Below are 144179 nucleotides of genomic sequence, written 5' to 3'. Positions count from 1 at the left end.
GAATATCTGAATCTGTTTCTTGGACCATTTCCCATTCAGTAGGAGAACGTTCGCTTTTTTCTATTGCTCCATTGCTAATGGGTTTTAAACAGCCTGGCGCCAAATAGCGGTGCATTTAAATTCACTTAACTGCATCTGTGCTCATTTCCATCATCAGTGTTAGGAAACCCAGAAACATTTGGCTGAGTAAATAAGCCCCACAGAGTCACATTCAGGAACCAATCTGAAGGTCCAGGATCCATCATTATGTGCACGTAAACTTCAACACTCAGTAAGTAAGTATTTACTTTTGGTCATTGGACTCACTGTTTTCCGTGATAGATATGTAGCACGCATCATTGAGAGAAGTCATTGCAGCCCTAAAAAGGTTTACTTTACAAAATAGTCTATTGTGTAACTTCAAAAACCCAAGAGAAGCATATTTTCCACTTACATTTGATCTCACAGAACCCAAAAGAGTTGAAGAGTGATGTTTTCTTGCTTAGAGATAAAAAAAATGCTGCTTTAGGCTTTTGAATAATTTCCCTATGGGATGCTTCTGCTCCGAGTTGTGCAGTTTACTGAATGGATGGTCAGGATGTTTATTCCCACAATGATGAAAGTAAAGCAGCAAGTAATGCAGGGTGAAATATTGTGATTGACAATGTTCACTATGATGCAGAAATGTCCATGTAAAATTCCTTGTTTGTCTAGCATATTTTGGCAATAAAAGTTCCTGATAATTACTTTGACATGTTAAAGCTGCAGTTGTCCCATTTCGTCTAATGATGTATCTTAAATCTATCTTAACCTGCAGATCATGTGTACAATTCATATTTGGAAATGCATAGAGATGGTGTACTTTCATATTTTTTGACTTTATTAAAAGTAATTGTAATTATTGACACTGAAAAACTGCAACACATGAGTTGTTTCTTAAGCATTTATTATTTTATTTTTTTCAGGAATGGATATATTTTTATCTCAAATGACTTTGTGCAGACTGATCTAGAACCAAGGCCATAGACCCAGATTAAGAAGTTTGACCGATTCACTGTGAAAAAACATATTTGGTTCCTCCAGCTTGTTGCCCAATGTTATATTTCTATTTGTGATGACAACAATTCTATCGGTGCGGTGACTTTTTGACCTCCTCATTTACTTTAAAGAAAACACAGAATTTTATCTTTAGTGGACGTTTCTGTGTACCTTCATGCGTTAGAGAGATTAAAATGCTGATATTAACTTCAGTAATGTAGGCATATTATTCACAAAATCTATTTAAGACCTTGGTGTTGATACATTTTTATTACATAAAGCTGGTCCAAAAACACCTAGCTGAGCTCCAATTACTCTCCAAAGATCTATAGGTTTAAGTTGCAGGACCTGCAATTTATTAATACGTTTGCTTACATAGATTTCCATGATGCATCTTTTTACATGTTTGTATTCATACCTTAGTTATTTTCAAGGCTTATGAGAGTCAAACTTTAAATTAGAACTCCATGAAAGTATTTTGAATTCAGTGTTTAAATTATAGAAGCGTGGTGGGGGTCTGATCCCCTTAATTAAGTCTTCCACATCCCTAAAAGAAAAAACTTCAGCAACCAGGGACAGAAATATTAGAACATCCTTAGTTGAAATCATAATTAAATATGATAATATATTTCAATTATTCATGCAAGCACCATGTAATATAATTTCAGACACCTTTTAAATGGACCATATGATTACTTAACCTTTGTTTAACATGTGTTCTGCCTGCTTCACTCACAACGCTCACGTCCTCATTAAATGCTCCACTCCCAAGCTAAGTGAGGAGATTTATGTATGGAGCTAGATTTCTAGCTAGTTTCATACACTTTACTCTTTTAACTTCATACATTTGGAATAAAATGGTGTCTATGGATTACAGACAAACATTAAGTCATAAGACTTCAGGTCACTGAAGGAAAACACCTGCCCTGGTAGGCTATGCATACTTTTACTCCATTTGGACCCCCGATTGTCATTGATTATCACTCCGGTGTTAGGATTACCATTTCGGGAGCTACATTTCTGCATGCATTTACCCTTTCTCCGAGTGTGAAAAGACTCACTCGCCGCATGTCGGACTCAAGCTGGCACGCACCGTGTGCATCCATCAGCATCACGGCAGGGGAGATACTTACCAACACAAGGGTCTGACGTGGGTTATTAACTTGAAGAATGGTCTTTCTAGCCATAACGTTGGGCTTACCTGCTATTGCGGGAGACTGAAAGGTATGCTGTTGAAGAATCTCAATGCTCTACAACTACAAATAACATAATAGAGTGGTTATTAGTGTAAATGTGTCACCAAAACATTTAATTTAGCTGCAAAAGAGAGGGAGGTAAAGTCTTTGTATTTCCCCCCACATTTTAGCATATTCATTAATTATAGGTATTTTGAAATTGCAAAGAGTTGGCAGTATTGGGTCGGGATTATTTTGGTTGGATCGTTTTTTAAAGCTGAAGTGTTTCGAGCCTGCCTTTATTGTTACAAATAGGCAGGGATTGTTGAGATTGGGAGCTGACTGTGGTCAGGGGGATAATCATTGCTCACATGACCTCCATGTTTGCTTGTCAGGAAAAGTGAAAAAGTCAAATGAAACACTTTAACTCACAGGGCAAGGAGAAGGTTGCAAAAGGACGTATTGCGTTTTGCCACATCCAAATATATCATCCTATAAACTGAATACTAGGGAACAAAAACCACATTGGCAAACAAATTAGACATTTACTGTACAGAAGATTGTAGGGATTCAAGCAGGATCCTAGCTTGAATGTTTGTGTTTCAAAGGGGTCTGACTCTCATCTTGATGAAGAGAGAGTGCTGGGAGAGACACAGATTGAAAGGAGAAAACAATTTCAAAATACCAAACTTAAAGAACTTTTCATCAAATAGCTTGAAAAGTTCTTGAATTCCGCTTTGGAAAAGTTGTCCATACCCAGTAGACAAGTAACCTAGCAATGATTGAAAAAAATAGTGTGGCCTTACGCAAGGCTATGAGAGACTGACAGAAACACAGGGGAGTGGAGCCATAGAAAGGGTGTCAGGAAGAAAAAGGAAGAGAGGAGGAGAAAGAAACACATCTTAATAGAAAAGGACACCAAACTGATGCAGTAGAAATAGATGATGAATAGATAATGAAACAAAAACAAGATGCTGAACAAGGTGCAAAACTCATCTTTATTTAATAGTGTTGAGAAAAAAAAACTGTCAGAATACATTTTTATTTGTCATCGTGGCCCTCTCTCTCCAAACAGCCCCGGAGATGTATCTCTGAAATGAAAGTAGTTCATCACCTCATCCACGCGGCATTCAAAAGCAGCGTCTCCGGTAGTCGTAGTCGATGGCAGGGCTGTGGTGGGGCTGTAACGCCTCACCTCATCACTGGGAACAGTGGGCATAATGGTCACTTACTGGCAGAGCACTGCTGCACTTAGCAGACTGGAAGTGTATGACTACAAATCTTTGCTGCCTGATGTGAGCCAATAGGAAAACAGATGCTGGATGAAGAGAAACTTGTAGAGAAATTGGAACGATCCATTTTTAGCAGCTTCGGGAGAACGATAATATTGCGCTAACAATCGCTTGTTAATTGCAAATAGACATTTTGTTAAGTCTGCTGTGCAGTATATCTATGCACTAAGGAAAAAATGAATTCTGTGTCTTACCGCTGTGTTTGATTAATAAAGCGTTATTTGCCTGAGGACATAATGAATTAAAACCATCATGGTTGTTTTTAACTTTCAGACACACCTACAATATTCCATGAATTTAATTCTGTGAACAAACCAGATTGAAAATCGTAAAAATTCAACACACAATTGCAGTCCTCATTTAGGCACACAGACATTTAATTCAACTTTAAACCAGGGGCTGTTTGAGCTGAATGTACAGATCAGAAGCTGTGATCGCTCTGATGAAGTGGCGTTATTTCAAAGATTTGTGCATTAGCACAGCTCAGACAACGATTACCAAGTCATCATAATTGAACAAGCCAGTGGAGAAAGCACTATTTGTGCAAATTGTTCACACGATTTTTAGAAACGATTTCATGATACAAAAACACAGTAGCCTCTGAGGACCATTTCAAAGTGATTTAGTCCTAATAAACTAGACTGTTTAATCCTACAATGAGTGGCAAAGATGCAATTGAGTTTATTAGTGTGTGTGTGTGTACGCTCTTGTATGTGAGAAAGACACTGTCAAATATTGTGTGTAGTGTGCTTCACATAGATCTCTCTGAGTGAAACAAATATGGTTGTGGTAGAATGAGTAAATCTTGCCATACACTTAATACTCCTGCCTTCTTTAACTCCAGCCGCTTTTGAGCAGAGTCACCAGTCAGACTCACTGCTGTGTTCTCACCTGGGAACTATTCATTTAACTGTGTTGCCAAGCGTTGGTTGCTGGCTAATCCCAAAACTTGGCCTTTCGGTTACAAGGCCTGTTTTGTTCATACCGGTTATCTGCAGTTGGATTCTGGCCAGTAGCCTTTTTTTTGCACATCTTGAGTTGCAGGATTTATTATTACTGATTCCAAACAAAGAATGTCTTGCACGTTTTGTGTAGTAAAGGAAATATGAAAGGCTACAGTGAGACTTTAAGATGAAGTAATTCTGGAATAAAACATCCCTATTCAACTTCTAAAGATTATTTGAATACATTTTAGTTTTTTGTAAAAAAAAGTATAGTATAGTGCCTAAAAATGGACAGACTTAATTTAATATTTCCTACAAGCAATCGCTTTTGATTGACACAGTTGCTGGTTGTGATTATTGATGTTGCCTTGTTGCATGTCTACTCGTGAGTAATTGACTGCTTCTATTTCCATTCGGGTTGTTTATGAGGCAGTTAGTCATGAAGCTCAAGCTCGGGGCAAATATGATTGGGTGAATTGAGTGATAGCGTTTATCTGCACAGGATGTGAGGGAGCTCTCATTTGCCGTTGAATCATTGCTCAAACAAGAAAACTTTTCTTTTTCTCGAGACATAAAGTTCATCCCTGGATTTAAAATATTGTCATCATCTATTTTATACTTTAATTCAGCAATATCCCGCAAGTATTCCACTTGATAATTCAAATACTCAAGTCATGGTACTTTAAACTTAAAACAAATTCTATCCCAAAGATTTGCCTTGTGTGAATAAAACTGTGTTACGGTGGGAGTTAATCTTTCTTATATATTTCATGAGGCGACTCATTCAGAATGGATGGGCCCTAGATTCAGTCTTTGCTGCCTTTGTCAAGGTTGAAAAAAGCAATAAAGTTTGCCAATTTGGGCATCTCAACCTGTTCCACACAACATGATCCCATTAAAGCCACTAGCTGTGCAAAAGCTAAGAAATATAAACTTTTTCTGTTAACTTTTTGAGCACAAAGGGCATGTTTCAATAGTTTGTTACCTGTCTGCATGTGTGTGTGTGTGTGGGTGTGTGGGTGTGTGTGTGTGTTTGGGTGTGTGGGTGTGTGTATGTATGTGAACTATTTCCTGTCACTAAACTGCTTTGTGTGTCAACATTTGATAGCAGTATTCCTCCTTCATGAGTCTCTGCACAGGTAACAGAAGCTCAGGAGCAAAACAAGCGTTGTGTTTTGAATCGGAGTCAAATTTCTGGTGGCAAGAGGCAGCTTCCTCCGACCCAGTGAGAAGAGCCTCCAAAACATTTTTTAAATATATTTCTTTCCTTCATTTACAGTCATGGATTCACAGAAGTCAAAAACAGAGAGTGATAACCGCAGTTGATATGATCTATTTTATTTATGATAACTTATACTTAGAAAAAGAGAGATTACTTAAAAGGCATTGAAAAACATGCAAAACAGTCCTGATGTTATTAAAACCCAACTTGTTTATCAAAATATCCACTCTCAAACTACAATGATGCATATTAAGGTCATTGCCCATGAGCCCAATAGGGTTTTCACAGAAATCTAATTTACAACTGAGATGTGAAGATTTATTGGTGTTATATTTGCAATATAACGAAGCTCATACTTGTATTAACTTATTGATTCTCAGGGAATAATACATTTTGATTTGCACTGTAGAGTAACGTTCTTCTGCACGTTGATGCTGTTCATCCACCAAGCAATAGAGGAGTAAATGTCTCATTTAAATTTGTAATTCTGGTATTTCCACAGACACCTCAAAGCCGCATACATTACATTTTAGATTTTTTTTGCGAAATAATTGCGACCAAAGGAATCCTCATGGTCTTTGAAATGTGAGATGCCGTATGGGACAAGAGTTGGACTCGAGAGGTTTGTTTGCATCAAAGACACAAAAGCCACAAGTCAGGTATGATTCATGGTATCAATGTTGTTGCTCCTATTGTCACCTCACAGGGCAGCCAGCCTCGCTGCTAAAACAACACTTGAAAACAAAGTGCAGCATCTTAATTTGACAAACCATAGATGAACCACAGATTGTATTTATCTTGCACATAGCCTAATGGTTTTAGGACTCAAATCAAAAGTTTGCTTAGAAGTATCTTTGCAGTTTAAACTTTTGCCTCTGAGATCTGCAATAGTTGTTTTTGGCCACACGGGGGGAGCAAAAAGAGCTTTGAAAACAACTCTTATATACAGTATTATCACATCATAAAGACTGCTGCAGTACCAGTTGGGGCCATGGGTATAAGTGTTGACAACTGAACAACGCAGTCATGAACAGAACAATGGGTTAATGTGAGTAGGTTTTGCTTTAGGCAAATTTTGAAAAAACTATCCAGACACCCACACATGATGAAACATTAGAAACGATCCACTGCCACATTGTTTTGTACACCTGATAAATGGTCAGGAAAACCATTATAATTGTACATAATGTATCCTTGAACTACATGAAGAAACACTAAATAATAATAATAATAATAAACTAGATGTAAATAATATTTACATCGGAAGTGCATTATTTCATCCAAGCTAGCATTGATTTATGAAGAATAAAATGTAAATGTTTTGTTTCCCAAAATGTAAGTCTTTCCTCAACAGTCAAACATCATGGAAAAGGTAAGGACAAAAAAACAGAAAAGAAAGTAAAGGTAATAAGGATAGAAAAATGCAAGGCATGTGCAGACTGCGAGTAATGAAATGAGCAGTACAGGAAGAGACTCACAGTGGGAGCAGAGACGAGCTGTGGGGTGGAAGAAACCGAGTAGGGCAGCGACATGAAGGCAGAGTAACGGATACCTAGACACAGGAAGCCCGACCAGGAAAAAAACTTTAAAGGAACAAGCTTATAAGCATTTCTTCTGGCAGTGTGTGTGTGTGTGTGTGAGTGTGGGAGAGAGAGAGAGAGCGACACAGAGGTTAGCATTAAGGTTTCAAGAAGAGCAGAGCAGTGAAGTCACATCCCCCAAGACTCCTGCTCGGGGGAAACAACCTTTACAGGATCAGAGGGGAAGCAGGAGTGTGTCTGTGTGTGTGTGTGTGTTTGTGTGTAGGATATAAATCTGTTAACACAGTTATTTTGTGGGAACTCGCCTTCCTTATGGCGACAAAATTAATGTCTCAAAAGCGCAAATCATTGCCTCTTAGGCGGAAGACCAGGTTAAAGGTTATGTCAAGGTCAAGGAGTTACGATTTGGGTTCAGTCAACGCCGCAGGACTTGATTGTAAGTCAACACAATGTTTCCAAAAGCCAGGAACATGTGAATGTGTGAAGCAACATGTGTGCATGTACTTGTCTTGTCTGCATAGCTGTGAACCTGCAGTAAAGCAAAGGGAGGTACCACACATGCTATAACATTTGCATCCATTATACTACCTGAAATACATTTGTTGTTTTGCATATTATGTTTCCACACACAAGAAAGCATTTGGTGGTGATTAAGATTCGTTGTCTTTGTTGAATAATTCTGATTTACCAGCATGTCGTATAGATCCGACCACATAAATTCCAAAGTAGTTGTCCCTTCATTTGAAAAGAAATGTTACCAGTGAAAACATTCAAGAAACCAATTACATTCCCTGTTTTTTGTCCTCCACCAACAAGCCTTTTTTCAGAAAGAGTGTTTCAGAGACCCACAAACCGCCTGTGGAAGGTGTTATTGACTTTCAAAAGAAAAGGGGAAAAATGCTGAATGGAAACTACTTATTCTCAGGGCTTCTCAAATGAAACATCTGCATCTGTTCTGAATCGTTTACTGTATATCAATGAATATATATGCAGTGTTGGGAAAGTTCACTTTCTACATGAACTAGTTCAAAGTTCAGTTCACAAATTTTAAAATGAACTAGGTCAGTTCATAGTTCAAACTTCAAAATATTTGAACTAAGTTCACAGTTCCAACTAGTTCTTTTTTTTCCATATGTTGCTGCGAGCTATTATTTTTCAAAATTATTGCCACAGCCCAGAACCACAGACAGCAATTATTTTATCAGTTTTAACACTGAAGCTATGCATCAGATTTAAGCTTCATATCCAATTTTGAATCCTTATCCAACCAGGGTTTACATTAGCATTGAGGGGACAGCATTTCACCTTTGTTGCTTTAATGTTGCTGTCCATTCACTCCACACTAGCAGCAGCTGCAGCGTTCACCCCTACAGTACATTCTCAAACACATGCTGCTTGAATGGTCTTTTTTAAATAAGGAATAAAAACACGACATTTATCATTAAGGTGAAAATGTTTGCAAAGAAAGGTCAGATTCCTCCTATTCTCACCGACCTTGTCAGTAACTTCATAAAACTCATTTAAATTATTATACGCCGCCTCTTTGCTACACGCAGCTGTCGCCTCCATGCATTTCTTTTTTGTTTGATGCGACACTGGAGGCTGGTGTTTTTTCCGCTACTTATTAAGGCGCGTTTACTGTGTGTTTTCTATAGAAATCTGGCGCCCTATTTGAATGAAGTTAACCTGAAAGAACGCGCCGTTCACAGACACCAGAATGAACGAGTTCACAGTGACGTTCATTGGGCATTAATACCGTACGTTCAGTTCACGTTCACCCAGAATATGAACGAGTTCATGAACTATAGCGATGTTAGTTAGCTAAGTGTTGAAGCACACAGGACTGCAGAGTATTTGCAGAAGCGCCATGTGCAGCAAAGGGCTGGCACAAAACTCAATGTACTTTAACTTCATCAGTGATTGGCTAACTGCTTCTTAGACCCGCCGCGTTGGGACACGGCCCGAGCCCGGCTGAGACAAGCGAAGAGGATGTGCAGGAAAAGCATATATTTTATATCATGCATTATATATATATTTTATATTATGCATTATACATTATAATATCCACGTATCAAAAACACAAATATTGACTATTCGTAAAATGTATTTAAATACATTTTTAATATGATAAACAACAAAAAATGAATTATTTTCTTTTTTTGTCCAGCCGCCACTGCTACCGACCTCATCGGGTTGTTCTTGTTCATGTTGTGTCGTTCGTACACCAATGGAAACAAGCCGGCGTGATATTGTAGCATTAATGATGTTAGAGGTGCACTCACATACTCATACAGATGGAGAGAGACGCAGCACAAGGGCAGACAGATAATAAGCTTAAATCTTTTGCTTCCTTAATATTTTAAGTATACCCAAACAAAGACAAATTCACACACAGCGTGCCGAGATAATCTATTTGTGATGAATTGTAATGCTGAGGTCAGGTCATGTCTGTGCCTCCTCTTCAGCTTGTTAAATCTCACTCAGAAACAAATGTTGCATTTAAACAACTTATGATAATTAGGGTGCCTTTGGCAAACTGCCTATCCTGACTGACATCACAATTCTGAAACTACTTATTATTTGAAACTTATGTGAAACCATCATTTCTCAAAACAGAAATTAAAAAAAAAAGTTTGCTTCCCATGCGAAAAAACAAAAGCAACTATAAGTTCTGTGGTGTAGCGGGGCATTACAGTTGTAGATAATCTATAAAAAACAATTAACTGTCCTTTTAAATGGCAGCCCACACATTCTAGATCCAGTGGCTGCACCTGAAGAAGGAGAAAGATGATGATGTCACAGGTCAGGTCAAAGCTAAAATATGGATGTATGAATTCATAAGACCAAAGATTCTGTTCAATATTCTTTTAGAAAAGAAATAACTATCTGGATATTTGGTTCTATGAAAATTTGGATGCAGTAGAATTCATCTCTTATTCATTCCTTGCACTGTTTCTGGTGTGTGCTGCTTCCCTCTGTGTTTGTGTTTATTTCTGTGTTATGCAGTGTGTGCACACTCATATACTGAACAGAACATCATCTTTGCGTATGTAGGTTGTGTTTGCAGACAGTGACACATTGAATAATATTTTCATTGCAGATCGTACGGATAAAAAAACTTTAATAATAATTTACAAATGGCCCGGCCTCTTTTCATGCATATTCATATATTATTAAGAAACCAAGAGCAGTGACAGCATCATGTTATTCATGGCCAAAGAATGCCTTGTCCTTACATGCTCTGAATAACTTATCATTTACTGATAAGGGAGACTAAACTGCAAAGAAACAATATATTTACTTTGCAACTATATACATTTTAATGTTGATTTAAGTTCATTTACAGCATGAAAATACATTTTAATAACATGACCATAACAATAATAAACTACGTTATTCAAAGTGCCTTTCATTGCGTTTCATTTCTGTTATTGCACAAACAAAAATACATTTAGCTTTGCTGGTAGATACTTCCTAATCAATAATGAAAGGTGATGTTGGATTTGCATCCTTAACAAGAGAACCAACAAAGCATCAAGTGCTTATCCTGTCAAATTGCATTTCCATACACCCGAGCACATTTCTCTACAACCTCCACCCCAAGATTGTGTGGCACTGTGTCTTCCTCTTGGTTTCATCATTCTTTCTTTTGTGTCCCTCCTGTTCTGTGAGACCGCTATGTAGGACAACCATGTGTGAAAACTTAACAAAAGGGCTGCAGGCTGCATGCCTTGGCTATGATTGAATGAATCACGTTGACTATCTTGACCGCTGTAGTTTCTTGTGTTAGCATGCCAGCATCTGATAATTAGCTCCAAACACTAGGTGCAGCTGAGGCTGTTAGGACTGTCATTAGTATTGCAGGTGTTTGGTCTGCATACAATAACATTTTTACCGGATGATGGCACTGGCTAAAACACTAAGGGTTTACCAATGCTAGTAGAATTTCTTTTGAAGGCTATACAGCCATTCCTTTAATGCAATTTTATTTCATTTCCGAGCCAACGTGTGAATGCCTTCATATGTTTCAAGAGTAATTGTGTGTGTGGTTAATTTAACAGCTCACCCATGGAAACACGTTCCCGAGGGACTCGTAAAGACTGCCAACAGAAAGCCACAACCAGTACTCCAACTGGGAAAAGTTTCAGTACTGTTTTTTTTTTTTACAAAGTTTTCACTCTATGATACAGGAGTTTATATTTTAAGACTCAAGATGGGTGGTGACTCCCCACAATGTGCCTATTTTACTGCAGATACACACACTTAAAAAGACACAGATACAGTGATTGTTTCTCAGTCAGAAGCACTTGCCTTCATACCGAGAACTTCATTGAATAAGTCAGCTGCATTATGCCAATCACTGTCAACAGTGGTGTGTGTGTGTGGTCATTAGTATGCCGCTGTGTGTGTGTCTGTGTGTGTGTGTATTTTATGGTTTTATGTGCTTTGAATGAGATGGATAAACATTTATTGGAGTCCATAGTGAGTAATTGTTAGAACTCACAAACTAACAAACTATTGGACCAACAATAAATGTCAGTTTTAAGGAGAATATGGACTGATTTTTATTTGCAACTTTATGAGCAACTTAAAATATAATTACAAGGCAAAAGTCAAGTTCAATTCCAGTTCACCTCATTGCAAACTTGTGTTCTCCTGACTTTACCTCAGTTCATAGGAATGTGTATCAAAGCACCAATACTGAGCCACAGCTGTTGGTAAGAGCAAGCTGTTTATCCAAGTACACATTTAGGTTGTGTGTTGACTGTGTTTGTGTACATGGATGGTTTAGAGTGCTCATCCTCCTCAAGTGTGATGGCGTTTTAACGATTCTGGCAGATGTTGTTGTTGTTTTTGTTGAGAATGAGAACGGAGAATGAAGTCGCTTAAGTGTGAGATGGTGATCTGGTAAAATTACCTACCTTTCCCCAATAGGGGCAAATCTTAATGGGGCTGTAAATCCACAATGGGCTTGTTTGTAGGAATGATCTCTCTGCTGATGGAGAGAGCTGACAGGTTGGGCTTTTAATTAATTTGCTGTCCAGAGGATTGTTGTGAGCAATTAAAAGCATTGAGTTTTTAAAGGATATGCGTTAAATGTATTTTATTTTAATAATAATTAGCGATGATTCATTTCTTCTCACAAACCCTAATCACTCGCTTCCTTCACACACTTCCTCAACCGCTGTCTGCTAGCCAGCTCAGGTGTTGAGGAAAACATAATACCAATAGATATACTCTAAATGTTATCTTCAGATCATGCAATAGCGTGCTGTTAACCATGATTGTAGCGTACTATTTCAGTTTTCACACTATTGTACTGTTTAATGTAAACATGCAGAAGTGGCCTCCAAGTATGACAAAAACTTACATTTGAATGGAACACAGACAGGAAGGGTGAAATTATGACACAGTATTTAAGACCAAAATTTACTAAGAGAAAGACAAATATTTGCCAAGTGTACTTTGGGGAAATAAAGAGAGATGTGCTCTAAATGCAGCACGAGAACGAGGCTCAGCAGAACAGGGAAAGATGGATTAACCGATCCGTTAATAAAATAGTGAGTAATAGTCTCTAACTGCAACTAAAGTTTAAAGGTTTCACTGGATCAGTTGTTGGAAAGAACAGGAAAGTCAACATAAGTAGGCAAGGAATTTGTTGAATAAATTCTACCAGAAAGAAACATGATTGTTTTTTTAATCTGTTCATGCATTTGTACACCCATTTTCAAACAGAAATGTAAACGTTCACATTTAACTATATATATATATATATATATATATATAAATATATTTAGTTTAGGTAAAAGAGTCTAAGGTGTTACTCTAGGTATTAAACAAGCAAATACCTATGTACAATATATTTTCATTGTATAACATGGGGATTTTGTAACTGAAGGAACATGAGTGACTCAAGATGAATGTCTTTTATATACTCTATTGTAATATTTACTAAACAGGCTAACTGGTGCCATTGCTTTACTCATCCAGATGTATCTTTACCTCTGCCAGCCACATGCACATCCCTCATGCAAATGAATGTGTTTTGCCTTCCTAAATATTTGTAGTTCTTAGTCAGCTTTTATCTGTTCTCTGCTGGATAGCTACCAAACCACCAGTTACTGTGTACTTATATGAGGGCAGCTGAGAATAGTTTATTTTAACTGGCATCGGTTTGGTAATCCTTTCCCCCCCCATTGGTGAAAGAATGATTTAATGCATTCACCGCAACTTCCCATCTCTGCACCATGACTCAGTAGTAAACCTCTTGTTTATAGCAACAGGCTTTCAAAATAATCTTCTCACATCTGGCACACTTCACTACAGCTGGCAAGAGATTTGGTTTCGACGCTGCTGCTGACAGAGACCGGCTTTGCTACGTTTGGACCTTTCTGTCATCTGGCTCACACTCAGAGTCTTTGCTTCTTTGAGAAAGAAAATCCACCTTCTTCCAGTAGAAACGTTTATTCTTTGAGTGTTAGCCCATTACTATTCAGGTGGAATAATGTTAAGCTGTGGGATTGAATTCCACACAATGATAAACTGAAATATTGAAATGGTGTTTATTTTAACATTTTAAGAGTTTATGAACTGTATGTAGAAGAACATAGCCCAGTATAATAGTGTTATTTTAGCCTAATTAAGGGGATTAAGGGACTAGAGCCTGCTGAGATTTTCAATGAGAGATTATAATAGATGTATTGTAGTGCACTAACACAGCCACCACAGCCTCTGTGTGCTTGTGCACGTGTGTGCTGCCAAATCAATTGATCTCTCTCTCACACCCATACATACACAATTGCTGGCATTTGGGCTTGATTTTAGCTCATTAAATAGCAGCCAGCTTTTCACATAGGACAGTGGCAATGTGGGGATGGAAGTAGCAGGGTGGTGGAATGAATCCATTCAAAAGACAAGACATGGCAGGAATCACCCGGAAATCATAGATTAGATGAAGCTGAATGCTTATTCGTCCTGGAGGAACCATTGCAAAAAATATTAACTTACTAGAGGAAGCAAATGGACACAGCCAAAGAGAAATGGCGAGTCAGATATACATAACACTGCAAATAAAAGCATGAACAAAGCTCAAAAGGTTATTTGTCCGGGATGAAACTCCTATACACATTTATAGGCAGCAGGAACGAGCTTGGTGACGGACAAAGAGTCTTTTAGACAAGGAGAATGAAAACAGAAAGTGGAATCATGGAGTAAATGATGCTACGTTTGAAGGAAGCCCCGGGTTGTGCCTTTCATGTATTTGCATCCATTCGTCAATATATACGGTGGGATAAAATGGAAATGATTATAAAAGTCCCCCTGCAAGTAGAGTTTGGCAGAAATGGTTAGGGTAATGATAAACTAGGGAATACAAGAAATTTGTATGGTACGTACTATGTATAAGAGGAATTTGTGCATTTAGGCTCAATTGACCAGATGCTTCCCTCCGGAAGTCCCGGGTTGTTTGTCTTTTCCATCGGCAAGGAGAGTTCTAGGCTTGGCAAAGGGTGGAGGCACTACGGTCTGCAGATGGGTCCGCATACATCTGTAGTTCCAAGGCCAGGTGGGCCAAAGATGAAAGGATCAGACCACAGATGGCAGACGTCACCCAGAGATCCTTCAGAGTCAGGCAGCCTGGTTGGGGCAGGCAGAGGACAATTGAGATGAAAATAACAGTTCTATCAAGACGGGATGGCAAACACACGGCAAAAGCACAACCGGTAATGTCCCAAATGGCTAAATTACAAAAACTAAGAGGGAGAGCAAAACGTGGGGGATGAATTTGTCCTTCTTTGACCTAGGCTGAAAGTACTTTTAGTCATAGGGTTTGGTTATTGTATTATGTTGTATTATAGCAGACGATAGAGAGTAGGAAATAAGTTTGCAAAGACAGTTGTGGCGGATGATATAAAATTGGGCATAATAAAGACAAACGTTTGGACCCGCCGACATGGGGCTTGTTGAATTGACAGAGGTTTAGAGGCAATCTAATCAAAGTTTAAAGGACGAATTGTTCTTCGTGCACCTCCCCTTTGTTTACTCATGGATTAGTGATGGATGCGCATGCAGTCTTAAATAGTTTTATACCATCTACGGTGGGATTTTAATACAGAGTGTAAAGTGAGCGCCTAGAGAATGCATAACAATATTGAGTTTGCGTATGTGCACTAATATCAATTTGCCAGTGTGTATTTGGTTAAATTAAAGTGTAATATAGTGGTTACATTAACCGATTCTTCATCTTCCTTTTCCATTTGTTCCTTTGCTTCCATCTCGTTTATTAATCTCCGTTATGTAAGGCACAAACTGCCCTTGTCCGTCCGTCTGTATGACTGGGCTATTGATGAAGCAAATTGAAACGACAAGCATACACAGAATGAGGGTAACTGTGGCTTAACTGCACACTCGAGTCATCATAGACATACACTCGATGGGGTGGATTTTGTTTCTGATTTCTGCTACTATATTCATCCTGCAGTGTTCCTGAGAAAGGGCAGCACTTTTCTTCGGTCCATACTGGTAATGAATTAAAGATATGGGTTTAATAACAGGTTGAAGTAGAATGTTTTGTGATGGTTGGGGTCATTTGATTTCACACATCAAATAAGCTCTTGATGACAGTGGTCGGATCTTTTAAGTGATCATTTTGGAATGTTATCATTGCTTTACATCGGTTGAGATTTAATTGGCCACGTATCAGGGGAGCTTTTCCCTGACAGCCGTTTTGCGGCATGTGTTTTTTGACAGTTAAGTGTGACCCCTTATCTCAGCATAATTCTTATAGGCAAACTTGCTGTGTGCGATGGAGTTGTGAGTTTGGCCCCCTTTTGTTTCTTCAAAGTCTAAACCTTTGAGATGCATCCAGGTTTTTCGCTGTTATTCTGCAACATGAGTGATAATTAGGGAGTCAATCCATAAAGAGCTATGAGGATGCAACAATGTGACATAAAAATATCTATTTAGCAGATTTATGCAGAAACAGGGTGGGTATTTGCATACCAAACATGCAAAAACAAAACATTGCACTGCTATCCCGCTCCACTTTAATCAGCGACAGTCAGTAAGACAAAGGAATAAAGCTTTGGTTATTGTGGACTTATGACCTATGTTATCCAATGGTACACTGGTTGCCTCCAGGGAATTCATATTGTATAATATCAGACTAAAACATGCTTTAACACTGTGCTTTCTACTCATATGCTGTAAAGAGACGTTACAAATGCGCTGCTATAGTGCATTTTTAGTTTCAAAGCAAATATGTAAAAAGTTCTTGTTACTCAAATGGATTTGCATTCATGAAGATTCATTAAAGTCTTTAATTAATTGCCCAGGGCTAAAAAAAACACTTTTGTGAAAAATATATTTCTTTTCCTGAAGACAGGCTTTAAAGTACTTTGTGTATAATGAGGAGAAATAAATGAAATGTACGAAATTCATACCATTGATGTTCCCTCTTCAAAATTAGACGTGAATGGCCCATTAAGTCTTACAGCACTTTGTCACAGACTCCAAATCTTCTCATAGTGCTGAATGTCTTCGATGCCAAATGGTTTCATCCCTTAAATGACTCCCCAATTTCCCCGATTGTGACTGATAGGATCCCTTATTGAAGCCAGAGCTGAACACCTACGCACATACAGTACATCCTATGCTGTATGTCCACTGAGTTACACACAGACACACACAGATGTATATGAACACCAAAACAACAACTCATTATAGGGCCTTAAATTAAATAGGACATGATGCTCTGCGATGTTTCATCTCTCAGAGACTGTTGGGGAATTAAGGACAGAAAATAAAACAGCAAATGTATAAAAACAAAACAGAAGACTACATTTAAAGTAGTGCAGCTGTAAATAACTGCCTTCTTCTTTCTTATTTTTTCATCCACATGCAAAATGAAAAATACCCACATTAAAATTAGAAAAATGCATATCTAAGCTTACTCAACATGGAAGGCCTTCCGTGTTATTGTGGCAACTTCTGTGTCTGACATCAACGAGTCACATTAATGTGACACCCATAATTACATCAAAGAGCAGCCCGTAGACATTTTTGGCAAAATGGGACATTGTTCTCTCACATTACTGCCTCCCTCCCTCCCTCTTTATCTCCTTCCACTGAGTTCACCCCTCCTTGTGTAATGAATGATAATTTAGGGTAATTACATCTGTTTTGTACAGTCAGCATACACAGCTGGACACCGAGGACAAAGCAATCATTTTCTGCTCTCTGGCTTATTCTCTTGCTCTCCTCAAACACATCCAATGGGTTAGAAAAAGGGAACTCACTGAGAAACCAATGCAATTTCTTCTGGCCAGAGAGGACCTGTTCCTGTCAGGCTCTTTGCCTCTGACTGGACCTTTGACTGCAGGTTGACTGCGTTAGCGACCCCGGATATTGGTCTTTCCACGGCATGCTCATTGCACCCGGAGGCCCCGCTAGAGGGGTCACTTGGGCGACTTGCGTGCCATTAGTCCTTCCTTCTGAATCCCCCGTTTCAACGATAACAGAAGGAGAAAGGAAGAGAGAGACAGCAGGAAGGACAAATAGACTTGCAGATCAGAGACGAGGAGACTCTTGCAGGAGAGACTTTGCGGATCAAGCTGAAGTTTTAAATATATAATGGGTTCATGATGGATGGATGGCATACAACCACATCAAATGCGTGTTACTTATGCATGCCATTAAGTCACTCCATAGAGAGGAGTCAAACTGTGGAGCAAAGCATAAACACTTATGATGAATGATGGATGGACAATCTGGCAGGTAAATAGGCAGGCAGGGAGACAGTCACATAAATATGCTGGCAGATAGAAAAGCGGTCATATAATGAGGCAGATAGGGAAATTAAGTCTGCCGAGTCGAAAAGTGCACAGTTTTACGGATGAACCATTTACAAACATGCAGAGAGCTCCTATCATGCATTAAAGGTTCATCCGGCCACATGCTACAAGCAAATGAGGGCTAACATTTTAGCCCCTATACAGGGTCCATTCAATTTGAATGCAAATTGAATGCATAAAAATGTACGTTAAAAAAAGATAACTGTAGCAAGGCAAGACTACGCGAAATGTGTGCGAAAAGATGAAATTCCAGCCTTTTGCTTTATCAGCGTCCGAGACAGATGCACAAGTCACCCTTTATCATCTGTATCGTAAGAAAATAAGCCAAAAAAGGTACAGGTATAACTCTTGTTGGCCTTTGCAAAATCAACAAAAATCAAGTGGATTATGAATGCAAAACAGCAGGGTCTGCTTTTCATTCATCACCTGGTGAGCCGCCGTCTTAAGATTCCATCGCCCCCTGTTGGCGTGTGGGTGAGTAAAAAGAGCATGTGTCAGGGAGCCAGGTCCCGTTTGGCATGCTTCACGGGAAAAAGGCCACGCATTCATTAAGCAGACGGACATCTAATCCCTCCACACTGAACAGAATCTAGAAATGCAACTCTTTACACACGCAAACGATATCTCAAGTGTGAGCATTTGCAATAAGATTCTTGACATAATGGATATTCTTTTCTTGTATTGTTTTGATGGTTCATTTGGGTTGTTTGGAAACACCGTAAAGTAAGAAGAACTGTGCGGTAGATAATAAGCAGGTATAAAAGTTCACTCATGTACTCATATTTAGTCAAATCAAAGTAAGCAGAATAAATATGACTTTTTGCATCATACTCTACATCCTCAGTCCAACATTAATCAAGGGTTAGCATTTTAATTACAATAATCAAAGCAGGGAGCATATAAAAGAAATGCCCTGCACACCTTACCTTAAGTGATGGATTCTTGTTTGGCAGGCAGGGAAAAACCCGACCAGACATGATGAACCTTCTAAAGAGTGTATCTGCACACACAGGAAGTAACTCATTTCTAGTACTGCTAAAAAATGCAATCAACACAAAGTCAATGTGTTTGAACAGGCTGTCACATCTCACCGTTGTGTGTTTGTGTTTTTTTCATAAGTTCTCTGAATTCTGTCATCAGCCAATTTTTTCAAAACATGTTTAGGCTCATTCTAACCACACCGCGGGTGAAAAGTTTATGTTTCTGATGTACCTTTGAATCATTGTGTAAAAAAGGATCTGGAGTTTTGCACTGCTGCTCTTCAGCTGGCTTTTGAGAAAATTGCAGCCGCAGTTATTTTAGCAACGAGCAGGCATCACCAGTGTTTCAGACAAATATCTGGTTTGTGCCAGGAGGTGAGCGTGAAGTGAAGAATAGAAGCGGTGAATAGAGAGGAAAAGCTGCAAGGACAAATCCCAAATCTAGATTACAAAATTGTCCCCATTGACCCAGACGTATGTAACAATAGCTGTTTTTGTTTTTAGGTTAATCAGTGCATTATTTTTTTCTGATCTTTGCAGCACAGCTAATTAAAGACTCTTAGTTTATGGGATTTAAATAGTGAGGAAATTGCAGTCTCTTATCTTAAATCTTGTATTCATCCACTCTGCATGTCTCGTTCAGTTGGCTATCCACATTTTGATTATAAATTGAGTCTACAGTTTTGAACTGGTAAATATCTGTGGCAACATAGCTGATTCTTTGACAAGGAGGGCATTTGCTAACAGTGGAGACTATTATAAGGAGGAAAACTGCCCGGTTATGAATGGAAGCTGTTGTAGATGAAGTGTCGTGCTGAGGGAGCAGAAGATCACTCAGTCGTCCATTCATTAAACAACCATAGGACTTGAGAGAAAATGCTCCAGCAGTTCCCATTTTACCTTCCTTTGAGCTGTGTTGAGAGCTGTTTTTGTTTTCAGTCAACCGATGAAATATGGATTTATGCGGAAGCAGCAATGCATAATTCTACAGTTATATTCAAGTATTTGAGGGCTTGTTAAAGTACATCCACTGAAAAATAATATTTTCAGTCAAACTTTTGGTATTACACTAAATTCTCTAAATCTGTGAGTTTCATTAATGGAAAGTTCACCCCTTTTCTCAATGTAATACTGATAAGGACACTGTTTCCCCGTTTTTTCCCTAAATGTGTCTATGTTGGATACTCCTGTCTTCAAATGCCATCAATGTCCTTCCCACACCGATCACCTGACTCAGTCACCTGCTTACCTAGACTTCACAATCAATCTCAGTAAAGACAGTTCACTTTTTTACAGTAAAACTCAAAATGAAGGGCCTGAAACATAAATATAGATTCATAATGAAAGCAACTCTGTGTACCTGCAAATATATACAGAGTGAAACTGTTAATTAAGGGTGTAAAATTTGCTGAGCTTTTAGCCACCGTTAACAAGTTCTGAGTTGTTGAGCTGATAAACAACACTTCTGTGTGAGATCTTATGATTCATGTGGCAATCACTTCAGTGCTGTTAATTGAGCTTCTTGGTTTGTTGCAGTTCTTAGGATGTGAAAACACAATGTTAGCTTGTCCCAACTTCAGCCTTAGCAAAGGTGAAATCAACCAAAGAAAACTCTTGTTACAGAAAGCAGGGTAGCCGTACATATAGCTGATCATTTATCACTTACCATTGTGTCCCGCCTAGCTGGCCCCATCACTTGCTCATTGTGATCTAGCTGTTGAGATGATCAGCCATTTTAATGTTACATGTTCAAACATGTCACAGTAGCAACGACACATGTAAATTAAGTAAAATCTGCTAAATGTAGGTGTCAGAGTGTACTTTGAGGTGCAATGCTTACTTTGGAACATTTTCAGCCAAGAGCTTGCATATAACCATTAAATCTGACTTTTGTATATTAATCAAGTCTTGATTAAATAACTGTGTGCCCTCAATTCCATACCTCTATCTCTGATTTTTTTCTATGTACACATTTTTAAAAAAACCAGTGCGTTGCACTTAAAACACAAAGACCAGATTCTCTCTCTATCTCTCGAATGCAAACACAGATGTTATCAAAGGCTGCTAGCGGGGGTTCTAGAGAGTATAAAGACATTGTGTTATGTTTTCGAGTGGAGAGGAGAGTCTTACACAGGGCTTTTGGCAGACAATCCTCCTGTTTATGGAAGTGGGAGGCAGAGAGGAGACAGAGAGGGGGGGAAACGGGGTGACGGGAAGGAGGACAAACACAGGCACAGCTTCACAGAAAAACTTGACCCCCTTAGGGAAGGAAAGGAGAGAGAGATGGAAAAAGTAAAGTTGCGACATAAAAGAGATGCAGTTGAGGAGGACAAACACACAGCTTCATGGTTGACAAGACCTCCTGCTGCGTCCCGCAGGGGGAGAGGAGATGTCAGGAGCATAGAGAACAGAGAACGGGAGAAAAACAGATCAAATGCTCCCAAGTTCGGAGAGAGAAAAGCGGACCGAAGACGAAAGATGAGGGAGAAAAGGAGGCCGAGGTCTACATACATTTGGTTGCTACCAATACCATTAGTCTGTTTTTTGTTACCATTGGTTTTGACAGTCAATCATTTTTAATGAGCCAAACATGAAACAATTATTCCGAAAGAAAACAGAATAATTGCTACTATGAGGAGCACTAAATCTCTCAGTAAAGAGACTTTGACCATTTTCTCCGCAGCTCTCACCATGTGTATGTCAGGCGGTGTTCAGGCTCATTCACGCTTCTTCCTGTTCCCCCTGTGCCTCTGCGTGGAAGAAACAAATGCAAAGCATAAGCTGTGGGACTGTAAGGTTGCAGGCTGTGAATCTGTCTCAAAGCCAGTATCAAAAAAATGTCCTCATTAGTATGGCTATAATCACAAAGTCAGCATTGCTCATTTGAATACCAAAGTTGTAAATGAAAAGAGTCACTGACATAAACATGAATGGAAAAGAGTAAAAAAGGCAATGATGTCTATGTCCATAACAACTAGAAGTTTGAAAACTGTTTTAATTAATCGAAACGCAGTAAAGCACTCAGAAATTGTACCCGTGATAGACATCTGAGTGTTGTACGGATCACCACTAAAAGGGATCATCTACAGCTACTATTTCCAATGATGTTAAACAGTAGCCAACAGTTTGCAGCGTTTTTCTCCAACAAACACTACAGCAGCTGATTACACTGATTATCACCTTCAACCCGAAAGGAGGACATAAAATCAACTGCTGCTGTGTTGGAATAAAATCTTTCCTCCTCTTGGGCGTCTCTGGCAAATGGCCAGAAACTTCTGGGTTGAGGAAACAATCACTTTTCCATGTTAAGAACTCACCTTTAAAAAAACCCAATGCATACCGTTTACAGACTGGCAGGTTTATAAAACAGTCAATAAGGGGTCATTATACACTTCAGAATTGATGGAATGAGGAGACAATCCTCACTAAAGACAACAAATTGCCCATAACTTTGCATGACAGAAGTAACGCCATAATCTTTCATTTTAGTCATTTAGCCCTTAAACCAAACCTTAACCAATCATAGCAGAGTAGTTAACAAGTAAGTGATATATTTCTCAACAGTGTGTCACTGTTTGGGCTTTGTTCTTGCTTTATTTTGTAGTTTCATGTCTCTTGTTCCTGGGTTTAGCTTCACTTCCTGCCTTGTCCTGTGATTGTCTGAAATTTCGATGATTGTTTCCACCTGTGTCCAATCACCTGCACCTCCCTTGTGTGTTTAACCCCTGTGTGCCTGGTCTCCCTTGTTGCATCATTACATGTTGTGTCTGCATGGTGCAGGCATACGTTCCTGCTCCACTTGGCCTTTTTGATTTTTTGGAGTTTGGATTTTGTGAGTTTTCAAGTGGACTATTAAAGTATTTTTCTGTTGAAGTCTACGTTTGGCTCCTTCCTTCCTGCCTGCCTCTGCTCACCTCAACCCTAACACAGTAATCTGTAAAATCACAGAAAAGGCACAGGGAAATAATGGATCAACTGCAGATAGGGGTGTATGTGATTCAAACTAATACCAAGACTCTAATTGTCACTCCCTAAATCACAACTTGTTAATGTTTATGAAAGTTATGATGTCCTAAAATGCAGATCTAGCTATAAAATATTAGTGCAATAATACATGTAAATATCATCTTAATGAATGTCATGCAGGTCTATATGAATATGAGTCAAGCATCACTTTGGTGACACTTTGGAAACGCCAGTGGGGAAGATCTGCTTTGGCAGAGCTCCATGTTGTGTTAGAACATGGATAAGTTTGTGCCCTTGTGAAAGGCCAGCGATGTATCGTCAGCCCAGTCAACCCAGTTAGAATCAACTTTCCTCCTCCTTTTCTCTTTCATAACCCTCAGCTCCATCTTTTTTTTCCTCTCTCCTTCTTTCTCCAGAGCTTTCTATGTGTTTTGTCCACATAGCTTGGGCACACTGACTAAACATCTACCGGTCTGAGCGAGCTGTCCCATGCCGTTTTCAATAACCCATTTCCTTTTGTATTTCTAACACTGGCCTGCCTCTCAGAGCCAATCAGCAGGCCAGGTCACTGGGGATTGTCCAAGTGCTCCTGATTGCCAGTCCAGTCCTGCCCCTGTGGCTGAAAACTGAATGATGTTTTTCTGGGGCCAGAGGACAGTGTGCAAAACAAGTACCATCCCCAGGTAAGAGCTGCTGCAAACACTCGAGGCCTCCCAAAATTGATGTGAGTTACCCCGTATAATGGTAGTTGAGGCCGAGGCTTCTGTCAAACCGCTTAAACTAGGAGAACAGCCCATTGTGAGGTTCAAAGTCAAGTTATTCTGTTTTTCTGACTAATTTTCTTGACAAATCAGTCAGCCTTTTCAGTTTCCCCTGGTCTATAGGGGTCTCCGTCTGAGGATAGTTGAATGTGGTCCATCCACTTAATTGAACTGCAGTCCATGCAGAGAGGCAGGTCTAATTGTTGGTTTTCTCAGCTGGAGCAACAGCCGGCCCTCGGCAGGAGAGATGCGCCAAAGGCTCCCGCTGGTGTCGACAGCTGAGACAAAGCAACAATTAGCAGAACGAAGCAATTTAGTCGCCGCTCTCACTACTTTGGCTGTAGGGATTTAGTCCATTGTTTGAATTCCAAGGTGAGAACCATGTGGATCAGAGTAGATTTGAACTCAGTGCAGCCATGAGGCCGTGTCCGACTCCATCATTCATTAGTTATGTTGTTGGGGACTGTGCACAGTGATAAGGTGTTTGTATGGATTGGTTATTACTTTTTAGGGAGGACAGACTAATGGTTAGTTAAAAAATGTTATACATTTAGATAGACATTATTAAAGTAATATACATAATCCACAGACACATCTGTTAAATGTTTAATACACAGTGCCTATTCGTTTAAGGGTGGTCAGTCAATGCAGGCTTCACATCACTCAACCTCACATCACTACTTTCATTAATACATTCCTTCTGTGCAGGATGTGTCATTACTTTTCATATTTCCCCATGTAGATTTATCTGTGAAATAATGACTGAACCATTTTTATGTTTCTCCAAAGGAGAATTGTTGGAAAACGAATAACTATTATGAACAGTAAAACTGAGCAAGTAACCAAATGTTTATGTATTTTGGTGTATTTTCACTCATCGGATGAAAATTACAGTTTTGATTCATTATGCTATATTCAACTAAAATGATGTTACACATGTGTGTCCATACTTCATCTGGAAAAGAAAAGAAGGGCTGTCAAGTTTCCCATTTTTATAAAGTAGGACCAATTTTTTCAATTGTCCACTCCTGGTTGCAGACTGCAGTTCCGCCCCAACAAGTGCGCACATACACAGAAACCTGCCCCCCCCCCTCCCTCCCCTTTGGCCCCGCTAGGTTGTAGACCTCGAGATACACTGCTGTCCACTTGGGAAAACTTTATCTGCTTACATTTCTTGCATGTTAGTCCACCAATTGTTCAACAGCGATATTCCTCACCTCCTCCTGAAACCCTATCTCATCTCATCTCCATCATCCTCCTTATTGCCTCTCTCTTTGTCCCCTGCACTTTATTCCAATCTCATACTGCCTTCTGTGGCTGACGCTTTCTCACAGCAAGTGACATAATTGGAAAGATCTAGATGTCGGATCTGTGAATGCGGCCCCAAAAAACTTGGTCTGTAAGTGCTGCAAGTCACAATCCAGACAAAGATACCTTTTCCCTCGCTAGCTGTAGCTTTATTGTTCACCTCCCCCATTCTCTTACACTCACCCCGCTTTTCACAACTTCTAATTACACTGCTGCTGACACATTTGTTCTCTGTGAGTGTTTGCATTGTATTTGCAAGCTTGTCCATTCTCAGTGTACATGTGAAAGTGTGCATAGCTACTAGTGTGTGTGTTTGTGTGTGTTTAGTTAAAAGACTGCACACACTGCAGTGATAACAAGCCCACTAATTAACTGCTCAGCTAACAAATGCGCCGCTAACAAGCCTGTGCCTTGTGGTGTTACCACACACAACTTTCTTCTGACAGTCTCGAGAATGAAAAGACGCTTGCTAGTGAAAGATTATTCAAAAGCAAATCAAAGTTGAGAATACGTAATCACTTGACGTCGCGCATCACTGAAGCAAATCAAGAACTGTGTTTTATATGATTTAACGTGACAATGGACTGTGGATCATACTGAGCTTTGGCTTGATGCCGTTTCAGGCAAATACTTACTGACAGTACTGTAATACTGCTAAATGACATCCTAAATTACTTCAGATACATAACACATGTGTTGGGAATGGCCTTACGCGGGGCACCATTTTTTGGGGGCACGACGTAGGGGTAATGTGTTGGTTAATGGCTAGTGTGTAAATGAATCATTAACATCAATAATTATTAATAATAGATAATGAGATAATTCACAAAATAAATAAATAACGGGGCCCAATATCTAAACAACAAATCAAAACATGAATTCATGCATGTGGAGGGGGAGGTGAGATAAGGAGGGGAGAGCTCAGGAAGGGAGCTAGCTGGAGCAACAAGGCAAGCCATGTTGCAAGCGGGCTGTGTGTGTAGACCCCGTGTGTTCCTCACATAGTTAAACCTCTGTCTGTAGGTAACTCTGTATGTGTGGAGGGACCGGTGTTTTGGTTAGTAAATTAGAAATCAAGGAAAGAAGGAAAGACTCATAGCAAAGCATATCTTATTCAGAACAGTGAGGCACGATAGTGGTTCATAAACGTACACAATCTCTCATTAAACAATACTGTAAACATCAAAATAAAATAGTTCTTATAAATAGCCTTACTGTACGTTGATAGGGTATTTCTGTGTTTCCTCAAGTCTCGTTTAACTGTCCGATCGGTCCTTTGTTGCAAGGATTGATTGGGGATCAGGAGGACTGTTTCTTGGTGGCACAAAAGCTGCTCTTGTAACTCGCGAGTTGTATCCAAGGGGGTAGAAGACGTTTCCCTCTTGGGGAGCTGCTTGGGCCGGAAGTGAAGACTGGGGCAGCCGCACTTCTCTGGAGCAGCTGGAAAATGGTTCGGGTTAGAGAGGCCAAAATCCTTAATCCTGAGGCCAGTAAAGGGAAAGGGATTTGAAGAGGCTCTGTTGTCTCATTCTTACACTGACCAGAATCAGTTTAAAAAGGGATTTTTTAGAGAGAAACTGTCTTTCACCTTGCATCGACGCAAGTCACAGGCCACACCACGGAGACCCCTGTGGTGTCTGCGACTTGGCCAATCAGATCTCAGGGCTGTTTCACCAAGAGAGAAATCCCACCTAGGTGTGAAGACAAATTCCCTTTGGGGGATTTATGTCCTGGCCTAAAAATAACGGTTAGCTAACCTTTACACTTCAGAAAAGAATCCCACTCATGTGTGGAGTAGGCATCTTCTCCCTGGGATTTCTGAGGCTTCCTCCCACAGTCAGGATCTAAGCAGTTTATTTTAATTATTTACTCCAAAAAAATTGAAATTGAAAAGTTTTGTGTCAGTGTGTCCACGGTGTCCCAGAGGACACAGGACACGTGAAGTGAACAAGAAGAATAATATAGTAGGTTTAAGTGATGGGTTTAAGAAAACATATATTTTTGATGAAAAATAATTGTCCTCTCATTTGTTACCTTCACTACATTATATTTAATGGATAATAATATGTGGAAATTACATTCCTCCACAATAAATGGTTGATGGAAGAATAAAATGGACAGGCCATTTCCATCCTTTTGTTACGTGCAAAGGTGAGCTAACAGTTAATTAAAGGCCACGTTGTTATGCAGCATCTGGCTCACCGAGCACAGAGCAGTCTGGGGATTTACAAAGGAATCAATTTATTAGAAAAGTGTGCCAATGGCCGACTGGTGGTTGCTATACCTCCTACCAAACAATAGTGGGAGAAAAAGCTCTGCCCTTTGTGTGGCCACGATCATCATGATATTTGAGTCGGTTTGTCATTTTGTCCTCTGTCCATTTTGTTAGTGAATCCAAGCTTAGTCTTCTTTCAGTCAAAGGACAGATGTAGGATGATGATATTCCACCGAGGAACAAAAAAGGGAAGGACTGCCAGCGGATGTAAATAAGTAGCAGGTTTAGAAAACTGCATTTAATGATGTCGGCCTTACGGATACATACAATGCACTTTAGAGGAAAATGTGAACTAAATGAATGTGAGCTAAATGTGTTTAGGAGAAAACCAGAGCCTTCAACCTCGATGGCTGTACATCTCCTCTAATCTCCTTTATCTGACCTGCATTTTTAATATCAAAACCTTTAATTTGTACTGGAGCGTTTACCTTCATTAACAAGATGGAAAAATGCCATTTATATCTTGTAACACGCCGGGTATAAAATGTTGTGTAACTTGACATGGTATGTCGCTGTGAAGCCACCAAACACAGTGCTCACTTTGGAAGTCAAGCAGGAGGTGAACAGGAGAGTGAGGGGGAGACGGGTAAGATCAGTTTAGCAAATCCTCAGCCCGTAACGGTGCGAGGACACCGGCAGAGCCGCGGGGCGTCCCAGGAGCGTCCCCCGGAAAGAAAAGGAGCCGTGATGTGCACACGCAAACCGCATTTCACATTGATACAGGTTGCGTGACGTCCCACATCTCCTCTCCGTCGTAAGAGCTGTCCTGTTTTGACCGGAGCTCATTTACCACACCCCTGCCATCATAACCTCGCCCCCCCACACCTTCCGCTTCCTCCGATGCTCTCTCAGTCATCCGCTCTCTGACGCCCTGTCTTTCTGTTCATCTGTCTTTTCTCAGGTTTTTTCTGAACCCCCTCCCCCATTCAAACCCACTTTCCTGTCCTTTACAAGAGGATTCTGTTTAGCAGTGATGAAATGCTTTCTTTCAATTCAATCACCGAATGCTGTGTGCCAGAACGGTTTATGAATACATTACTTTATTGCCGAGGCAGGATGAAAGAGAATGTAGACAGCCGTAACAGCCTTTAGCTTTTGGAAAATACACTTTTCCTGTCTCACACACACACACACACACATTAGAATAGACTGAGAGAGTCTTTTAGCAAATACCAGTCACGAAGTGCATTAACACTCAAACAACACATACATCACAAAATTAGCTTCCATTTGCACTTCACCTGACCTGAAACATATTTTTTAATTAATGTCCCCTCACGCTGCTGTATCCCTAGACAGTGTCGCAATATCCTAATGCATATAAAGCACTAAACGGATTTCACGGCTATACAAGAGGTTATAAAGATGCAAGCCAGACCTCAATTTAAATGTGACACTGCAACTCAAAATTAACAAAATGAAAGCAGAATGTTTTGTACCTGAATAAAGATTGATCATGATATTTTTTGCAGATGAAAAGCAAATGTAATATGTATTTAACATTGTGTTTCTTATTTTTTGACAAATTATCATATTATTCCAATTATCGATGGTGCAGACTGTGTTGCTTTAAGCCCATTTATTGTCATGCTCAGGGTATACTTAAGGTGAACTAGTTATACATCATATCGTCCGACCTTGTCAAAAGACATCTCCAATCAAAGAAAGAGGTGAAAGGTAACAATAATTCAAATGTAAATAGTAGCACATTCTTTTCTCAGAGGACGTAGAAGGCGCAGCCAAAGCTTTTTTCAGAAGACAGAAATTCTACACATTTTATTTTATATTCTTCACTTTTCCCGTATGAAGACCCCCGAGTTATCTTAATGGACATTTCTTACTGGATGCATCATGGAATGTGAAGACCACCTCGTTGCCCTATTTGCACTTTTCGTCTGTCGTCCACAGCGATGCTTTGCTTGATGCTGTCATGACTCAACTCCCCCTCTGGCGTGCCCGGCCCTCAGGGATCAATAAAGTTAATCTGATGTAGCCTTGCTTTACCCTGCCTTGGATCCCAGCCTCATTAAAACATGCTGGGTCATTTGCCATATGGGCAGAATAATAATTTTCGGCCCATGGCCAAAGAACCTGCGTGAGGTTTATTTTTTGCGGCAGGAGTGGCATGTCTTTCAATAATCTCAGACTCACAGGGAGGGCATTTTTCATTTGTGTATCTGACTGAAGGAGCTTTAATATTGTTGGGAGCATGCGTTTATGGAAGCTTACGGGCATTCAGTCCATCTGTCAACGGTTCATACAAGAAAACTTTTTTTCCAAGCCAAACAGTCACTGCAACAGAGTATAAGTCCAGCAGGTTCACATTTAGGGTCTGTCCTGTCCTTCTCTATCTTTTGTCATTAATCCTACCTCGCTAACAACAGCAATCTGCCGGGTAGCAGCAGCTTCTCCTGCGCGCCAAATATGTGAGAAGCAAATGAAACTCTGTGAATACTTGTGCGACGATGGTGTAATGACAAAATGCAGGGTTCAGTTACCAGGAAGGATTAGGATGTCCAGCTCAAACAGGATTTCAGCACAATTTCCTTAAATAATCCTGTATTTTCGGGGACAATAATGATGTTTGCCTGATAAAACACAGTAAAATGAATCAATGCTTTGTTTCTTAAAAATGACGTGTATTTGAGGATAATATAACTAAAAACTGATTGAGAAACAATTGAGCTTTTGCAAAATAAGGGTGTGCGGCTAGTAACATTTAAATAAATTACAGTAATCCATTTCATAGCTTGAATCAAATATAAATCCGGCAATTTGGAATGTTTTTTCTTCTCCACTATGATCCATTAGTATTGAAGCAGCGTTTGAGTTGTATAACCCCCTGATAACCTCAAAGGCATAAAAATTCTTCGATGGATTAGACAATTTGAAACTCATTCTTTAGTGGAACTGGTTCTCGATTTCCATCCTACATTTAAAGAAGAAGTCAAAGATTTTAAGGTCAATCCATGGTTTTTCAATAGACATGCTAGCAATGAGCAAGGCAGTATGACTTAAATAAAAAGGAGACATATTTCATTTTAATTAGTTTTTTTCACATCATTGCCTTAGCAAAAAGTAAAAGCATGTGCTTGTGTTTCTTTCCAGTATGATAACTGTCTTCTTGCAAATACCATTATACTGTTTGACCTTGTTTCTTTTTCGCTGATCCTTGCCATCACAGCAATAAGTCGAGGAGGGCAATTAACCCCCCGCTCTCACACACACACTGAGGAACACAACCTCACATACATACACGTACTCATGCACGCACAAGTCATCACATCCGCATGAGTGCCTCTTTTGGGTTCTAATTTTGGTTGGCGCTTCTCTTTTGGGTTCTTATTTTGGGCAGCACTCCTCTTGGGGTCAGCCAAGCTTTGACCTGCTGTCTTGGTGCGGAGTCAAGCAGCCTAATCTCCCACCTCCAGCCTCCCAAGCAAAGTCCTCACTGGCGGCCTCCTTCATTTAGCCTGCTAACTGACAGCGGGCTGAACGGACTAAAGGCCTTAATGAGCAGAGCGCCTTGTTAGCGCTGTGCTGATAGTAAGAGACAAATTTGCTTGTTAAATCCAGGCTATGCATATTCTTAATAAGCCTTTTGTAGTGTTTGATGGCACATTCATTCTCTGTGTGAGAGAAAGGGTGATGTATCATAAAACGTGTATACATAATATACCCCAGGATGTTGTTTGGGTTTACTGTGGGTGTTCTTTAGGGCACACATTTCTTCTTGGTAGTTTACTGGACCATGCAATCGTCAATTAAAACGTACTCGTGCTTTATGACATAGTCCACCACATTGGCTATATGCATAAAACCATCTTCCCTCTTCTGCCTGCATTACACAATGGAGTATGGAAGTGGAAATCTACTATAGCTCTTTGTGTATAATATGCTGCATTTTACCCCCAAAAATATGAACTGGCACAGACAGAATCTCTTTTTATCCTCAATCCTGACCCACTAGAACTGTGTGGTGGTGTCTGGATCCGTAGAGACCCTACTGATGTTATGTTGCTGTGTACTGGAAGTCTCTTGGGTATTAGCAAAGAGCTTTTAGGCCCTAGGTGAGAGTCTAACCCCAGTGCGGATCAGTGCGCAGCCAACGCCGGTGATTATATCTCTCTCTCGCTCGACCATCTCTGCTGTTGTGGTCTCTCTTTTAGCTCAATGACCAAAAGAAGATCCTGAATGCTTTGTGTTTAACCACCAGGCGATGCTGTTTTTTAAAATCTTTTAAAATGCATGCATTTAAAGAATCTATGAAGAGACAACAAGGGTATTTTGATTGACAAACATGGAAAGCCATATTTGTAATTATGGAAAACGTCCCCAATAATGCAAAAACAACTTCTATAGCTTGCACTGATGCATGCGTAGATTATGAAGAAATGCTCATTGTTAGTCTGGTCACTTTTCATTTACCCCTAAAGTACTTGCTGTCGTAAAGTAAGCAAAACCTTTACCTCCCTATTTCCCACCCAAGCTTAAATTCAGTCATGAAATAAGTGTTTTGCAAGGGCCTGCCTTCCATTATGTATCCGTCAGAACAGGTCAATAACAATGTCCTAGTAAAAAAATGGCCTTAAATGGCAAAACATATGGATACAAACTGTGCACTTGCCACAACGTTTAGTTTGTGCAATAATTACACAACTACACTCATAATTATATAAAACACATTCAGTGAGTAGTCCTGCAGTGAGGGAAGGACATGACGAATAATACTTTCCAAAAATGTAATTGCAAATTCTGTCGTCCACCTGCAATGGTGTAACAAAATCCTGGAAAACATGAATTAAGATTTGGTTGGATTGTCCATTTGGAGCCATGGATACTCTGAATGGACGGGACTTTCATTGTGATCCACCCCACCTTCTAATTTTTACTTTCCCATAACTAACTAACTTAAACTTGCGTCACATCTGCTGCGAGGAAAGTCTGGTGGGTCTCATCAGTGCAGCTTTAGGATCACGTATGAGGTCACTGAGACGATCTAAACTAAACATGGCAGTTTAACTTTTGCATTAGACTTGTTTTGTGAAGGCGAGCTTGTACAACTGCAGATCAGGAAACATCTATTTCACTAGGCTGGTTTCAAGGTAATCGGTAATAGTTAGGAAAACATCTACAGAGAAAAAATTATAACACGTCAGTTTCAACTAGTATGATGGAAGGCGTATTGTTTTGAAGTACCATACACTTCAAATCAGTATGAATTCCTGGTGCAAAAAGACACATGTGTGGCAAATTGAAAGCTTCTTTACGGCTTATATTTGACAGTATTTTGGCTGACCTGGATAATCAGCCGTATTAAACCAGTGGGAGGCCACTCGAGACTGCAGTTGCTGCAGGGAGGTTATGGCCGACGGTGACCCTGCGGAATTTGAACTGCCGAGAGCATCTTTTATCATTTTTCGGCAATAAATCGCAGCTTCGGGCATTTTTGTTGGATTCTGTTACTGACGACAACCCAGAGAAAGAGGGGCCATGTGGCATTCGTATGCATAAAAGTTTTTCTCCTCACGTGGACGGATGTTAAGCATTTACCGGATTCCGAATGAACTAAAACCTGTAGAGCAATTTAGAGGGAATTTTTTGGTCTTTAAATTCAATGTTCTACCTCCAAAAAAAAGATTGAGAAGCCTTGAACCAGCTTCAAGAAACCCGAGTAGCGGCATAAAGACAGCAGATGAGAAACAAAGTGGCGAGCAGTGTAGGATATTAGAAATAAACTCAAGACCCGGTTCATAAATTAATTATTAATAACATGCATTTAGTGTACACCAAAATACAGCCATGATTCTGGAAGTATCCAATCAATAAAGTAATGAGAATATTGTAAAAACCACTGTAATTTTTAAACTGTAATCAATAGAATAATACCAATGTACAGCTATGATTGTACTCAATGTAATGTAACCAACCAAAATGCATCCACGTAATACTTGATAGCACCACCACTGAGAGAACATTGAGTTACATTGAACTCACGAGGAGACCCCTCCCAGGGGCTTTCCTACCTTAACTGATCTGTGTAAATACCTGTAGGCACCCATTGTTCTGGAGTTCAGTCACTATAGGAGGTCAAAGGACTTCCCTGTGGCCTGTTGTAAGTTCTTTGTCTTTCTAACTTCATTTTTGTTAGACAGTTTTCTGCAAATGTATTGAAACGACTTTAGAGTAATTCAATTGATTGATTGTTTATTTTCAGTGAATGCTTCCAGCGGCCTATATTAACTAATCCACAAAATAATAATGAATAATTCAGAACCAATCAAACTAAATACACATGCCTGACTGTTGACATTTTGTCTATACTTGACCTTTGATTTATTTCTGACTATATTTCAGCCCTACTTTAGTTTTGATGACAATTAACACACTGCACCCTTTTCAATTCCTTATTTTACTGTAATCCCAAGGTAACACAGATAACGTTGTGTAAATGCTAGGCCATGTGAGAGCGTGGGACATCACCCTCATTTACATGTTAGGCATCATTCCAGTGAGATGGTGATAAATCAGTGTAAGCAAAGCCAGTAATTGGCTCCCTGAGGTAATTATAGAGTGGACCTTTTGAAGCATATGATCATATAAATCCTTCATATTTTGAAGAGATAATGTTTGAAAACATTTTGTTCCCTCACCATTATCTCAAATGTGAGTAAATAGACTGTTTATATTACTTTGCTGAACACATAACACGCTTTTCTCCAGGAACAAAATATCTTGAGGATTCAAAGATTCAAATCAGTGGCATTTCTTTTTCATTTAATAAGCAAACAAAAAAATGTAGGCATGTGTTCTAGAGCCCCTGCTATGCTTAATTTTTTTGTTTTAAGCAAAACCCAAAGTCCCGAGCAACAAGGCCCGTGCTTATGCAGTACCGCCTGAAAACTACTCCTACTGTGGCATGGCTTATCTAAACGATAACACTGACACTAATTAAATAATACATGAATAATGAAAACCACCGTAGGGCACTGGTAAAAACAAAAATAGTTCAGAGCAATTCAATTGTCGTTTATTAGTCTTAAATAAGTTGTTAAGGGGTTATGGAACAGTGGTTAGTGTTCGACTTGACAATTACAGTAACATTTTGGGATCTTTTTAAGTTTATTCCAGGAGTTTGGAATACATAATAATAATATTATCTGACGCGCATGTAACAAATAATCAAATATAGGCAAAATATCAGAATGTCTAAATTTACACTAGCAAATTAAACCAGTGGTAACAAAGAATTTGATTACTTCTATATACGCAAGGTGAGATCATGGTTTATTAAACTACATCATCTTTTAGAGTATTAGTGAACACTGCTTAAATACATTTCAATCCTCACAGTCTGATTACTATTATCATTTAAAAAATATATATATTAATTGATAATGTAGCTTGATTTACTTGTTCATGGTTAATTGATACAGCAATTAGCCATCTGTTGACAAAGCAAATCTCCAAAAACCACCTCCTGCAGCTCTCACCGGAGGACAAGAATTATTTTATACTGAAAGTGTGAGTGAGTGCGTGCGTGTGTGTGTACATTCAAACCTCCAAATGAGGCTTTGCTGTGTGTTTTACTGTGTGTTTGACATGAGCACGCATCAATGTGTGTGTGTGTGTGTGTGTGTGTATGTTTGTGTGTGGGTAGATATGTGTGTACGTGTGTGTATGCATGTCAAGTAGTGCCATCTGTTCTCCCACGTTCAGGGCATGCCGTGTTTTAACAAATACGGTGTTGAATAAACAGAGCAGTTCCCTCACCTGTGACCAAGCCATCTGACAACAGTCTTTAACACTGACAAAAGAACATGTCATTGAACTGCTCCCGATCGCGCCGTCACATGTTAAAGTGAAGTCAGCAAAGAACAGGATTATCGGCAGAGAGGAACAATTATTGTGAGCTGCAATAAACGCTTCCAACGGTAAATGTAAAATAATAATTCATTTTTCATACATGAACATGATTAAGAGTTTAAGTGTCATTTCATACTGATCATGAACATTGAACATGAACATTCAAATTTGTCTCCTGCCCCACCAAAGGTTTGGTGATGGGAACCACACACGTGGGCGAGAAAGCAGTCCATCATCTCCGGTTTTTCCACATGAGGGACGTCGTCCACGCCAACCACTTCAAACTCCTCCTCCTGGTCATCAGGGGTGAGCGGCATCTCCATCTCCTCCGTGAGGCTTCGCCTCATAGTCCAAACCCACAACGTTGATTTCTTTTTCATGGCCTTCCTCTCCCTTCATTGCCTCCCTGTGAGGCTCTGTGGAGTTGCAGACACTGCAGCTCTAGATCCAATGACTTCACTTCACCTCATCGGGAAGAAGTTGCTGTGGATTGACTCGTTAATTAATTTGTCCATCTAGAAACATGTTTTAATAACCAGTTTTGATGAATTAATACAGCAGGTGTTGTTTTAGAAGATGACTTTCCCCTGATTAGGTACTCAATTAAAATCCACATTCACAGCAGCAGCCACTCTAACAAGTCTTGTTTTTCTTCTGATTGAGCAGTCCGACAAATCCTTTTCCAACAATCCTTTTCCAAGCGATCGGTTAAGTAGTGTTAAGTAAAAGAGCAAATGAGAGATTTCAAAGGGCCGCAGTTCCAATATCGCCTCCGTCCCGTCACTACGTTCGGTTTCCATGGCTTTCACTGACTTCATCAACACAACAAGTAACAAGAAATTACCAGCACACAAAAAGTGCTTCTGCCTTGACGGAAATCAAACTTTCTTCATGTGATACTCACCTTGGATTTGGATACAATAAGTATAATTAATGACTTTCAACCTCATTATTTCTGGACTAATTTATATAGTGTTGTCTGACAGGACATGTCTCAAAAGAATTTTTTTTTTTTAGTTCCCTGTACTTACAATATTGCATACACAAACAAAAATCTGTTGATGAATGACCGGAAAAGAGGAATGAAGATGTTCTAATCCATCCCTAATGATTATTTGGACATATTATTATCCACTTTCCTTGAGGTGACCCTGAATCTAAAGTCTCGCCATGCAATTGCACCAACTCGTATCCGTCCTTCCTTTACTCCTTCTCCTTTTCCTCTCTTCTTAGTACTCCACACCTTCCTCTGCTGTGATCCGTCATCCTTCCTGAATCCCTCAGTCTCAATCTAGGACCGTTTCTTTTCTCTCTCGTCTTATCGCTCTCTCTTTGCTTTTGTTTTGTAATTTCCCTCTTTGCCTTCGGTTTCATTTTCTTTGTCATTTTCCTAATTCCCCCCTCTCATCCAGTCTGTTCTTCTCTCTAGGCCGCCAATTAATCTTGGCTTGTGCTAATTCTTCATGAGTGCCTTTTAGTGGCAGCTCAGCGGGAGGATCCATAAGGATTTAATGTGTTTATTAAAAGTTTGACTGCTGGTCGATGGAGACTTGTCATCTCCCAGCGGCCTCCTCTCTGTCTCTGCCAGCAAGACAATGCACACCATGCACGCTTGTCTGTGTTTGTCTGCGTGTGCCGATTCCGCAGGGCTGCCACTTAGTAATTGATTTTCAATATCTGTGACACGTTGGGTGGCTGAAATGAAGCAGACGGTGAGAAAGTGTTCCAGCAGATGCTGCTTGTCAGGTGGCACCCAAACCTTTTTTTCTTTCTTTCAATTGCCATTATTTCTCAAAATGAACTCTGGTATGATAAATGCTATTGTTGCACATAAACTATCCTCTTTGACAGCCGTCATTGCTTTGAACAAACCGTCTTCTCCTTGCGTCTGGTCGGACCCCCCTGAACTACGTATGTGCCCGCTGCACCTCATGGGATGCTGATGCTGATAGGTCTGGACACAAATGCTTTAATTGATGTCATCAAATATGCAACGCCTCACCTATCCCAAACAACTGTGTGTAAACATATTTTCTTTCCTAGCAACAAAAGCAAAACAACTGAATGATGTGTGGCTTTATATCTTTAATTATAACAAACAAAGCACATTTAAGGTAGTTCTAATGACTGTTTTGAGTAGGTAGCAGCAGAGCAGGCTTGTACATAGATTAAATGTTCAGGTGGCAGACTTTTTATAGTTATTTTTTATAGATTTAAGTGTGTTAAGGACCATAGTCATAATAAATAACCGCAATAACAGTACTTTTCTAAATTTAAGTTGTGCATGCATGTTCCTCATATGTGTCATATGAGTGGTCTCTTTTGATTGTTTTTTGCGTTGAATATTTTGTTTTATGTTATGGTATATACCATTGATTGATTGGTATTCTTTCTCATGCATATGGGGTTAAAAAGGGGGTGGACACAACATAGTTATTTTGTCCACCCCTTGTATATCAAAATTCATGTGATGAACTTGTTTACAGCATTTGGAATGACAAATTAGTTTCACATTTGCATGCAAGGGGTATTTTGGGTCTTGGCCTTCGTCCAGTGAAGGTCTTATGTGAGTTAAGCTGTTAACATTCACCTCTGATACCCTGAAACTCAACATGGTTGTTGCCGAGAACAAATCAATTAACTGCATGTCACTTAATCAGAACTTTTCCTGGTCTGATAATGTTTGATTCAAATAGATGTAGGTTTGGTGTCGTTTGGTGGTTTTTTGTTGATTTATTGGTAGCATGACAAGACAGTATGTTGAAGCATCGTACTGTGATTTTATTTTATTGTTTCATAAGCAAGCTCTAGTAAATTCATTTATTCCATGCCTGCTACATTAAACAGTAATCTGTGATGCGCATTTGATCTACTGAGGTTGAAAAATGCTTAAATATTTCAGAACTCTGAAGAAAAACAAGTAGTTGATGACTAATAATGTAAATTGGTTGTGAGCCATTAACCCCTTGATGTGCCTCTGAGGTGGTGGTCTTAAATCCACCCTTACTTAATATCAGCACTGAACCAATGCTTACATAGACAGATACATACAAAAGACGAATGACTGTGTGTGTTTGTTAGCTGAACAATGCTCTTCTAAAAGTGGACTGTCTTGAAACCATTGTCTTTTTCTATTTTAAAGTGATATCCTGTCAATTCTTGTTTGATCTTTGCACATTCACACACATGCATATCTTTCCATGACAGCGTCTAGTTGAGCAGTATCATCTGCCACGGGAAACCCTATCAAATCCAGGGCAGAAAGTTGGCAGTGGAGGACCACTGCCGATACCAAAGAGGCACGCTGCCAAGAGGAGGAGAGGTAGACAGGTAGACAGGTAAAGAGTCAAGCCAGAGAGGAAGCGAAAGGCCAGATGACGTTTATGCAATGAAGGTATTACGATGAAGTCAGAGGTCACATGGGCGAAAAAGGCAATTTAAAATGTATAAGTCAGCCGTTTGTTGTGTCTTGTTTGCTGTGTGTGTCTGCAGGTCAAACCGTCATGCCACAGACAGGGAGCAGAAGGGAGAGACACAGACAGCGATTAAACCAAGTCGCTATCTTTTTCCAAGCTCCCCTACACGCTCTTATTGGCCAGGGGCTACACACCCGCCGCACCGAGGCAGACCTCTTCCAAGGTGTGCCAGACTTCTGCAGATACCTCGACACAGAGTTCTTTTCAGATAATTCCTTCATAGGACCTTTTTAAAGTATTTTTAAGCGCTCTGTTTATCAGCACCAGAGCGTACGTAACGCGTGCGTATAGCAGCCGTTAGTGTTTCATCTTTTTTGACCCCGGGAATAAGGAAAGTAACTTGCTTTGCAAATAAACATGCCTAGACAATATATACATCTGTATACATATTTATATTCATATAACTATGAGGACGCTCCAGTTTAGTTTTATATTCCAGCTTGTATATCAAATTGTGTTTTTAACACAATGTTTCATTTTATGGTTGTTTGAAACTACCTCACACAAAAACCCAGCCAAATAATAACACTTTAAATAACACTAGTTCTCACATAAATACAGTCATAGAAATATTGCACTCACTCACCAAGGTTTCAACCCTCTGCAGATCAGTCTCTATAAAACGACTTTGGAAGGTGGCCTGTGAAATGGCTGGAGTAGAAGTTATTTTAACTTTGTTTCAGAAAGTGACCCAGTGACTGTTCATATTGAATGTGTGTTTGTGTGGACAGAGTGAACACTCAGCAGACCCGCTCCATTATCTCCAGTCAGTCTAACAAGCTCAGAGACCCGGAACACCAAGCTCAGAGGCCGTGTAAAACCCAGCAGCTGTCACTTAGAGTCATCTAGCAAACAAGCACTTAAACACACAAATTGCACCGTGCAGCACTGCTCCTTTAAACGTGCTTTCCACAACTATTCAACGTGATTGTTTACACGCCGTTTCTGCTGACACTCCGTATATTTGGAGCTTTCTCTCCCAAACACACAGTCAATACACACTTTTGCAGTCAGCTAAGTTGAAGGTCTCATCAATTTTATTGCAGTTATTTATAGGACGACAATTACCGTCCTTCCCCTTTGTCACATTGGCCAATATGAATTGGTCACACGATGTCAATAGCTTGTTATTGTAGTAATTATACAGAGTGGTTATAAATGGTTTCTCACCACTCTTTGTCAGTCAATTATCTTGTCAAAATGCTTCTGTGTAATAGTTTTTTTTTTTTTTGAAATTGTATTATTTTCCATGTTTGTTTGTCCAAAGCGATCTTGTCGTTGCAATATTAGGACTTGTCTTGTTTTGGTTATGACGTTATGACGGGAGATTCCTTTTTTTAGATTTTATGTTATTTTGCAAACAGGAGGTCGTTTGACTTTCATGGAGAGTAGTTGCCACTGAGGTTAGTGGCCGGTGATCTTTGTCCACATGCAGACCAAACTTCTGCTCCATGTTGTCATAACAACTTCCTTCATTGCATTTTAGCAAAACATTTTTTTTTAAGTTAAGTTAGTTTCATATTATGTTTTCCTATATTTTAATTAAACTTTGACCTTTTGTTATTTCTCCAATCACTTCTAATTGAGGCATTTTAAAAACATGTTTTAGAAATTAGAAAATTAGCCTGCACTGTCTAAAATACTTAGGGCCTTTTCCCATTAGTTCCGGCAGAACGAGTTGTTAATAAGGATTAATAAGAGGGTGTTGCTGTTCTTAAAGTTACACTTATTTTAATACGGCCCCTCAAATGCGCTAGATGTGATGGGAAACTGGAGGGGATCAGGGTGGAGGAGAGTCACAATGATTTCGCAATAAAAGTGTCTCCCGTATTCTTCCTGACAGAAGTTCCTCCAAGCCTCACATGAGGGTTTTTGGTCCACCCATATATCTCATTTTTAAACAAATTCAGTTCAATGCCTTTAAAAACCTGCCTTGAAGGATTTAGTGTAGGCTCAGTTGTTAATAACAATAACTGCACTCTGAGAGGATGGAGAACAGTTAATTGACCATCTACATTTATAGCTTCCTCTGTGTGTCGTTGATTGTGTACACAATCCCCCTATCAGCATTCCAGTGGAGGTTGTGGTTAACAGCACTAATTGATTGATTAACCTGGACACCAAAGTGGTAGCATTTAATCTGTGAACAGCACCAACAGCTACTGGGGAAAGTAAGAGGCTTTCAAAAGAAGTAACAGATGAAAAGCTGCCTTTCCCATGTGGTGTTCTTGCAATTCAAGAAAGCTATTACATGGAACACAAGGTGCTGTTTATTCAAGCTGTGGGATGCTATAGTACTAAAACACTACTTGTAGTTAAATGCAAAGCAAAGGGTAAACAATGGTAAGACATTTAGTACCAGATGAAGGCAAATGTATATGTAAGTTGCACATTAAAAGCCTATAAAGAGTAAAAAGTAATTTTTTTGTGCTAGATCACTTTACTTCACTCCAACAGAGACTCTTACCTCTGAACATATGCTGCTTGTCAATTATCTCTACTGTCATTCCAGATCTTGTCATCAACACCAGATCATCCCTCATGCTCTTCACCTGGTCTTCATGCCCTTCCCCCCTGCAGCCCATTCCCTCATCAGTCTTTCACCATTTAGGTCCCCACACTTGCGCTTGGCTTCTGCCAAATTGTCTTATGTGTATGCCAAGTGGTTTTTGGATTTGTTTGCCCGTCTGATTGCCGTCCTGGTTCTGACCCCCACCTATTCTCGTTTACGGTTTCCTTGCCTGCCCCTCTCGGTTTGTTTGCCTTTTGGACTGATATCCGGGTTTTGACCCTGACTGAAAAAGTAAAGAACTTTGATTGGATTTCTGTTTCCGAGGTCTTTTGGGGTTCTAGTACCTGTAATCCTTACACAGGAGTATTTCTAACTAAATTATTGTGCTATAGAATTTAAAAAAAAAGTAAATCAGCTGGGAGTGACAGATTTCCAATATGTTTTTTAAAATCTCAAGGTGCTGGTTCACCCGATTACGGTGATAGGTTTCCAACTATTGCTTCAATTTAGTAGGCCTCAGTATTTTAAGACGCACAACACACTGATGTCTGTCACCTTGGCCGACCATAGGGTTGAAGCCTAGGGACCGATACAGTATGCAACGTTATATTTTCCTTGTTCTAGTTTCATACTTTTACCCTTTTTTGTGCCGTTGTTGTGGTCGTCGCGTTGCCTTTTACAGTTTGAACAGACGGTAAAAGACATCTGATTTGCGCTTTTCACCAGTCACAAATCTGTCCATATTCTAACATCACTTGTTATGTGTGTGTGTGTGTGTGTGTCGCTCTGAGGGCCTGATTGTTAGTGCGTGTCGCGTCAGTTCTTCTCCATCTTTTCATTTCTTAGGTGCGACCAACTTACAGATAAAACTCAAAAAATTAGAATATAAAACAGAAGCTCATTACTTAAGTAATAAGCTATTGCACGATATTCAAATTTTTCACCTGTATATGTTGTGCTCTAAAACCTGAAATTGTATTAGTTATTGTAAGTCTATGTATGAAGACCACCCATGTTGTTATCACTCTTACTTATATCAGTTTGGGGCTTTAGCCAGGCAGCAATCTCCTGGTCTGAAAAATAATTTATCTGGGGTTGTTCCTTAAATTGCATTCTTCTCCATTGAGTCGTCTTTTCAAAAGCATGCCAGATTGTACAAGGGTCTAAGAAAATGACTCCTTAACTTGATTTATTGCCTCAGCACACATTAACTTTATGGTCCTACTTGTTACAAGTCTTGTGTAACGCAGCATGTCGTTCATTTAATATGTTATGTTGCCATTAAGAGTAAAATAGGCCGTAAAGCTGAAACGGCTACGCTGTATTTAATAGGTTGCAACGATGTTGTTCTCCTTCTGTTTTTTTTTCTGAGATTATTTAGGGTAAGAACGCAAACCCCTCCCACGGTGTTTTATACTTCATGAAAATTCATTCAGTTGTACTGTGTTCCAATCTATCATGTCAACTTGCAAAAAATTGGAAAAGTCAATATATCAGTGAGTCAGTAGTCCAGACCAACGTAGTCGACCAGAGGAATGACAGACATTACCATTTTAGAGGTGAAAATGGACCTCTTGCTTCTTCACAAATGGAGGATGTATAATAAAAGTATCATGTTGCAGTGATTTATTTGGTAGTAAAAAATAAAATGTGAAATATGATCTAAACCAAGACACAAATAAAGCATAACATAAAAATGAATCATGCTGGTCTCATCCATTCCGTATATGTTCCTAAACTAAAGTTGATATTTGATTTTGTTGCCTAAACCTACCATAAGTATTGCACAATATATTTCTAAACTTAAATAAGCAGTTTACTTAAGTTGTTGAGGATGGAAGTTTATTTTGAAAAAATTAAATTACGTGTTTACATGTTTACATGTTTCAGACTATTACTAGAGTGGATTAAACAAAACCAAAAACCCTATCCTGACCCACCATTGTTCTTTTTTCATCTGTATTCTTCAGTCTGTATATTACACATTTATCATTGTGTCCATTCACAAGATGTATTTAAAGTACACAATGATGTGCTATATTATTGCACATATCAAAACGCATTCCACTGAGGTACTTTCTTTCTTGATGAATGACAGTATATTCTTACAGTTTACTAAAGGGAGGATTCAGTTGAAAAATGTTTACATTTCGTAAAATTTGTTGGATATTTGTAACAAACGAATGGTAACAATCATTTTTCAAATGGTCTGCTTCTTTATTTCTTTTTGCACACTGAGAAAAAGTCATCATGGCAGAAGGTGATGTATAAAATCAGCCACCCAATAAGAAATAAACTCAATAGTAAGAGGTGCCACAGAGAAATGGACATTAAAATCACCGCAAAATGATGTGATGAACTAAGACTGTTTTGTCCTAATCTTTTAGTTTATTTATTTGGGTTGTCCATGTGATCCCTCTGTGCCATTAATGGCTCCCTGATGGCACCCCGGCTGACAGATTGGTCGGTGCCTTATGGTGCCTGCCGGTGCACTGCTAACTGGCTGTTGGCTACTGGTCTGAATGGTGAGCAGCTGCTGGCCGTGGGCGGGTTACCTGGGCCAGAACAGGATGTGGGATGAGAGGAGGATGCATATTATGACCACCCTTTTTCCAGCGAGAGACATTAAGTTAAAACCCATACGGCAGACATGATGCGTGTTGGTCTGTTTGAATTTATTCATAATAAAGGACCAAGCAGCAGAGCCATCCTTAAGCCTGAATATAAAATTTTGTATTGCACTTAAACTTACAAAAACTTGTTTCTCAGTCTCAGTGATCGTAAACAGAGAATTCAGCCCGCTTTTATTAGTAATTGAAGTGGCATAGGGATACAGTCCAACATTTTTATTGTAATTGCACTCTGTTATTGCCGAATATGTGATACATTTCATTATGTTCTTCTTCCCTCCCGTAAGGTTCAACTTGAGTTAACTCCCACAAGGGTTCCACAGGGGGGAATTTTATTCATGTTCTGGACTAGATATATCAGACAAATGGTGTTGGACAACATTGTTAAATGCATTGTTCAAATGACAATAAATCCTCTCAGCCAACATTACATTTTGCACGGTTTTGGTTGCTATGCAAGTGCACAAGTTGCTCTTCTTTGTTACTTTTGTGAAACATGACACTCTTAATGTGTGTTTGCTCCCCACAGGACTCAACACTGATTTTTGAACACAACCTGTTGCTGCTGCTGTTTAATCAACCAGACCTTAGCTGTACATTGTGTGGAATTCCTTCTATTACAAAGTTAACATTTTTTGAAAGTCAGTCGGTGGTCTTATGAGTGGTTTGTCACTCGCCAACAGTCATTCTGTAGTCACATGAGTTGTTTGTAAGTAAAACTAACACCAAGTGGTTTTGTTCCCAAACTCCCTTTTAAAGACACACGTGTGTAAAGACATGTGTTAAGAAGTATCACATGGGCATTCATTCAACAGAACAAGATGGAGACAGGTGATAAGGCAGAGGGAAAGGACTAAACCAGCAGGCTAAACCAGCGCCTGGATGAATCACAGGGAGATGAAGCCCGAGTCTGCCAGGCCACTAACCTTGCTTTCTGGCAGGTGAAATCACAGCGTGACTAGGGATAAACTGCACAGCACATGAAGCAAGCCGGGCAAGAAGCATCTGGATTCCCAACAGCGGTTCATCCAATTCATTATTTTTTGGATTCAGAGGTCTGATGTGTCCCTTTGAAATCACAAAATAAAATAGCTCTCTCCTTTCTATTACTGAGTGAACCACAAATTAACCGTGGACACTAGTATTTATCATAAAACAGTAATAGCTTTGTTTTACACGGTATGTTTGCAATGAATAATTAAGACGGTAAGATGCCAACATATTGAGGTAAATCCTGAGTTAATAAGAAAGCATATTAAGAAATGGCTAGTAGACTATGGTATGTCTCTTCATGTGACCAAAAAATAGTTTGCCAAGCCAATCCTGTGCAAGCTCTGTGTGACCACACATGATGGTCAGATAGGTTCTCTATTAGTGACCTAAAATGTTTGTTAGTAGTGTGCCAATAAAGACTGAAATTAGTTAATCGATTGACCAATAATCTGGGTTCCTCATCTACTCTGTCAAACATGTATGGCCCAGAGTCCTGTAAAATTAACTTCATGAAGCAATAACAATTATTAAGGAATTGTTTTGAAATGGGTTTTTTCTGTAGAGTCATAATTTTGCCAAATAATGCAGTACTTCTTTGTTTTGTGTAAACTTTAGGATTGATTATCAGTTAAAGTCTGACATGTTTAAGACTTTGTTAATGACGTAGCATCAGGTTCATTTGACATTTTTCCATCTCATTTCTACCTGTAATTCAGGTTTTGAGTGACACGCTTGCATTAATATGATCAGTTGCACCTTTCACTCACTGCACAATAATACAAATGAAAACAAATTCTCATTTGCACAAAAGAAAAAAATGGGTTATTATTACACATAATGAAGACCACATGATGGGAAGCAGATGTGTCATGGGTGATGAATAAATCAAGGGGCAGCTCATGGATATCCATCATTCATGTGAAAACAAAAAGCTCAAAGCCTTTCTCAAACTTTCCACCCCAAATAGTTAGAGATTTAGATTTTGGGAATTAAAATGTAATCAGATAATCCCCATGGGGTGAAATTGTGTAAAATCTGTTCGCTACAGAGAACAACAATGACAAAACAAATACTGCCACCATGAATCACACGATAAACAGTGAGATAACATCCACGGGCAGCGCAGGGTAACAAGTGTTTGTTTAAGGACGCTATTGGAAACAGGATAAATGTTTATTGTTGGTTCCTTCTTCTAGGTTTGAGACCTGCGAGCTGATCCCAGCGGTCCTAATCTTATCTGGATTTCACCAGCAACCAGGTTATCACTAGCAGCCTCGCAAGTAGCTGTGTTTCATTCAGCTACTAACGTAAATGTGTGTGTTTTTTTTTCTTTCTCTTCCAAAGGTCTGTTGGTGGAGGACAACTAAATTGCCTCCTTTTTTCAAACCATTTCTCTCCCTCTTCAGTGAGCATCTGGAGATTCTTGGGATATAGCTGCATGTTTATCCTGTTCATCTTGCAGACGTTAATCATTATTATAAGCCAAAAGGCCCATCTACGGTTTTATGAAATTAATTTGAGTGATGCTCGGTTCATGCTGAGCTACAGCAGCTGATAGTCAGCCTTTGAAATCCATCTGCTGGTTTTTTCTCTTGGTAGCTATGAAACTCCTACATGGCGCTGTGGGGCTATTGATTGTATCTTTTCCTCTTGTCAATGTATTAAAAAAACACGATAATTCCAACAGCTGCTTAGAAAGCTCTCATATTGATGAATTACCCTCAGGGTGGAGAAATAGGGGAGGATAACAGAGACGAGATAAAATACAGAGATGGTGGGAAATAAACAGGGAGGGTGGGGTCGGGGCTGTTGACGAAAGAAACGATAAAAGGATGGCGATAAGAAAAAAGTATTGAAGAGGATGATAAATAGAGGGATGAAGGTGGAGACAGACTCTGAAGTTTACAGAGGTTTAGGAGTAGTATACAGCAACCCCACAGAGAGTTATTATCAAACACTAATACGCTGTTAGTATAACTCTATGGAGAAATGAAAGGTGTGTGTCAGCCGAGCGCCAGTAGCGATGGAGGCTCTCGCTACTTGGATTAGAGCTGGAGATCAATGCTGTCGAGGTTTTGAGGGCGGTCTCATTGGTGAGACAACCGGTTAATCAGCATCCTGTGGTGACCGCCGTGGAGGGAAGTGTTGGACCACAGGGCACATCATCTGCGTCCCCCTGAGCAGGTGAGCGGTCTCCGCCAAGGTTTGTAATGCCCGCTGTGCCCGGCTCAGGCGTCTTTCATCTCCAGCCCTGTCTGTCAGGGATGAATGTAATTTATTAATGACAAAGGTAAAAAAAAAAAAGGAATCCTCGTTATTAGAGTTGTAATATGTTGTGTGCGTCAAGCATGTTGTTTGAAAGTGTCTTACTGCCCTCTGCTGCTTAAAGCTGCTGAGCAGACATCTATAGAAGGAGGATCCCTGGCGTTTTCAGAGAAAAAAGAACTAACATACGGCTCAAGTGTTCTGTTTTTTCGTTCAAAAGAGCCCCAAGTTGCCATAAAAAACATTGTTCTTTGTTCATTTTTCTTACACAGGCACCGAACTCCACCCAACTGTGAACGTTTTAAGCCTCTTTAGAAGTCTGCTACTGGTCTGATTTTAAAATGGAGCTTTGTCTCACAATAAACTCATGCTTTGTTTTAGAAAGTATATATTCCACCACAACATTGACAATTTCCACTCTTTCTTATTTCTTCACAGCAAACTGCATTCCCAAAAAAAAGGACTGTCATTTTACACCTAAATGAGATATCTTGTCTCTGCCCATCATTGTTTGATCCGTACCTCCGCCACATACACAATTGAAAATGCTGGTGCTCTTCTGCTCACAGAACTCCCACTGGCTCCCCGTCAAACCACGGAGCCAATTCAACCTCCTCCTCCTCGCTCGGAAACCCCTCGACACCCAGACCGTCCGATCCCCTCGTCCCGCCTCACTCAACTGATCAACCACCTCCCTCCCAAAGCCTCGGGCCCTTGTCTCCAATCTTGTCTCCACCACTTAGGACCCAGACCACCAGGGGCGACAGCGCTTTCTCCACCTCACGCAGATCTGGCCTCCACTAAGTGCACCTCTGTAGATGTTAGAATTATTAGGCTTATTAGGCTTTCTGTCACTCTTATAAATTGGCCAACAAATCTTCTGTCTTACAGCTAATGCAGAATATTGTACCAAAGTTGTTCATTTAATGTTGCAAAAACGGAATAACTTGCTGTGGCCTGTGTCTTTCCAGGTGCAGCTGTGAGTGGATGTACACAGCTGTCAATCACTGATTAGGACCTGATGGTTGAAAGACCAATATAGATGGAGAGTGTGGGCCAGTTAGCAGCTTTTGACGCAGCGCATGGTGGTCTGTGCTCGAGCTGTAGTGTGTCAGGGTCACTTACCTAAAGTGGAGCAAAGAAAACGTGACTTAGCCTCGCTGAAAGTAGTTTTCTTATTGGTGTTTTATTTTAAACTGTCCATGTCCCTGGTAATAAGTCCTTTGTGTTTATGTGCTACTGTTTGCAGCCATTTCTTTCTGTGTTTGTGTTACTCCCTTCATTCCTGAGCTTTTATGGGGACATACCACCTCTACTACCTCAATTTTCAACGTATCAAAAGAATGAGAGACAAATAAACCTTTTTTTTAAGTGCTCACTGTTCCACAATTCCTTTTAGAATTCATTTCATTGCAGTAATAGAAAAAAAATCCTGTATTTGGAAAACTATTACCCAACTATGCGGCTAAAGTGGTCTTTTAGACCTCAAAATATGCTATTGTCAATTTCAATTTCCAGTAGAATAAAGGAGCTGTTGGCAGCAGACAACCACTACTTTCAGACGTTGGAGATTAACCCACGAAGGAGAATGACAATTGCTCAACTCCAAACGAATGCTAATTTCTTTACCAAGTTTACCCTGGATGGAGGAAATTGATTCCTAACAAAATAGCTACAGGATTGAGTTGAAGTGTTACGTAGACTCAATAAGGAGTCAGAGGGGCTCTGCCTGCATGCAGGGAGTACAAAGGTGCTGTGTTAGAGCTCTATGGAAGAAGGACAACTGGAACAAATCGTGGGAAACAGCACATTGCAACGTTATATACTTGCAAGGCTGCATTCACACTCATACATGAAGAATGTACATCCAGACATGCCTTGCAGCATTATTTGAGAAACGATTTCCATCAAGACTGACACGCCTGGAAACAAATATCACATCACTGTTATTTACGCTGGGCATGTGGGGGGGGGTGTGAGCAGGAAGTAGATTGTTTACAGATTTTCGGTTTTGGTGTTGTCTGTTCTCACTGCCGGTTGGTCCCTTGGGCGCCTCTGTTATTGTGTTTGTGTTCAGTCCCTTTGTGAATCAGAATAGTTGTGCAGAGCAAAATAATAACTCACAAGAAAAGGAAAGCACTCCGTATTGTGTACATCACCTTCCTGGAAGCCAGGGACGTGTAGTACCACCGGTCAGTTCCCTCACTAATCGCTCCAATCACAGCTTGCTTCCTCTGCACGAAGAAGCAACATTATAAATGATATACCGGTGTGTGTGTCTGTATACACAAGATACATTCTCTGACTTTGCCACAAGTGCTAATGTAGACACATGGAAGTGACACCTGTAAACTGTTGTCCATGTTGAATTAAGCACTGGTGGTCGATCGATAATCAAGGCTGTTGTTTGTTTTCTTCTGGCCCCGGGACAAATTAGTAAACAATGTGTCCTGAATGCAAAGAGCCAATGAAATAGCAAACAGGGTTGTCTATGTCATCGCAGTCCGATTCCGCCTAACAGGTACGTGGTAGCGGCGTTGTTTTCTTCAAACGCCACAGCAGTGTGGACGCTAGGCTTAAAGAAATATGTGCATTTCAGAAAAAGGGAAACGTAGTGGAGTGGGTGTAGCCTGAAGTCTTACTTATATAATGGGTTAGAGGCCATTATTGAGGGCTGTAGCTAGTGGGAGGGGTGGATATTTCAAATGATTTTCTCTTAAATCAAGGCGCTCTTTGTTGTCCTCACAGCCATCCGCTGTCTTCTGTTTCCCCACTAATATCCTGCTGGCTGTCTTGCCTCTCAAGCCCTTTATAGTCTAAGGATCTGTTGCACACATTGAGCTGACAGATTAGAAGGTGAGAGCCTCGCTCACGCCTCCCGCTAATTGGAGTCTACTGAGTTGTTAGCCCTGTCTGCATCTTTCTCACACTCTGTGGTCAGACAGGGGATGATAGGGGAAAATTACAATTATACTCCAAAATCTTCAATAAATTCCCTTTAATTACAATCAGCTTGCCGGTCAGAACCTCAGGGAATCAAAAAGGTCAGCAAATCAAAGGTTTAAATTGGACCAAAACTATCAAAAGTATTCCTCCGCTGTGATAAACTGGTATTTGGTTGAGCTTGAAGATGCATGGGCGACTAAGGTTAAGTGATGGATTGTGCCTGCTCTCTTTATGCTTCCCTTACCAGCCTATTTACAATTTGCGCTCCTATTACTTGACTTGATTTGACATTTGTAAGACTATAATAAAAATTGTTTGATATTGTGTCCACACTGATAATTGGTTAAATGTTGAAATATATTTCATTCAATAACTTTTTTTCAGAAATGCAACAGAAAACATTACTGCAACAAATTGGACATACCAGATTTCCCAAAGCACTTTTGGGCAGCATTAGCAGCATTGGGAGAGCCATCCTGGAAAAGACACACACACACACTCGTTGCTAACTGTGTGGAAATGTATATCCTGAATACACACACAAACACGACACACACGCTTACGCAGAGAGTCTCAAAGGGAAGATGAAATAACTGAGGAGGTGATCCACGAGAAGCCTGGAGGACTGGATAAATATTGACCTGAATGAATGAGTTCTGTCACACTACATGAAAAGGGATACACACTCAGGCAAAGACTGACTCACCTACATCCACCGCCTCCAGCCTGTGAACTATACCTGCACATCTTTGCTATTTTTTAAACTAAATCCAGAATCAATATTAATATTTATGGAGAAACAGAAATTGCTTCACTGTAAATTCTATGAATAATAAAAGTATTGGGTGCATGCAGTTGCAATTGCCCCTCGATCCCTCTTTTTAATAAGTGCTAAGAAATAAAATTTTCTTAAATAAAGTTGAAATACTGGCATTGGCAATGGTTGAGGGGGAATGGCTGTCGTATCAATAAAAATGGTGCAGTAAAGACTAATGGAATTCCATTTTTTTTTCCATACAAACAATGAAATGGGAAGAACTGCCTCAATAATTTGATACTGCTGCGAGCCTACAGGGAGTCTGTAATCCACTGGAAAGAACGACAGACACAAACACTACGCCGTGTGTGTCATTCTAATAATTTTCTCGGCTCAGTTTTGTTTATTTCTAAGGAATGGTGACCTTGACAATGTGCAAACTTTTTGAGGATATTATAATAAGAAATAAGAGCATGTTTTTCCAGAAAGTATAAAGCATTTGGTCACATCTGATTGAAAAACTGAATCAAAGTACACGTCAGGTCAAGCACTGCACACAGTGTCCAGCTCAATGTGTCTGTGTAAGGGGGACTTCAAAAGGAATAAATGATGAAGTCAGTCTAAAGCGCAAAAGAGTATTTTTTATCACGATAAATCCTTCGATTCCCAGATAAAACAAACTTTATGGTTTGAGTTTCTCCACGTTTTGTAACAAAAAAATAATGCAGAAAAGTATTTTTTCCCGATGGATTAGACTACTGCAATTCCAAAATGCTGCTGCACACATTCTGATGAAAACGCAACCCAATAACAAAATCCTATTACTGCGTTATTAGATTCACTACACTTGCTTCATGTAAAATCCGTTCCCTCTCTTACTAAGCCCTAATTACCAGGTACCATCATATCTTAAGGCACTTGTAGTAGCCTATTACCCAACTGAAGTGTAAAGGAGTTACCAGAGTCCCGAAAAGTAGGACAGGAGTCAGAGCATTCAGCTAACAAGCTTTTTGACTACGGAACCAGCTTCTAGTTTCCACACACACTCCCCACGCTAAAGAACATATGCTTAAAACTTTCCCTTTCGATAATGCATATTGTCAAGCCTATAAGCCAAGACTGTCATTGGTTCCCTTCTGAGTTCCTCTCTCTTTTGTTCTCTCTCCCACTGCATGTGTTCACGTCCCATTAACGCACATTACTAACTAGCTTCTTGCCCGGGGCCTTTGTGCTCACAGGTTTCCATGGTTGGGGGCTGTATTCAGGCTGATTGTGCTTCATGTTGTGACCATGCCTGACACCCACTGCTACAAATATGTTGCCAAGTTGTGTGTGTATATATATATATATATATATATATATATATATATATATATATATATATATATATATGTATATCCTGATGTGGACTAGTGGAAGGAAATGTTATGTGATTTGTTTTATATACATACTAACGTAATTTATCAATGTTATTATTCATGTTGCTATTACTGCTACCATTACTGGTTAATTATCATAATAATTTATATCATAGGCATTGACTGTGTTTTAATTTATGTTATGTTAATTTATGTTTTTCATTCGTCACGCATATTTATTGCACTTCAGTGCATCCTGGGAGAGGGTTTGTGCCTCGGTTCTCACTAATGTTTTTCTTTTTTCTCCTCGTTTTTTGAAGAGGGCCATTTTCCCAGACCTTCATACAGCCAGACTTTTTTGAAACAAGAGAAGTGTCCACTTACTAGCTAGTAGAATCCAGGTTTAAGATACTTTAGCAGTACTACTATTAATAATGAATAATTCTGTTCTCAGAACTGGTTGTTGCTGCTTTGTTGCATCTCATGACCACGATATATGAGATGCAAATATGATTCATGCTTTAATGGCCTACTGCGAGCCACTCAAGCTATAACATTTACAATGACATCTTCATACACGGTGGTGCATGGAGTAGAGACGGTGTGCTGGTAACCACAAGGTCGCTGTTTTGAACCCTGGCTGCTAAATGTCCCGTGTTGAAGTGTCCCTGAGAAAGACACCCAAACTCCAATTGCTCCTCGGGCAAAAATGTAAAAACCATGGGTTAAAATGCAATGGAAGTTGCTTTGAATAAAAGTGTCAGCTAAATGTAATACAGGCTGGCACTAGTACTAGTAGGAGCGTTTCCCATCCAACGTGCACACAGCATTTGCGTAATGTTATTTTCCTTACAATCCCGGGGAGTTTTGACAATTTAGCTGTTCATCCGGGATTGGGGGGCGCATTGCTTATCCTGTGCCCAGACCTCATACCCGATGCTACCTGACCTACCTACGATGCTCAAGGGAAACTAATCTGTAGCTGACCCCGACATGGCTGCTGAGGTGAAAAGGTGTACATGCATGTCTACTTTTAGTTAAAAAAGATTACATTAGAAAGTATTGATTCAAAGTATCAGTCAAAATCCAGCTAATCTGCCTCACATTTTAAGCAACATTGCCACCTGCTGTTATCATAGAGACAGCACACGCCATTAAACATGTTAAGAATTGTTTTAGATTTTTCAATATTTAGTTTAGTGCAAAACGATGGAATGACAGCAGTGTGAACCCTCTCGCTCACGGGGGTCTCAGGCCACTCCGTGTCCAGAGCGATCAATAATCCCTGTTGGGTCTGTGATTGGTTAAGGCAAACTTGCTTTCCATGCATACATCATTTATAGAAACGGCTAAAACTTCTAATTCAATTTGAGAAGTAATAAATTATAATACATAAATTGGAATGAACAGTCCGTGGACATTACTTTAAAACGACATATGAAGTCTGAATAGTCTTGTTTCTCACTGAAGTACTGATGATACTGGACGGTTCCCCTCTGATATCCAGACCAGAGACCGTAGTTGCTCTTGCATCTCCTCCACAACCTTATGCTCTGTAACACTTGAAATACAGTATATGTGAAGTTATCCTCTGTCAAAGTCTCCATGCAGTTATTGTATCTGTCCATGGTTCTGAAACACAGACCGAAAGGCAGTGTCTCTCTCCGTGGTGCTGAAATATTCAACGTCATGTTCTACTGAAAACAGCTCCTTAATTCATTGATTGGCCATGCCTTACTGCTCTGTTGCTCTCATTTGAAATACTTGTTATTCAGGGTTGTTTTGCAAGAGAACTGTCAAATAATTGAATAAAGTGAGCATTTCATATTCAATACCACACTTGGAGCTGCATAGTAGCAATGCTCTTTATGTTAATTCAGGATAATTTTGTTGTACATCTCCTCATTTGTCAATATAAAATAAAGTACTGTACTGTCAGTCCTTCGGGGTGGAAAATTGTCAGTTAACAACTTTATGAGGTATATACACTTGTGAAAACATTCACAAGAAACAAACACATGCATCTGGATCACAGCTAACTCCTTTGTGTTGTTGGAAAGAATAAGCAGTGTGGTCGAAAGGGTTTTATTACAACAAAACAACCAACAAAGTGTGTAAGCTCGACCAAATTGAGAGTGGGATGGAGAACATGTTTTCTAAATATCCCCCTTAAAACATTGATTAGGAGTTTTATTGACAATTGTGTTTGAGCCCCATTGTATAATCACAGTAAAGGAAGACAACACAAGCCTTTTTGTCCACATAAATGTATTAAAAATATATACACTTACTGCATATATTCACAAGGGTCACAAAGTCTTGCACCATGTGTTGAATGTCATTACATTTATGATCACAGTAATTCCCCCAAAAAGTAATTCATCAGTTGTATATTTCCCCAAAAAAGAATACTGTTCTTTACTTTTCCCTTTTTTTCCCAACCCTCACACAGGTCTTTTTACTTATACTTCATATTCCTCCATCTTTTTTAGTTGTCTCTGGTTTTGTAGTGTTCTTCTGATAGGTTTCTTAGCTTCTCAGCAGCCTAAAAGTACAAGAACAAAGCAGTTCCAACCGTTCATACATTTTTAAAGATGAATGTAGGCACAGAGAGAAAATCCAGTGCAATGTATTTAGTATGCTGTGGGGTTGTCAGCTTTTGATGGCCTGGGGTGAAAACAAAACCCCTTGTAACAAATCTCAAATCCTGCTACTTTATTCTACACTATTTTAGATCAGTAAAATTAATGAGGAACTCTGTACTACAAAGTGTTCTTTTTAAAATATTCACCTGTTCAGGGGTCAGGTCCCTTTGCTCCTGGGCAAGCATCTCATACCCCACCATGAACTTCTTAACAGTAGCTGAACGCAGCAGAGGAGGGTAGTAGTGAGCATGGAGCTGCCAATGAGAATTGTCTTCCATTAAATGGGGGCCAGTCGGAGCTCCTGAATGAAGAGAGGGAGGCATTAGACACTTACGCAGAGGCAGCTTGACTAAATCAATCAGAGATTGCAATCATGGTCCGTGTTCTGCCATTGGTTCATCCACCATGGAGACAGCCATATATCATCCAAAGCGGGAGAGACACAACCACATCCCTTTTTTCTTAAAGGCTTGTGTGCTTTGAACATCCTTAATTGCAAGAGGCAGTTTATTCCACTCGGTAGCACCAGCAGACACACAAAAAAGCCTTTCCCAACAATCCAGGTTTAGCTTCCTTTTTCCTCTGGTCTTGTGTGTTCACACTGAGCACACAAGACCTAGAGGAATCTGCAAAGATTATCCAGCAGACAGATAAGCTCAAATATGGAAGGGTATCTAGTGGAATTGGTGAGACGGAAAGGAGGAAACCACTAGAATTTCCCGCCAACTGTTGAAACTTTACAGTAACTTGAGTCTCTGTGATGAAAGCAACACTTGCTAATGTGTACACAATATGTACATTTTCTCAGTGTAAACACACGGACACAAACAGACTGACAGCCCAATCAAAGACTAGAGGCTAATTAAGGGATGTGCATAGCCAAGACACAACGAGCTCATTTATCTCCATGCGACGCATACCCAAGAACAAGCCCCTCTGCTCATTAACGCCTTCAAGCTGTAGGCTAGACCCCCCCCCCCCAACCCACATCCACCGCCATCAGGTAGTTAACAGGATAAATTAAAGAAGCACCCAATGTTCACTCGGTGGGTGACTTAGTAAGTACAGGGTAAAAAATTAAGATTTTACTTTCTGTCCATCCATTTTTTAAGGTTGTTTTATACCACAACCACCGCTTATTAGCTGCCAGGGGTCTAATAAAATGCTGGACACTGGACAGTATTACAAGGCGCCCCTGACACAGGTGTTTGTATTTCGAATGAAGGTATCAGTATTAAACTGTAGGTGTAATGAATGCAACAGTTTAGGCTCAATTGTTTTTCCCTGCAGTGCTTTATGTTTGTGGTGTTTTGTTTGTGTGACCAATACCTAAATTAGACAAATAGCCATGTGAGACATTTTGTATCTGCCCAAATCAATGCTTCTAAAGAGAAATCACAGGCAGGGACCAATGTAAGCTGTTATCACTGGTTTGAGGTTTAATGAAGGACATCTCATGTGTTCAGATTATATTAATACTCAACATCCAGAAATCTCTTGTTTACTCTGTGGAAGCCTTTTTCCTAGAATCTGTCACTATTTCTTTGTCTTACTTGAAAAAAAAAAACTAGCAGATTAGTGCATGAAAAATTTCATTATCACACAACTCGATACCCTTTGAGAGGGTCATTACCAAAGACACATTTTCGGTGATTTGCGGCTGTATTTGACATTTTAATACCTTCTTTGTTGCCTCCGGTGCTTTCTAATCTTAGTGGGAGGGGATTAGAAGTAGAAGGTGAACAATCTCCATTTAAAAACACAAAAGCCTATCAAAAATAGAATCACAAAAGGCATTGTATTCTCTAGAAGAGAGACAGTTTCCTTACAATAGGGGGTAATTAGACACTGATAGAGACGACACGAGATAAGGACGGAAGAGAGACGGATGCTTCTGTTAGTAGACTTTAGTTTCAAACTTGCAAGCAAGTATGTAAGACCAGAATATAAAGAACACAAACTTAACAATTACCAACACTACATTTTGTTACAATGTATGCACGTCTGTAACCCCGTTGACTGGCTGTCTACATCCAGCCAGAAACGTAGCAGGCTTTTCCTCCTGAAGGAGTAAGCAGGTAGCAGTATCTAACTTTTCATATGTGACAAACAGCATCCAAACCCATAGAGCAACACAATAAAGTCCGCCAAAATAAAAGCTGGCTGCTCTGAAATGAGCTTGAATAGAAGGACAAACACAGATGGGTGGGATAAGGTAACTGATCACGTGTGCCAGGTCTGGGTGTGCGTGTATGAATATGTGTGTGTGTGTGTTTCAATTTGACGGTCAGTGTGTGCATGTGTGACAGACTCACTGTGTGTGAGTGCACCAAAGCACATCACCGTGCACTGTGCAGTCTCTTTTCCCTCAATCCCTCTTGATAAAGGTTAAAATAACACTAACGTTTGGAGAGTTTACGGTGCTTTTGCCAATTAAAGAAAAAAGAAAAAAACGGACCACATTCCATCGACTGCAAGAACGTGACCGAATATAAAAATACAAGGAAGTAGAAGCAGTTCATTAGCAAGGAAGCTTTGTCAGAGGATTATGAAACTGCTTTTGGCAGTCAATATTTGGGCAATTTGTCGCAACGGTTTTAATAAATAAATTAAGTAAATCTTTAAGATTTTACATTATAGCTGGTATATTAGGCTGATAAACCTATACCACACAGAATACCATGTGTGGAACTTGTTAAACTAGGATTAGCAGGCCGCTGGTGGAGATTCTAGGACAGATTAGCAACTGTGGCTATTTGACACAGACGGGAACAGTTTCCATTAGGATGGATATAAAGTTTCTGACATGCCAACGAGACTGTAGACATGTTAAACTCGTATGTGTTGAAGTGATGCGACGTTAACACTGTTCCTGGCCTTGCCCACTGATGGGTACCGCCTTACATTTCAGCAAAGAGACATCTTCAGTATTCTAGTTAACTTTATTGGCCACGCGGTTGGAAGCAGTCTTTGACTACACCGCATTGCCTGTAAAAAACCTCATTCTCTTTGCCACAGAAAATAAGGTCAACCCACCAAAAATGTGTCTATAACCTTCAACAGATGCTGCAAAACAGCCTTTGACTTCCTAGCCCTCTAAGAAATAAATCGCACACAAGATTACAGGCAAAATTTAAGACAAGATCTGAAGGAACCTTCACCAAAGGCAACTTTTTCATACTTCAAAGATTTAATGTCTGAGAAAATAAAAGTAAAGTCAATGACTGTCTTTCCATGCCCTCTGTCTTCTTCTCCGCAGTATAGTTTGAGTGTTGAGTTGAAACTTTTGATTTTCAAAATCAAGTTATTTCAGGGTCCAAGGTGATAGTGTTAAAATGTTAGCGCTCCCTTCTCTAAAATGCATCTAAAACAAGACAGTCAATACAAATTGATTCTCTTGAACTAACTTCGAATTTAGATGTGTGTCTCTTCATGACTACAAAGCTGTGGACTAAATTAAATAAGATTGATTCCAGCCTTGTTGTTAGTCCTGATTAGTCATTATGTGCACACGTCCTCGGCTCGAGGCTGTTCATGAACGATGAAAAAGCTCATCCTCGGATCAGAAATGACGAGACAAAACAACCGGAGAAAAGAAAAGATGTGAGACTATGGGGCGCCGTTTGTAAAATGTCGCAAATTCTAAATAATATAAATAGTAAATGTAAATGTTGTTACACAATTTGGATTAAATATTTATATTATTTAACAACCTTGTGTTACTGCCAAACATTATACTTGGTTATTGCATGTATTTACATGAATTTCTCTCTAAATGTTTGAAAAAGTGACAAATGATAATGATAAATGTACCAAAACTGCACAGGATTTTATAACATGCAACATTTTACAAACGGCGCCCCAAACGAAACAGGTATCCCCCCACGCTATACCCTATGTGTACAAATTGTACTGGTAGTGCACCTCAATCCATGCTGCAGTGTTTATCTTCACCACCCTGAATAAGAATGCATTAGTCGGGTTTGAACCCGCAACCCTCTGCTCCTACAAAGATCACTCTGCGCACTCAGCCGCGATGACTCGTCTCTCCTTTCTGTCACACATCACACATCGCATCGCTGCACTCTCCCCACCTTTTGTTCTAGTTTGAACCAGCTGCAAGGAGCTCGCCTGGCAAAGCGCACAGTGGGTTTCTCTCATGTCCCTCGCTGTCTCACTAAAGGTAAATATCAGCCAGTGCCAATGCAGAGCTTGAGATTCACAAGAGGAACAGCTGTCTCGACGGCAAACACCTTTCTTTTGTATAATGCGTACGGTCTTCTGTGTTTGTGCAAGCTGCTTCTGAACAGTGGGCCAATTAAACACTCGCCTGGATCTAGTTAAATGAAGATTAATAGTCTCATCCTGACTTCGGTGGTGTGAGGTATTTATAAACAGATTTACTTTGGATTTCATCCGAGATCTTTGCAAATGTTTTGGTCACTCTGTTTGATCATAACGAAAAGGCAATTTTCTCGCTTATTCACTTGCTGTCTTGTTAGTGGTTCTTTCATTTTCTCTGACTCTATTGTTTTGGTGTGATGCAAAAGTCACAGGAGATTGGGCCCAGGATACAGACGCATAGAAAATTCGGTTAAGATGAGCCAGATCAGGATGCAAGTGATATAAAATGTTCACATCATTATACCAGTAAATTAGTATTAATGATAACAGGGTAACAACAGCTTTCTGCAACAGAGGTTGGCCAGTTGAGCAGACAAATCATTCTTCATTTCAAATTAGGATTACATTTACCTCTAAGGAAATGAAATCCTGAAAGGAAAATATAAAAAGCTCTAAAAACCCAAAGAACCTCCCAGCATCAGATGGTACATCAAAAAGAAGTGGGGTAGAATGGTAGATATGCCAGATAATACCATTATGAGGAGACCAGAAAGGAGCTAAAACTAGAGTGACTATTCATTCAATATTCATGTGAAAGAAGCCTTGATATAATCCTAACAACTAGTTTACCCAGCAGTCATGCACACAAGACAACATTTTGCTACTTTTGCTGAATGTAAAAAAAACTGAAGAGTGCTCTTATAAATAGGGTGATGTTTCTGAGTGTGCATTAAAATGTGGGTGACATCAAAGCTGTGATTTCTCATTTGTCAATGTTTTTAGAGCAGAGATGATTGAAGCAGAGGTCATTTTACCTGTATTATTTACACTGCATCGTAATTTATGTACATCTTCCCAACGACATTGGACAAGTCAATATTAATGTGATATAAATGCCATGAAGATGAATTATGTGACCCAATTCAGTTTTATGTGAGAGGGAAAAAACGGTCTTTAATGAGTGTTTGAAAATCCTGACTATGATTCTGTTTCGCCTATTTCAGAGCTTTTGCAAATAATACTAATAATAATGGAGCTTCGTCATGTACTCTATTAAAATTCTTTAAATATCTTTGGCCTTTCCTGCCATCGACGCTTCTCACCCTCTGTCGCTCCATAAAAGAGACATTAAAATCGATTGTTGCTATTGAAACTATTCCCTCTAACCCTCCCCTCTCTCGTCTTACCGTGCCAGCCCATGGAGTAGGGGAAAGAGATTTCAAACAGATTGTCATACTTGGTCAGCAGTCGCCTCATAATATCAGCAAGACCTGATAAAGAGACAGAAAACAGGAGAGAAGGATCACATTTTATACGGAGAAATTAGTGAAAGAAGTTTCAGGCAAGTTCAATAACCGATCACAGGTCTCAGCTGAAAATGTATGAATTAATTAATCTAAGCTATTAAATAATAATCTGCATGTTATACTCCACAAAATATTTAATAACTGACAAGTTCCATTTACAGCTCAAACTAACTCAATTTGGTTTTGTCAATTGGCAACATTTCTAATTAGTATTTAAATGAACAATTAATTAGGCATAGACACACGGCGTAAAACAATTCCACATCAATAATATTCTTTTCAAATTTTTCCAAATTATTCAGTTGCCAGATATCACAATGGCATCTACATTTCGGTCACATAAAAAGCAGAACATAACACCAGTGACACTTTTGTGACAACTTTGACCATATTCTGTTAATACAGAATATTGTTAATTGTCTAATTGTCATGGTGGTTGGTTTATTAAAACAATAACTAACATCCCGACATCAACGGCATATCTCAACCAATCCACCCTTTGTTTAAATGGCTGAAGGCACTAAGGTCGGTCCGTGTTGACCCCGCCCCACGCTCAGTGTGAAGCAGTGGTGCTATTATTGGGCGATCCGTCTCGTTTACGTACCGTCGGCGTCACGCCTTCACGACTTAGAAGCTCAATCCGCTAAAAAAACTCTGAGCTGGTAACAGAAGTCTTTCACACGATTCACTAGCTGATTCAGGGACGCAAAGGTGTATTTACTTGAGAGGGAGCGGTATGAAATCTCACAAGAACTCAACAACCTTAAGATAATTATTGCTCAGTCAACAACAACAAAAACATCTGCTTGAGTCGTCTACACACCCTAGTAATGATGGAGGCACAGGAAGGTGAACAATTAGTAACGCATTGTGTTGCTTTATAAGCTAGACAATAGAGGGAGTGTTGACAGGCATTCAAAAATATAAGCAATGAGCTTATTTGAACTCTATGATCTGAAAGTTGCTTGAAAGTTGCTTAGCTGTGAATGAACATGGAAGAGGATGAGACGTGTGCATGCGCACACACACAAACCTACACAGATGGCCGCTTGGTCAGAAACTGAACCTTTGGGTTCCCCAATGAGCCGCTGACTCCCCCTTGAACTAATTTGCTTGCCCAGCCATCCCCTGTCACCATCTTCTTTACCTTCCCTCTCCTCTGCAGTCAGATCATTGATCCTGAGGACATGGCGTCGTGGTAACAACAGCGTTTGGTACGGCCATGTCGCCCAATATGGAACCACCACCAGCCAATCAGAAGTCTCCACCACCACACGCTCCTAGAAAAGGGAAGCAAATTAATTAGTTTTTTTAAATGCCTGGAAGTGATATTATGAACGCTACATGCTTATTAGAAAACCTTATTTTTTTATTTTTTGCTAGCTTGCTTTGCCTGAAGCAACACTAAGTTGTGGGGTTCACTCTAATCGTCTCAACACGGATGGCAAATAAAAATTAAAAAAAACTGTGCAAATATTTATATTTAATAAAATGGAAGACCAAAGCCATGACTGCTTTATGGTCCCCCTGTTGACGTTTTTAGCCAAACTAGACGTGGCAATGACCTTCTGTCCCTTCAGACTGAAATATCTCAACAACTATTGGATGGTTTGCCCAAGAATGTGTACAGAAATTCATGGTTCGCAGGGAATGAACATCATTCAGCTGGTTTAAGGGCTCCTTAAATCTTCTTTTTTTGTGAATGGAAGTTCTTAAAGTATCTATTTGAGCCCGGTCAGCGGCCAGTACCAACCTGATATTCCACAATGAAGAGGGCCGCATGTCTAAAAACCATCTGCTCCAACTTGACTTGTTGTCTCAGCTTTTCTCATTTCATGACATTGCTTTCATTGAATCCTTCTCTTTTCCTGTTTGTTCGTTGCTGAGATTATTTTAGTTAAAACCTGGGACAATTTTAAAACTGAATGTTAATTACATCTATAAGGGAGTAAATCAACACACATTGAGAAACAGAGAAAGTTTAGATCACTTTGGCTTATTAACTCACCCCACAACAATGTATTGAGAAAATAATGACATGAATAAATACAAAGTGTCATAAAGTAATACAAAGAAAACTGTGCAGAGGTCGAGCGGGGGCCCTCTTATGTTACTCAAAATGTTTTTAAAGCAGGTCAGTGGCTTTTCACAGCAGGAAGTCTCATTACCATGAACAGTTTATATGCAGAATGTGTCTGAGATTCAACAAGCTGATGAGTGGGCACAAACACAACCTGACCTCGGGTATTACAATTAATCAGAAAAAGAGTCGGTGTGTGCGTGTTTGCATGCTAAACGGCCACAGCAAGAATCTTGTAAAAGTCAGTATCACACTAATCCCAAGATCAACATAAACAATCTCTCTCAGTACGTCAGTGCAAACCATAAATACTGTTCTGTGTGAATGCTATGGAAAATAATTAAAACATGAAACAAAATGTTTTGGCCGCCTCGGCCATAAAGGAATCCTCCCGGAGGTCTCGACAAACTTGTCCAGGCATTCGTGCATAATTAATGCATCCACTGGGAATGCCGTGGTGTTTAAAAATAAGAGTAATCTAACTGAATCCTAATGAACTTTACTTGCAATATAGGATTCCACTTTGTGCTTGGTGCAAACACTTTGTACAGCTTCCTTTTCAACGAATGTTGTGAAAGGAGATGACACGGAGTAAATTCTTTAATGTGAATCTTTTAAGGTCTTTAGCAACACCATTATGAACAGCCTTTTTATGTTTTTATTAAAATCATTTACTTTACACATTATACTAAGAATATTCTATTCTATTCTTTCTCCAGTTCAATCTCTACCTTCTTTACTCTTATTCCAACATATCTGTCCTCTGGCGCTGCTAACAGGATTATAAAGGAGCAGAGATGGAAACATAATAATAGAGAGAACCAAGGGGGACGATTGAAGATGAGGAGAAGGAGGAGAGAAAGAGAGAGGGAGGAAGTGGAGGATGTCCTAAAACAGTCACCTCACAGACTGCAAATCCCAAAGAGTTTGATTCAATTAGCTTAGAAACTTTTGGTTTCAAAGTCAAGCGTGTCACCGGGGAGCCAAACCCCAATTCAAACTCCTCCAAACACTGCAGTGTGCCAATTTACCGTCCTAACCTCGGGTCAGAGAGACAGAGAGAGTCACATACACACACACACACACACACACACACGAATCCTCGCAAACACACACACGCGCGCACTTTCACTCTGATTTTATAAAGGTCAGTCCCCATGAGCATGTCTACCCGGCTCCTCTCAAAACCTTGATGCTATCCCATCACACACACACACACACACACACACACACACACACACACACACACACACACACACACACACACATCAAAAAAATAGAAAACATGATAAATAGTTAATACTCACTAGCTCAGACAATATACCTTTGCATAAGTCCTCAAAGTCTTTATTATTGTTAATATTATGAGTAATGTGCGTTATGCTCACATCGCTGTGTGTAACTGTGTGTCTCGTTTTCAGTCCTCCTCCCACTCTTTTGTCTCATCATCAAGCCCATTCTGCCTTTGCCAATATTCTTAGATATTAATGTATTAATAAATATGTAACATTTGATTATTAAAGGCTCATTTTGTGGAGGCAGCCTCATAATTCCTAACAGGCAGTATTAACAAACACTAAATAATTTTATTAAAAAAACAGAAAAAATATGTCTACCTGTTATTTAACCCACAATGGTAGTTGTGTTTTAAGGCATTAGGCTTTCCATTTGGTGTGAAACACTTAACACAAAAGTAAACCTTGAATAACACTGAACACACAGGACGATCAATATGGGTGGAAATGTATTGAAGTAACATCAAATAAATCTCTTACATTACATTTAAAAAACAGGTTTTCCATTCATCACTTCTTAAACTCAAAGGACAACTTAGAGGAGGAAGTCTAAAAGGTAAAGTGATAAAGTGCTGAAAGTGAATCTCATTGGAAAAACATAAACCGGCAGCACAGATTCAACAGGAGGTTTATCTTTGAATCTAACCTGAGATTAAGTGCAGTTCATAAAAAAGAACCATAAGTAAGCCATCTTGTTCTACATCTCCGGGAAGCGAAGAAGTCACGGCTCTGTCAGGTCTAATTCTACTCTAGAGTTCCTCCATGGGTTCAAACAAATCTCTTCTTACTAATTAGAAATTTAGCTGGTTGAAACCTTTCATCAATGGTTACTGCTGCTCCACAGACATGACTGGGAAATCACTCAAATACACACACACACACACACACACACAGTTGTTTTTTCCCCATTATCTTCAAGCAGGTTAAAGACGGATGACACCGCATTATGCTAATGAGTATCTCTGCTGTCCAATGACAGGCTTCACTGACTCTGAGACAGGCGGAGTAAGTGGAGGGGACAAAAGAGAAAGTAAGAGAAAAAGAGAGAGGTACGTTGGGAACAGGTGGAAGTTCATATATTAGATTTCCTGGAAAATTCTATGTGGATGCCAAGACTAAATGTTTGATTCTGCTTATGAATATAGTCTACCCTAACGTAAACTATAAACATTTTTTTAAATCAATCTATGTGGCAATACTCAAACAAGTTAAATTAGCTTGAAATGCCCCCAAAAAATGCTAGACTGCGGACCGCCTCCTCCCTCTCATGTGTGTTCTCCGCCTTCTCTGTAGGACTGTTAAAAGCTATTCTGGAATAATGGAAAAATACCCAAATTAAGGAAAACCAAGAGAAAGTGAATGATAAGCCTCTGAGGGCAAAGTGACCTTTGTAGACATTATTTGTGTTTACTTTTGTGTGGGTGTACCTTTTTCTCAGCCTCTTGCTTGGCGTATTGCAGCAGCAGCGGCTCTCCATGTCGCTGATGGTAGGCTCTCTGACAGCGGTCTGACAGAGCCGGCTCATTAGGAAGGAAGTTGCTGGCCCACACCTATAATGTAACAAGAGTCAGAGGGATGAAGGACGGAAAGGATGATGAGACATAACCGAAATCTAAAAACTTGGAATAATCTATGTAGCTATAATAGACTGTATAGGAAATGAAAGGGATAAGCAATCTGCCCATTCCCCCAGCTCCAATTCCAATTACCTCATTCCTTTTAGAGTAATTCAGCAACTTTTGCTGTAGCTGCAGAATAGCTGAGTTTGTAAAAGTTAAACTCGTAATGAATAATATTGTATATTAAATGTTATAGAAGAAGGATTTCAGGGACTTTGATTGGAACAATATTAATCGTAGATGCACATCCATGAGTCATAATGTTCTTTTATGACCCATGTGAACAACACAATGACACCTGCACAGTCACAATCTCTCCCTCCACTGCCCCACATCCTTTCTCTTCCTCTGTAGCCTCGCTGCACATTTTGGGGATTTATCACAAATGTCGAGTTCCACACCGATAGTAAAAAGCTGGTCTTGCTTCTCACTCCACAACTCTACCATGATGATCCCCAGCATTTACACCAGCCGCCACCTTCAAGTCCTTCAGACGTGGTGGCCTTTGCTGCCCCACCAGTTGTCAAAGTCAGTTGCAGTACTATCAAGTCAACCAATCCTCCCTGTGTGTTTTCCCCGTTGCCGAATACATCAATTGTCATGGTAGTGTTGCATGGCAATACAATTGAAAGTGTGAAACGAGGATGCAATGTTAGTACGACTATGACACCTGTTGCGAAGGGGCTAAATTATACAAAAATGCTGGCAAAATATTTTATTTCCTTTTACATCAATACAAATATATTATAGGGGGGATTCACTAAGCATTGACATTATTTTGCTCAATTGCAATAGATATAAATATAAAAATCACCATGCATGATGTTACGGTCGCAAATAAATTGCACCCAACACAACAACTGAACATGTTAGACCAGAGACGGAGACACACTCACTGAGGAAATTAGCGTCAGAATTTTTATGAACCTCAAAAAAATACTAAAAAAGGGTTACAAGTTCAAAGCAGCTGTTTTGATGTTGGGACTTCCTCATCAGCCACCAACTGGCATTCGGTGTCAGATGGTATTAACACTCAATGACATTTAGTCCTTGGAGAAATAAAGACAGTTTGACGCTCTAAAACAGATGAGATGCTGCAGGTTATTTGATTTGAGGAAAACATGAATGCATTACAGTACTTCATTTTTAATGATGCTTCTATGCAGCGGAATTAGCTTCATAATGTACTTGTACATAGTGATGAACAACTGCATTTGAGAATGCTCTTTATGGATAAATATCAATCCATCATACCATCAATTGCTCTTAATGGCATTTTTATGGCTGCAAAAGCAGGTGCCAATGACTTTAACGTGTAACTAACTGAGTCACAGCTGCATGATAAATCCACAGCTGGGTCATTGGAAATATGGTTTTGTTGTGAATAGCATTCAATCTAATTGACACATGCATATGCCGGAATGCAAAACAAAATATACATATTCTTGCTTTGATGAGTGAGACCTTGACCAGAATATTGATGAGTTATTGCAGCAATGAGGAGAAAAGTAGGTTGTGTGTGTTTGTGTTGGGCAGGGGTCTTTTTTTTGGCCCCTAGTTTGGTTTCCTTCATTGTTTTTACAAATTGTAGGGCCAGGCATTGTTAATGTCAACTACTTTGCAGGGGGTAGAGCTGTTTGGCCTTCTAAAATATTTTTTCTGAAGGTGTGTCACGAGCAGTAGGTTTTCCAATTATAATATTCCATCGCATGAAAAAAGTAATAATCAGAGGCATTGTGTGCTGCTTTCAGGAGCGCTGCTTCAGGCTACATGGCGAATTGTTTTCTGATTAAACACTCCAGCATAATTTTAACTGGAATGAAGTGTAGAAATCACACTGTCACAGGCTCCCTCTATTACAACAGAGGGAAAAATGCATTTACTTAATATGGGGGAGGGGGGGGGGGGGGGGGGATAGAAAAAGGGTATTTTTTTACAATCAAGCTTTGGAGTAATTTCATAAGGGTGCTTCTGGCTTTCCTTATACATATATGGCTGTATTGTTTGTGTTTTAGATTCATATTACTAAGCTACATTTTTTTTGCAATAAAAAAAAAAATGGAGAATTATTCATGTTTCTTGGCATTTATACCCTAATTACTGCAATGGGATTATAAACCCAGCCTAGCATGAAGTTTATATTAATAACTTTTTATTATTGGCTAAAGGCTGCACCGTGTTTATGAGCATGACCCAAGAAGGACTAAGAGAAACAACATTTGAAATATACGTGTAAATACTGTACACCTGCATGACTCCATGAATGTGTAATAGTGTGTGTGTGCGGATATATTTGCACGCCTGCCGTCATGGTTCTATTTGTACACCTGTGGTTTTGTAAACATGGATCTCTCATAGTTCCATCAGCTGTCTGTTGATCCTCAGGGAAAAGGTAGAAAACAGTAAAGATAAATAACTAACAAGAGAAAAAAGAATTCTATACTCACAAGACAGAACTTTCAAGATTGAGAGACTGACAATACAAGTAAATACTTACTCAATTTTCAAGTTTGAAAATACTATGATCACCTCACAGAATGAATACAGTTTGGATTGCTCACTTGAAGAAGACTATTACTATTCCGGGAGCATATATTTTTACCTTTCAGCACATGAAAATACATACAGCTCTGTCCCTCTGAGACCAAAGTTTTCAGAAGCAACGATGCCTGCTGAATATGATTAACAGTTTCTGTTCGTTATTCTTCAAAGTTTACAGATCTACTCTTCTTGCATTCTGGCCTGAACGAGCGCGCGCACACACACACGCGCACACGCACACACACACACACACACACACACACACACACACACAAACTTTGATGTCTTAGGAAAGCGGGTCTGGACTGCAGGAAAAAAATTACAAAACTGATGACTTTTAAAAGCTTCATCTTAGACTGGATCCAGGTTTGATTTTTTAGAGTGGATGGCTTTTTTTTTATTGCGAAACTGTAAAAGCAAAAACAAGACTTTGGCACCATCTGGATATAAGGTATATATCCAGGTGGTGTCAAAGTATTGTTATGTATTATGAACCATCTTAATAAGAAATGTTATCCATTCTTGGTATAGGTTGCTCCTCTACTTTTTTACAGATACTTTCTGAAGTACCATGATACGGTGTGCTAAAAACATCTTTTTTTGAGGACATACTGCCCTCTGCAGTGAGGTTGTATATTACAGGTGACAACAAAGTTCCTCACGGGAGTGAATGAAGCAGACTTTTGTAGCGCTGCACCTTGAAGGTATTAAAACTGAAAGAGCTGCCTGGTGTATGTGTCTGAATGTATTCCTGAGCCTTATCTGAGTTATTAACTTGTGGTTGAAATGACATTGCATTACCGCCTACAGGAAAGTAAAATGAACACCTTCAGTGGATCTGTGCATTTCCTACCTGACAGTGAGGATGTGGATTAGAACAGCCCATCATAGCTCCTTTGTTCTCAAAGATCTAAAAACAGAAAACAAGAGAACATTTAATCCAGAGTTTAGTTGACCTTTTTCAGTCATATAGTGTTACAAAACTAAGAGAAGAGCAGAGAAAGAAGAAAAGAGCCCTTTGGTGGTACCTCGGATGTCAGCACCTGACGAAAAATTGGTTTTCCTCCTTGAGTCAAAAGTCAAACTGAACAAGTCTCTGTGGGACTCTTGAGCAGAGAAAAGCCTTGCTGATGATGATGGCATAAAACTGGAGGGGCTGGGAAAATTGTGATGTTCTTGCTGCTGATATTTGATAGATAATACTGTTTCATTTCCCCTGCGGCTATGTAGGCATCGGTCTGTTTAGTGAGAATATTTAGGGATCCCCTTGGCCCCTTCTGCGTGCGCAAGTATTTTTAGATCTTAGGAAGGAATTTTGATTTGACAATTTCATAAGATACCAACATCTACAGTATTACCATGCTGGTAAACAGAATCGTGGAAATTCAGATATCCTTTTTTTTCTAATATTGGATATCTCAATGTAAATGTAAATATAAACCTAGAATGTTGATGCTTTGCAATGGCCAGAAAATGTACATTTAATAGAACATGAAAAACAAATCACTGGAGTGCTTTATAGGGGTCTAGTGTACTGTCTTGTCCGGGCTTTTACATACTGATCAAACAAAACCTAATAAACGTGTTTTTTCCTGAATCAGATACTAAATACCAATCTGTTTACAGAGTAATGGGTCATAATCAGGAACGTTGTACATTAGTTTTCCGACCTCTAAATATAACATCAAAAAACAGCATCTAAAAATGTTCAGCATTTTATACAGGAAGAAGGTTCCTTATGCGTTGCATAAACATTCCTGTTATCCACATCCTTCTCTCTCTGCTGCGGATTAAATGTGCAAGTTGCCCAGAGGCATCATTAAAGTTTTATCCAATGATCCACAAAGATCAAAGACGAAAGGTTACCTGCTGCTACATTTTACATTTCTCTAGCCGTGGGACAAACTAGATCAATCATTGGTGAACTTTAATAGGACTGAGTGTGTGTGTGTGCAGCTCATACTTGAACCCAGGGATACGTGTTTCCTAGGTCTTCAACAAGCTCCGCCCACTTGTCAATCACTTTGACAACTTCCTTTTTTTTCATGAGAGGAAGGGTGACGTCTGACCAGGGATGGAAACACATGACCTTACTGAAAATAAAAGACAAAAAAGAGACGGAGAGGATGAAGGTAATAGCCCCACACCCTCAAAAATGGAATGGAACATGGAACAATGTAAAACATTTACTTAAATATTTATTGTTATGAAAGCAAAAATTGTTGCACTTGGCAGGTCTGGCTTATCTATTTGCTCTAAAATGCAATTATGAACAAACTTCAAGTTATTTTAGTAAGATTGGTAATATAGTAAAAGGTGACTAGGCATGACTGGGTTTGATTTGTTGATTTGAGAACATGAGAATGGTCCAGGGTCAGATTAAAGCCAAAGCATCTGGTTTATATGGTCAAAGATTTACTCATGATATCCACTGTGATATATCAGTGAGCATGACTAACTGAACAAAAAAAAAGAATATGAATGTATGATTGGACCACTTTGTACAAAGTTTATATGTATTCGAATTCACATTTTTATGTTTGCTTTACCTATGTTTCCCAGTGGAAACCAGCTTGCCGGTGAAATTAAATTTATATCAACAGACAAGATCCTCTTAGGGCCTGAGCAGCTACATGATCAATAATTGAACATGACTTTGGTGTTTATGCTCCGAGCAAAACTGAATGGTCGTTTTTATGAATTGTTCATGAGTATCACAGAAGCTGCAAGTCCTCCCTAAACTGCATACTGCATACACTACTGCACGTGTGTGTGAATTTATTTATATATGTGAATCTTTTCCTTACTGCTGAAGTTAGAATACCTTGTTGTCTGGCTTTGTGAGGCCTGTTGTATTGCTTCATCACTGGGGGGGTTGACTAATGTCTCAAAAGCTAATACAAGTTTGTCCTAAACAGTGCTAAAGTTATTTAGGTCAACTTTTAAAGAGATTTACTTACATAACAGTTAATTGCAAGGAAATCATAAGGACGCTATTAGCCAGTAAATAGTGTCCAGTAAAATTAAATACCAATAAACTAGTCTTATCAAATTGTTTGGTAGAGGATTTCAGATCATTTAGCTTACAGAATGTGTGACTGAAGGGTGAAGCAATAAGTCATTAGAAGGTTATCTTCCCTCACGCTTTCCCTCTCTTGTCTGCCACGACCCAAATCCCATTTCCTATTTTGCTTTCGTTCTAATTGGCTCTCTGAATGTTGCTGCAGGGCAGAACGCGCTAGTCCAGCTTCCAAGCTCCCCTTACTTTGAAAATGCTCCCAAGTCTGTGTGGACTCCCACGAACAAGAAAAACTGGAACAAACAAACACGTAAACAACCACTGCTCCAGAAAAAGAACAAAAAGAACACAAACCCACACAGACTGAATCTGTGAGGTTGAAAAATACCCTGGAATGCAAGAATCAATCAGCAAAAAGTCTGAGCAACACAACAATCAGTGCTGTTCCTCCAATTCATTACTATGTGAGTGCATGTGGGAAGCAACAACGACAGCCTCACACATATTTCCAACGGATGGGACTTTAACACCGAGTTCGGTTTTCCACCAGCGCAGGCAATGCGGCGTTTTGTTTTAGTCTATTATTCAGCCAGTGTTGTGTTACTCTGCTCTCACACCGAATAACCAAAATGACTATACAGAAAATGATCTACAGAAGGAAGACCACGTGTCTTTGCCATGAAAGGGTTTGAAGCCTTACTTTCTTATGTATGGCACAGCACAAGCCATCTGTTAGGAGGCCTAGACCACCATCGACTTTGATTGGAATAAATAAAACTGTCAATGCAGATGGATCTGAAAGCTAGTTCAAACTATTTCATGACGGATTACAGTTTATAAGAAACTCTTTGAGATTCTAAAAACACCTCCTATTTACATCTGGAAATATCAGTGGAAAATGGAAAATATCACTGGATGGAAATCCATGTTCTAGCATCTAGGTTGTCATCCATTGTGAGTGAGAGAACATCCCCATCAGGTGGTGCCACAGAGGATTACACACATCTTAATTTATGTGTTGAGGATTTGTAATTTGTTTTTGCATGGTTCAAGATGCCCTGAAAACAAGGGGCATGCAGTGTGTTGATTAACAAGATTACCTTCTGCTAATAGCTGATTATGCGGATGGTAATCACGACAACGTATGAACATTGCCTCAGCGTGTCTGCTTTGATTGCATCAGTCCTGATTTAAGTAGTCATAAATTTGAATGTATTATGATTTCTACAAAAGGATCATTGATTAAGATGTATCCTTGACTACATTTTAACCACACGCTAATTTAGATTATTTATGCATTTCATATTGAGGTCAACACAGTAGTATATTGATAAAGGTACAGGCATGATACTAGACATACATTTTTTCACATTCAAAACAGGTTCAACATCATCATTTAATTCAACATCATCAGTATTGTCAATTGATTATTCCCACAATGTGTAACAGGACGCTTCGTTCTTACCAGACGCCCCTAGCAGCTCTCGACTGGAACAATGGATGTTGATCTGACCCTAAAGAACACAGTGCTCAGCAAATGTAAATTGTTTCAACATGTAATGATGTATTCTACTTTGAAAAATGAATCTGCATCCTCATTTTAAGTACACCTGCACTCAATAATTATATATATATATATATATATATATATATCATATATTTGATTTATCCCTAAGATGTGAGTATACTTTCATTTAACAGCAAATAACTACATAAATAGAAACAAAGAATAACGTTAGCAAATGGTATTTTATGTAAAGCAATTACTTGATGTAGGGTTTTTACAGCATTATTAATACTCCTCACCAGGATCTGGGGCATCTGGCTGAAGAGCAGGAAAGTCATTTTCAAAAAGAAAAGTGCTGTCATAGTCTGGATTTACCTGTAGAGAAATAGACCCAAAGAATATAGTGCATTTTGTTGTCTAAAGCAAATGTAATTCATAATCATGTAGGTAAGAGAATCCAGATACACATCAATAATTGTCTACTATTGATAATTTATACCGTTCGTGAACTGTTTTATAACAAAATCATTCATGACTCCAATTATTAACTGCAACACGTTGACTGCTGAGATGAGATCAGGGGTTTCAGTCCACTACTTGCTGATATTCCTGTTGATTATTGGATGATAGATTGAACAAACGTATTAACCTGGACTTACCTCTCCATTTGCACGCGTGTTTCCGGGACAGAGTGGGTTGTGTGGGTCACGTCTGGGTACGTGTTCCTCAGGAGGCTTCTCCACCTGACCGGCCCAGGGTCTCTTCATCCGGTGGGCCGACACAAGGACCCAGGTGTCACGCAGAGGGTTATAACGCAGGTGTTGGTGCTCTGAGGGAGACACACAACAAGGATAGCCACACAAAAAACAGCAGTTGGATGTAATCATGTACATGTGATTGATCAACCTGATCAATGAATCACTCCAAGCTCATTGGATCTTCTTTAGCCTTTGTGTAGTACAGGAAATAACTTATGTTTTCATGTTGAATGCCGAGATAATGATGTGCATTCTATTTGGATGACTGTTGTGCAACTTGCAGTAGGAAAAGCGGCAGGAACTGGAGTCACGAGACGACACAGCCACCATAAGCCTTCAGTCAATGCAGCAAGGCATCTCTAACTAATAGCCTGCTTTAGCATCAACATAAATGGATTTTTCAGAGCCTTTTAATTCAATTCCAAATGTGTGTGTGTGTGTGTGTGTGTGTATGTGTGTGTGTGGTCTGTAGTTTAAAGAATCCAGGAAACGTTTGAGAATATATCCTACTTATTTGTAGAGATTTTACGTTCAGCGAGGAAAAGTAAAATAAAGGAAACAATTCTGAACGGTTCTGAAAACCAATGCTACCTCTTCAAAAAGCTCCCTACCTTTTGCATCGAAACGGATTTCCTTTTTGCCGCTCATATCGGTCGTTGCTGTTGGAGATTCGTCTTCTCTCCGGCGTTACATCCCCAAACCAACAACTCCTTCTGAACTTTGTTTGGCAGTTGTGAGTTTAGCTACCAACGTGAAACTCTTCGGCTCACTTCCTGTTCTTTTGACCAATGAAAAGAACGTGCCTGCTTGGAACAAATCAATATGATATGACAAATTTCTAAAAGTCTAAAGGTAAAGAGCAAAGATAAACGAATAATAACAAAGTGGCTGGTAAATGTTTGTACTAATACAAGCTATGACAAAATACGCTGATGCCCCTTTTTTGGTATGAAATAAAATTGGTACAGAATATAAATACAAACCTCGTTAAGAGGGTTTTTACAACCCACTGGCAACCCAGAATTGGCCGTTGCCCACACGACTGTCTTGTCCTCTGATTGGCTGAGCGGCACCTCCCACCCCCACCTGACCAGGAAGAAGCAGTTTATACTCCGCTACGCCCCTCTCCCCCCGATGGCGTGCGTGGATCAACCTGTCTACCTCTGTGTTCACGTGTAGGCAAATCCTTCTGCCGTGTCTCCGTCCGTCTCGTTTCAACCATGTCTGTAGTCAGAACGAGTTTAAAACTGTTCCTGTTCACCGCACTCACCGTCCTGGCCGTGCTGCTGTTGCGACAGTGGATGGCCACTAAGCAGTACGTTTTCAATAAAGAAGACGTCGCTAAATTGGCCAAACAGTACGCAGGTGAGCGAGTTAAGTATTGAGGAGTTGCATAACTTAATCGAATCTATACCAACCTTCGGTTCGAGGAAACCTGTGCAGTTGACAGTAAAACTGCGGGAGTGTAAGTGCTCAAAGTAGTCCGCCTCACTGCCTTCCATACTGTACATGTCGTTATTCAGGACAGGACCACGAACAGGCCTTCGCCAAAGTGGTGGTGGAGCTCAGGAAGAGGTAAACCTTGCATTGTTGCATGATGCGGTGTGCATACATGTTTAGAAGTTGTGTTGTTAAAAAAAATGAATGAATGAATGAAAAACACACAATTAAGTCCAACCCATGTAGGTATCCTGGCCACATCCTGCCAGATGAGGACCTGCAGTGGGTGTTTGTGAACGCCGGTGGTTGGATGGGCTCCATGTGTCTCCTCCACGCCTCGCTCACAGAGTACCTGCTGCTGTTCGGTACCGCAGTGGACACAGGAGGACACTCGGGTGAGGAGAGGACGGGGCTGTCCGACTACAGGTCCAACTGTGGTTGTTAATGGAGTCGTTGAACGTTTTTGTGGTGGTACTGAACAAATATATTTAAAAGTTTGTCAGGAATTTAAAAAAAAGGGTAAATATATATGGGAACAACACTATAGGAAATAATGAAAGTTACACTCCATGTCTGCCCTCGTATCGGTCAGGTCGTTACTGGGCCGAGATTTCTGACACCATCATATCCGGCACCTTCAGACAATGGAAGGAGGGGACGACAAAGAGTGAAATGTACTACCCAGGTAATACCCTTAAGAACCCTGTTTTAATCTACAATTATATGTTCCTGTGTAATTAGTATTCTGTTCATCTCAAATGAATGGCGTGAACTTACTATATCTCAATGGCTAATAACTGGTTTGTTTGCCTTCCCATTCTTCCAAATATGTTTCCCCACAGGTGACACCATCGTACACAGCGTAGGCGAGGCCACGTCGGTCCAGTGGAGCACCGGGACGTGGATGGTGGAGTACGGCAGAGGTTTCATCCCCTCCACGCTAGGATTTGCTCTGGCGGACACTTTGTTTAGCACGCAGGACTTCCTCACAATGTTCTACACCGTACGTGTCTATGTCAAGGGAATGCTGCTTGAGGCCGGTACGCTACTTACGGAGGCTGAAGTTTTCTGAGGTATGGACTTGATAAGGACAATTACACTACCGGTTTGCCATGTACTCACACAATAACACCCCTGGACACTAACAACTAGCATAGGGGCAAATCCAGGATGGGTCATTTGCGGTTTTATTGGGTATTATAGACTTCATTCCAAATTAGCACCAGTAAATTAGTACATGTTTTTCCCCTTGTTTAACCCCCCCAAAACTACACAAGTAGTTTGCCGAATCTGAGACTGTTATTCTGGAAATATTTTCACCCATTCTTTTGAGCAACCAATCAATTTAAAGTAATCATGTATTATAAAATGCTGAAGCGGTAATTTCAGAGAAATGAAAAAAAACAATTTTGGGGACATAGGAATACAATTATCGACAAAAATTGCAATTCTTAATCTAGCTATATAAAATATAAATATATAAAATATATAAAAAATACTTAATGCAAGGCCAAAGCACACTATTTTGTTAGTATATACCTATTTCATATATGCATTGGATTCTCAATAAAGCTAATCACAAGAAAACAACAACTTACAACAACTAAGTCCAAAACGCTCTTCAACTACAGACATTTCTGTCTGTAGTCAATGATCTGTTTGCACTATTGTACTATACTTTTAGCAAATGTTGAAATCCAGATGGATACAGTGGAGAAAATGGCCTTAATGAATTATGTTTAATGTCTGATTTTATGGCCCAATCGGTATGAGTCATCAGGTTCATGCAAGCTCAGAGTGTTCTAAGGATTAAAGACACTCTGCCAGGATGTGCGCATGAATTCATCACCGTGCCGTAACAGATTTAAATTCTCACATCCTTCTTCTCAAAACATCAAGGGTCATCCATTGTGTTCCACGACAGTTAGCAGAAAATATTGTACACAATGGTGCTTTTAAACACCAACAGATACTTCTTTGTGAAGTTTGGGAGCCTTGAAGAATTTTATTTACGACATTTCTGCTCTGTACGTAAGACCCCTGCTGTGTTACAACTTTACAACCATTCATTTGATTCATCAAATCTACTGTGTAAAAAGTGTCATATTTCACTGTTCTATGAGCTTACATTGCCTCGGCACAATCATTTTGAAATTGTAACTAGGAAATAACTGCGCTAGCCCAATAGGGAAACGTATCCACAGGCCTCGACCTCTACATTGTTATGTAATGCTGAGGGAAAAACATGTCAGATAATCAAAGCCTTTTGGATACAATATTTAATAAAATTTACTTTGGTTGGAAACTTTTAATATACAAGCAAAGCACTGCTGCTCAGTCCACCACCTCCCTGTTTGTACCTTTCAATGAACAGTCTTAAAAAATGCTTGAAACCACCATGGTCCGTGTAGGGTTGTGATGTGAGGCTAACTATCCTAAATGATATTATTTGATTGTTATAGAGAAGCATCAGTAGTGGTGTAGTCTCATGGATGGATAGCAAAACAAAGAAAAATGTACCTTAAATGTTGAGCACATGTGCAATTGACTAAGGAAATGATATAAACTGACCGTGAAAATAAATGTTTTTGAAGGAAAATGATACAGGCCTGGCTTGTTCCTTATTAATACAAACACATGAAATCAAAATGAATCTATCTGTGTCGACTCTGTCTCTCTGTCTGATTTTAAACCCATGTCGAGAGCACACAAGCTGAGTGAAATAACTGAACTCCGAGAGTTGATAGGAAAAAGAGATGAGGTGAGGTTGTTGTTTGTAGTTGGAGGGATCGCGAATGAAGGGACGGTGTGGTTCAATAAAACAGGCAAGCAGAAAAAATGACACACATCAGTCCTCTGCGTTCATAAATGTCAAGAGGATGCAGACAACTTGATTTGTTATATCGATGAGAGAGATCAAGGTGACGTTGATAGAAGCGTTTGCATTTCATGTGTGTCTATGCTAGCCTGGGTCTGCTTTTGTGTGCGGCATTGTGAATGTGCACATGTAGCCTCTGAGTTCATGCTATATATCCACCTTTCTATATTTCTATTAATCTGTGTGTGATACCATATTAGATATAGATTTAATGTCAGCCTAACGGACTGGCCTGCCCCCGCTGCCCCCCTTCTCTTTAAGCCCATCAAAGGAGATGTATTCAGAATCGAAGCTGGGGGATCAGTGCTGAAATACCAGCATGACCAGCCTGCAATCAGACCTTAATGGGATGAATGACGGCCTCTTTGCCTTTTCGCTCGGGGGGCTTCCAGGCTGATGGCCTCCCATCGCATAGTCAGGTTGTGCAAATAGATGTCCTTTCGGGGTGAACACACACAAACATAAACAGAGAGTGATGCAAGTAGACAATATTACAGAGAATGGATAGAAATAATGCACGATTCAGTTATTCAAGCAGAAATCCAGTCTGTGATGCGCTTAAACACACACACACACACACACATTATTGTGCTAAATCCAGTAGGTCTTCTGTCGAATGAAAGATTAGATGAAGGAAACAGTAGCTTTAGTGTACTCACAACATAGCTCATCCCTGCCCTCTAGTGGACACGTTCAGCATCAAATCACTTAATATTTTCCTGTGGAAATCTTACACCATCTGGAAAGGGAACCACATTTCACTGTGATGAGCCTGATATGTATTTTCTGAAAATGGAATGGTTCATCCATTTATTTTGGATTCCTTTAAGTAAAATGCTGCATGGGAAGCTTTTGTTATTTGCCTCTAAAGTGCATTACATCCAGCTAAGTAAAATGATTTGTGTTTTTTGTGAAGAGAAACGGTAGCCCCGTGGGGCCAAAACACACGACGCGGACACACGGCCAAGCAGACTTCAGAAGCAAGCCGTCAGAGAAGCGTCGCCTAGAGGCTCCACCTCGAGCTTTCGGAATCATGATGGAGCTTTCGTTTCAGTCAATGAAAGTCGCCCACCAAGCCCGGGAAGCAGTGAGTGCATGACGGTGTTTGTTTTACGGACAACTGTTATTCGTAGAAGGCCGTTTGTCGTCAGCCATGCGGTCAAATTAACTCCCATAACACGCTTGGTCACTGATGGCTACGTGTATTCGGGGCCAGGTCGATGTTTTATTCCCACGTTGTTCAGCAAACAACAACTTCGCTGTCATAAAAAGCTGACGTTGGAGAAAAGTCAGTTTGGCTAGCTCCCGAGCTAATTGGGCTAGCTAGGTTTGCCCCCATTCAGTGGCACACGGAATCGGCGTCCACACGTTGCCTAGATACGTCGTCAGGTCGTTGTCATTTCTGGCGCCCTCTGCTGGACTTCTATTTTTTCTTCTTTTTATGCAACATACATTATGACTGAGTGGAGCCAATTAACTATGATTAATTATATTATAAATAGGAACATTGTCTTACTCAAGTAAATCCAAATAGATGCCGTAAAAAAAGAAGAAGACATCACATTAATCATTTTCCACCTCCAATCAAAATATGGAGAGTACCACACTTTATTGAAACAAATTAAACTAATGCTTTTAGTGGCAGTGCAGCAGTAGTGTGTTGTGTGTTGTGTGTGTGTCTTTAAAGAGTATGTTCTGTGTTGCTGTCCAACAGGATGAGCTGAGGACTGAGACGAGGAGGAAGAGTCTCCTCATCCTCATTTACCACCACCTGCTGGGGCAAGGGTCAGTACAAAGTTGTGTGCCTGAACATGTGTGGTTGATGTGCGGTGCCAACTTAAAACACAGACTTTTAGCTTTTAGGTGGTGATCTTACCAAGAGCCAAGGCAAAGATTGTTGGGCTACACAGATCTTGTTCAAGATATTTTTGAACAGGGCATGACTGCCGTTGATGATGAGATGTTGCAGATTGTAAAACCTTACTTGATCTTACATTACATAAGTGCATTTCAATCGTAGAGATACAAACTCAGAAGAACAAGTAACAGAAAGTACAATTTTCATCAAATAAGCAGTTTCAAAACATGCTATAGATAAGTGCCATTATAAGTACAATTTAAGTGCTACCATTTGTTAGTGTTTTAGTCAAGGTAGAGTCTAAAGAGGTGTGTCTTGAGTTTTCGGCAGAAGATGTAGAGGCTCTCTGCACTCCTGATATCATCAGAGAGCTCATTCCACCATCTGGGAGCCAAGAGAGCAAAGAGTTGTGATCTCGCCGAGTGCTTTTCTCTCAGTGAGGGAGGAACAAGCAGCTTGGCAGATGCAGAGCGGAGTGTGTGGGTTGGGATGTAGGGTTTCACCATGTCCCGGATGAACAGAAGAATAAAGGGCGTTACCAATTTAAAGTTGGTTCATTGTTCAAAGCCCAAAGAAGAACATACTGTGTGTGTTGGTCCATACAGACAGTTTCTAACTGTATTGGCTACATTTCATGCAATACCTTAACATTTCTTTAATCTAAATCCTAAGTCTCACAGCAGAAATTGACCTTGTTTCTTTGTAACTTTTTCTGTATGAGTGTGAGATCCTCACCACTGTTTGTCCATTCCAGCTACGTGTCTGCAGCTGTGGCCTTGGACCAGGAGACTCTTGGAGGTGTGAGGAGGTTCGAGGTCTGTGATAACATCGATCTGGAGATGGTGCTGATGGACTACGAGAGTTATCACTACGTAAAGTTTCAGAAATATCCCAAACTTATCAGAAGAACAGCAGAAACAGGTAGATAACAACAACTACAGCGCTGAGCACCACGGAGCTCATATCTCTTGCTCAATGTGACAAATTTGCTGCTAAATTCAGAATAATTGGCAAGCAACACTTACATCTCAATTATAATCCATGAATATTTTTTCTTTACCTCAAGGTGAAAAAAGAAATGCAAGGAGTGGTGAAGTAAAGAGGTGAGTCCCTCCTGCTCTCCAACCTTTCTTTTTATATGTTCAGGACTTAAAGGTTATTCACTGTCCATACAGCCTGAAGATATAAACTAGATGAGTAAAATTCACCACACAAGCGTTATATGTCATTTTAGTTTTTAAGAGGTATGATTCTGATTAACAGCTTTGAAAAAGCTGTTGTGTGATTGATAGAGCAAGTGTGTTCTGCTTTTTGACAAATGCCTTCTGTTTGTGTCTTGTCCCGCAGGAGTCCCTGTTCAGCTGGAAAGCCTCTTCCCAAAATAAACCCGTCCCTTACCCCACAGTCTGGAATTGGAACCAAGAGGACAGCTGCCTGTTCTTATACAAATGTACATTTAGTACTCACATCAGAATATTCCAATGGAAATGGGGTTATTGTGACATCCTGATAATTGGGTTTCCAGGAGAACGTCTCCGCTGTTCTTCCAGAGTTGTCAGAGTTTGGTCTCAACATTTCTTCCATTAGAAATGGACCAGCTGGTGAAGCGGCCATCAACAGAAAGGTACTGTTTGTTCTTATTTACAGACAAATGGATTATTTATTTATTTAGATTTCAGGCATTACCAACCCTTATTCAGTTGCAATACAATTGAACAGCAAATCCCGTCCTCCAAGTGAAAATTCCCTGTCATCACTGACAATTTTACAAAAATGAGTTAACATTTTTAACTTAAAATGTGTCCTTGTCTATTGATGTTAGAACATCTGAATGGATGGCTTTTGTGTAGAAAGAATGCAGCTCCCATTAAAACCCAAACATCAACTACGACACCACCTTAGACTAAACAAGAACAGCAGAACATGCCACATTCCTAATTTATATAGCCATTTAACACAATGTAACAGTTACATGTACAAAGCACACACAAACTGATAAATATTAAAATACGCCTTCATAAAAAAGTTTAAACTGAACCATCACTTTCATGTTGTTTTTATTGTACCTTTTTACTTCTAAGTAAACATCTGTCCTGTCATAGGGCCATGTCATAGACGGCAAGATAGCTGCCACGGACACAGACCACATGGTAATTATATTTTTTTCAAAATGCAAAAACATGAATTTATCTTACTATTAATTACCTTTATATTACTTCCACTACTTAAGAAATCAACGATAACAATCAAATCCGACAACAGTGAAACTATCAATAACAATGATTTTATGATTTGTTGCAGGAACGGCTGCTGAAGCCCCTCAGTGGCTTTTCTGGAATGAGTGGTGACATGAGGGAACTGGCCACAATCATCAGCAGGGTACAACTATACAAACACACACACACACACACACACCCAAGTCCTCACATACCAGACACATGTACTCCAACTACTGAACAGGCTGAATTTATCCCAACTTAAGGCACATATTTATAAAGATATCCTTTTGATACCAAATATGTCCAACAGGGAGCACTTGAGAGCTTTGTAGTGAGTGAACGGATGATCTGTATTCGGGGAGTCTCGGTTTTCTGGCTAGTCCCTGATGTTCCAGGCTAAAGCATACCAATTTTTACTAATCTAATTGCACTAATTATAATTGTGTGTGTGTGTGTGTCTGTAGTTCAAGCTGATACCTTCCACATGCATCTCTCACTGTGTGTGTGTGTGTGTGTGTGTGTGTGTGTGTGTGTGTGTGTGTGTGTGTGTGTGTGTGTGTGTGTGTGTGTGTGTGTGTGTGTGTGTGTGTGTGTGTGTGTGTGTAATCACTCCTATAGGACATCTATTTGCACAGCCCCAACGTGCGATGGGACGACATCATCGGCCTGGAGGACGCGAAGCGATTAGTCAAAGAGGCCGTCGTCTATCCCATTAAGGTGCAGCCGCTGGCTGGGCATGCTGGTATTTCAGCTGCGCTCGCCTGTCTTCGATTCTGAATACATCTCCTTTATGAGAAGGAGGGTAGTGGGGTCAGGCCAGTCCGTTAGGGTGACATTAAATCTATATCTGGGATAATATGGTAACACACACATACATAGATGGCTAGATAGGCAGGGAAATCAGGAACACACACACACACACACACACACGCATTCTGGCCTGTAGAATGTCTAAACAAAACACATTTGTACAACTTTGCCACTTCATATAGATATTGCCAATAAAAAATAAAACATATCACACACACGCAGAAAATACATGCACAGGCTTCTATCATCGTTACCCAGACCTCTCTCTCGTGGATATGATGACAACAAATCAGGTTGTCTGCATCCTCTTGACATTTACAGACGGAGATGAGGACTGATGCGTCTGTCCTCCGTTCTGCTGGACTGTTTTATTGAACACCACCGCACATCCGCCTTCCCACACTCCCCAACTTCTATCTCTATTATTATTCATTCTCTATAGTATAAGGTCAGTTTGGTGATTGGACGCGGACTCGTTTGCCACATAAAATTCGGACCCATTTGTAGTATGTGGTATTTGCAGCACTGACTCTGGTATAAATCAACATAATCCGCTTTCTTTGCACACAGCTCAGCGTCGTATTGGTGTGTAGAAAATAGAAATGTATGTTTTCCTGCTGGTCAAATTTGCAAAAAAGTTTGCAGCTGTAACATATTTTCACATCAAATTGTGCCACTTTCTAAATGTTGGTCTGTACTTTAGTTTACATATTACACCCTCTCTCATTGCAGTACCCCCAACTGTTCACAGGCATCCTGTCTCCGTGGAAAGGCCTGCTGCTTTATGGCCCCCCAGGTGAGAACTTTAGTCCTTTAAAAACCTTCATCAGGTTTTACCAATGAAAGAAAAAACGGTTGTTTGTTTGCTCTTCGTCAGTTAAATAACGTCTGGTACAAAAGTCCTACTATTTGGAATTCTTCCCGCCGCCATGTTCTTCCTTTGACCATCCGACCCACATGCACACAGGTACAGGTAAGACGCTGCTGGCCAAGGCCGTGGCTACAGAGTGTAAGACGACCTTCTTCAACATTTCAGCCTCCAGCATCGTCAGCAAGTGGAGAGGCGATTCTGAGAAACTTGTTCGAGTAGGTTGTTCTGCGACACGCAACAACAATGAAGAAAAAAACGATTTTCAGGTCACATTACTTTGGTAATTGCATGTATCCATATGTCGGCAGGTTCTGTTTGAACTGGCCAGGTACCACGCCCCATCCACTATCTTCCTGGATGAGCTGGAGTCAGTGATGAGCCAGAGAGGAACCAACATGGGGTGAGCAAAACAACCCGTAATGGATTTTTTAAAGGCTGGGAGTTCACTTGTTGAAAATCCTCTATATCCGTTCATCTGATGCCATGTTTCTTCTGAAGGGTCCTACAGTAAGACCTTTCACTCACCATGAGACGTGTTATTTGTGATCCAGAAATGCATGAGACATTTGCAGAGGATATACAATATATGTATATATATATATTTACCCAATAAAGGTCTGATGGATCATCAATTCATAAAAGTTAGTCAGACTAAGTAATTCTTAGTCATGTATAATTATCATAATTAATAATTATTCAAGCAAAATAATTGATATGATGCCTTCAGCCATTATTATGAAGCTCTTTAAAGGCAGAAAACTTTGCAAAGACTGAGGGGGCTGGTTCTATGGTTGAAATGTACTTATGAAGAGCATTCAGTGGCTGCTGTGGTGCTGATTCTAAACTTAATGAAACAGCAGACTTGTGTGTTTTTTCAGAGGAGAGCATGAGGGAAGTCGCAGGATGAAGACTGAGCTGCTGGTTCAGATGGACGGACTGGCCAGATCGGAAGACCTTGTGTTTGTGCTCGCTGCCTCCAACCTGCCGTGGTAGTACATAAACATAAACACACACGTGTGGACCAACACCGATGGACGTTCAGTATCTTTTGCAGCGATAATGGTGACAGATCAGTTTGTCTGTGCTGCCAGAACCTCTATAGAGTGAGAATGGCTTACAAACGTAACACTTTATTCTCTGTCATGCCTTATATCTCTTTCTCAACTTACTTCTAGTTGGGTTGAGACTATATACAAATATAATGTAATATTTTTGTGTCTTTTCTTAACAAAATTTAAAAATTAACGCAAGGAAACAAGTAGAACAAAAATAGACTAAAAGTGAAGGAGAAATAAACAGTGTTTGCCCTTCTCTCAGGGAACTGGACCATGCCATGCTGAGGAGGTTAGAAAAAAGGATTTTAGTAAGTCTGCCCTCCTTGCCAGCTCGCCAAGCCATGATTTCTCATTGGCTGCCTCCTCTCAGCTCCACAGGACGGGTAGAGCTACGGACTGAGCTGGACTATTCCGCTCTGGCAAAGGTCCGTTACAAGAAGACATGTTTAAAAAATGTCACATGTCGACTGCTGAAATATGACTTATTGGGTTGTTACTGTGAGAGAAGGGAACAAGCAATACACGCCTACCTGATTGTGTGTGTTGCAGGAGATGGAGGGTTACTCTGGTTCTGATATGAGACTGGTGTGCAAGGAGGCCGCCATGAGACCAGTCCGCAAGATCTTTGATGCTCTGGAGTCACATAAGGACGGTAGGAAAATACACGCAGACTATCTATATATGTATATATATATATATATTAGGGCCGGGACTTGCGAGCATGTTAATTACGATTAATTAATTACAATGTGAATTAAGATTAATTAATTACACAACACATTAAACATTTTTTACGCATTTTTACACTTATTTTTTGCACCGCGGAACGTTTCTCACTGGATGAGTTTCGGAGGACCGATTATACTGGAGCACCAACTAGCGTTCATGACTTCAGACAACAACAAACCACAGTGATCATGAACGAAGAAGCTGACGAGACCGTGTCCGGTGGCCCCGTGAATGGGAAATCTTATTATAATAAACACACGGATGGAAGCGTCGATAAGAGCGTGGTTGTGTGCAAGCTGTGCAACAAGGAATTCACATCGAGCCTCAAGTATCACCTCAACGCAAAACAATTAGCAGCTAGCATGGACGTTACAAGGACCCACACCCAACCCACACTGCACCAGATGACTGGTTTAAGGACCAGGGTAACTAAGTCCACGTCTGAAAAAATAACCAATGTTCTGAATGTACTTGAAAGTATTGGTCTACTTAAAAAAACATAGTTTACAGAAGGTCTACTTACCTATAGGCTACCTGAATTTCTGAAAGTACTATATTTCTAAATATGCTATTTCTACACTTGTCTGCTGGAATTGGTTGAACAAAAATAAAAAATCCATGTGAAAAAAATTACTTCTAACTGTTCTCAGGTCAAATATTTATGCAATTGACCTATTATTTAAAAAAAAAAATCTTTTCTGTGACATTTTTTGACCCTACATATTTTGACTTTTTTCACAATATTTTTTTTCCCATGACTGGAATGATCTTTAGATGGAGCAACCTACACGTCCCTGTCACTAATGCCAAATGCCCCAAATGTCTGTACTTTAAACCATATCTGGGTTCAACCCTCAAGGGACATGGTGGCTCTTCCTAAATCCTTTTTTAGTTTTGGGGTAACTGACATTTAAAAAAAATAATAATGGGATATTGCCCCAGAGACGGATTGGTGCATCTTGGAGGATCAACCATGCAATTCATCCTTCCTGCATTGGTAAAGGCACAAGTGAGTTGAATTTGAATGTAACAGAGAATTGGAGGGTGGATGCACTAAAAAACAAATCTACACCCTGTGCCAGACTGTCAGTTTAAGGTTGTCCACAGGATGCCCTGAAGTAGACAAACATGTGATTGTCTTGAAAAATGCCCTCAGAGGCTGTAATAAGTTTCATGTCAGTGTGACACATCTGCTCATCTTTACTGACTCATCCGGCCTTCTCTCCCGTCAAAAAGGTGGAACCCTTAGCATGGCTAATAAGTGCTAAAAGCAAAGCAATTAACATCAAATTTAGTCAGTTCATCATTCAAAAGATTCTTCATCATTCTTGACAATGCCATCATAACCAAGTGAACACGCCTTGTGTTTCTGCATAACCCCCAGGGTTCACTTCTCTGAAACAACCAGTGGGGACAATGCCCCCACAACTACCTCCGCGGTAGTGCGCTCAAGACTTGGCAGGAGCGGGATTTGAACCCACTGGCGGCGCTTACAGAGGCTTTCGGCTCCTTCTTGCACCCCTACACTACCAGTCCTGGTCACATTTTGGCAACTTTGATTCTCCTATTTAACCTTGAGCATGTGAGTTAAACCTCAAAAATCATTTTAAATGCTATTTCCACATCTGGGCTTGAACCCACAACCTTGAAGTGCAGTGCAGGGGCTTATGTCAGCAGCTCTTCCACTGCGCTACTTCACCACACACTAACCAGCCCTTTGTTTGTTGTATTTAACCTTGAGATTGCTACTCAAACCTGAAGTAAAGCCAAAGGCTCAAACCCAAGACTGGGCTTGAACCCACAACCTTCAAATGCAGCGCAGGCTTGTGGCAGCAGCTCTTCCGCTGCGCTAATTCACCACACACTAACCAACCCTTTGTTTGTTGTATTTAACCTTGAGATTGCTACTCAAACCTCAAAACTCTTTCAAAGCAGAAGTGATGTCTGCATGAAGGGGCATGAACCCACAACCTCAGACAGCAGGTTGAAGCATGCAGCCCTTCAGTTGTTCCGTTGTGCTATTCAAGCACATTCCTCATTGTGTCCGTTTCTCATATTAGACCTTGGGATTGTTTACTAAACCTTAAAACAGTTTCAAAGTTTACAGTGTGAAGCCCTGACTGCAACCAAACCCTCCTTCTGAGAGAGCAGGTTTTAACTGAGGATCCTCCACACTTCAGTCTTCCTGCTATCTCCCTGCACTGTTCCACCACACACCTGTTGATGCTTTTGAATCCAATCTCAATTCTCATAGATTCTCAGGCTGGAATCCATAACACAACACACTTGTCTGCTGGAATTGGTTGAACAAAAATAAAAATCCATGTGAAAAAAATTACTTCTCACTGTTCGCAGGTCAAATATTTATGCAATTAAAATGTGATTAATTTCGATTAATTAATTACAAAGCCTCTAATTAATTAGATTAATATTTTTAATCGAGTCCCGGCCCTAATATATATATATATATATGATGTGTCAAATAATACCACCAACTAACAAACAGTTCATTCACTGTGTACTTGCTACGATTAGAGTAAATGTTTGTGTACTTTGGCGATCTGTAACAAATGCTTCATTAAAACACACCTCAGTTTGTGCATGTGTTATGTGAGGTACGTGTTGTAAGTGAAATGTATGTAACATTTGTTGTTCTACAGCAATATTTCGTGATTGAAACACCAAATTTGTACACCCATTGCTCAATGTGTTTGGATGAAAGCCGGGTGTTGGGCCACTCACTGTAACCATGGCAGCATTTTCCACCATGGCTGCCCGCTGTTAGTTGCATAGACCACTTTTTCCACTCCCAAGCTGCTGTTTCCATATTTTCAAACACACAACACAATATTTACATTCAAGTGGAAATATGAGAATTTATTACAACACGCCTGTAAATTATTTTTTTAAATTCAAAGATATATTAAAACTATAGACTGTAAAAAATAGACATCCTAAAGATGAATGTTTTTTGCCATGAAACATTAAACGCATTTTAATTTTCATGTACGTCACATCTATTGAGAAAACTGCCTTCATGTGTGATGACGGCCTGATGTTTGGTTGGATCGCAGACATCTTAAATAGGCACAGAAAGTGTCCCTTTTCTACACACTGTAGCTTGACTTAGATTTTCCTTTACAGGAGACAAGGAAATGCCCACCATTCAGCTGGAAGCTGTGACAACAGCTGACTTCTTGGAAGTCCTCAGACATTCCAAACCCTCAGCCAGGAACCTGCTGGACAGATACACAGCCTGGGAGAGAGAGTACGAGTCTGTGTGACTCACAGGAGGATTGTGAGAAAGAAAAAATGGCTTCTGATATTTTTGTTGATCATACAAATGGAGCCAGGCTAATATTCTGCTCTTTATTAGGTGAATAACACATTTAAGCTCTGACAATAGCAATCACTGTTATGGTAGAGTGCATCAAACTTCATGATAAAACTTTGGGTGGAATATTTTGATATTAAAATACCTTTACTTCCTGTGTAAATGTTATTTTTTTATTTGAAAGAGATGTTAGAGCATGTTCTTCAGGATGTGTTCCACAGCTTCCGGGAAACTCTCACATGTCAGGTGGGGAGAAGGGTGGATTTTTCTCTCATCTCCTTCCCTGTATTTACCTATCAATGAAATGTATAACAAATAAACGTTTTAAAGATTTTTGAGTATCACACGTTGATCATTTCAATACTGATTAATTCAGCAGCAATAAAGTAGCTGGAATTCATTCTATCATTTTTGTTGAAAAGAGTAAAGTATGTTGAAACACTTCTCATTGGTGTGCCATTTTTGGAGCTGTGACCTTTTTGACATACTATCCTGAATTTTTAAATAAAACATTTTACTTAAAGCAGTGGTTTTCAACTGGTCTTGCTCCGGGACAAGCCGCGACCCAAATCGATCGATCAACGGGGGGGGGGGGGGGGGGGTGCTAGCGGTGTCCCCCTTATAGTTTGGAGTTATGGACTCTGCATAAGCCAGAATAAAGGGTGTTTAAAAAGTTGATTTTTTTAAATGATTATTATGAAAACCCACGCCCCTCAAGCCAATCAGAGGCCTTGCGGAGCACCGAAACCCTTCTCAAGGACCCGTGAGCTGGTCTCCGGTGCGGGACATGATGTCCACCAGTGTTTGGTCGCTAGCTTCATGGAGCTCACTCTGCATTACCCAAGCCATAAGGTTTAAGAGGTTAAAAAAATGTAAAAACAAATCTTAACATTTGCTTCGAACGTGATAGAAAGTTAGGTGTTATATGTTTGAAAAAAAGGAAAGACATCCTATAGTACAAGAAAAAAACATTATGTATTTGTTTATTCATATCATACGTTGCCTTCTTCAGTACTTAAATTGTAGAATACATTTTTAATTGTGCTGTATATAAATGTTGTGTTTGTTTGGGGAGAAACGAGGGAAGTTGGAACTGGAAGTATAAGTGAAACCAAAAGGAGGAGAAAAAAACCAGGATGTTTTATTCTTACCAGTTTTGACCAGAATTCCCAACATTCCTGCGTTCTGGGCCCCGCCCACATCATCTCTGGCATCCTATGGTAGAAACAGGGAAGGGACACAGTGAATGCACTTTCATTAAAGTATGCTTGTTACTTCACTTGTGTTCACAAACTCCAAAATAAAAAATCATGTTTAAAAATGCATTTCTATTTTAGGTGACAGGTCTCTGGTTTCATTCCCTTGTGTATAGAAATAAGCATAAGCGCAAGTCTTCCCACTACTTTAAATAAAAGTACTTAATTAATCTGCCATTAATGAATCACAATTGACAATATACTTACATCTCCTATCATGATGGCTTCATTGGGGTTGCAGCCCAAATTAGACAGAGCCTGTTTGAGGGAAACCATCAAAAGGAAAAAAAGGAGGGAGGCCTTACTTTTAATCATGTTTTCAGAACCATGAATTAAATTCTGACAAACCAGGAAAAAAAAGTTATATACAAAAATTTTAAAGCATATCACCAGGTGCATTTTATCACATAAACATTTATTGATAAATCTTTTAACGCAATTTAAAAAAAAATCTCACCTGTGCAAAAAAAGACTTTTCCGGCTTTCCCACCACAATAGCTTTACAGTCTGTGGCGTACTCAAGGGCTGCCACAAAGGGCCCGGGGCCAAGGGCCAAACCATCCATGCGTTTGTAGTACCGCGCCTTATGGATGGCGATGAGCGGAGCTCCATCTAAAACCAGTCTGTGCAGAAATATACATAATTACATGAACAAGATTTGGTCTGCTGGTGAAACAGGTTTAGGTGGCCTTTAGTTACCAACTCTGGTACTATCAGAGGAGGCGTTCCATCCGTGACAATTCAGTTTCCACTGGTCAATAAGATAATCAAAGCTTATCTAGATCCAATTTTCTGAGGAAATATACTTCCCAAAAACCAAGACCAATAAGTGAGTAACTCCAATATTCTTGAATTTTCTTTAAGTTTTTTTATGAATAGGTTTGACACCTGAATGCCTTGTTGAGTGTCTGGTAGTTGAATTGATCTGGAGCGAGTCCAATGACGACAGCGTTTGGCTCCGAGGTTTCAATACCTAGAAATGGAAAAATATGCATACAGTAGCAGTATTAATCGTTATATGTTTTTATATAGCAGGCACTTTGCTGAATTTTGTCTTTTTTTGGTGTTTGAGGCAATATGAGCTGTTGTTATTTGGGCCATTCGTTTCCCTTTTTGGAAACTAAACAGTTGTCAGTTAACTGTTCTGAGATACACAGATTAATCATTTATGCAGCTGTTATAACTATTTAATATTTTCATATTCACACCAGTGGAAACAGCAGTTGACCAAAGTTGACGACTATGCTAAAGGGGTTGAATATATTCACTGTACAGGTTTTGGTGACATTAAATACAACTTTTAAAAAGCCAGACAGGTTAAAACCCAGAAGGGCTTTATAGTTTATGAAAGAAAAACATTTTTTAATATAATATAACGTGATCGGCTTTCATGCAGAGTAACAAATATAAACGTGTATAACCATGTAATAAAAATTGTCAGAACCAAATTTAGATTATGGTGAATTGTATGTTTTCCAATGAGATTCTGTGTTTTAACAATTTGGGGTTTGGTAAATGGGTTTTGTAAAAAAAAATCCATTAAGGTCTTGTGCCAATACTCTTATGCTGTTGAAACGGTTTTAAAAATAATAAATGGAGAAAAAATAAATCCAAAGAAAAATCTCAAACTGAAACGTTTTTTTTGTTCAGTCCCATAAATGCAAACAAACAGCTTTGCACCAGTGAAGTCTTCCAGGGCACTGTCCTCCACCATCAGCAGCGGTCGGTGTCGTTTCTGCTCTAACAAAGTCCTCGCTGCACTCAGTGAAGTGAAGATCTCCTCTTCCTGGAGTCAGGGGGAACAGTTCATTAAAAACAGAAAATCAATCACTTCAAGTGTGTATTTTTAATGAATAACCTCTGGCGATTTTTCAACCTTCTACATCAGAGCAAACGTATTTGCACCAAATCAAACGCGCATCACCTGGAGGTCAAAGTTGAGGCGATGAAGTCGTTCCAGCAAGTTCCTCTTGCTTTCCTTTGTTGTGTTGGTTACAAACTTCACAGCGACAGACGCCTCTCGTAACCTGACCGCACCAAAACACGAAAGCAAACATCTTTCAATTAAAAGCAACATTTCACATAAATGCAAATAGGCTTAAAGGCTTAATGTAAAACGGAGACGAGGAGACAAGAGTAAAAGTAATAAGAACACATATTGGGAAAAAATTAAACAAGAAAAAAAACCAACAAAACAAAAATAAGCGTCCATGTCAACAGCAAACAGGGTACAGACCCCCGAGTGGAAAGGAGGGGTCATCACACTCTAGGGTAACACATTTCTGATCAGATTAGTTTTCTTCAAAGTAAGCGGCAACATTGTTCATTCCTATTTAATTTGTGCAGAGTCTGGGTCCTCCATTTCCCAGGTGTGGGCGCTGTTTTCTACCTGTTCAGGGCGTCCTGCGCCCCCGGCACAGCGGTTTCTTCTATATGTAGAGTTCCACTCAGGTCGATGAGCACGGCCTTCAGAGCCCGTCTGCCTGCCATATTTTGAGACCTGCAGGGCAAGACACGTTGAACAGATATGAGGTTGCAGAAAATGTTTTTGTAGATCGTTGCGATGCAGCGGGATGCAGGCATGATGACGGCTTCGGACCCGGATTTGTTCTGATCTTCTTAAAAACAAATCTACATTCATGATCCATAACCTTTCCAGACTTTGCTACACTCTTAATAGAATTCTACTTATTTGACAAGATTAATAATAATCCTTGATGTCAATAAATTAGGGTTGATTTATTGTCACCTAATTTTAGTGAACATAAAAATTAAAAACCTGCAGCCACAAATGATACAGGGTTAGATAAGAGCTGTTTGGAGGGTAGCCTCGGATTAGGATTGTCTAAATATGAGCACAGTCCCCTGTAAATGGAGCTTCACTCAGTTTAAAAAAAGCTTATTCTATCTTAATAATTTTCAAGCTTATACTTTTATAATCATAATTCACATAGGTAGAGGCCGAATTAATCAGATTATTGCGTTGTTCAAACCTATATTGGCCAAAATGAGAGGATTATTGACCAGTTTGTCACCGGAATTGATGGCTTTCTGCCCCAACTACAGATTTTGGGATTGTATTTTGTTGCGTGATCCCCTATTATTTAGACATGCTTGGATTTCTGTCATGTAGTTATCAATGGGAGGGTACAATTAATGCTCTTATTGCCCAACCAGGCCAGCTTAAACACACACACACACACACACCACGTTGTGTTGTGTATTAGTTGTGTTTAGCTGAACTAAAAACAGGACGCCATGCTGTGAAGAAGGTGTCAGGCTGAGAGTTGTTCGGTGTGTGTGGCAGGAATGTATTTAGGGAAAGCTCCACAATTCTCTGCCGCTGACCTCTGGTGCGCGTGTATTACCTGTATTATTGACTTTATTTGACTTGAGCTTAAATAAACACCCGGATGTGATTAAAACCCGAACGGTTCGCTTAAAGATCAAAAGTCCTTTAGAATTAGAACGCTGTCTTGAGGTTAAACCAGTGGAAGCAGTAACCAGCTGCTGTAGCTTCAGTGAAGGGTTGGAAGAAGCAGATTCACATGTTGTGAAGACAAAGGGTTGTTGCTGGTGGGTTTTTCAGGGGTCAATGTTACTTCTCATTGTAGCTTTTACATCGCCTGCATTTTGCGCTTGTGATATTTCCTGGAATCAAACTAATTACAGAAAAGATGGCCATAGATTTTTTTTAAACCCTACTACTGAGTTAACGTTACATATTAGTTAAGGAGTTACGAAACAGCTGCTGGACAAACCGAGTTTGTTGTGAACTTCACCTCCATTTATGGTCAAACTTGCTCGTTAGCTGGTAACGTCAATTGTTTAATTTCTGCAAACTAGGCGAGTTCATTGCTGATAGAACATGTTGCGGTTTTGGTTGTACAAAAGGCACAATAACTGAATACAGTTTGCGATGTTCAGAATGTCATCAAACTAGACAGCTAAGTTAGCTAACCTTTAGCAACCGCTGCTCCTACTTCCGGTTGACGTCTTCTTCTTCTTCGCTGGTGTAAAGTGTGTTGCTTTCATTGGTCACCGTGAGCTCAGTGCTGCTCCGTGACTCTTTCTTCTCTTTCATTTTTTCCGTTTTTTAATGCTTTGTTTTTTTCTTTTATAGATTGTTTTTTCAATAACACTCCCTTTTTATATTACTTTTTATTTTTTTTATTTGTATGTTATAATCAGATAAGAAGGTAATCCATAACCACTTTATCACTCATTATAATAATAAAAAAACATATGTGCCCTATCCTGCTAACAGCCAACAGATGTATCGTATTAGTGGGTCTTTTAGGGCATTCAGAGAGATTTAATATGGGGGGAGGTATTATCAAAACGATAAAAAAAACCTTTTCTCTGCATGATGCCAGACATCACGATAAAATCCTCTTTCCGTACCTTCAGTGAATAACACTATTTTCGAATATTGTTTTTGAGTTGTTTTGGTTTACACAAAGAAATTTTGTGCAGTTCATCAACATAACACTGGGAAACTAATACCAAACTGTTAATGTATTGGATCAGACAAAATATCTAAATCAGTACCATCTATTACAGCCTGCATTAGAATACTTACTTTTACAACACGTTTTGATCTCATATTCCAACCATTTTTGTTGCTTTTTTTGGACATATCATATAACCCTTGGAATAAACTGGTGATTTTCTTAAGACGAAAATGCAGTTTACGGTCAGGAAAAATGAATTTATTTTATAACGAGCCCCCTTAATTATCTCCCATGCACAAATGTGTGTTATTATGCAACATTAAATTGCATTTAACATTTTGATGTATCTTTGATTTCAATGTTTACATTTGCAATGCCACACACCCAAGTATACACTTCATGACCTGTGGTGTGCAGATACATGTTCCTGTGTGATCGCTGACAGATTTTAATGTGAATCCACAGCTAAACTCGGACTAATCACAGATCAAAGTGGCTTTATGGTACAAATCTCCCTGATAAACATATGCTTCTAATTCCAGCAGATCCCCGATACTCTGTCTCCCATGTATTTGTATTTAGATTCAAAACTACTGAATTGTTTATGAAAATTTTGTGGAGCTTAGGGGGTTTGTACATTTTGATAATTCACAACATACGGAGATTATTTATTAAATGGAGCAGGAATAGATGGACAAACATTGAGTTGAGAGTGAACTATGTCAATATTTACTCTATTACAGTTTCACACATCGCTACAAATTATATGGCCACGTTCTGCTCAAGTGCAGTAAAAAGTAAAAACAATTTACCATTTGTTTATATGCTCTGTTTAAAAAGATCATTAAACCTACTATTTATTTCAAGACAACCGTGTACAGAAGAGAATTGTTTAGAGCTGTTTAACCAAATTATTACATATGATCATAAGCCATTTTTACACATGAGCAGGAATCGATAAGTGAGAATGACAATCAGGAAAGTGTGTCCTGAATTTTAATTTTTGAAACTGATCAGTCACCACTGCTTCTTCTCCAGCTAAATGTCCCTTATTGTGTCCCTAATGTGTCCTTAAGGTGCAGAGGGAGGGGTTTATTTCAAAGTATTGTCAACAAATCCACACCATCGAGTTGTTTAGCAGAAACAATGTTCAACTTAACTGTGTAAACAGATGTCATCATATAAAACTGCATTTCTGTGAGTAGTCAAACAAGAACTGGTTAATTCAACAATAGGCTCAGTAAATGTAATTTCACTGACCACTGGCCGACTTGTTGGTTTTAAGTAAATACTTTTACATCTCATGACACCCAAAAATACACAATAAGACTGATTTCAAAAATACAAATTATTTGGCCGGAAGAGTGCACATTAATTAAAAAATTAAAAAATTCTGTAAAGGCACCTGTGATCTTAAAACTAAAACATCCAAATTCCTAAATGACAAAATAAAAAAAACAGCTATAACCTGTATAGCATTACAACCGTACACAATAAATATTTACCTATTATCCGGGCCCCAATACTGATAACTATGGAAGTAAATCTGTGTCATCGGGTTTTGAAACGTAAAAGGTGATTGAATTTCTAGCACTGAATATTTATGCATTGAAATTATGTATCTGAATGTTTTTCAACATTAAAATACTGCAAAAAATTCAACCGCAAAAAATTCAACCACATCATCCGGGACCTCAAGGAAGAGCAATCGATTCTAGATTCAAGATCAGGAGCGTGCGTCAAGCTAAAGGAGCGAGCACCCAATACAACTTCGGCTTGTCGGCAGCATAAACTTTATTGAGGATCTGGCACAACACAGCGACCTGCAAGTAGCGCAGAGTCTTACATAAAGGGATGTACGTCTTAATGCGAGGCTTTGGAATTTATCTCAAAGGGATCCTGTATTTGCTCATGAAGTCTGAAACGAGAACCCATTTTTCAGATACGTTTTTCTTTCAAAACCTGATGACACAGATTTACTTCCATAGATAACACTCCATTTGAAACAGCATAATAAAACATATCACCATATCCATCCGTCTCAAATGGGTGAAAACATGGACAATTACACCCTGTGCAGCACAAAAAGGTTTTGTGTGGTGTTACAATGAATGATCACTTTCATTTTGTGTCACACTGACAAACAGGTTGGGTTCAGTCGTAGTGTTTAGTCTGCACCAGTCATATCTGGGACTTGCTGAGGTGTCGGTTCTTCTCTTCGGATGAAAACATCTGCAGGTCAACGTTTGACTTGTTCTTTCCCAAGTATCCCCATGAACTTCTCCCCCCATGACGAAGAAAAAGGTCCCTGCGTATCGGTGTGTGTGTGTGTGTGTGTGTGTGTGTGTGTGTGTGTGTTTGTGTCAGTTGACACTTTTCTTCTCTGGCTTCGTTTTTTGTTTAATGGTTTTAACCAAAAAGTAACAACAGTACAATGCAGGCCGAATTGAATATTATCAACGGCACTGTGAAAAAAAGAAGAAGAAAAAGTCAACATCAAAATACCAGCGTTGGCTTTCATACTTGCAAAAGAATGAAATACTTTAGTTAGTTTTAGCATTCTACGACTAAGTGATTCCTTATTTAAAACAATAGTGTTGCTGCTTTAATTCATTAAAACATTTTAAACCAATACAGTTGCAAATGCAGAGGTTTGGTTCATCTAGTCAAAGAGTAAAAGGTTTAAAATCCAAACGTTTCACCCACTGTGAATACCGTCACGATAGATGGAATAAGAGGAAGTGAAGACATTCACTGGAACCCATTCCTGAACATGGATAACGGATTGCCAGCCCTACCAACTATTCGCTCTGCGCATGTCCGCTAATTGCCAACGAGTGTATCAACATGTAAAGGGAAGCAGCTTTCAAACCTCTCATGACAGTCCGGACCGAGCGGATGAGGGTGAGGATCTGGGCTTTGACCCCGGGGTCATCCCCGAACCCCGCGACGCCCTGGTCCACACCGAAGCCGACTGCAGACAGAGGAGGAGGAGGAGGTACAACAAAAAGGAGTGGCAGGACACAAGTACGGAAACAGGAGATGGTTAAAAACATAGATCAACTATAACAATAGCTCGTCGATAAGTCGATACTAATGATCGAAACTAAATTGCCTCCCTTCATTCAATTCGATGAAGCGCACGAGCAGCTGATCCTTAACGGTTTTACACCAAGCTAGCTGCTTTCAGCGTGCTAAGCATCGTTATTTCTTTAAAATGGTATGATGGAGATTGCGTGGAATGAAGCAGAGTACTTACACTTGCTGAGAAACCTCTCCTCGTGTAACACAGCGACCGCATTAGTACACAGAATAGCGGTCTGGAGGAGACAGTAGAGCGTAAACGCCATGCTGGCAACTTCTTCACGGAGGCAGCTGCCGTAAAACAGGCAGCCGACGTCGTAAAGGACGTCCTTACGTTAACTGTGCGCGTGAACTTCATAAATGGTCCCCTGCTTACACTATAATAACTTTTGTTATTTTTTTAAACATTATATTATTAGAAACACGTGTTTATTTCTCTTGGTGAATGCACTGTCAATATTGACTATTAAGATATATCTTAATTAAGCTATACAAGAAGAAATAGAATAACCAAAATAAACATGTAAAAAAAATATTTTACTCTTTTACTGGAAAGGCCTCCTTTTATTTTTTTTAATTTGTACAAAATGTATTCAAATCTTTATTTTACATATCCATGTCTTTTATCTATTAGGGGGATGCATAACTATTTATTTATACATCGAAAAGGCATAATAATGACAACAACATGCTGGTTATTGTATAGACTTTTAATTTACACATAAATAGTAGAGAAACTACAAGAAAACATATTTAAATACATCTGCATTAACAGTTTATAATGATACCATTTCTCTCCGTTAGTGACAACTTTATCCATTCATTCATTGCATTCTATAAACAAGGCGGGTGAGTTATCACTTCAATTCTCTCCGACATACACTTGTCTAAACCATCATCATCATCATCGCCATTATCGCCGAAAACATGTCTGTTTGTTTCAACATTATAATAAATAATATTTTCACAACCAGGGCCTTGGTACTCAAATAAATAATTAAACAAACGAACACATATAGATAGACTGCTTGTGAGGTTCAGTATTCTCACTACGACATTTTACACATCAGGTGTGATCGTACACAAGTAGATATACAACACTAACAAACTTCAGTCTTTTGCTTCTCGTGGAAACAGAGACTCATTTTGGAGAGCAAATAAGCACACAGACTTGGCCTTTACTAGTCGATTCACCAACATATTTAGCTTATGGTGGCAATACTACCTTCACCTTGGGTTGGAGGTGTAGAGAGTGCGATGAAGGATAGAAAAAATGGGTGCAGGGTAAAAGTACCTTTGGGGTGCCTTTGAGCAAAGGATTCTCTTCCTGTATAGATAAAAGGTCACAAATAATCAGTTCAGCAACATATGCATTGAACATCGCACCGTGTAGGTTTCCTTTGTGCACTCAGAAATTCTGAAACTATCCAACTGCTCGACAGACAAAATCAGTTCTCCCCTTTTTGAGTTCCCACCCAGTATCACCACTTTAACACTTCAATATTCAAGTTGGGTCATCTATCAAAAGCACCACCAACATTGATTCTCACCAACGGTGACTGACTGACACTTTTTTGTGTTCACATGGAAGTTTCTTTTGGTCAAAAAACTTGACTGGACATGATGAGGAGAATCCCTTTGGGATCCGATGACGCGAGTATTTAGTAAAAGTTGGTAAATGTGTTTCTCCATCGGGGCCCCGCTATGTGAAACGAAGGCAACAGCAATAATTACAACAGCGGCAACCTCCCGTGGTAAGTCCGTGCTCACCCACAGTGTGGTCAATGTACAGTTGGGCCAGCAGCGATCACAGTCACAGACATTGACACCCAGTCTTATTGTCTCTATGTCCTCTTGCTCTTTGTCGGTTTTTCGAGCTGAGAAAAAAAGAGTTTTGTACAAAGTCTTCAACTGCCCTCCTGGTTCTTTCCAACGGCCCTAAAATTCACAAAAGACCAGAAAGGTTGTGGCTGCTTTGGTAAAGCTTTTGGTCTGACTGCCAGCGCAGCAATGACAAAAAGGGGCGGAGTCGTTCTGTAGCCCTGTATGTCAGCGGTTTCAGGTCAGGGAATAAACTGGACCGGGGAAAAAGAAACAGGGAGCTGTTTTTATCGAACAGTGTTTAAGTGCAGGGTTATTAACAGAGGGTTTACCGCAGAAGCAGAAAAAAACACTGTTGAAGGAAAACTTCTAAAAAGTACTTCTATTTCATATAGTGTCTTTTTCCTTTCAGTTTGAGTCCTTCCAATATTTCTCACATGAGTGGGTTTTTTTCTTCTTGTTGGGGTATTCACAGGAATCCACACACCTGCTTCTTCTCACACAGGAGTTTGTGGGTTCAGGCTGTGAAGACAGAAAAGGAATGCAAACACAATATTAGTGTGATGTCCTGGTTTAGTGTTTTTAAAACGCACAATGGGTCCAGAGAACAGCGTTAATCTCTTAAGATGTAAACTAGTGAAAGCCAGTGGCTTCACACAGTCAGAAGCCAAGGTTTGCTGGATCAAGATAACATAATAAGAAAATAAGTTTAATGTGCAGACGTCTACAAATCAAAGTCACGTTAAATATGTTGGCAGTTTCTAAAACACTGTAAGAACTATTTTAAAGGCAATTAAACTTTGCTGAGCTCCTGCTGCATTGTGTTTTAAACAATGAAATGCTTATATCCTCACTGGACATCAACTGTGTTTATATTTCTCCATTAATAAGCTACATTGTGAAATGAATTAAAAAACAGTCACCTTTTAGTTATTTGTTCAAATGGGAGCTGATCTTTTCTTTCCTGATGATGTTTGCGTATGGAATCTGAAAGAAACAAAAAGCCAGAAACAGATATTAGATTTATTTTCTTTATGTATAAATACATTTATATATATATATATATATATACAAAATATGATATTCATATGGCCTCGCAGACCTTTATTTTCAAATAACCGGTCCTTACTATTAATAATAATTCCTTCATTCATTTAAACTGATGATTTCAAATTGAATAATTCAATGTTTATGTTAAGGTTTGATATATTTAATGGAAATTCTAAAAAGTGTTGCAGCAACATACATCGAACATGTTGATGTTCAAGAGTTAATTTGAATGTCTGTGTGACATTAGTGTGTCATTAGTATCAGACAGATCCATCTGCTGGTTCTAGACACATTAGTCAATTTTGAACGTGTTCTTCATGCACGTGCCCTTCGGTCGTCTGCCTTCGCGGTTACACACACGCAGCGCTCTCTTGTGTGTGTTTGTGTGTATACATGCTGGGTTTGACACCACGTGCACACGAGCGTCTGTCAGAAAGCAAAGACAAACACTGTCTGTCAGCCTGTCTGCCAGCTGCTCCTGTGATTGATGTGGACAGAAACACTGAGACGACTGCGGAGGAACTTCTCACCCATGAAAGACGAACCAGATGATTGGCTGTGTGTCTTCAGATGGACAAATAAGCAATAAGGGAGCCGTCCAGTTCAGTCCTACATTAATGGCTTTATCTACTCTGCGTTTATTTCTGTTCTAGTCGTGAGACATGGCTCAGGATCTCGTATATTTGTCTACAGTCTATCATGGCTGTAGAGTTAAGTGGTTTGTTATTGTCCCATTTCTTCAAGTGTTTTTAAGATATTCTTTCTCTGTTCAAATAGTGTAACTATATTCTACTGGAATTGGCTTCATAATTGGTCTTAATTATATTTATTCTGAAAAGCATTACCATGATTGTTTTTCAAAATGAGCAGTGAAGCTTTTTTATACTCATGTATCTATAAAAGGGCTTTTCATTTGTCATTTAAGGGCGTAACAATGATATGTATTTTCCATCAGTGTTCAGCACTGATTGTATCATTAGTAATCTCACCATCTGTAACTGTTGAACCATCTCTTCTCTGTAGGCGAGCTCTCGTTTCATCTGGTCTTGGAAATTATCTGAAATTAGAATAAGTAGTTGAGTAACTTATAAAGTGCAGTTAGGGGGAATGGAGGTTGGATAGAAGCGAGGACAGAAATGGAGAACTTCAAAAGACAGCAAAGGAGAAATGGCCCTTCAGAGAATGAATAAGGAAAGCCACGTGAGCGACTTACGGAAGACAGGGAATGGTGAAGTGCCCTTCAGAGCGTGAAACTCCTGCTCCAGTCGCCTCCTAAAGTCAATCTGCTCCAACAGAACCTTCTGGAGCTCTTCTGAAGGACACATGAAACAAGGGAGAGAGACAAAAGGTGAGTGTTTGTTATCAATGCAGCAAAAATCAAAAGAATAACTATATTCATTTTCTTTTATACTTGTATTGGCCAGTCCATCTAAGAAGAGGAGAGGGAATACTGTGTGACTCAAATGAAAAATATTTACCTTTCTCCATGTTCTCGACATCCTTCTTTAGCGGCACAGGAGAGGCAGCACCTTGGCTTCGATCACCTGAAAACATGGAGAGACTTCATTTCAGATTTCTATCCCACATGCCACTCTTAATGTCAGAATTGTTTGTTCCATCCTATTCTTACACAACATCACACAGTATATTGAATATGCAACACATCAGAGCCCTGCAGTTCACTCTTTGGCCTCTAGATGTCGGTGTGACTCTGTGGTAGTAATTGACGGCAATGATGCGGGAGACCTTCAATGCAATAACTCCTTGACAGGTTCAATCTCTTCATGGTGTCAGACCATATTGCTCTCTATTAAGAGAACCAACGAACTCTGCTTGCATTCAGAACAATCAATGTTGTAGCTTGAAAAGTTGTAAAGGCCACTCCACCGATTTGCTTAAAACAAATTGAAAGCCTGCAGGTTACTGTGTTCTCAAATGTTTGTATTATAAAACCAACACCAGTGGCTATGAAAACCGCATGAGGATAGAAAAACTGTAAATCAATGTAAAACAGTATTTTCATAGCCATGCAGCTTTCACTTTGTGTATTTTATATCGGTGTACTTTTTAAAGCTGTTTGACTGCGGGATTCAATCTACTTGTTGCTTTAAAGCTTCACAGTTTTCCATCCGCTTGTCATTTTACAACCACATTCATCAAGTGTTGCGCTTTGGAATCTGGCCATTTAAAAGTTTCTGTTTTGTTGTGTGTGTGTGTTTGCGCTAACGTCTGAGGCATTGTGCGCCTTAAATGAAGCGATCCAGGAAACTCAATGTGTATATTCTCCTCCAGTCATTTCATATCCCGGCTCCTTAAGCCTCCCCATGCTTCTTTCCCTCTCATTGAGACCGGGGAGAGAGCTCTCCTCTCCTCACTCCTCCTCTCCTTTTCTCTCCTCTCTGTCTCATTTGACAAGCAAATTTGCAGACAGTGCCCGAGGATAACAACCTCGTTTGACAGTCAATTAACCGTGAATAGTCAAAGCCAAGGCGGTTTGCATTACATAAATGGAAAATTAGATTATTTTTTCTCCCTAGAAACAGAGGGAGAGTTTAAAGACAGTGGAAGGGGGAGGGGGGACTCAGTGGAATCAGGCCTTCTAATCACGTAGAGCTTCCCACCGCCCAGGGAGACGTTTGGCAATCAGGGGAAAGGTGGTCTCATTTAATTTGTTTCGTGTAATTTTTCGAAATACATTATGCGCAGGGATCATTACGGTGTGTGTGTGTGTGTGTGTGTAGGGGTTGAAGGAGTGAAGGGGGGGGGGGTAGATATAAATGTTGGCACAGATGTCATAAAGCACTTTTAATGTCTTCCTGACAGATATAAAAAGGCAATAAGCTGTGATCTTTTTCAAACGGTAAAGGTTTTTTTGCGCTGAGGAGGGGAAAAAATGGCAATTATGTCGGCGGGGATACGGGTCTAGGATGGAGATTGCCAGCGTGGCTGCTTATCTCTGAGCTGATGTTTTCTTGTTGAACTATAACGGCTCCCCTAAGAGTAACAGCCCCGGCGACAACGCCGCTTAAGAGAGCAGCCGCGGCAGAGCGGCAGCAGAATCCGCTTTCCACTGCTGTTTCATCTCTGTGTATTTATATGACTCCCCCAACTCACGTCTGGGAGGAGGAGGAGGAGGAGGAGGAGGAGGAGGAGGAGGCTGGAGACTAAGGAGAGTTTTATTCTCTGCTTTAAGTATGCAGAGTCTAATTTGTTTTGAAAAAAGAATTCTTTGAATTGTCACTAATGTATATTGTATATGAATATGAGTCTAATGTCTTTATAAGTTGTTTATTTTATATACGGACATTCATACACGGTGTGTATTCATTCAAACTGTGTGTTCTAAATGACAACAGGGACTTTTGCCTTTGATGCTATTAAATAACACATGTTTTATTAAATGATGTGCTAATATTTGATTTACCTTTCAATATTTATACCTTGTTAATCTTGCAATTAGAGGCACAAGCTGCCTTGGGCAAGTCTTCTTTGTTTACTTGATGAAAATGTTTGATCATGACTTTATCGAAAGAGAGCAGACTGGTCCGCAATGGGAGATAGTGAAGCCACATTTTGGAACTAAACCATACCCACCTAACATGCCATTTACATTTCTTACTGTATTTTCTTCATTCATTGCGTTGGTGTTTTGCCATCTACAGCTGTTCGGCAAGCAGAAAAAAGTCAAGGGAATATTCGTACCTGAGCTTTCCCTCCAGTAGTCAGGCGCCGACGTTTCGCTCTCTGGTACAAAGAAACTATTCTGCTCTTTGTTTTCATCTGGGGGAAAATGAAACAGAAACAGACAGAGGGAAAGGAGCGTCAGTAAGGCCCATTGGGTGAGCTGGTTATCCGGACACATGGAGATAACTAAGTGTGCGCATGGTGTGTGTCCTTTGTGTTTATGTGGTGCAATGTGAGAACAGCACCGCAAAACACACAAAGACATTTTCCCCAGCGAAAAGGGTCAGAGTGGGAGATGAGAGGAGCAAATGAAACGTCACAGGAATGTGAGACTTGCAGGGACACAGAGACACTATAAAACCACTCACTCAGACAGCAAAACAAACAAAGACTGTTGGGTAAAAGATGAAGTGTCACAGAACTCATGTTTTTTTATTCATAGATTTATGTTATACATAAACAGAACTGTTTTTATAAATTGATTGAAAGCTGATTAAATGTTTCTATATTCTACTTTTGATGAAAACAGTGTAATGTAATGTAAAAATAATGAGTGTTTATATTGAGTTTTGTGAGTGTAAATGTATCAGCATCTTAGAATATGATATGAAGAAAATGTTTGAGAACAGCATGAAAATGTACTCACCAGAAATGCTGGAGTTGTCTTTGGTTGCGTAGACAGGCAGTCCTTCGTCTTTATTTTTCTGAGACTGAAGAAAAACATATACTCGGTAAGAATATGGTATACATGTCATGCATCGGTTATGTTATGCATCACATTGTTAAATTACAACAGAGAAATAAACATCGTAATGGTTGTGTAATTTGCATACTTTGATGTGCTTATTGTCAACATGGGATTTCATTTGTTATTCTATAAGTATCTTCTCCATTTGCTTTTTAATCTGCAGTCTAAAGAGCAACTCAATCGTTGGCAAATGTAATTTTCACTTCTTTTTTATCAACCACTGGTAGCATTCATTTAATATTAATTAATTTGTAATATATGGTTGAACCCCTTTTTTTCCACCCCCGTCTTTGAAATCAGTCCGCTGTATTTGCAGTAAGTTATTCAATGGATGATTTCACTCTGTTCTGATACTTCTCATAATTCTCTCTCTCTCAGAGGCCTGGTTAATGTGGGAGTCGACAGGTTAAAGATTAGAGTTGGCCTAACAGTCTGGGGTGACACAGCGAGAACAAACACGCCGTGGCCATTAAACAACCCACACCTGGGCCCATTAGCCGGGATCAGAGTGGGTTGACTGTTTCAATTTCTACAGGGAGAAACCAGCCTATCAATCTGCTTATGCAGATCACATCACTGCCGGCAGACTGCAGCACCATTTAAATAATAATTAGCTAAAGTGGCCTAGGGGGATATTTACGTTTTTGTAAGCTGAGTCCTCTCGGTGAGGTGGGGTGGAACTGGAGAGAGGAAGGCTAGCAGTCGGGGAGGCGGGTAGGCTGGAGGACCCATGCTGGGTGGGCTCCGTGGAGGAGGGCGGGGAGGTGCTGGTGTACCTCCCTCTCTCCTTCCCCCTCTCCTCTCCATGGCTGTCGCTCATTGTGGGGAGATACAGGTTGGTTTGAGTCCGTGGCGGCCTGTTCAAAAAGGTGCCTTCCTCCTCCTCGTCCTCCTGCTTCGACGACTCCACATCCACCTCCCCCTCCTCCTCGCTTTCCAACCCCTCCGCCTCTCCTTCTCCCCCACTGTCACTTCCGTAACTACAGCTGCTGGTGGGCGATAGCCGCTGGTGGCGGTCCGACCTGGCGACCACGACCCCAAAGTCCTCATCTGTTGTCCCAGTGACTGCTCCACCGCTGGCGTGCAGCTTGGCGATGCTCTCGGCGTCCTTGATGACAGGTCGGAAAGCCGAGCCGTAGCTCGGCTTCCTGGTTTGGAGGGCTGGGGTGTCCAGGAGTTTGAGCCAGCCCTCCGACGTCACAGGGCGAAGGTCGGGGGCCGCCGTCGTACACTCGGGGTCGAACAGCCCGGGTCTGGTTGTTGTAGTCCCGCTGCCGGGGGCCATGGTTGCGCTGACGCTATTGCCGCTGCCGGCTATGGCGCCAGGCTCACTGGGGTCTGAGAGATCCAAAAAGGCCTGTCTGAGAGAGGGGTTGTCTGCCAGGGAGGAGAGGGCGCTGGGCTGAGGCTGGAGGTAGGTGGGGACAGGGATTCCTCCCGCTGCCCGTGGGGGCCAAAACATGCAGAAAGGAGGATAAAATGTGTCTTTGCGGCCAGGCCATAAAAGACCCGACAACCCCGTTCCTTTCTGGCCAGCTGAAACATCACTGTCGTCTTTTTTCTGCTGGCAGAGGCCGAATGCCGGGAAGGGGTAAGGCGAGGGGAAGAGCGACGTGGGAGGGAACTTCTGCAGCATGCCGAAGCCTTTGCTCGGGACAGGGATGACAGGGTAGCTACGTGGCGGCTTGCGCGGAGACAGACTGCCTCCGTCCAAATCGTCGTCCTCCTCAAAGCGGGCTCTTTTCTGAGAGACCAGGTCGGGTCCCATCATGTGAGGCAGCACCGAACCTGGGAGAGTCTTCATAGGACCCATGGAGGAGCAGTGCGACGAAGAGGGCAGCGCTCTCTTTCGGCTGCCTCCGTTGAACATGGCCTTGACGTCTTCCCACGCGAAGGCTAACTCATCCGCTGGATGTTTGTCCGAGAGTTTGAGGTGTCGTCGCCAGGAGTTGAAGTTGGCAGCGTCCGGCTGGGTGTACTTGGCGTCCGGTGTGCGGTGAGAGTGGAAAATGAATTTATTCGGGGAGAAGTACATGTTGCACAAAGAGCACTTGATGCATTTGGCCCTGGAGCTGTTGTAGCGTGCTGGGATGAAGTTACCACGGCAACCCCAGGCGCACTCGTGGGTCACATCGAAGGCAAAGTTGTCTGGCAGTTTGGGCGGCGCGTTCTCTCCCAGGAAGGACTTGCAGAGGCGCTCCGCCTCGCGCTTGGTGATCATGCCACAGCGCCGCGACGAGATGGGCATGGCACCGGCCCGACGGAGAATCTCCAGCTGAACCGGAGTGCACTGGACACAGGTGATGCCCAGCGCCACGCGCCGGTTGTGGATCTCGTTGTAACTGTAGTTCTTGAGGAGCGTGTTGGAGATCTGTGCCAGGCAAAGTCTCTCATTGTGATCGATGACCAGCGACACGATGGGAACGCCGTACAGGATGACCTGGCCCACCTGGTTCGGCTTGAGGGGTGAGGAGGACGGAGAGGGGGAGGATAAGGAAGAAGATGAGGAGTGGTGATGGGCAGGTCTGGGTGGTGTCAGGGGTTCCTGCTGGTAAGGGCCTGTTGAGCTTGTCATTATGATTTCATTAGGGCTCGATAGATGGGTCTTGTCCATAGTTGGAGGAAAACTGTTTGTAGAACGACCTGCATAAAAAGAAAGAAGAAGAAAGACCCACATTTGTTGATTTTTTTATTTTCATGTGACCAGAATGGAATATTTTGTAAAAAATAAACTTAATATGAAAGTGCACATGGAAACACTGGATGTTATTATAAATGAATTCCTTTCAAATTAAATGTATCTGTTAAAATTGTTTAAATGAATGTACAACATTACAACAAAATATTAGATTTGCCATCCAAACCACTCTCAAAAAATAATTGTGGCCAGAGAAATGCCATAAACTCATTTGAAATACATAAATAACATTTTTTTCTGATGCAGTTCCATTGCATTAAAAAAAATAAGGAATAAGGAAAAATAAGGAACATCCAAAAATGTAATTATTTTCCCATATTTATAGACTTTGTAATATTTAAGTAACGAGTGTTTGCGAGGGTGCGTTTAAGAGGAGATTCCATTGAACTTACTTTGAATAAGGATAACACAGTCATCGGAGATAATGGTTCCAATATAAATCCTACATTATTCACATTTCCACCTAAATATATTGGCACAAATAAATCTTTAAATTGGACATATTTAAAATGTATTTATATCTAAATCAGAATAACCTAAATAGTTGATCCTTGACCACAAGTGTTATTTAAATGAAACACGATGCAGATCAAATTCTAGTCAGCTATTAGAGACATTTTTGGGCTACAATCATATTACAGTTTTTTTTTTTTTTAATAACTATGTCATCCCTTATTTTCCTATAAATTGGCTGTGGCACTTTAATGTGATAGCACATGTGCAACACTGACTAAATACAATCCTTCACATATTTTAAGAAGTAGTACCACACAAATGACAGGGAATTTACTGTAAAGGGAACGTTTAAGTAGAAGTCATTTGCTGAGTTACATCAACATTATATTTGGCATTTCTTTAACAAATTATAATGTTAAAGTATAAAATAAAAAGCAAAAATGTCTTACTTCATAGTCAAAGTCTGCCGTGGGGTGAAAATATATTACTTGGAAATGGGCCTCAGTATTTAAAAGAGAACTTTTTAAATGTATGATAAAGAAATGTCATAATACAAAGATTTTAAAGTATTGCATAACATTTGTGATGTGTTACATGAATTAAAAAAAAACATCAACAACTTCGGGAAAAAAGAAAAAAGACGTATTCGCTTATTATTTCATTATTTAGCGAAATGCTGCTTTAACAAATACATTTCTTATTTACAACCACTCATTTACACACTGTAGTCGATAAAACATTACTATTATTAGCAAGATACACAACTCATCACAAGATGCTCATATTAAAATGGAAAGTTCCCAATTGAACTTAAATGCATTGCAGCGCGAAACGGACTAATGTGTGAATCGAGTGGGCCGAACGCCAGAGACGATAAACCAATAAAGAAATAAACATTATAAAACCAGAGTTCGGGTCCAAATGACAGGAAATATAAAAGAGTCCATTTGAATGCTACTGTTTCAGCCCGCACAAGTTTAATTTCTACCAAAGTAACAGGCCATTATTACCGCGTGTCAGTTAGTCAGGCGTCGTGTTTTTAAACAATATTAATGTGTTTGTTTGTCCATTAACCAACATGCGACGGTCATGCAAATAACAGCAATAATTCACGCAACGCAATGTGAAAAATCCACACACGCATCTTCCCAACCGTATGTCCTCGCGAATGCATCTGTAGACCTGCGTTGTGTGCCTCGCAATATTCGTTACAATTGTTTTACAACATTTCAAACCACTTGACAGTTTACACGGGGACGGTCCTCACCTCTGACTCCCGGGAATACTCCCAAAACGGCCACCGCGTCCAAAAATATCCCCGTCACGAGAGAAATCAATTCATCCTACATTGCGTGGAAGGACTCATCTTTAGCACACCGGCTCTCACTGAGTTGCCTCCGAAAACAACAACAACAACAACGACACACGGAACCGGTACCGACTCTCGGGTGAGCTTGCGCGTGAGATGTGAGTAAACTGCGACGCTCGCGCCGGTTTTATTCGCTTTTCAGAGACACCACGCGCCGTGCTAATCCCCCCCCCCTCCCCAACCCACCCTCCTCTCTCTCTCTCTCTCTCCCTCCCCTTTCTCTCTCTCTCCCTCTCTCTCTCTCTCTCTCACCCACCATCCAGAGGACGCACTCTCGCCTCTCACACACCCACGCACTTTACTCCTCTTCTTGCCGCGCAGTGCGCAGCCACACATCACATGACATCTGACTAGATGCTCCTCAGATGCTGGAAAGAACCCGCGCAACTCCGTTCGCGTGAAATCTCCCACTCCTCAGTGACGGAAAGCTTCATATAGTCTCTTCTGACAAATACAGCAGATGAACCCCCCAAAATCATGATTAGCAGCATAAAGTTTTCCATCATTATTCGTGACTTAATACATAACAAAATACAAGCCGTCGCCATCAGATGGGTGTCCCGAAGGTTGACCGCGCGTGCGTTAGTCTGTGGTGCTGCGTGGGGATGGTAGACATTTTATTTGAGAAGTTTAATAGTGTGACTTTAAATGCACAGCCCCTGAGAAGAGGGGCTTGGCAGTGCGGAGATAAAACATGAGCCTGATCGCAGGGCCCAACAAAAGGCAAAATGAAGCCTGAGACATGCAGCAGACACGCAGGCGGGCGGTGTGGGCTTCAGCGTGTGTGTCAGTACAGCTGATCAGTCAAGGCTGAGAAGGCTTATTCTCTAAGTGCAGGTTGTTCCCAAGAGGTGAAAGGCAGTATGCATATTGTAGCCCAAGTAATTGAGAGACAGCTAGAGAGGACCCTCCCTTAAAAAGCTTCGGTTCAAAGTTATTTTCCTTAACAAAATTTCCAAATCAGAATTCCATCAGGGGGCCCAGGATGTCTTTGCTGCATCCCTGCACCAAGCTCTTAGAGCGTCACTTCTGCTTCAGTGTGTTTTAGTTGCTCATTCTGTGAGCAACTAAAACAGTTAACGAAGTCCACATGCATTGTTGCCATAACTGCAATTTGCCTTTTGGCATTTTGGGGATTGGGATGGGCTTCAATTTATGTGCAAACAACCATTTTTTCTAAATTGTTTTGTAAATGAGTTAAGCTAATGAAACCAAAATACACTCAATTTGTCATCCGACAATTTTAAAATCGTTTTTAAAATTGTAAATGTATTTTTAACCTCAATATTATACGCAGTGTTAAATATGTGTGCGTGCGCCTCCTGTGTGTGTGTGCGTGTGTGTGTGTGTGTGTGTGTGTGTGTGTGTGTGTGTGTACGCAACAAAGCATTTAGCATGAGACCCATCTGCTCCTTTTCAAACCAATTTAGGTTGTCACCGCGCGTGCTTTTGTGTCGTGGACGGACTCCACGGGAACACTGGCTGGGATGGGACAAGAAAGGGAGGTGTGTGTGTGTGTGTGTGTGTAGGGAGGCACGAGCCGCAGCGAAAAAAACGGATGACGTCACAAGTAAACTACATTGACAAGATCATAATAATTACAATAATAATAATAAAATAATTAAAGTATTTTTGTAATGTTCCGTGTTATTTCTTCGTGACTTTCATGGGCATTTCATCAGCCGATGATTTTAGTAACGGTGAGTTTAGGGACTTTAGGTGAAATGTTTTGCAGAGTTAGGGTATAACCTCAATTTAGTCATTATAAATTGATTTGTATAACAATATGTGCGTTAGGAAACGTTGATACATATAATAACAAAAACCTAACGACACTGACACAACAAATCAAATCATTACCGGAGAATTCCCAGGGTTTTTAAACGACAGTAATGAAACATTTATTTATGTAAAGGAAATAATGACACACAACGTTCTGTTACCCCGAAAAGGTGTGTGACATGTTCTCAAAAGCGGAGCGTGTCTAACCCGTGTGAAGCAGGGGAAGGGGCTTATTGGAATACAATAGCGCTACCAGCCCCTTTGGAATACATTTCACGTTTCTTCATAATGCTTTTGCCCGTCGCCCTACTGAGAAATTAATCATGCGTTTAAAAAAAGAATTGCTTGTGTGACCTCGAAGGGTCACAGAGAGAGAGAGAGAGAGAGAGAGAGAGAGAGAGAGAGAGAGAGAGAGAGAGAGAGAGAGAGAGCGCAAAACATAATAAATTAAGAGCTACAACACTAAGTGAGTCTGAGACATTTAACATCAAATCTGTCAATAGAGGAAACATGCCGCGGGTGAGTGATTACCATATTGAAATGCCTCACCTTCTTCCCTCAATACGCACCGGAGCCCCCCAAAAAGAAATGGATCTCAACCATTTATTCAAATGTCATTGTTCGAATTAAACAAAACGTTCTTTTCTTCTTTTTTTTTTTTTTTTACCAATTTACTTCCTGGGCCCAGATTATAATTGTTCATATTAATCTTTTGTTTAAAAAAGAAACACAAAAAAGACATAAAATAATAATATACTGCGTTTCCAGCCAACCCTTTAACATCCTACCATTGCTTTCATTAATTTCTTGTGGATTTAAAGGCAGATGTAGGCTACAATATGGTGCGCAGTCGCCCCAGTTTTAATCCTTACTTAATGCCGCGCGTCTTTTAATGAATGACCGTCTTCTGTTTATATGCAACGAAGATTTACCGTGCATTACAATTAACCCATCTTAAATACACAACACATAATAATAATAATAATACGTCTGGTATCAGGTCCACCCATTCCCCTTGATGAGGAAAAACGGATTGTGGATTATGGGTCTTGCTTGTAAGTGTGCGCGTTCCACTTTTCCAACCTGCAGCCATCAATCTCGCGAGTTATAGGTTTTATTACGGACTACACGGAGCATTGATCTTGATCAACAGTACACATGTAGTCACATAATATAATATTATGAGACTAAACATCGGCCGCTCAGTACAATTCTGTATTGTAAAATTTTGTTCAATTTCCATTATATTTATACATTTATTTGAAATGCTACTATGGCACATGTGCAATATCCATCCCACCACTAAGGGTGCGCATGTAGCCTAATTAAGCTTTTATTTGTCATCCTTCTATTTTTACTGTGTCGGCATACCAAGAGACGCGCAGCCCGGTGAACGGCGCTCAGTTTGTTGGATGGGAGCTCGCCTCAGGCGGTGGGACCAATTAGCGCGGCAGACCCACCACTAAAGATTCCCATATTTCACAGAAGATCTGGAACATTAGTCAGAGTGAATTATTTGAAAAAAAATATTAAAAACACACACACACACACACACACACACACACACACACACACACACACACACACACACACACACACGATGCAATACCCAGAGAAGCTGAATGTCTTGATCAACCACAAATCCTTTGTAATTGAATACATAAGCCCCATAGGATTTTGTTATTTTTTTTTCTTTCTTTTTTGTCTTTATTATTTAAGAAAAAATTATATTTCCCCATGTCACTTTTCTCATAATCCATCTGGCAACAATGCAATTAATGAGGCCAAAGAGGAAAGCACCTTTTTGTCTTTTAATCCCTCTGATGACTTACGGGAGTGCTTTTGTGTTTGTCTTTCCTTATGGTGTAGGCATTGCAATAGTTACATAAAACACAATCAAGATAATTTGGTCCCTTTCTCTGTCCCATCACCGTGGCTGTATTTCATGTGTGATTTTGTACAGGATTTAGTAAGGATACACTTTATACTCTGAGCTGCTGGGAGATGTAACTTTACTTACTGAACGATGCGCTTTTGTAATTAAAGGCTTGCTTGACTTTTAATGACCCCCGAACACAAGCAAACTTGTGGAAGTTATTCTAAGTGGAATGAGTAATGAGACGTTAACAGTGAACACTGAGCTGAAGCCAATTAGCTAGCAGACAGACTGCTGGGCGCTACAGTGCGCTTTAAAGGCAGAGTGCCTACAAGGTCAGAGGAGTGTGGGTAGCGTGTGTTTGTTTGTGTGTGTACGTGTGTGTGGCTCTCTTTGAAAATGAACAATTTCCACCACAAAGATAAACAAATTAGCCACAAAAGTATTACAAATTCCCGATTTAAAAGTGGCATGACATGGCAAAGCCATTTCAGTGAGTAATAGCTGGCTTTATTTCATGGTCCAAGTTTCATTACCATCTCTTCATAATGGACCCGAGAGCCAAGAGTGTTTTTATGTCTCCATGTTCAAGTGCTCATTGGAAAGCTCAGATTTCAATCCATGTCGGGAAATCTACCCTTCAAAATGTTCACACTAAAGATCAACTGCTGTGAGGGCGTTAGGGACAAAAACCTGGGAAAAGTTAAAACTCCTGCATACAATGTTTCTTTTGTCAACCTTTAACAGCACCATACAGCGCTTAAAACGCAACTTGTTTTCTGGATGGAGCTCTGTAAAGTGAGGAGGAGGGACAGAGACGGAGATCAAAGGCGAGCGACACACGCTATCACGCTATTATCTCTCGTCTGAGAGAATCATTCAGTTCTCCGCGGGGTGTCAAAGCGACACGTCTCGGCGGGGAGAAGACTAAACGAGATGATCTCACAGCATCACGGCTTAATTTTCTTTACTGGGGAATATTCGGCGGTAATGTAACTTAAATAGGCCATTGTGAAGCAAACTGCATCTTTTTATCTGGGATATAAAATCATAGAAACTCACCAAAAAGGAAGATTGGCACTTAGGCCTGCACAATGTGTTAAAATGGATTTTGAATGAATTACCACAAATGTTGTCCCATAAGGGCTGTACCAAGTGTTCCCTCACATTGCGTGTTTGTGTGTGTGTGTGAGAGAGTGTATGTGAAAGCTTGTTTATCAACAAAACTTTCATTGCTAACTTTTATTAACCTTATGCACACACAAAGACCCTAACCCCAAAGTGATGCGAGCACATTTTCAAAAGGAAGCTCAAGAGCTCAAGTGCAACAACTGACATGTGAGGGTTGATTTATGCTCAATATACTGATCAACTTCCTACAGATTTGTAGTGTTAATCTGCAGTATCCTTGAGTTCCTTGGGTGCAGTTGTCATGTATGTTATCTGACATGCATTATTCTACACGTCATGGAGTTAGGCGTGTCGTCTTTCCTCTATTCCACGCGACTGACTTGTCTATCCATCCACCCCAGTAAACAATAGCTGTTAATGTGGACGTTAAGGGCTCTATTAGTGCTGCAGACAGGAAGCGGAAACAACCAGAGCTTTTTCTATTCGTCTATTATTAATGTGGAGTGGAGGTTAATCTATCGCTTAATCACCAGGAAACAGAGAGTGATGCAGAGACACAAGGGTGACGGGGGTGAATAAAAAAGGAGGGATTTGAATCTCGGCATGAAATCCAACAGCGGAAGTGAGAGAGAGAGAGAAAGAGAGAGAGAGTGAGAGAGAGAGTGGCATTGACCTCATCAACGATAGGATTTCAATCAGCATGTGTTTGTCTGCGCACATAAAAAAACTGTAATTGTCCCTGTGGCGATTAGTTAAAACATGAGCTCATCCCATTAGCGCACTGTTGCTGTTGTGTCCTTTGGTTTAAACTGCCCAGATTCACCCAGAGACTCCGTTGTTGGAAAATGAACACTGGAAACTCTCAAATAAACACATACACACAATTAAGTAAATGTGTCTTTCTCAGAGGAAAAAGTCAAGATCTTTTGGTAATTGACCATGATTCTTTGAGTAATTGTAACGTTAGGTTGGTTATTCATTCGGGGCTACTGTCTTGATCTCGTGGATATGAAAGACATTTTTACCTTTCTAATTGGGAGGTGAAAATGGAAGCTTTGCACAGATTGTGGAGTTCTGGAGGTCTGGGTATTCAATGATGTGTATGTTTTCGTCACATGTATTCCTGGACATCACTGAGTCCCACAAGTGTCGAGTTTGTCTGTCTGTGTGTGTGTGTGTGTGTGAACCTGATGTTATTGTCACATCAGTGTCAACCTCTGCATATAAAACAAGCTTTAATTGTGTAATCCTGTGATCCTCCGTGTAATCCCTTCAAACACACAGTACAATGTCAGAGATATCTGACAGATTATATAGTTGATCTCTATTTATTGTTTGAGTGTTGGTAAAAAAAACATAACCAGAGAAAAATATAATTTGGTGGTCAACAACAGAAACCACCCACACTCTACAGAAGTTTTACATGTGTATTACGCGTTGGGATTTCAAAACTTTGTACATTTGGGTTTTTGTTGGATAATCATCAATGTTAACATGAAAACACCCCGAAATACTACGCTTTGAGAAAATAACAATGTAATTGAGTATGGTTACTCAATGTCATTCCAAAACATTCTAAAACAAACCAAAGAGGAAAAATATGAAATTCGACAACAAACCCGTCGACGAGTAGTTTTTTGTGAAGAACCAGCTGACACGTTTCACCGGCAATTAATGTTCAATCACAAAAAGGGTGCACTTTTATTTTCCAATTATTTTATTTTTAATTATTTGATATTTGTGTTAAATGCAGTGCTGCTCAAGGGCTTGCCATTATAGATAGAGGCAAGTTTTTAAAGAAGGCCCACCGGGCAAAATGGTAAACAACAGAATTAAAGGGTAATAATTATTGTTCCAGAAAATAATTATTGTTCCGCTGCCAATCTGCTCTAGTGTTTAAATAACAACACATATTAACTGTCTTTGTGTGTGTGTGTGTGTGTGTGTGTGTGTGTGTGTGTGTGTGTGTGTGTGTGTGTGGATGAGATGGCTTAAGTTGAATCACATATGTAGGACCCAAAAAGGGTGCACACAAAAGGCAAACATAATACACACACACACACACACACACACACACACAGCAGGGAAATATATATTTTTTACAAAAATAGAAATTGCAAAACTCACTAATTAAGTATTTTTGCAAAATTCAAGAGAAATTTAACAATTTCCAAAGTTTGTATTTGACTTTACCCCCTTTTTTTCAGCTGTGTAGTGATTTTTTACAAACATTCCATGTTTCTCTGATGCAACAACCGTTGCTCTTTCAAACATGATCGTTTGCTGCACACGTATATCTGCATTGTTTTTGATGCGCTAATCCCCCACATTATAACTCAGCGTCAAAACAGCTTTTACCACTGTTATTGTTGTTATTATTCTGCCTGATCGCTTGCTGAATTACTGCTGATCCACTGAAGTGAAAGACCCCTCTACAGCAGTGTGTGAAGTGGAGGATTAAAAACAGGGTTGCACTTGCAGGATATGTGACACTGATCTGTCAGCGCTAATGAGTGAGTCTTGTTTTTCAATGGGGATATCCAAACACGCTTAGATCACATGTCAGAATGTATAAACACGCATACAACGCATGCTCCCTGACATTAGTACATTCAAAAAAACACTGTGGCGGTTTAATACCTACACATACTGTATATTGGAGGATAAAATATGTTTTTCATGTGTTTTTCGTTGGATTAACATTTCCAGCTCTATTAATGTAATCTATTTTTTACACGACAGATGTTATGTATAAAAGAGAAAATAACATTTTTTTTTATACCAGCACTGGACACCTACTGAGATTCATTCATATATAGTACATTATCCCTATATTATTGCACTACTTATCTTGAGTTTGATTAAACTGTAGAATGATTATGAGGGTAGTTAAATATGTTTTATTGAATACTTTAAGAAACTACATGATTTCCAGTCTAAAATGATTTACAAATTGAGACGCATGGTCACAATAATAGGAACAAACTGAGGCCTGATGTCAAGTTAACTTAACTACTAGTCCACATTACTGAAATGGATCCACAGCTATTGGATGGTGCTACAAGGATGTCAAAGTTTCCACTTATATAAAGAACAAAACTTTATATCTTCCAGCTACATTGGGATGGAATTAAACAAGCATTGTTCCTTGCCATTGTTCCTTGTGCCTTGATGGAAGTTCTGACCACCATCTGGTCAGAACTTCCATTATCTAATATTTTGGTGGATTACAATATCTGCTGTACTTCCCATAAACCCTTAGCTGTGCTTTGTGTAACTAACGGGCTAAACTAAAATAGGGAAACTGGTAATTATAATCTGCCAAACATCAGCAGATTGGCATTGTCCCTTTGAGCAAACCCCAACAGAAGTTGCCTAAAAAATGGTACTGAAACACATGGTAATGAAACACCGTCTTTTGCCGGTGGAGGCTCAATCACACTGAGCTTGGAGCAGAGATCGATCTTTAACTGGAATTGTATTTTTTATCTTTCTCTCGTGAATAGAAATGTCATCAGATTCTGATCTGGACACAACAAAATCCAAGTTCCTGATGTAAAAACCATTCATGGAATAGGATAACTTTGTCCTAATCAAACCTGCGTGCATCGTTAGGGAGAAGCAGCCAACTCAAACTCACAACACAGAGGCAGAATCAGCACTATGTTCATTTGGGTTTCATTTGCACTCAAATGGCCCGACTGCCCTGCAATTCACTTCAAAATATGGATTAAAAATCATAGCTGAGAGCATAAATATGTTTGTGTCTTTGGAGTGTGTATTTGTTTTTTATCAAATCCCCACAGCATATTTCACTTAGAAGAGCTCTGTGCGCTAAGTAAGAATCACAGAGTGTAAAATTGACAGATGGGGCTATTTGGGTTTCCTTAAGTGCTCAGGGACATTGAACATTCTGGGTGGGTCTGTTGTCATCCGTCGTGATTTACTTATTTTTTAAAAAGTGTTATCAAGCCCCTGCCCTTCCTCTCGCCCTCCTCACTCACTCTTCCTCTCTGTGATGAAATTAAGAGCAACATGTTGACTTCCAAATCGGAACATTAAAAACATATGCGGTCCATTAGCATCGTAGTCCCCAGATGTTGCGGTGGTAATCCCAGGCCTTTAAGTTTAATCACGAGAGCATTAGAAATAATGAAAGTGCTCTGTTTTCTGGGTAACAGGTGGTGACACGGGAAAATACGGATGTAAAAATAAACAAAGGTTACTGTGTGCACTATACGGCCAAAAGTTAGTGGACAGCGCTACATTTTTAATGTGGGTCTGTTTCCCAAAGGTCCTCATGGGGATAATTGTGTATTATACACAACTGCATAATCTCCATTAGAAAAATTGGATGAAAAGTTAAAAATGTAGTTACTATTGACCAGTCACTGCAAAGGGATTGGTTTTATTCATGTTATTGAGCATTACGAAACTCTGCGCAACTGTGTCTTAAACTGAAATGGGCATGAAAACGTACAGTTAAATTTCACCTGAATCGCAACCCCAAATTGCTTCCAAATGATGGTAAAAGTACAGGACCTTTGAACGAATCTTCTCCTTGTTTCCAACATCATTCCTTGACCTTCCCTCTTCTTCAGGCTAGATGAGAGCAAATCTTAGCAGCCGAGTCACATGGCAAAGAGCATTTACAGTAGAGGTTAAGTCTATTATAGCAATCAAGGATTTAAAATGGGCGTCGTGTTGCAGTGTTGCAGCCTTGTAGTTGCCTCAAAACACAAGTAAAGGACAGAAATGAAAGGTCATGTGGGGAAAAAAGGCGATTTAAAATAGTTATTTTTCAGACACAGATGATCTTCTGAGTGTCTGATCTCTAAATAAATGCTGACGTTTAAATCCTAAAGAGAGAGTCTTTACTCCTCACTCTCTGATCCCGACCTGCTGTTAAACCTCTGAGATGTATTTGAAACCCAAAGGCCACAGAAAAGATATTTAAGCAAATGGAGATCTATAAATGTGCTCTCTGTTTGTAATCTTAGCCATTTGGTTGACATATGCTGACAGATTTGAAGCCAGGAACGGATGCGGCAGACAATTAAAGAGAATTTTTATACATTTCACCATATTTTTAAGTTAATGCTTATGCAAGATCATTTTCACTCCAGTACTTTAACAGTACGGCATGTTGTTTAAAAACAATCTGGTTTGTTGATAGAGGAACCAAAAAAGCTATGAACTTGCTTTTCTGAATATAGAAATATGATATACAAAGATTATACTTGGTCTCATCCTTGCATTTGAGCTACAGGGGAAACATAATAAACCTCTGAGTTTCATTTTAAACACAAGGCATGGCATGCAATCAATGTGAGAGGCTTTATGCTGAGTCTTTAATTTTAGTGTAGTACTGCAGTACAAAAATATGTGGTCCAGTTGAGATTGATCGTCAGTATGAGCGGTCTAATAAGAACCTACGGGAAGTCAAATAAGGTATTTTACTGTTATTAGTGTGATATAAACATGAATCAATCTAGTTGGCACATGTTTCTTACAAACCCCTTTCAGAATGAACAGCATTTTTAAAAATCAAACTGAAAAGCCAATTCACACCTCTAAACAGCAAATGAAGATTTAATTGCGTGTATTGTAAAGTACGTCTGAAAATAAGAGTAAGTAAATTATTAATGCTTTAATGAAACATACCTAATGGACACAAACCTGCAGGTGTGCTGTCAAGCTGAGAGTCTGAATCACACATTACATAAATGTGGGATTGGCCTTTGAGATGTTTTTGAAACATAAAGTTTACCACTGACTAATGATAACACATAATCCAGAAATAGCAACGCTTTATTCGATATTTGCATAACCGATTGCTGTACATCACACAAAATGTACTTTATGTGTTGGATAGAAATGTGGACTGACATGTAATATTATTATATATCTTTGAAATCTTGAAACTAGTTAATCTGTTGTTTGCATCATTAATCAAAACCGTATTAATTAAATGACAGAGCTTTCATTCCTGATTATTTCTTAGTTGATTAATACATCAATCTGAGAGTGAAATATTACCTCATTAATACGTGTGAGTGTGTTATCTTTGCCCCCAATTACAAACCCCAGATTCCTAAGCACAGACAAACACACACAGTAACAGTCACAGCGCCCATATTCATGAACACACACTGAGTAAAGATATCATGACCATATCAAATTCTATCAAAAGTAACAATAGCCATCATATTGGGTTATATGGACAGCAACCAATTATTTAGTAAAGCAACAGAGTAATGTGATTACTTTTTTAGGTATGAGTAGAATTTCTATATCTCAAAGTTGTCTGTTAGCTAATATTATCCGCTGGTACGCCGATGTTCAGGAGCCATCAAGGCAGGGGTGGAAGTTAAAATAGCTAGTGCCATGTGCTTTTCCTTGACCTTAATTGAAAAGATCTGCAGGTCAAAGAAAGAGGGGAAGAACAATTTTTAAGAACCAACCAAAATAATGTAAAACTCTATTGAGAAGTCCGGTTAATAAAATTATAACACCACCATACAGGGATGTTTTCAATCCACCTGTAAAGTACTATTTAACAGCAACAGAAAGATTCTCACACTCACAGAGACAAACCAACACTCCTGTACAGCTGGATGACAAATAGGCCACAGACGTTTGGAATCTGTTTTGACTGAACCCAAAAGTAACAGAAATACAGCGTATCAGTGACATATAAGACTAAGTTCCTGCTCAACATTTAAAAGGTAATGTGTAGTTCAAGACTTTACACTTTAAGTATGGGAGTTATGAGGTTTTCAGTCATGTGGCGTTTTACAGTAATACCGCCCAAATAGGTCAAACAGGCATGGAGTCACTTAGTGCTGTGCTGGGTGATCTGTGTTGGAGCATATTTACCGCAGATATGAAATCACTCTCTTTCTCTCTGTGCACATTAAGACTTCCTGGTATTTACAGCAGCTTTAAAATATAGCATGGCATCTGCATATGGATGTATAAAAGGATCAGAGGTTTGACCTTCTGAGAGGAAGATATTCTGAGTATCAGTAAGATATTTTCTGTTATTTTATTCACTTAAAATTGTAGTTAATTTAATTAGTTTATTCATTTATTTTCACAAATATATTATATTTTGCTGCATGTCATTCCCTCCTCTTTGCCCATAGTTTTGTTTGTCTCTCTACAAGCTATCAAATAAAGACCCCAAAATGCGCAACAAAAAATAAATAAGAATCTTAAAAGGTATAGAAATAGTAGACATCTGGAGTATTGGAGTATTCCCATTTATAAACACACACAATGATATCCACATCTTAGAAATGTCCTCAAGTTAACTCAATGAAAAGTGATGGGAATTATTGGCTGCAGGTGTTTCCTTTATGGCCTAATTTTCTTGGATTAGGATTAGACATATATTTAAACCAAATACCAAAAGCTGCAGATTTCCAGGACAGACTATTATTTTTCCTTTAAAACTATGTGATTGATTGAAATGGTCCTTTCAATGTTCAAAGTACTATTACAGTTTAGAAGCTAAAAACAATGGGTAATAATTAGATTTTGTTTCATAAAGTACATTAAGAGTTTGACTTTTGTGACTAGGCTTGGGTTTGGGGATTTCAGCACCATGGAGAGAGACACAGTAGAGCGTACTGAGAGAGAAGCATGTGTTAACCCATGCCATCAAAAACGTTTTTACTAGAGCATCCTAGTGATAAATAGTATTTTAGAAAGTACTTCAGACGCCACTGACTGAGAGTTCTCAACTTTAAATAATACTACAGTCACTGGCTCGCAGGTTGAGGTTGAATTCTTTGTTGGTCGAAATGTTCCTAATAATAAATAAATAAATACATAAAGTGTGAGGGGCCATAAGTAGGAAGCAGAAGACTTGATTTTTCAACACAGAGTAAATGCGTCCTCTGTCCGTGGGATGTAATATCATTATCCCATACAACGAAGGGGAGGGGATGGAGGTGGTGCCAGAAAGAGGCTCATGACCCAGTTTTGATCTCATTGCTAAAAGATTATAACTGAAGTAAAAAATATATATATATACTTCTTTTCTTCTAATGCATTTCTGGCCTGTGAATTTGACTAATCCATGCCACTCAATTATAAAAAAGAAACACCTAAAATCCCACTTCTTTCACTGCAACCCTGCAAAACAATGTATTAGCTTTTAGTCTGTCACTCCTTCCATCTGTGTCACTGGGCGTTCCTCCTGAACCCTTGGAGAGGACATGACTGATGTGTGACATCGCCTCTTTTCATGCTCCCCCCTCCACCCCCCAGCCCTCGCCCCCCATTCCTTCCTCCATCACGTCACACAGCGCGTCCTGCGGGATCCGGGAAATGATTAAGGAAGACAGTTTCAAATACCTTTCAAGTCTCTCCCTCATGGCACTGCGAAGTAGGTGGGCACGGAGAAGGTGGGAGTTGGCAAGAGGATCATACCATGCTGGCTAGTGGAGACAGGAGAAGAGGTAAATATTTGAGCGTGCGTATCGGTGTGGGTGGGTGTCGATACATCAATACGAGGAGAGCGGGTTGAGTGGTTCATCGGTGTGTGCAGTTTGCTGGTCAAGTAGAAGTGTGCGCAGGAGGGAATCAGAGTCTGTGGAAAAAGTGTGTGTGTGTGTGTGTGTGTGTGGCTACATCGGTGCAAATGCTCGATAGTTACAGTATATGTGTGAGGGTTAGCAACATTGAAAACAGGTTTGTCCATTTGAGCTCCCGTTGGATAACACATTAAGTCTATAAAAAAAAAACTACACGTTAGAAGTGACTTGTTCACGGTGACATACATAAAGGTCCCTGATTGTGACATGCTGCTCATTGTGGCATAACAGGTTGTGTGAATGTGTGAACACATCTCTGTGTGCGTATGTCTATGAACATATGTGTGTGCCAATGGGTCTGTGCGAGGGAGAGATAATGAGATCTTGTTCAGCTGAGGCCTGGTCTTGATCCCCAGAAGCCCTGGACTCATTTCAGTGAGAAACCTCTGAACAGTGTGACTGAACACCTCTGGCAGAAACCTGGACGCACAAAGAGAGATCCGAGCGGACTTTGAGCGCCTTATGCAATGTGAGCCTATTTAAGCATACAGGATAATGTCTTTTGTTCTTACATTTTGTATCCCTCAAGTTTTCCTTCTTTTTTCCCATGATAGGATAATCAGCTTCTCCCTTCCTTTGTGCCTTAGCTGCTCTCTGGAGTCTGCTGCTCTTTGTGTCGGCAGAGAAACGGCCCGAGCTGCCCCTTTTTCACCCGAGTCTGTGCAAAAGAGCTACAACGTGACGGCTAAAGGTCTGTTCGTAAACAAATTGGACATCATTTTAGCTTAAAAGGCCCGATATTCTTTGCAAACCACTTTTCAATGCCACTGCAACAACGTTTGCATGATTTGAGAACTAAATAAAATAATTAAAAAAAGAAACCTACCACATTTGCCCTTTTTAATTGCAAACGACAAAGAGTTCAAGCTTTCAGAAAGGTTAAAAAAGGGTTCAAGAACAGTAATTACTTTGGGTATGCAAAAATAGTTTGGTTTGCCTCAAAGCCCTCAGAGAAAGAAGCATTTCATCTTTGCAAATTCAGAACTGAGTTTACACCTTCTCTGATCACACTGTTGGTCAGTCAGATGAATGCAATTCTTCCACAACATAAGTCAAGAAGTCAATCTATCAACACCAGCACGCAAACATGCACACAAATAACTCAGTAGCCCGGATAAGGGACCACTTCAGGTGTTCACAGGTGTTTTCAGTGACTCAGTTTTGTAACCAAATGCAACCGCGCTAACCAATCATGGCCGTGAATACACGGCGCAAAAAAAGTTCAATCAGAATCACACATTATCCGGCAACATATGTATTAACCAATCAAGTGCCACGCAGCCTACGTCAGGCGAGTGGGAGGAGCCGTGGGAAGGTCAGGCTTTTGGTCCAGGAGTTCACAGTCCTCACGCCTCACCGAGCTGCAAGTGAAGTTGACATTTTGTCCAGTTTAAGTCCCTCAACTCATATAAGAGATGCATCGGTGAGGGAGTGTGTTTTGTAGTGATAACTTTAATATAATTGTAATCTGGTTGCAGCAATACTAATCTCATTTCTAAATGGTGCAAACATTATTTATTTCTTCGACCTTAATTCCGCACTCCTCCCTCATCCACCGACCCTCCCCTCTCCATGCCTGTGAGCTAGCATCACCGTGTGACTTAGCCAAAGCTATCACTGTTCCCTTTTCTTTTTGGCATTGTTCAAACTAAATGGAAACAAGGTAATTAGCTTGTTACAATTAAAGCGAGACGAGCGGATGAATTGTAATCACCCGCAATGGAGTTCCTGCTTTCTCCCCTGCAGCCTCCAACAGGCCAGCTGAGCTATCCTCATTTGCATAATTAAAATATACAAATGATAATGGATTTTGTAGTCAATGTCCAGAGGCTGCAAAGGCAGGGATGAGAAGGAAATATGAAATCACAATAACAAACACGCTGGCTTTGCCCAGAGGGAAGGGGAGGGACAGGGGTGGAGGAAAGGAAGGAGATGGGAAGAAAAGGAGATTGTGAGGAGACTAGAAAAAGGCGGAAGAGAGGATGTTATGATAATGGAGGATAAACGAGAGAAAAGAGAGACGGCATGCCTGAACAGGGAGAGCGGAATAAAGGTGGACCAATTACATTTGCAAATAGCACACGCGTGGCCCTGGCCTGCATTGGCCCCCCTCTAGGGAAGTCTTTTGCCTGATTACATGAAATTGGGATAGAATTAAACATCTAAGAGTTGTCCTAAGACAAACCGAAATGAAATTAGAACCCGGCTTCTTTTTTACCTTCGAGCGCCACAGAGCCGCACGCAGGGAGGGAAGCGGAGACAAAGGGATTTTTGCAATTAGGCGAGGGACAATGTCGGTGAAATTAGGCCTCAGAGCAGAGTTCTTTCTCCCTTGGCTTTTTCTTTTTTTACTCTCCTGGCTTTCCATATAGTTTTTCCACCAAAAAGTTTGGAGGCAGAACAGCGGTGATCTCCCAATGCTGATGTGGTAATAGGTTTCAAAAACACACAAATCCACAACGGCATAATACATTTCCACACACACACTCACACATCCACACGTATCCACACGTGTGCTTTAGTGATTTGGCCTGAATGGCAGCTCAGTGCACAAAGAGTGTGGCATTAGAGTGGTGTGTGCCGTAAGCTCTGGGCACAGCCCCAAAACAACAACTGAAAGGTTCTCCAGTCACCAAACAAACTAGTTTGCTCTCTACAGTAAAGGTTGGAGGGGGGGGGGGGGGGGGGGGTCCTTCAAAACACAAGTGTTACTTTCCTCATCAGAGAAAGGAAAAAAGAAGGATCCTCAGCTTAGGGGGGTTGACTGAGATCCTCTCTGCTTCACTCCAAATATCATTCAGCTCTTCATTTTGTTTTCTGCTCCACGTATGAATGTTAAGTGCTCACAGATGCAATGCAATATAAACATGAAGAATTAAAGAGATGCCTGTTGTTTTTGGGACAAATTTGCGTTTCCACTCGATTATCCAACTATACAATTTTACCACAGGTATCAGAAATGTCTCTGATCTGCTCAATTATTCCTTTCCTATTAACAACAACACGGCCGACTAAATATTTGTGTTGGTTGTATCAACAAGACACATTAGGTTGACCGCTAAACTAACTACAGATGTTACTTTGCTAAATGAACCCTATCTGCTGATGAAGATTAGCTACTTTTTATGATTAGTGTATACTGTAATTGATTTCCAAAACTTGGCTTAAGATTTAGATCTCACCAATTTCTGGGGATGACAGTCCCTCTCTTATTGTCATGTTCTTGAATGCCCCCTTCAAGGTATTTTCTTCATTCTTTTCCCTCCATGCATCATGCACGATTCACGCTGCAGCTCTCTGGGCTTCTTTCCCATCTTCTTATCTATGGGTTTCCTTTGATAATGACCCAAATGCTCTTTTGTTGCTCTCTCCCCTTTTTCTGTTGATGCTATTTCCCCCAAAAAACTATTACCAGCATGCGTGCAATAAAACGAAATGTTCACAGAGGTGTTTGAGGGCTCCCTCTGTCTCTCTATTTAAACAGCCACTTTCTCTGTACTTCACCCTTCTTGTTTTCAGCCCCACTTCCAATCCTAGTCGGACACACACATATTCTCTTTACTTTGATCTCTGTCTTTCTCTGCCTTCTGTTTATTCCCCTTTTGCGTTTCTCAGAACTTGTGCCGCTTTACGGATTAGTAGTTTTGTATTACTTACACGTGCTTTTGTAAAGCAAATTTTCCTCAGTCTTAATGTATGTTTGTATAGAAATATATGTGTGGTTCCCTCCCCGACCCCACCACCCCACTTGCCTTCCCTCTATGTGTGTGTGTGTGTGTGTGTGTTCGAAAGCAATAACAGTGGCAGAGCTGTAAGTAAATAATGAGGAGTAATCAAAGTTAATGGAACCCAATGGGAGCCACAGCTTCTGTGTGTGGCAATAATCTCATTTAGAGAGAGAGGCAGATTTAGTGGATAATTGGAGCCTAAGTACTCACTGATTCCCCAGCTAACTAACTAACTAACTGAGCTGCCGATGCTTGTTTTGTTTGCAATCACGCCGCCACAGATGGAGCACAAAGAGGAGGCGCTCGATGCACTCCTCGGCTCTTCTTCCCTTTTCTTCTTTTTCCACTTATTTTGTTTTCTTTTCTCCTTTTTTGATCTTTCTTCTCCTCTCTTTCTTCCATCTCGTGTGTGTGAGCTTGTATGGGCGGCAGACACTGATTCAGAGGTGTCAGCATGTCATGATGGAACAACGCTGTGTGTGTGTGTGTGTGTGTATGTGTGTGTGTGCGCTGTTTTTCTCTGTGGCTAGAGCACACTGTAATGTTGAGTCTTTAACCCTCAGTTTGATAAGAGTCAAACTCGCGACGACTGGACCACTGCCAATATCTTCTCTCTTTTTCTTATCCCTCAATTGAATTCCCTTCTTGCTCTAACTAATACTCTTTCTTTTTCCTTCTTATTGTTGCTAGTTTTCTCTTAATTTAGCGCAGCTCCTCCATATCTTTTATTAAGTTTTTATTGGCATGAATCTCTGATGAACAATGTCCAAAAATATTGTAAATGCATAAGGAAATTAACAACAGATTTTCCGTCAGTCTCTTCATTTTTCTTCATTTGATTGTCTTTTATTTGCTTGTTCACCTTTTTCCCTCTTTTTCTTTTTCCTCGTGTGTAGTATGCCCGATCAGTTCATCACACTGGACAACACCAACATGAACCTGCTACATTATCATGGCTTCTGGTTTAACTTACAGTGAGAAATGACAGCATACAGCCAAAGTTAGAGCATGCAACGTTGTTATGAACTCATCAAGCAGTCATTTTCCCGAGGTGCCAAAAAGGCTCGCAGGTCAGGTCATAAGTGCAATTTGAAAAGGCTTCTAGCTATATTTAATATATTTAAGTGAGGTTAGGCCATTGTGTTGATAAGTATATGTGTTCATTGTGTTTGAATGCTTACATAAACAATGTGTGTGTGTGTGTACAGCTTAAAGTAGCACAGCGGGACAAGGCTAGACTGTAAAAGATGTATTTAATCTGAAGATATTAGAATCAGGTTATTTTTACTTACCATCGCTCGGTATTAAAAAGCACGGTTACAGTTATTGTGCGGTCAGGAGGTAGTTACTCTTATTGGAGGGGACCTTGGAAAGGCAGGAAGCAGTTGAGATTAAAGGGACTTTAATCAAGGAGTGCACACACACACACACACACACACACACACACACACTGAACGCCTACATTGAATAGTCACTTAAATGCTGAGTACATGTAGAAACCACAAAGCACAATAAAACTATATTAATATAGTATAATATCTGTTCACACGTCGTACTGTCTGGTGCTTCTAGGAAGGGAACGGCACAATCATTTTCCACACACAGTCAGGCACGCACACAGACACACACATGTATACGCATGCACTCACATTCATACACAGGCTTGCAAATACATCTTAGGCCCCTATGAGCTTATGTTCAGAGTGTTTCAGTAAAGTCCCCCCATTACATAAATGAGGGGATAAGATGCTTAGATGTTATTTACATATAGAGCATAAAAGGGGATTGGGATCGACCCGGTCTCTCTCTTTCTTTTGATTGGTTTTGTTTCAACTCGTCTTCTTTCAGTTTGCCTTGTTGCGTTGTCTTTGTTCGACTTTTCCTTCCTCTTATTCTATTCACTCAAGGTAAAAAAGATGGAATTTTAAAACTTTGAATAACCTTTTTTATTTCTTAATGGTTGCTGCAACCAAACTCTGAATAGAAAATAAAACAGTGGAATAAAATTTTATTGGTATCGTTGAGCCTCCAAAGAGGAGTATCAGTATCACTATCAAGTGTGTTGAAGAGTGAATCGACCTCTGGGCCTGAGTGCTAACTGGACCGACCAGTCATCCTGTCAGGAGTCCTGATTGGCTCATTTAAATACCGCTCAGGTGTAATTGGCTGGCAAATTAAACTGTCATTATTGGACAGGCGAAGAAGGGGAAAAAAAAGCACGGGGGAGTGACAGGACAAAATGGCCGTCATTCTCCCAGGGGAAAACTCTGTGAAATAAGAAGAGACAGACATATGCACGCACAGAAACACACACTTAAAGATACATCATTCCAAAGTACACATGATGTATGAACTCATTCAGACAAATACAAGCAGCCCGTCTGAGGCAGAAAGTGAGTTTCCCAACGTTATTGGAACTTTTCTTTATAGATACAGTTTTTCTTAGACTTTGACTGTCTTGGATCTTTGTTTCCCCCAATTCAACAATCTGTCTGTCGCCCATCCTTCGTCCACTCTGTTTTGACATGGCTCAGTAATAAAACTGATGGATGGACGGTGACCAGAGCTCCTCCAGGTGAACCCTGACCTCACCAAGCGTGTGTGTGTGTGTGTGTGTGTGTGACTATGGCCCATCTGTGTGGGCCTTTGAGAGCTTCTCTCTATTTGCCCTCTTTACTCTGACCCACATCCTCAACGGTCAACGCTGAGAGCACTCGGGCCCTGGGGAGTGTGTCTCTCTTTCTGTGTGTGTGTATTTATGAGTGTCAGTATATGAGGGGGTGAGTCTTGACAGGGAAAACACACAAGAAACATGCACACACCCAGTTTTTTCATGATCTCATCAATGGATTGTGAATACAGTATTAACGATGGCTGGGCGGCCCCTGGCCACTACTTACGGAGTCAGATATGTGACATCTGATATGGCTTCAATTTGAAATCCATTTGTAATGCAATATTGCAGTTCACTTCATGTGAAGGTCAGCACCCAATGTTGGCTCATTGATCCATCATAATCATTTTGATGAAAACAGAAGGCCTTAAAAGCAGAGTCATTCACTCATTTTGATAATACCGGAACAGCATGAACGGTTGCTGCATTTGTTCAAAATGAAATACTAAACATTTGCTTAAAAGTCAAACTTGGGCTAAAAAAGTATTTTTCTAATGCATTAGGGCTGTCAATACATACATACAAAAAATTTAACTAATTAATTGCACATTTTGTAATTAATTAATCGTTTGTTCTTCTTCTCAAGTCTAAATCTTACAAGTAACAAGTAATCACTTTGGAAACCATGTATTTTAGACACTGTTGTTTAATTGTATTTTAAACACAAAACTGCACAAATGTGATCATCTTGGAGGTGAATTACACCGGGTGGAACATGTTGAACTAGCGACTCGTTCCTGCTGTCCTCGTGCACACCAGAAGTAAACAAAGTTGCGTTAACTACGTTCAAATATTTCATTGCATTCATCTCGGCCACAATAATTGCTTAGATGAATATGTTCATTCTGAAGGCCCTAATAAATAAACTGTATATATATACACTCACCGGCCACTTTATTAGGTACACCTGTCCAACTGCTTGTTAACACTTAATTTCTAAGCAGCCAATCACATGGCGGCAACTCAGTGCATTTAGGCATGTAGACATTGTCAAGACAATCTCCTGCAGTTCAAACCGAGCATCAGTATGGGGAAGAAAGGTGATTTGAGTGACTTTGAACGTGGCATGATTGTTGGTGCCAGAAGGGCTGGTCTGAGTATTTCAGAAACTGCTAATCTACTGGGATTTTCACGCACAACCATCTCTAGGGTTTACAGAGAATGGTCCGAAAAAGAAAAAACATCCAGTGAGCGGCAGTTCTGTGGGCGGAAATGCCTTGTTGATGCCAGAGGTCAGAGGAGAATGGCCAGACTGGTTCGAGCTGATAGAAGGGCAACAGTGACTCAAATAACCACCCGTTACAACCAAGGTGGGCATAAGAGCATCTCTGAACGCACAGTACGTCGAACTTTGAGGCAGATGGGCTACAGCAGCAGAAGACCACACCGGGTGCCACTCCTTTCAGCTAAGAACAGGAAACTGAGGCTACAATTTGCACAAGATCATCGAAATTGGACAATAGAAGATTGGAAAAACGTTGCCTGGTCTGATGAGTCTCGATTTCTGCTGCGACATTCGGATGGTAGGGTCAGAATTTGGCGTCTACAACATGAAAGCATGGATCCATCCTGCCTTGTATCAACGGTTCAGGCTGGTGGTGGTGGTGTCATGGTGTGGGGAATATTTTCTTGGCACTCTTTGGGCCCCTTGGTACCAATTGAGCATCGTTGCAACGCCACAGCCTACCTGAGTATTGTTGCTGACCATGTCCATCCCTTTATGACCACAATGTACCCAACTTCTGATGGCTACTTTCAGCAGGATAATGCGCCATGTCATAAAGCTGGAATCATCTCAGACTGGTTTCTTGAACATGACAATGAGTTCGCTGTACTCAAATGGCCTCCACAATCACCAGATCTCAATCCAATAGAGCATCTTTGGGATGTGGTGGAACGGGAGATTCGCATCATGGATGTGCAGCCGACAAATCTGCGGCAACTGTGTGATGCCATCATGTCAATATGGACCAAACTCCCTGAGGAATGCTTCCAGCACCTTGTTGAATCTATGCCACGAAGAATTGAGGCAGTTCTGAAGGCAAAAGGGGGTCCAACCCGTTACTAGCAGGGGGTACCTAATAAAGTGGCCGGTGAGTGTATATTTGTTTAACTGCCGTATATCAACTTTTTTCAGCAGTCGTCATAGCAGTGTTTAATCACAGGACACACATTCTTAACCCTTTTTGTGCGTCTTGTTATCATTTATAGTGTCATATACAGTTAGAATGTAGATTAAGAAAAAACTGAAACTTTATTTTATTTTTTATAAATTTATAAATAAAATTGTGTTTAAATATGGTATGCAAAATCTGTAAGGCTCAAAAAGAAGTAGGGGATGTCGAGCAACAGAATCATTACCTTTTCTTAAATTTCATTAACTCTTCGATATAAAGATCAACACTCTGGTACCCTTGAAACAATAGTGGATCAAATCAGTCCAGAAAGGCTGCTGTACATGAGAGCTGTTGAGAAAATGAACCATGTTTTCTTTACAGGGGTCCAGAAAAAGATGTTCTGGGTCACAAATCTGACTGATTGAGCTCTAGGCTACAGTTTAGCCGCTGTGTAATTACTGTATGCAAACCTGTACAGTGTAAGCAGCACATTAACAATGTTAGTGTCCTGTTGCACAGCAATTACAGGGCTTTTACGGCTCTACATGGTCACACCAAACAATAGATACCGAGGCAAGGTTTTCAGATGGGAGCAGGGAATGTTTTAATATGTGCTATTTTAACATGACATTATAATGGCCAACTGTATTCTGCTAATGACATGGTCCAGTGAACCATCTGTCTGGGGAACGGGAGGACAGCAGACATTAGGTCGGCTGTCAGAGGTGGTTCACACACTCATAGAGTTGCTCTGTGTGCGCACATAAAAAAAAACCACACGAGCACACAGCGTGCCATTAAGTGCTGTTTAGGATGGAAGGCCTTTTTCTTGGTGTGTGTTTGAGTGTGTGTTTTGGTGCACAAGCTAAAAACAAATGGATTCAATCCCTCGGCGAACCGCGTGCGTCTCAAAGCCCTGGTGCCCCTGTTGTGACATCATCTATGAATGTCATAATTGAGGGGCGGTAAATTGCCGCCCCCCCCCCCCCCCACACCCCCCCCTCCCGCTCAGCGGCGCCCCACGTGTCAATACCGAGGTTCAAGGTGACGGAGCGGATCAATACGCAGAGACAGGAGCCATCCTCTGAATTTACAGCCCAGTAACAAGAGAGCATTGAAACGAAATTCGCCGCAGCCTTCGGCAAGCTGCCGGCCGACGCCGCGGCGCTGCCGGCCAGCATCTGTCAAACAATCACACCAGGGATTCTCACAGGAATTTGGGGTTCTTGCTTTACTGGGGAATAATATTGTTTTGGGTTTCTTGCATCAGTCCCAGCTTTGGGTCGTGTTTTGGTTGAGGCTGTGAAAGAGCTTTCATTTGGGTGAAATTGGCCTTTTATAAAGAAAATATATTTAGACCTGTCATAGACCTGGTGATGGTACTGGGAAACTAATAACATTTACAATTTTTCTGTTCCATTTAGAAATCCCACCTGGGAAGAAACAAGCACAATAGCAGGCCCTGAAACACCTAAATGAAACACAAATATTGTTATTCACTATTCATCACACATGTGCTTCAATGATGGAAAGTATCAAAAGTGCATTTGGAAAAATAATGGATTTCAAGGATGAGTTTAGGGCGGCTTTTGTCATGGCAACAAAGCAACACCAGTTTCACTCTACGCTACAAGCCCAATGGACTCTGTCCAACATTTCTGACAGTTGAGTCACACGAGCCATTTCTTCACTGCCAGCAAAGAGGGAATGAAAGATTGCAGTAACAAATAACTCTTTTTTAAAGTGCACACTGTGTGTGCTAATTCTGTGCCTTTGTCCCTCTCTTTCTTTATTTTGTTTTAAATGAATGTAGGGGTACAGGCATGAATGGATTTCAGGCCCAACTACACAGACCCCAGGGACAAACAAGTTTTTGGCTGTCCCAATAACGCTTTTTCTTCTTATTCACCCCCCCACCCCCCTTTGTCCGGCCTCTGCTATTTTGGGTCCATTGTTGTCTTTGCTGGAGAGTTTATTGTAATGATGCAAACACAAAACTGAAGACAGAGAACGATATGGGTCAATATAAGTTCCCTGGCTTAATCGGCACGGCAACCTTATGGTCACATGCCGTGTTTGTCTGCCTCTCCTACACCGTTTACTTGAACGGTTCGATGTATTTTGTGCTTCCGATTTTTCCAACAATATCTGTCGATGTATCCGCTGGTGCCAGAAAAAAGGAAGAATGAAAGGATTCGATATACGAACTTCACACAACAAACAAAACTTGAACAGAAAGGCCTTTTGGCATTTCTTTGGTCTGGCATACAGCGCTCGTGCATGAGTTCTCACACATGTGTGGGGGTGTATCTGTGCGTTTATGAATACATAGCAGCAGCTACAGTGTCCAGCAGGCATGGATTCCACAATGATAGCAGGTGAGCTGTGAAGGTGACGAGACCGGCTGCGTGTGTGCGTGCGTGTTCCATGTGATGGATTAGCTTCATTTCCAGTGTAAGCCTTCTATTGTGAGCCAGCAAGGGTTTGTTTGCTGGAGCCAAAGTGGCGGGAGGGAGTGTGTGAGTGAAACGTGTGTCTGCTGGACCATGTGCGCGCGTGTGTGAGTGTGTGTTTCTGTCACTTTGCGTCTCTGTAAGTGAGTGTGTGTCTGTGTGACAGTGGCTGAGTGATGGGTCCAGTACAGCGTGAAGTATAGCGGACGGACGCCGGGGTTTCTATTGCCCGGGGGCGGCGTGGAGGAGTGTGTACAATCAAACGTGTGTTGACAGGCGCGATGGACATCACGCGGTAATGATGACCTCAACCTGCTGCAGGTGACACCACCTCACACAAGCCCTCATACGACTACACCACAAACACACAGACACACACAGACATGCAAACAGAATGACTATTAGTTTACACTACGTCTAACTTGTTCGGGCTTCAGGAACATTCAACCAATAATATAAAACAAAATATACTTGTGCTTGTTTCCGACTGGCTGATGGACTCAATATTCTCGATATATTTCCCAACAGATGGCAGCAACATATCCAGTCATGAATCATGTGACATGCTTGAAAAAAGGAAAAAAGTTATTTTATAGTTGCAGTAGACATTTAGAGTTATTAAAGGAGATGAGATTAAGGGTTAAAGCAATTTCTGATAATGGTGGTCACATTCTGGGCCATCAGTGCAATGTGTTGCTATACTGTATGTGATAATGTTGCAATCTCTAAATGCGTAAAAGCAGTTAAACAATCAACCAGGTTGCAAAAACAAAAAAAATACTGTCTGCAACAATGACTTCAAAAGTGGACATTCTTTAGTTCAAATTTGTATTTAGTATTTCCACCAGGAAATATTTAAATGCTTATTTAAAAAGATATTTTCCTTCTGATTCCTTCAGTCTGAGTATAACTGTATCCGCCCGGAAAATCCCAGGCTTGGAAGATAAATACGAGGGACCCGGGGTAATTGCTGTAATTGGAGGTACTCTGATGGGAGACGGTGTATTTGGCATGGGACAAAGGGATCAAATCTGAATGGCATTTTGAATCAAATGTTTTTGGACGTACACAAGCACTGATAAAGTTCCTTAATGGCGCATTTCCACCTAGCGGTATGGTACGGTACGGGAAGGGTACCTTTCTCAACTTTTGGCAGACAAAAATAAAAGGGTACCGACCCGACCCATACCGTACCGCTCGGTGGAAACGCGCCATAAATCAATACAGGTTTTTAAATGATCTTGCTGGCTAAGACCCAAATTGTGCACAGAGGGGCAGTGACTTCATAATCCACTCATAACTACTCCATAATATCTTTATAACAAATAGCTGTTGTTATATTGTTGCTATATTCATATTTAGACAAGGTAAATACAGCTACTTTAATAAAACTTGAATTAAAAAACAACAGTATAAGCATATTTCAAAAGATTTAGTGAGAAGGAAAAGATCAATTAACCTATATATTTTGTAGTTTGTTTAAAACTTTAGGTCATGTCTGCAAATTGGCCATAACATCATATTTGGTGAAAACAAACTCCTGTTGACAAAATGAATCAATAAAATGAATGAGACTTTTCATCTTGAAAAATACGGACTAGTGAGTGCATATATACTGTATATATATATATATATAAGCTCTCTCCTTTTGTCCTCCTTTGAGCCCAAAACAAGGTAAATGTATAATAACAACATTTTCAGAATGTATTTCTCCGTCTTTCTCCCTTGAGCAAAACAACACACACACCTCCTCGCCCCCTCCCAGCAGTGCGAGGAGCGCCCGGGTGTGAAATGTAAAAGGGAGAACGCTGTCGTTCAAACTGTCCCAACCACCAGTGTCTCCTTCTCTCTCCCCTCCCTTTGTGCTCTTGGTTTCTTCCAGAAGCTCTTCCTCGTGTCTGTGTCTTCCTCTCGTTCTCTCATTTCTCTCCCTCTCCCTCCCTCTCTCTCCCTCTCTCTCAGGTGGGGCGAGCTGCTGCAGGTTGCAGGTGCGCGGGACCCCTCAGCCAATGAAAAATGACTGCCGTCGCGCGCCGTGACTTTGATGAACCTCGCTGCACGTCGGCCTATCACTCTTCTCCATTTGGCTTCCCCCAGAAAAACAGCACAGACGCACACACACACCCTCCACAAACGCACACACACACACACACTCCACAAACGCACACACACACGCCGTGCGCTCTGGACCAAATATTTATCTTTTTGAAGGAAGAGGCTGTGCTTGGGTAAATACGCGGTCAGGAGGCTCTTTTTGTCTGTGTGTGCATGTGTGTGTGTGTGTGTGTGTGTGTGTGTGTGTGTCTCCACATAAAACTCAAGATGTGGGTTGTTTCTGAGATTATTTTAAAGCACCTCTGTAAGAGAGATTTGACTTTGAAGGATTTTTAAAGCAAAGTTGACTGCGGATAAATAAAATGATTACTAGTGACTTTGAGTATAATCATTACTTTGTTTTTCTGTGTGATTATTAACTAATTTATTGGTATTGTCAAATTCTAAAGCTTTTCACAGTTATAAAAGATGAGACATTCTATTTCCACAACGACTGGATTTACTTTCTCACCAGCTGCTCGAGGTGACCCTGCAGTGCGTCGCATAGAAGAGCTTTAAAGAATAAATCACACTGTTAATTTCGATATGTATTGCCATCCACTTCCTTAAATGTCACTTTTTCACTCTCACACACGGAAGGAAACATTTTCTATGAAGCATACCTTGGGAGAAGACACGGGAAGATAGATCAGTGTCCGGAGGTGTGTGTTTGCGTGTGTGTAAGTGAGTGTCGAAGCCATTGTGTGTCTGGTATCCGCTATGTGAGCAGCTATAAGAGTCGGGGGGCTAATCCCTCCCAGTTGGTCTCTAATCCTGTTCTAATCCCTTTAAAACTCTCCATCAGCCTCTCGGGACATCAGCAGGGTTAAATCTTGTCAAGTCGAACACTAGAAACACACACACACACAACACGCTAACACGTCGCTGTCATCGCTTGTTAAATGAGATTATGGCCATGCGTTTTCTCACGCCAGGTTGTCCGTCTATTCAACCAACGGAAACACACATTTTTTCTGTACTATGAGTAGCATGTCATCAGTTGTTTTCACCTTGACTTGAATGGATATTAAAGAGAATTAACAGAACTATAGTGTCCCACCTTATGCTTTTAGCAATACCTAATATTGTGCATTATATAATATAGAATTAGGCTGGAATATTTCACTCGTTACATTTTAGATTGCAGTGCATCATCTGTTAATACAAAGTCTTCTTTCCGAACATACATAAAGGAATACTTCACCCACCAAAATTATAGTTTGTACGTTTTGCGTTGTACTGTATTGTAGATCTGAGAGCCACATTTAACAGTGAAGCATGACAAATTATAAAAATCACAACTAGTGTATTATGATCCAAATCTCAATCAGCCACTTGTATCCTCACTTAATACAATACAATAACATCTTTACTTAAACATTGCTATTTAAACACTGGGCATTGATAGTCTTAGGCTTGAGCTGCTCCTCCTCTCTGCCAGTACCGTTTAAATTGGGAGGTTTTAGCGAGACGTGCATGTGTTTTTTCATCCTTTCTTCAAGGGAAAACACACTAAGTAATTGATTTATGACGTCGTCCCAGTGAACTTGTTCTTTTAATGTGTCTATATTTCAAATTGGTCAATAATATACATGTCAACCATGACATGGCTGCATGCTTTAATTTTCTTGTCCAACACACTACATCCTATTCTCTGAAGGTCTGTAGAGAGCAAAAGAGAAGTAGGCCTACCCACCCTACACAAACATACGCAGACACACACACACACACACACACACACTTCACATAATCCTCTTGCTCGCGCTCAGCCCCCCCCCCCCCTCCCCCCACTACCACTTCCCAAACAAACGAACGCATTACACAAATGAAAAACAAGTGAGAGGGCTGGAGGAGAGGCCCGGAGGAGGAGATGGGGAGAGCAGGAGGAGAGGGGGGGGGAGCGGAGGGGTGGGGGGGTGGGGGGGGTGAGATTTTATTTAAGTGTTCTTGTAAGCCATCTAAGATATTAATGTTGCAAAGCTACTTATCAATATTTAAGAACATGAAAGGAGTGTGAGGGCAGAGGTGGAGTGTTGTGTGCGTGGGGCGGGCAAACCAGGAGGGACCTGCACTCTCAAGGTGTGTGTGCATTCGTGTGTGTGTATGCGTGTGTGTGTGTGTGTGATTGTTTGCCAAAACCACAGAACAACAATCAGAGATGACATGAGGTCTCTCTGACAGTTAGAGAAGAGGAATTGCTCGGTCTCTGTTCCACTAAAAGCTTTAACACGCCCGCGAATATGTACAAACACAAACACAGTGAGCCCTGTTAAGTGATGGTCAGCATGGTAAATAAAACTGCTAATGCCCCATAACCACTACATTCCTATTTTATATTGTGGTTATGGGGGACCGACTTACTGTATTATGCATTGATGCATGTACGCTTGCATGCATGTACATTGATTTGTGTTTCATGCATATGAAGGTAGATTTGTGTCTTTATTATGCAAACCAAAAAAAAATGTTTCGAGAGCAAATTTCTTGCATTGCAAGCAAACATGTGGGCTCTTGTGTCTCCAAAAAGGACTCATTACTTAGTACATAGATGTGTTAGTTTAGTGCAAACTGAAACGGTCGGACATGCACTCATGTCAATTAGCCAGTTAAATGCTGTCCTGTAATTGAGCATTTCCTCCTAGAACTTGTAGGTACGTCCAACCTTTCATTTAAAATTAGTTTGTGATTGAAAGTTTAGATTTCCACCCTAATACTATATACAACTGTCAAAATGAACATTTTATTTAACTGTTTGTATATAAAATGACTGGAGAGATTTATTCTGGTCTAGTTTGTTTTTCTCTTCTACAACCTGACTAAAAAATAATTATTTCTCAGTTCATATAGTTTTACTTACAAACTTTATTTTTGCTTGCAATGCAAGAATTTTTTTTTGTTTGCATAATAAAGACACAAATTTTCCATTCATACAAGTAATGTTCTATTTCACATTAAGCCTTAATCTCCTTGTAGTAATTGTCTGTGTAGTTTTATCCAATTGAGCACAGACAATCGTCTACATGTTATAAACAACTATTTGGAACCCGAAAAAGACATTTAGCAGTTTTTAACCTTTCAAAAACAGAAAAGTTATTGTGATATGTGTGATCAAATTTGGTAAGTTATTACTTTGCCTCACTTTTGCCTTTTAGTAAAACTTTCAAATATGTTTGATGACTCGTCTCGTAGTCACCATTGCAGTCTCATTCCACCAGCATAGGAAAGCGGGTTCATCACTTACTGGGACTATAACGTTTGGTGATCCCTGCCCAACTAGCAGAGGTCTAATAAGACCTAATGGGGAACCCGTGTGAATAGGACTTTAAAGCTAGGGTCGGTATAATATTTTAGAAGAGTTTTCTTGTATTTGTTGAAATTCTCATTACATCCCATTATCCCAAGAATCCAAACGCTACGACTGTAAGAAGATAAATAAATACCTGCGTGAACTCTTTCAATGTTCTCATTGAAAGAGTAACCCCAGTCTTCAAATTCTGCTAGCTTGAAAAACAGTGAGTTTTAACCATAGACACATTCTTTGTTCATGTTCCTAATGATCCTTCAGCGGTGATGGCTTTGGAGGGAGGCCTAGAGTGATGTCAGTGTTGCCAACTTTGCTATTTTCTTGGAAGCACTTAGAACTAGTGGAGCTAGCACCGTTTAAATCAATCTGCATAGGAACAATCAGCAGCTCATGTTTACTGATTCGCCCAATCAGGTATCAGTTCTCCCTCGAGGTTCAAGGTCCCCACTGACAACCCGTGAATGTGCGTTTTGGACAGAGGGGGAAAATTCCTGGGAGACAAGTTGATCCTAAACACTAGAAATCATCAGGTAGGGTCTGCCAAGGAATAACTGGTTCTGAAAGTACCGCAACCTCATTAAATGAAAAAAGCTCTTGTCTACTAAACCAGAATCCCACATTTAAAATGAACGTGTACATGTGCGTTAGTATGGAGGGGAAAAAGACATTAGAGGGTGGGTAGTTTGTGCAGCACTCCGCAGGTGTTTGCCACCTATGTAGCTCAAATGCATTAATGCTACACACACACACACACACACACACACAAACACACACAGACACACACAGACACACAGTGACCTCTGGACAGTGTTTTGTCTTCCTGTGTCTTTCCGTGTCATCTCTAGTGTTACACATCCAAAACACTTTCTGAACACAAACCACTAAATGATCGCTGCAGGGTGGATGAGGGTGTGTGTGTGTGTGTGTGTGTGTGTGTGTGTGTGTGTGTGTGTGTGTGTGTGTTTCTTAGGAAAAGAGACGGGCAGAAAACCGGAAAAGAACGATTTTGTAGGGGGTGTGTGAATGAGAGAATGTGTGTGTGTATGGGTGTGTGATGACCCTAGGCAGGGATAGATGGATGGATGTTCTGACCCCCCTAAAGGGTTGCAGGCACGCTTATTTACACAAGGCACCCTTAGGTGTGTAGGTGTATGTTTGTGTATGACACAAGCCTCCAAATGTAGTCTGAGAGAGCAAGATGAATTGAGAAAAAGGTTTATTTTTTAAAATAAAAACAAAAAGGTAAAATTCTCCAAGGCAGGATGTCTGATGGGATTTTGGAACATTTAAGACAAAGACAAGCGCTTGTTAATCTAAAATGATTGCTGATAGATGAGAATAATCATGTACATTCATAGAGATGCACAAGCAATTAAAACAATAACAGTGTCAGAATTAGTGCAAATACACTATGACCTAAAGATGTGCACTTTTATTCTGTTAATCTACACAAGCTCAAATTAAGTGACAGCTCAGAGCATTCAATAATGTTTCAGATATTTGTGTGCTTCCCACTTTTCACATAAAGACAATCAGTGGAGCCCAAACACAGGCTGGACAACTCAACAACTCGGTTTGAAATGAATGTGGGTTTTGTTGATATTATAACGGCTACAGTTTTAATTTAACGTTTATCTTGTATTTTTAGCATTGCTTACTGGCTCACAGTGATAAAGTAGCGCTGTTTTGAAACACATTTTGTGAGAATGAAATGTGAATAAAAAAGAAACATACCAGCAAAAACTGGTATTTCTTTGTAGTGGGCCTTGGTGTGTTCCTGCTTTTCTTCCTACTTATTTAAGGCTTAGATTTACTTCTGATGAGAACTCAAATTTCAGATGTTTCTAGCCGTGTAAATAACTCTGAATCTCATATTGTTCGCAATTCAATAGCAGCTTTCCTTCAGCTTTAATGTATGCTTGAATAACAACCCTGTCTGTTTTATACTGTATGTGGGATAAAAGTGGTCTATATCCATAGAATCACATTGATTTGCCTCTAAAAAGGTGAATAAATTGTGTATGAATTTTATGGGGAGAGAAAAATCCATGCCACTGTTTACAATGCTTGCTGATCCTGTAAATCAGAAGATGATCAATGCACATATTGACTCGTTCATCACCTGATTGTATATCTGCTGTGTGTGCGTGTGTCTACATACAAAAGGTGTTGTGCGTTATTGGGGATATTGAGCGTGAGGAATTCGGCGGCGTGCATGTAACTTTTCTTTGAAAGCGTTCTGTGCGTGTGTGTGTGTGTGTGTCTATGTGAGTGTGTGCACCCTGCAGGTGTTCCTTCCTCATGTGTGCTATCGAATGTGATCAAAGAGGCATGCGGCCCTGCCTTGTATATTTTGTGTGAATGAGTGTGTGTGTGTTTCCAGCCCTGCAGCGGGGTCCTTTCTGTATTGACAACCTGCTTGTCCCTGTCATACAGAGAACATGAGTAGAAAGGCCATTCTCATTTAGCCTGATAAAGCGCCCGTAGCGTCATTACGACCCCGGGCCGTTTATAAATCATACTTTAACATGAGGGAGACGAACCTCTAACCGCCGACTGATTGCAGAATTGATCAAAATTACTCATTCATAAATCAGAGTCGTGTTGACGCAGTGCGCCGAGCACAATCGCATCATTTTGATAAGATGATGTGGTGGTGATGGTACAATGAATATTCTTCTTTCATTTTGGCTGATCATTAGCTTCATGTTGCTGTGTTTTATGTCTGTAACTAGTTTTTCTTCCTCTTCTTCTCTTCTTTCTCTGAGTTTGTCTGTTCCACCCCCCCCCCCCCCCCCCCCGATCACATCAATCTGCATAGGAAACATCAGCAGCTCATGTTTACTGATTCGCCCAATCAGGTATCAGTTCTCCCTCGAGGTTCAAGGTCCCCACTGACAACCCGTGAATGTGCGTTTTGGACAGAGAGTTCCGCAAGACAAGTTGATCGATCCCCAGCAATTACAAGCCAATCGAAATGTGATTTATTTCCCAAGGAATCATTTCAATATCGAGAGAAGGAGTGTGTGTACGTGTGTGGAAGGAGATCCTTGTCAATAAACTACCACTTACTCCTCTATTCTTCTTCCTGTATATCTCCGTCAATCTCCCTCTCAACATCCCTCCATCTCCACATTTTCTTCATCAACTTTTTTCTCCTCACACTCCCTCCTCTGTTCGTCCTCGTTAACAACTCCTTGTCGCCATCCTAGACTTTGTCGACACCCCCCCTCTCCCTCGCTTCTTGACCCTTCTATACTCGCCCCTTTCCATCTGCGCCTCCCTAAAATCCATTCACGACTCCCCCAATCTCACCTCTGTCCGTACTACTCCCCTATATTCCTCCCTTTGATTCCATTCCCCTTTCCTCCTTCCTTGCCTCTCCCTCTGTCCAGCACTCCCCCTTCCTTTTCTCCCTCCCTTCCCTGCAGCGGGGTCCTTTCTGTATTGACAACCTGCTTGTCCCTGTCATACAGAGAACATGAGTAGAAAGGCCATTCTCATTTAGCCTGATAAAGCGCCCGTAGCGTCATTACGACCCCGGGCCGTTTATAAATCATACTTTAACATGAGGGAGACGAACCTCTAACCGCCGACTGATTGCAGAATTGATCAAAATTACTCATTCATAAATCAGAGTCGTGTTGACGCAGTGCGCCGAGCACAATCGCATCATTTTGATAAGATGATGTGGTGGTGATGGTACAATGAATATTCTTCTTTCATTTTGGCTGATCATTAGCTTCATGTTGCTGTGTTTTATGTCTGTAACTAGTTTTTCTTCCTCTTCTTCTCTTCTTTCTCTGAGTTTGTCTGTTCCACCCCCCCCCCCCCCCCCCCCCGATCACATCAATCTGCATAGGAAACATCAGCAGCTCATGTTTACTGATTCGCCCAATCAGGTATCAGTTCTCCCTCGAGGTTCAAGGTCCCCACTGACAACCCGTGAATGTGCGTTTTGGACAGAGAGTTCCGCAAGACAAGTTGATCGATCCCCAGCAATTACAAGCCAATCGAAATGTGATTTATTTCCCAAGGAATCATTTCAATATCGAGAGAAGGAGTGTGTGTACGTGTGTGGAAGGAGATCCTTGTCAATAAACTACCACTTACTCCTCTATTCTTCTTCCTGTATATCTCCGTCAATCTCCCTCTCAACATCCCTCCATCTCCACATTTTCTTCATCAACTTTTTTCTCCTCACACTCCCTCCTCTGTTCGTCCTCGTTAACAACTCCTTGTCGCCATCCTAGACTTTGTCGACACCCCCCCTCTCCCTCGCTTCTTGACCCTTCTATACTCGCCCCTTTCCATCTGCGCCTCCCTAAAATCCATTCACGACTCCCCCAATCTCACCTCTGTCCGTACTACTCCCCTATATTCCTCCCTTTGATTCCATTCCCCTTTCCTCCTTCCTTGCCTCTCCCTCTGTCCAGCACTCCCCCTTCCTTTTCTCCCTCCCTTCCCTCCTTGACTGCTCCCCTGTGGGGCTATCATTCTGAGGCCTTGTCAATAGGACCAGTCAACCCAACAAAAAGACCAACTGACCAATTTAAGCAGTTTGACTCATAATCCCCCCTCACCCCCAGCGCCCCCCCCCCTCTCTCCCTTCCCTCCTCTCGACCACTGTCTCCTCCCCCGCCGCCCTGTTTTTTTTTGTACTTAATTAAGTCGACAAGTGGCTGTCAGAAATAATTTTTTGCTGCGGCGCGGGGCCGAGGGCCACGATGGACTTGACATTTGATAATATTGCGTCTCCACGTTGATTGAAATTGATTTTAGAGGGGGAGAAAGGCCCCCTGCTCGCCCGCCACCGTGATCGTTTGACAACTCTCAGCCAATCAGCCCCAAGGACAGGCCCCCACGTCTTTGGCGTGGCAACTCATATTCCTACGAGTGATGGCTGGGTGCCTCATTGTGTGTGTGTGTGTGTGTGTGTGTGATTTCGGGGTGCCAAGGGTCGGACATGGAGTACCGTCGCAGGGTCATGCAACTGGCAGTCACATTTCCCATAAATCAGTTGGGGCGGCGCAGAGGCAACCCCCGTGAGTCTCCGCGAGTCCACGAGACTGTTTTCCCGTGTGAGCTTTGTGTGTCTGCCACCGCGTTTGAGTGAGTTCAAGTAGCACACACATACACACGCGTTTCACTTTGTGTCTTTACTCAGCAACCTGTGGCCCCTTCAGCTACGTCGTTCCCTCACTGGCTAATAGAGGGTATAATGTTAGATGCAAATGACTGTTTTAATTGTTGCCTTATTAGCGGGGAGTGGGGGGATTAACTAAAGAACATCATGATGAAATGCCACTCAAAAGCAAGCTGCAGTCGGAATCAATCAGTGTAATTAATTACAA

At 40.3% G+C, this 144179-nt stretch overlaps 6 protein-coding genes across 6 annotated transcripts; 2 read left to right on the top strand and 4 right to left on the bottom strand.

The window, feature by feature from the left end:
- Window positions 1-54205: 54205 nt before the first annotated feature.
- galt (galactose-1-phosphate uridylyltransferase) lies at window positions 54206-74025 on the bottom strand. Its single transcript, XM_037484950.2, has 11 exons — window positions 73861-74025; window positions 73151-73320; window positions 72791-72866; window positions 72450-72498; window positions 69929-70058; window positions 68819-68875; window positions 65233-65355; window positions 61578-61710; window positions 60311-60394; window positions 54926-55080; window positions 54206-54679 (listed from the first exon to the last, which is right to left on the bottom strand). Exons 1-11 carry the CDS (start codon window positions 73895-73897, stop codon window positions 54623-54625), a joined length of 1071 nt encoding a protein of 356 aa, XP_037340847.2. The 5' UTR covers window positions 73898-74025; the 3' UTR covers window positions 54206-54622.
- Window positions 74026-74346: 321 nt separating this feature from the next.
- sigmar1 (sigma non-opioid intracellular receptor 1) lies at window positions 74347-77291 on the top strand. Its single transcript, XM_037484952.2, has 5 exons — window positions 74347-74614; window positions 74773-74824; window positions 74936-75084; window positions 75282-75374; window positions 75532-77291. The coding sequence occupies exons 1-5, from the start codon at window positions 74470-74472 to the stop codon at window positions 75759-75761; spliced, it is 669 nt and encodes a 222-aa protein (XP_037340849.2). The 5' UTR covers window positions 74347-74469; the 3' UTR covers window positions 75762-77291.
- Window positions 77292-78298: 1007 nt separating this feature from the next.
- On the top strand, window positions 78299-88594 carry katnal2 (katanin p60 subunit A-like 2). Its single transcript, XM_037484982.2, has 16 exons — window positions 78299-78654; window positions 79282-79352; window positions 80180-80346; window positions 80492-80528; window positions 80773-80875; window positions 80951-81049; window positions 81528-81575; window positions 81727-81804; window positions 82263-82361; window positions 83187-83250; window positions 83422-83540; window positions 83634-83725; window positions 84204-84314; window positions 84643-84805; window positions 84930-85032; window positions 88254-88594. The coding sequence occupies exons 1-16, from the start codon at window positions 78601-78603 to the stop codon at window positions 88391-88393; spliced, it is 1548 nt and encodes a 515-aa protein (XP_037340879.2). The 5' UTR covers window positions 78299-78600; the 3' UTR covers window positions 88394-88594.
- Window position 88595: 1 nt separating this feature from the next.
- hdhd2 (haloacid dehalogenase-like hydrolase domain containing 2) lies at window positions 88596-93857 on the bottom strand. Its single transcript, XM_037484983.2, has 9 exons — window positions 93661-93857; window positions 92089-92199; window positions 91624-91726; window positions 91380-91485; window positions 90588-90672; window positions 90157-90322; window positions 89907-89957; window positions 89595-89658; window positions 88596-88736 (listed from the first exon to the last, which is right to left on the bottom strand). Exons 2-9 carry the CDS (start codon window positions 92187-92189, stop codon window positions 88633-88635), a joined length of 780 nt encoding a protein of 259 aa, XP_037340880.2. The 5' UTR covers window positions 92190-92199; window positions 93661-93857; the 3' UTR covers window positions 88596-88632.
- A 1002-nt stretch (window positions 93858-94859) lies between these two features.
- ier3ip1 (immediate early response 3 interacting protein 1) lies at window positions 94860-97556 on the bottom strand. The gene is made up of 3 exons (XM_062558780.1): window positions 97413-97556; window positions 97026-97127; window positions 94860-96618 (listed from the first exon to the last, which is right to left on the bottom strand). The coding sequence occupies exons 1-3, from the start codon at window positions 97501-97503 to the stop codon at window positions 96563-96565; spliced, it is 249 nt and encodes an 82-aa protein (XP_062414764.1). The 5' UTR covers window positions 97504-97556; the 3' UTR covers window positions 94860-96562.
- Window positions 97557-97933: 377 nt separating this feature from the next.
- On the bottom strand, window positions 97934-109127 carry skor2 (SKI family transcriptional corepressor 2). Its single transcript, XM_037484980.2, has 9 exons — window positions 108962-109127; window positions 105181-107183; window positions 104439-104502; window positions 103811-103888; window positions 101587-101652; window positions 101322-101420; window positions 101098-101165; window positions 99982-100045; window positions 97934-99580 (listed from the first exon to the last, which is right to left on the bottom strand). The coding sequence occupies exons 2-8, from the start codon at window positions 107152-107154 to the stop codon at window positions 99989-99991; spliced, it is 2406 nt and encodes an 801-aa protein (XP_037340877.2). The 5' UTR covers window positions 107155-107183; window positions 108962-109127; the 3' UTR covers window positions 97934-99580; window positions 99982-99988.
- Between the last annotated feature and the right edge of the window lie 35052 nt (window positions 109128-144179).

Source organism: Pungitius pungitius, chromosome 18 (assembly GCF_949316345.1).
Source record: "Pungitius pungitius chromosome 18, fPunPun2.1, whole genome shotgun sequence".
Lineage (NCBI taxonomy): Eukaryota > Metazoa > Chordata > Actinopteri > Perciformes > Gasterosteidae > Pungitius > Pungitius pungitius.
Note: the sequence above shows the minus strand (reverse complement) of the source record. Positions and strands in the feature narration are given on the sequence as shown.

Coding starts and splice junctions, on each gene's coding strand:
- galt (XM_037484950.2), bottom strand. CDS start 73,897: ATGAGCGGCAAAAAGGAAATCCGTTTCGATGCAAAAG. Junction 72,867..73,150: donor ACACGCGTGCAAATGGAGAG/GTAAGTCCAGGT, acceptor ATTTCTCTACAG/GTAAATCCAGACTATGACAG. Junction 54,680..54,925: donor GGGACCTGACCCCTGAACAG/GTGAATATTTTA, acceptor TTGTACTTTTAG/GCTGCTGAGAAGCTAAGAAA.
- sigmar1 (XM_037484952.2), top strand. CDS start 74,470: ATGTCTGTAGTCAGAACGAGTTTAAAACTGTTCCTGTTCACCGCACTC. Junction 74,615..74,772: donor ATTGGCCAAACAGTACGCAG/GTGAGCGAGTTA, acceptor GTCGTTATTCAG/GACAGGACCACGAACAGGCC. Junction 75,085..75,281: donor GGACACAGGAGGACACTCGG/GTGAGGAGAGGA, acceptor CGTATCGGTCAG/GTCGTTACTGGGCCGAGATT.
- katnal2 (XM_037484982.2), top strand. CDS start 78,601: ATGATGGAGCTTTCGTTTCAGTCAATGAAAGTCGCCCACCAAGCCCGG. Junction 79,353..80,179: donor CACCACCTGCTGGGGCAAGG/GTCAGTACAAAG, acceptor TGTCCATTCCAG/CTACGTGTCTGCAGCTGTGG. Junction 83,726..84,203: donor CAGAGAGGAACCAACATGGG/GTGAGCAAAACA, acceptor GTGTTTTTTCAG/AGGAGAGCATGAGGGAAGTC.
- hdhd2 (XM_037484983.2), bottom strand. CDS start 92,189: ATGGCAGGCAGACGGGCTCTGAAGGCCGTGCTCATCGACCTGAGTGGA. Junction 91,486..91,623: donor GCCTCAACTTTGACCTCCAG/GTGATGCGCGTT, acceptor CCCTGACTCCAG/GAAGAGGAGATCTTCACTTC. Junction 90,673..91,379: donor TGCCCTGGAAGACTTCACTG/GTGCAAAGCTGT, acceptor TTCCATTTCTAG/GTATTGAAACCTCGGAGCCA.
- ier3ip1 (XM_062558780.1), bottom strand. CDS start 97,503: ATGGCGTTTACGCTCTACTGTCTCCTCCAGACCGCTATTCTGTGTACT. Junction 97,128..97,412: donor GGAGAGGTTTCTCAGCAAGT/GTAAGTACTCTG, acceptor CTCTGTCTGCAG/TCGGCTTCGGTGTGGACCAG. Junction 96,619..97,025: donor GGTCCGGACTGTCATGAGAG/GTTTGAAAGCTG, acceptor TTTTTTTCACAG/TGCCGTTGATAATATTCAAT.
- skor2 (XM_037484980.2), bottom strand. CDS start 107,154: ATGGACAAGACCCATCTATCGAGCCCTAATGAAATCATAATGACAAGC. Junction 104,503..105,180: donor AGGACTCAGCTTACAAAAAC/GTAAATATCCCC, acceptor GTTTTTCTTCAG/TCTCAGAAAAATAAAGACGA. Junction 101,421..101,586: donor TGTCGAGAACATGGAGAAAG/GTAAATATTTTT, acceptor TGTGTCCTTCAG/AAGAGCTCCAGAAGGTTCTG.